Here is a 144,179-nt window from a genome sequence, read left to right as displayed (position 1 = left end):
TTTTATTATTATCCCTTAAAATTCTGTTTGTTTTCTAATGAGAGACAGAAGGGGGTAGATAAAGATGGGAAAGAAGTGTAGAGGAACTGGGAGAGGAGGGAGGGGAAACCATAATCAGGATATTTTATATGAAAAAAATATATTTTCAGCCGGGCGTTGGTGGCGCACGCCTTTAATCCCAGCACTCGGGAGGCAGAGCCAGGCAGATCTCTGTGAGTTCGAGGCCAGCCTGGGCTACCAAGTGAGCTCCAGGAAAGGTGCAAAGCTACACAGAGAAACCCTGTCTCGAAACACACACACACACACACACACACACACATATATATATATATATATATATATATATATATATATATATATATATATTCAATGAAATAAAAAATTTAAAAAATACAAGTAGTATTTACTAATTTTTTTTTGCTTTTTTCTCTTCTTCCCTCCCTCCCTCCCTTCCTTCCTTTCTTTTCTTTTCTTTTCTTTTTTTTTATGGGAGACAGGGTCTGACAGACCAGGCTGGCCTAGAAATTACCCAGGAAGAATAGACGCCAGGAAATTATCAAAGTGAGAGGTGAAATTAATAAATTAGAAACTAAGAGAATAACACAAAAAATTAATGAAACAAAGAGTTGGTTCTTTGAGAAAATCAACAAGATAGACAAACCCTTATCCAAACTAACCAAAATATATAGAGAGAGCATCCAAATTAACAAAATCAGAAATGAAAAGGGAGACATAACAAACAACAAGGAAATCCAGGGAATCATCAGGTCATATTTCAAAAACCTGTACTCCACAAAATTGAAAAATCTAAAGGAAATGGGCAATTTTCTGGATAGGTACCACATACCAAAGTTAAAGCAAGGCCAGATAAACAATTTTAATAAACCAATAATCCCTAAGGAAATAGAAGCAGTCATTAAAAGTCTCCCAACCAAAAAGAGCCCAGGACCAGATGGCTTCAGTGCAGAATTCTACCAGATTTTCAAAGAAGAGCTAATATCAATACTCTTCAATTTGTTCCACAAAATAGAAATAGAAGGAACATTACCAAACTCTTTTTATGAGGCTACAGTTACCCTGATACTCAAACCACACAAAGATGCAACAAAGAAAGAAAATTACAGACCAATCTCCCTCATAAACATTGATGCAAAAATATTCAATAAAATACTGGCAGGCCGAATCCAAGAACACATCAAAAAACTTATCCGCCATGACCAAGTAGGCTTCATCCCAGAGATGCAAGGATGGTTCAACATATGAAAATCTGTCAGTGTAATACACCATATAAACAATCTGAAAGAAAAAAAACACACATGATCATCTCATTAGATGCTGAAAAAGCCTTTGACAAAACTCAACACCCCTTCATGATAAAGGTCTTGGAGAGATCAGGAATACAAAGAACATACTTAAACATAATAAAGGCAATTTATGGCAAGCTGACAGTCAACATCAAATTAAATGGAGATAAATTCAAAGTGGTCCCACTAAAATCAGAAACAAGACAAGGCTTTCCACTCTCCCCATATCTATTCAATATGGTACTCAAGGTCCTAGCTAGAGCAAAAGACAACAAAAGGAGATACAAATCAAGGGGATCAAGGGGATATAAGTTGGAAAGGAAGAAGTCAAACTTTCACTATTTGCAGACAATATGATAGTATACATAAGTGACTTCAAAACTCTACCAGGGAACTCCTAAAGCTGATAAACAACTTCAGTAATGTGGCAGGATACAAAATTAACTAAAAAAAAAATCAGTATTCCTCCTATATACAAATGATAAATGGGCTGAGAAAGAAATCAGAGAAACATCACCCTTTACAATAGCCATAAATAATATAAAATACTTTGGGATAACCCTAACTAAGCAAGTGAAAGACCTGTACGACAAGAACTTTAAGTCTCTGAAGAAAGAAATTGAAGAAGACATCAAAAAATGGAAAAATCTCCCATGCCCATCGATAGGTAGGATTAACACAGTAAAAATGGCAATCTTACCAAAAGCAATCTACAGATTCAATACAATCCCCATCAAAATCTCAACACAATTCTTCACAGACCTGGACAATACTCAACTTCATATGGAAAAACAAAAACCCAGGATAGCTACAACAATTCTGTACATTAAAGCAACCTCTGGAGGCATCACTATCCCTGGCTTCAAGCTCTACTATATAGCTATAGTAATAAAAAACACCTTGGTACTGGCATAAAAACCAACATGTGGACCAATGGAATCAAATTGAAGATCCTGACATTAATCCACACACAAACAAACACCAAAACTGAACATTGGACAAAAGAAAGTATTTTCAACAAATGGTGCTGGCATAACTAGATGTCAACATGCAGAAGATTGCAAATAGATCCATATCTGTCACCGTGCACAAAACTCAAGTCCAAGTGGATCAAAGACCTCAACGTAAATCCAGTTACACTGAACTTGATAGAATAGAAAGTAGAAAGTAGTCTTGAACACATTGGCACTGGAGATCATTTCCTAAATATAACATCAGTAGCACAGACACTGAGAGCAACAATTAATAAATGGGACCTCCTGAAGCTGAGAAGGTTTTGTAGGGCAATAAGAAAAAAACGATAGCCTACAGAATGGGAAAAGATATTCACCAACCCCACATATGACAGAGGGCTGATCTCAAGAATATATAAAGAACTCAAGAAACTAGACATCAAAATACTGAACAATTCAATTAAAAAATGGGCTACAGAACTAAACAGAGCATTCTCAACAGAAGAATCTCAAATGGCTGAAAGACATTTAAGGACTTGCTCAACATCCTTAGTCATCAGGGAAATGCAAATCAAAGCGACTCTGAGATACCATCTTATACCTGTCAGAATGGCTATGATCAAAAACACTGATAACAGCTTTTGTTGAAGAGGACATGGAGCAAGGGGAACACTCCTCCACTGTTGGTGGGAATGCAAATTTGTACAGCCACTTTGGAAATTACTATGGCAGTTTCTCAGAAAACTGGAAACCAATCTACCTCAGGACCCAGCAATACCACTCTTGGGCGTATACCCAAGGAACACTCAATTGTATCACAAAGATACATGCTCCCCGACAACTTCCCTTCTGGACCAGAGGTGAGTGCCTGGGTCCAGCCCGGACCCCATCCCTGGCCACCAGCCACCCCGGGAGGACCTGCCCAGCTTGGCGCCGGGTTCTGGCCACCGGGCAGCTCCCCTTCTAGCCCCACCGGGAGGGATCCCCATTTCCAAGCCCCTGGCAGCCCCTGCAGTCTCTGCGCCCTGCCCCCACGCCCATCTGCCCAAGACCCCACCCACTTCCTGAGACTTAGAGACCGGCCCCCAGCTCCCAGCCTGCCCCTGACGACTTCCCTTCTGGACCAGAGGTGAGTGCCTGGGTCCAGCCAGGACCCCATCCCTGGCCACCAGCCACTCCTGAGAGGCCTGCCCAACTTGGCACCAGGTTCTGGCCACCGGGCAGCTCCCCTTCTAGCCCCACCGGGAGGGATCCCCATTTCCAAGCCCCCGGCAGCCCCTGCAGTCTCCGCGCCCTGCCCCCACGCCCATCTGCCCAAGACCCCACCCACTTCCTGAGACTTAGAGACCGGCCCCCAGCTCCCAGCCTGTCCCCGACTGCCATTCTGGACCAGAGCTTGCCCCTGACTTCCCTTCTGGACCAAAGAGTTGGACAAGAGAACTCCCTTTTGGACAAGAGAGAGAGTCTTCCTGAGTCTGTCAGCTCTTTGTGAAACAAGTCCACTGATAAGACCAAGAAGGAATCACAAGGAGATGGGCAGACGTCAAAGCAGAAGTACATACAGCAAAATGAAGAGCAATACAGCATCACCAGAACCTAGCTCGCCTCCAACATCTAGACCTGAACACCAAAAATTGGAAGAAGCAGAAGAAAGTAGCCTTATGAGTAACTTCATGAAGAAGGTAGAGGCTTGTGTAGAGGAAAAGACAAGAAAATTGGAAGAACGCTGTAAACAACTAGAGGAAAGGGCAAACAAATTAGAAGAAAACAATAAAGCCCTTCAAGAAAACAATAAAGTCCTGGAAGAAAACATTAAAATCCTGGAAGAAAACAATAAAGCACTGAAAGAAAATCATGAAAAAGCAATGAAACAAACAAAGGAAACAGTCCAAGATCTGAAAAGGGAAATTGAAAAAATGAAAAAGACACAAACAGAGGGAATGCTGGAAATAGAAAACCTGAGTAAAAGATCAGGAACTTCGGATGCAAGTATAACCAACAGAATGCAAGAGATGGAAGAGAGGATTTCTGGCATTGAAGATACAGTAGAAGAAATAGTTCCATCAGTCGAAGGAAACACTAAAGCCAACAAAGTCATGAACCAAAATGTCCAAGAAATCTGGGACACCATAAAAAGACCAAACTTACGAATTATAGGGATAGAAGAAGGTGAAGAATACCAACTCAAAGGCACAGAAAATATATTCAACAAAATTATAGAAGAAAACTTTCCCAACTTAAAGAAGGAAATGCCTATGAAGATACAAGAAGCCTATAGAACACCAAACAGACTAGACCCCCCAAAAAAGTCCCCTCGACACATAATAATTAAACAACTAAATGTACAGAATAAAGAAAGAATATTAAGAGCAGCCAAGGAAAAAGGCCAAGTGACCTATAAAGGTAAACCCATCAGAATAACACCCGATTTCTCAATGGAGACTTTGAAAGCCAGAAGGACCTGGACGGATGTAATGCAGACACTAAGAGACCATGGATGTCAGCCCAGACTAATATACCCAGCAAAACTTTCAATCATCATAGACGGAAGGAACAAGACATTCGAAGACAAAGCCAGATTTAAACAATACCTATCCACAAACCCAGCCCTACAGAAAGCACTAGAAGGAAAATTCCAACCGAGGGAAGTCAGATACACACTTGAAAACACAGGCAATAGATAAAGCCACAACAGTAAACCCCAAAGAAGAGAAGTACACACACACTACCACCAAAAATAACAGAGATGAAGAATCACTGGTCATTAATATCCCTTAATATCAACGGACTTAATTCACCTATAAAAAGACATAGACTTACAGAATGGATACGAAAGCAGGACCCATCCTTCTGCTGCATACAAGAAACACATCTCAAATTCAAAGATAGACACTACCTAAGAATAAAAGGCTGGGAAAAGACTTTTCAATCAAATGGTCTTAAGAAACAAGCAGGGGTAGCCATCCTGATATCCAACAAAATAGACTTCAAACTAAAATCAATCAAAAGAGATCAAGAAGGACATTACATCCTCGTCACAGGAAAGATCGACCAAGATGAAGTTTCAATTCTGAACATATATGCCCCAAACATAAGGGCACCCACATATGTAAAAGAAACATTACTAAAGCTTAAACCACATATAAAACCCCACACATTAATAGTGGGAGATCTCAACACCCCACTTTCACCACTGGACAGATCTCCCAAATCAAAACTTAACAGAGAAATAAAGGACTTAACCGATGTCATGACCCAATTGGACCTAATAGATATCTACAGAACATTCCATCCTAACAAGAAAGAATATACTTTCTTCTCAGCACCCCATGGAACTTTCTCTAAAATCGACCACATACTTGGCCACAAAGCAAATCTCAACAGATACAAAACAATCAGAATAACCTCCTGTGTTCTATCAGATCACCATGGTTTAAAGCTAGATTTCAACAACAACAAAAACTACTGAAAACCTACAACCTCATGGAAACTGAATAATGCTCAACTGAATAACCAATGGGTTAAGGAAGAAATAAAGAAAGAAATTAAAGACTTCCTAGAGATCAATGAAAATGAAGACACCACATACCCAAACTTATGGGACACTATGAAAGCAGTGCTAAGAGGGAAATTCATAGCACTAAATGCCCACATAAAGAAGTTGGAGAAATCGCACACTAGTGAATTAACAGCACATCTGAAAGCTCTAGAACAAGAAGAAGCAAAGTCTCCCAGGAAGAATAGACGCCAGGAAATTATCAAAGTGAGAGGTGAAATTAATAAATTAGAAACTAAGAGAATAATACAAAAAATTAATGAAACAAAGAGTTGGTTCTTTGAGAAAATCAACAAGATAGACAAGCCCTTATCCAAACTAACCAAAAGACAGAGAGAGAGAATCCAAATCAACAAAATCAGAAATGAAAAGGGGGACATAACAACAGACATTGAGGAAATCCAGAGAATTATAAGGTCATATTTCAAAAACCTCTACTCCACAAAACTGGAAAACCTAAAAGAAATGGACATTTTTCTGGATAGATACCACATACCTAAGTTTAATCAAGACCAGATAAACTATTTAAATAGTCCAATAACCCCTAAGGAAATAGAAACAGTCATTAAAGTTCTCCCAACCAAAAAAAGCCCAGGACCAGATGGTTTCAGCGCAGAATTCTACCAGATCTTCAAAGAAGAGTTAATACCAATACTCTCTAAATTGTTCCACATAATAGAAACAGAAGGAACATTACCAAACTCCTTCTATGAGGCTACAATTACCCTGATTCCTAAACCAAACAAGGATGCAACAAAGAAAGAGAACTACAGACCGATCTCCCTCATGAACATTGATGCAAAAATACTCAATAAAATACTGGCAAACAGACTCCAAGAACACATCAGAACAATTATCCACCATGATCAAGTAGGCTTCATCCCAGGGATGCAAGGGTGGTTCAACATACGAAAGTCCATTAATGTAATACACCATATAAACAAACTCAAAGAAAAAAACCACATGATCATCTCACTAGATGCAGAAAAGGCATTTGACAAAATCCAACACCCCTTCATGATAAAAGTCTTGGAGCGATCAGGAATACAGGGAACATACCTAAACATAATAAAGGCAATATATAGCAAACCAACAGCCAACATCAAATTAAATGGAGAGAAACTCAAAGCAATTCCACTAAAATCAGGAACGAGACAAGGCTGTCCACTCTCCCCATACTTATTCAATATAGTACTTGAAGTTCTAGCCAGAGCAATAAGACAACATAAGGAGATTAAGGGGATTCAAATTGGAAAGGAAGAAGTCAAGCTTTCCCTATTTGCAGACGACATGATAGTATACTTGAGTGACCCCAAAGATTCCACCCAGGAATTGATAAAGCTTATAAACACCTTCAGCAACATAGCAGGATACAAAATCAACTCAAAAAAATCAGTAGCCCTCCTATATACAATGGACAAAGAAGCTGAGAAGGCAATTAGAGATACATCACCCTTTACAATAGCCAAAAATGACATAAAATACCTTGGGGTAACACTAACCAAGCAAGTGAAGGACCTATATGACAAGAACTTTAAGTCCCTGAAAAAAGAAATTGAAGAAGATCTCAGAAAATGGAAAGATCTTCCATGCTCATGGATAGGCAGGGTTAACATAGTAAAAATGGCAATCTTACCAAAAGCAATTTACAGATTCAATGCAATCCCCATCAAAATACCAACACAATTCTTCACAGATCTGGAAAGAACAATACTCAACTTCATATGGAAAAACAAAAAACCCAGGATAGCTAAAAGAAACCTGTACAATAAAACAACTTCTGGAGGCATCACAATCCCCGACATCAAGCTCTACTATAGAGCTACAGTAATAAAAACAGCCTGGTATTGGCATAAAAACCGACATGTGGACCAATGGAATCGAATTGAAGACCCTGACATTAACCCACACACCTATGGACATATAATTTTTGACAAAGAAGCCAAAAGTGTACAATGGAAAAAAGAAAGCATCTTCAACAAATGGTGCTGGCATAACTGGATATCAGCGTGTAGAAGGCTGCAAATAGATCCATATCTGTCACCGTGCACAAAACTTAAGTCCAAGTGGATCAAAGACCTCAACATAAATCCAGCTACTCTGAACCTGCTAGAAGAAAAAGTAGGAAATACTCTTGAACGCCTTGGCATAGGAGATCACTTCCTAAATATAACACCAGTAGCGCAGACACTGAGACAAACAATCAATCAATGGGACCTCTTGAAACTGAGAAGCTTTTGTAGAGCAAAGGATACGGTCAACAAGGCAAAGCGACAGCTTACAGAATGGGAAAAGATCTTCACCAACCCCACATCTGACAGAGGACTGATATCCAGAATATATAAGGAACTCAAGAAATTAGACATCAAAAGGACCAACAGTCCAATTGAGAAATGGGCTTTAGAACTAAACAGAGAATTCTCAACAGAGGAATCCCAAATGGCTGAAAGACATTTAAGGAATTGCTCAACTTCCCTAATCTTCAGGGAAATGCAAATCAAGACAACTCTGAGATACCACCTTACGCCTGTCAGAGTGGCTAAGATCAAAAACACTGAAGACACTTTATGCTGGAGAGGATGTGGAACTAGGGGAACTCTCCTCCACTGCTGGTGGGAATGCAAGCTTGTACAACCACTTTGGAAATCAATATGGCGCTTTCTTAGAAAATTGGGAATCAATCTCCCCCAAGATCCAGCTATACCACTCCTGGGCATATACCCAAGAAATGCTCAATCATACCACAAGAGCACTTGCTCAGCTATGTTCATATCAGCATTGTTTGTAATAGCCAAAACCTGGAAACAACCTAGATGCCCTTCAACTGAAGAATGGATAAATAAATTGTGGCACATATACACAATGGAATACTACTCAGCAGAGAAAAACAACGACATCACACGGTTTGCAGGCAAATGGATGGATCTAGAAAAAATCATCCTGAGTGAGGTAACCCAGACTCAGAAAGACAAATATGGTATGTACTCACTCATAGGAAGATGCTAGATGTGGAACAAGGATGACTAGACTGCTACTCACATCACCAGTGAGGCTACCTGGAAAACGGGACCCCAAAAAAAGACACGGAGAAATGGACAAGATCTACATGAATAGCCTGGTCATGAGTGGGAACAATGAAGGGCGACAGTCGAGGGAAAGAGTGGGAGATCCTAGCTGGATCAAGAAAAGAGAGGGAGAACAAGGAATAGGAGACCATGGTAAATGAAGACCACATGAGAAGGTGAGAAGGGGAGGAAGCAGAGAGCTAGGGAGGCCCACGGAGATTCACAAAGATACCCCCTCAAAAGACTGCTGGCAATGGTCGCGAGACGGCAGGAACTGACCTACTCTGGTGATGGGATGGCCAGACACCCAAATAGTGGTGCCATAAACCCCATCCAAGGACTGAGGAATCTGAAGGCAGACATCCACGGCTGGGCCCCTGGTGGAGCACTGGGAGTCTAATTAGTGAGTAAGAAGAGGATTTATATGAGTGAGAATTGTTGAAGCCAAGGTTGGATAAAGCACCGGGACAAATAACCAAATGAATGGAAGCACAGGATCTATGAACCAAAGGCTGAGGGGCCCCCAACTGGATCAGGCCACCTGAACGGGTGAGACAGTCATTTGGCTTGATCTGTTTGAGAGGCAGCTGTGCATTGGTGCCAGGTCCTGGGCTCGTTGCATGAGTTGGCTGTTTGAATCCTGGGACTTATGCAGGGACACTTGGCTCGGTCTGGGAGGGGGGAATGGACCTGCCTGGACTGAGTCTACCAGGTCAACCCCGGTCCTCGGGGGAGACCTTGATCTGGAGGAGGTGGGAATGGGGGGTGGGCTGGGGGGAGGGGTGGGCGAGAGGGGGAGAACAGGGGATTCTGTGGCTATTATGTTGAACTGAATGGTGTTATAAAATAATAATAATAATAATAATAATAATAAAAAAAAAAGATACATGCTCAACTATGTTCATAACAGCATTGTTCATAATAGCCAGAACCTGGAAACAACCTAGATGCCCTTCAACCAAAGAATGGGTAAAGAAAATATGGCACATATATACAGTGGAATACTACTCAGCAGTAAAAAACAATGACATCATAAAATTTGCAGGCAAATAGATAGAACTAGAAAATATCATCCTGAGTGAGATAACCCAGACCCAAAAGGACAAACATGGTATGTACTCACTCATAAGTGGATAATAGATATAAAGCAAAGGATAACCACACTACAACCCACAGCTCCAGAGAAGCTAGCTAACAAGGAGGGCCCTAAGAGGGATGGATGGACCACCCTGGGAAGGGGAAATAGATGAGATCTCCCGAGTAAACTAGGAGCAGAGGGGCAATACAGGCTAGGGGATGGTGGAAGAGACTGTAAGGGAATGGGATGGTCGAGCTGAAACAGGGATGGAATGGAAGAGCAATAAAAGAGATACCAGTATAGTGGGAGACATCATGGGGATAGGGAGAAACCAGGTGCTAGGGAAGTTCCCAGGAATCCACAAGGAGGATCCTACCTTAGACTACTAGCCTGAACTAGCCTATCCTGGTAATCAGATTAGTAAATACCCTAACTGTCATTATAGAACCTCTATCCAGTAACTGATGGAAGCAGATGCAGAGATTCACCGCCAAGCACCAAGCCAAGCTCCAGGAGCCCAGTCGAAGAGAGAGAAGAGGGATTCTATGAGCAAGGGGCATCAAGACCATGATGGGGAAATGTGATGATATTGTGTTCTCCAATATATTGTGTACCTTAATAAACTTATCTGGGGTCAGAGAACAGAACAGCTGCTAGATAGACGTAGAGGTCAGAAAATGGTGGCACACATACTTTTAATTCTAGCATTCTGGAGGCAGAGATCTATCTGGATCTCTGAGTTCAAAGCCACACTGGAAACAGCCAGGCATGGTGACACATGGCTTTAATCCCAGGAAGTGATGGCAGGAAGCAGAAAGGTATATAAGGCATAAAAACCACAAACTAGGCTGATTAAGCTTTTAGGCTTTTAGTAGCAGTTCAGCTGAGATTCATTCTGTATGAGGACTCAGAGGCTTCCAGTCTGAGGAAACAGGATCAGCTGAGGAATTGGCAATATGAGGTAGCTGTGCATGGTTGTCTCTCTGATCTTTCAGTGTTCACCCCAATACCTGGCTCTGAGTTTGTTTTTATTAATAAGACACATCTGACAGAGGACTGATATCCAGAATATATAAGGAACTCAAGAAATTAGACATCAAAACGACCAACAGTCCAATTAAGAAATGGGCTATAGAACTAAACAGAGAATTCTCAACAGAGGAAACTCAAATGGCTGAAAGACATTTAAGGAATTGCTCAACATCCCTAATCTTCAGGGAAATGCAAATCAAAACAACTCTGAGATACCACCTTATGCCTGTCAGAATGGCTAAGATCAAAAATACCGAGGACACTTTATGCTGGAGAGGATGTGGAACTCGGGGAACTCTCCTCCACTGCTGGTGGGAATGCAAGCTTGTACAACCACTTTGGAAATCAATATGGCGCTTTCTTAGAAAATTGGGAATCAATCTCCCCCAAGATCGAGCTATACCACTCTTGGGCATATACCCAAGAAATGCTCAATCATACCACAAGAGCACTTGCTCAGCTATGTTTATATCAGCATTGTTTGTAATAGCCAAAACCTGGAAACAACCTAGATGCCCTTCAACTGAAGAATGGATAAATAAATTGTGGCACATATACACAATGGAATACTACTCAGCAGAGAAAAACAATGACATCATGAGGTTTGCAGGCAAATGGATGGATCTAGAAAAAATCATCCTGAGTGAGGTAACCCAGACTCAGAAAGACAAATATGGTATGTACTCACTCATAGGAGGATACTAGATGTGGAACAAGGATGACTGGACTTCTACTCACATCACCAGTGAGGCTACCTGGAAAACAGGACCCCAAGAAAGACATGGGGATCACCCAATGACGGAGAAATGGATGAGATCTACATGAACAGCCTGGACATGAGTGGGAGCAATGAACGGCGAGGGTCAAGGGAAAGAGAGCGGGAGATCCCAGCTGGATCAAGAACAGAGAGGGAGAACAAGGAATAGGAGACCATGGTAAAAGAAGACCACATGAGAAAAGGAGGAAACAAAGTGCTAAAGAGGCCCACAGAAATCCACAAAGATACCCCCACAAAAAACTGCTGGCAATGATCGAGAGACAGCCGGGACTGACCTACTCTGGTGATGGGATGGCCAAACACCCTAATAGTTGTGCCAGAAACCCCATCCAAGTACTGAGGAATCTGGATGCAGACATCCATGGCTAGGCCCCAGGTGGAGCGCTGGGAGTCTAATTAGCGAGAAAGAGGAGTGTTTATATGAGCGAGAATTGTTGAAACCAAGGTTGGATAAAGCACAGGGACAAATAGCCAAACGAATGGAAACACATGATCTCTGAACCAAAGGCTGAGGGGCCCCCAACTGGATCAGGCCCTCTGAATAGGTGAGACAGTTGATTGGCTTGATCCGTTTGGGAGGCATCTAGGCAGTGGTACCAGGTCCTGGGCTCACTGAATGAGATAGCTGTTTGAAACCTGGGACTTATACAGGGATGCTTGGCTCAATCTGGGAGGAGGGGGACTGGACCTGTCTGGACTGAGTCTATCAGGTCGATCTCAGTCCTCAGGGGGTGGTCTTGATCTGGAGGTGGTAGGAATGGGGGTGGGCTGGGGGGAAGGGGAGGAGGGCAGGAAGGGGGCGAACAAGGGAATCTGTGGCTGTTATGTAGAACTGAATAGTATTGTAAAATAAAATAAATTTAAAAAAATAAGACCTTTTAAGATTCATGCTACAGGGAAACATACAGAAACAACCAAATCAAACTAGTGGGTACACATGAACTGTGGACCAATGGCTGTGGATCCTCCATGGGACTGGACTAGGCCCTCTCCATAGGCGAGACAATTATGTAGCTTGATCTGCTTAAGGGACCCCCTGACAGTGGGATCAGGATCCATCCCTAGGACACTGGCCACTGCCTATGGTGGGAAACCTTATACAGCCTTGATGCAGAGGGAGGGGCTTGCCTCAACTGAGTGTATCAGACTCTGCTGACTCCCCTTGGGAGGCCTTGCCTTGGAGGAAGTGGGAATATGGGGTGGGATGTGGGGGGGGGGAAGGTTGGGGGTTGGGAGGAGGGAAAGGATGGGACCTGTGGTAAAAATTTTCTTAATTAAAAAAAAAAAAAGAAAAACAATTTTGGAGGCCTTTGATAATGGTAGTGGTTTTTGTTTTCTTGTTTATTGTTTGTTAGTGTTTTTGTTTGTCTTTGTGTGTCTGTGAGGATATTTCTGGAAGATAGAAGCAATTGTTGGATTTGATAGACTTAATAAAGATCAATGCAGGTAGCTGTCATCCAGTTATTGAGGAGCCAGAACTGAATATAAAAATAAAAGAAAAATCTCTGCATGACATGTGACACTTGCATTTGCCCTCTTGATTTTAACATCTTATTTGTGGACTTTGGACTCAGTTCTCTAATTTTCAGGTCTTTGGGCTCTGATGGAACTCTAAAACTAGCTTCCCTAGCTCAAAAGATTGCAGACAGTGGGTCTTCTAGGTCTTTACAGATTTTTTTTTTTGTACTTGCCCCCAAGGAAAAAGTAACGACACATGACAGAATCCACTAACAAGAGTTTTATCAAGACAAACAGAAAGAGATAGACATGATCAGGCCTGTGGAAGGACACATGTGAGAAAGAGGGTGGGGGAACATGTGGCCTGCCTTATAAAGGCCAGGATGCACCTGTGCACACAGGCCCATGTGGCTGTTCCACACATGTGCATAGATCACATGGTCACATTCGTGCAGCTACATGTCCAAATAACCATGGGGCATGGGTCTTGCAGGATGTATGACCCAGAAATGACTAGACAGAGATGACTAAGTGTCCCACTGGGTATGCATGACCATGGTCAGAATTCCTATTAACCCGAACTCTTTGTTTTTTATAAAAGATGGCAGATGAGTGGGTATGGGCCGTCATTTCTCCCAAAAACTGCTTCCAGCTGACTTGGTGGGCATCGGTTGGCTCTTGGGGGGAATGGGGAGGGGAGCTTCTGAAGTCCTGGGATGATGGGCTGTCTGTCGTCCATTTCCCTGGAATTGTCCATCTTTTGTGGCTCAGAACTTTTTGGCTGACAGGATACTGGTGACACAGAAAAAACTTAGAGAAAAAAGTATCATTATTATTTTATTTTATTTGGAGTGTTCCCAAACCAGGGGAGTTGGCACTTATCTGAAGTAGATCCAGCCTGTCCAGATGGATTTAAGCTGGTTTCTGGAGCTTGGGAAAAATTTTGAACATGTTAAGAAGCAGCCATGAGAAAATTAGTGACCATGATAGTGTTTAGTACTCTGCTTAATTTTTACCTGAGACAAGCTTTATTAGAGGTAGTTTGTTTATGGCACCTGTTTCCTGTATTAGTTTAGCGTTTAGGAGACACAGGCAATCAATTGCTGAGAGCATTCAACAGTGATAGACTGTTACATTAGAGTCTATTTTTGCAGAACCCAGACACTTGAGGGTCTGGGAATGTAAATAACTCTGACTATTACTGGTTTTTTGTTTGTTTGCTTGTTTTCCTTACCAGCTGGGTATTTTTGATGGTCCTTTTGCATCTGGCTCTGTGTGGCCCTAATTAGGAAAGGAAGAGCTTATGGGGTGATACCTCATTTACCTCGACTTGGTGACAAGGCAGTGGATCCTGATGTCCTCTGGAGCTTGAGGGCACAGGGCCCTGTCTGTGTTGCTGTATATGCAGAGAGATTTTTTTTCTGGGATGAAGGTGAGATAAAAGGTTTCAGATGAGACAGGTGGACCCAGTGAGGAAAGCCCTCCAGTTTAGCAGCTGTGGGGATCACAAGAATTACTTTGAAGGGTCCCTGCCACTTGGGAGAAAAGGGTGAAGGGTGCTGGCTTGGAGGGGAAAGAAGAACCTGATCCCCAATGTGGATTGGAGGTGGGCAAGGACTGTCACATGGCTGAGGTAAGGAATGGTCTGCGAAGTTCCACAGGATAGACCTTAGATGACATAAAAGGGGAGTTAACAGGCTATCTTGGAGGGTTGGATAAAAGACCTGGTGTTAGAACCGTCCTTCCATACATTAGTTCAAACAGAGAAATTGAAGGAGGCTTTTTAGGAAGAGCCCTGAGCCTGAGGAGATCTAGGGGCAATAATCTTACCCAGTTGAGGTGAAGTTCCTATGACATCTTGGTAAGAATAGATTTTAAAGACTGGTTGGTATGCTGCACCTTTCCTGAGGATTGAGGACAGTATGGGATATGAAAATGCCAAGGAATGTTAAGAGCCTTAGCTAGTGTCTGGGAAATCTGAGAGGTGAAGTCCAGATCATTGTCAGACTGAAGGGAAGCAGGATTCCCAAACTGAGGAATAATTTCTTGGAGAAGCAGATCTGCTACTGTCTGAACCAGCTTATTAGAAACAGGGTATGCCTTCACCCAATTTAAAAATTAGTCCACCATCATGAGGTGATATTTTTCTGAAGGTGGGCATATGGGTAAAATCGAGCTGCCAGAAGGTCCCTGGAAGGGAACCTCTAGCCTGGTGGGTGGGAAAAGGCTGAATTCTGTATTTTGTATTGGGATATGTTTTTTGGCAGATCTCACATGAGGCAGTAATAGTTCTTAAGAACTGTAAATCCTCAGAGGTGGGCTGCAGGTGGGCTTTTATGAGTTGAGACAGAGCAAGATTATTAGGGTGAAAGAGCTGGTATAGATAGGAAAGAATTTGCCTAGTGTCAGGGGTTCCCTGTGAGGGTGTGAGCTGCACTGTATGGATTCCCTGCAGTGGATGGGGTGAGACTTGGCCCTGGAGGGCTACTGTCCTAGCTGCCTGGTTAGCCCAGTTGTTTCCCCTAGAGATGATGGATCTGTCGGTCTGATGAGATCTATAGCCTTGGGGAGGTGGGAAGCCTTTATCATGGCCATTATTTGTCCTGAGTTAGATATAGATTCCCCCCTTTTGTTGTGAGGAGGCCACGCTCCCTCCAAATAGCAGCATGGGACAGTAGGATATGAAGAGCATATTTGGAGTCTGTGTAAACATTTAGAGATTGTCCCTGTGCCAACTGGAAGGCATGGGTGAGAGCTATCAGCTCAGCCTATTGGTTAGTGGTGTGTGTGGGTAATGCCTGTGCTTCTATTACCTCAATATCTGACACTATGGCATAGCCCGCTTTATGAGGAGCTGCCATCTGTGTACTAGGTGTAAGTAGCCTGAGGCAATGTGCCCTCCTGTATGTGTGAAGGGTGAGGTAACAGTTCCTCTAAGGTTTCAGTGAAGGAATGAGAAGGAGAATAGTCAGCATTAGGTTGAGGGAGGAGGCTTGAAATATTAAGAGGTGGACAGGTCTGGAAAGTAAGTGTGACATCTTCTAGTAATGCCACCTGGAGAGAAAGAACCTGGGAAGGAAGGTAAATTTTGTAAGCCTTTGTAAGTTAAGAGGTGGAACAGGTTATGGTGAGAGAAGACAGTGATAGGTGACCCAAAGGTTAGCTTCTTTGATTCCTGAATAAGGAGCTCAGCAGCTGTCAAGGCATGGATGCAAGGTGCCCATCCCTGACTGGTAAGGTCTAGCTTCTTTGACAGGTAGGCTACAGGTGTAAAAGAGGGTCCCAGCTGATGCCCTAGGGTCCCCAGGGCAAATCCCTCCTTCTCTGCTACATAGAGGGAGAAGGGACGGGTTAGGTTTGGGAGGTGAAGCACTGGGGCCTGGAGAAGAGGCTGTTGGAGATTCTGGAAATGTTCAGTAACAGGGTGAAGGAGGGGTTCATGTGGAGAGCCCTGAGCTGCCTCGTATAAGGGGCAAGCAAGGAGAGCTAAAGATGGAACCCAAGACTGTAGGAAGTAAATCTATTAGTTTAGAGCCAGGGAGAGACAGAGAAAGCTGGTCAGAGGCCAGAGCCTGATCAAATAGGTGTGGAGTGTCCCTGAATCCTTGTGGCAAAACAGTCCAGGTCAGCTGTGTGGACAGATGAGTGTCAGGGTCAGTCCAGGTGAAAGCAAATATATCTTGAGACTGAGGACTAAGGGGAATAGAAAAGAATGCGTTCTTGAGGTCTAGAACTGAGAAGTGAGAGGTCCCTGATGGGACAGTGGATAGGAGAGTATAAGGGTTAGGCACTACTGGATGGAGAGGGACCACTGCAGAATTAATGAGCCGGAGGTCTTGAACCAGGTGGCGGGTACCATTAGACTTTTTAACTGTAAGTATGGGCGTGTTAAAAGGCAAAGTGGTTGGGCAGAGCAGCTTTTTCCTGAGAAGGTCAGAAATGATAGGCTTAAGTCCTCTTAGGCTCTGGAGTGAGAGAGGGTACTGAGCTTGGGTGATATATCTGGTAGGGTCCTGTAGCTGGATAATAGGCTGATGGTGCCTAGTGATAGAAGAATTCTGGGTTTCCCAGATTTTTGGGTCTTCTTGAGAGGCTGGCAAGGGAAAGGAACTGTTAGAGTCAGTAGGGTGGTGGCTAGGAGAAGAGGAGGAGCTGCTGGCGAGTCTGGAGTGAGGCGAATGTGGGGAGCAAAAGAAATGGATGCTCCTACATTAGCTAGAAAATCCCTTCCCATTAGAGGCACAGGGCAGGTTGGCACCACTAAGAATGTGTATGTAAGAGGGATGCCTCTAAAAATACAATTAAGTGGTGGGGTCTGGTGAGGTAGTAAGGCTGTCCCCCTACCCCAACAATAGGGAGACAAGAAGGAGAAGTAGGCCCCCAAAACTCTCTCAGGACAGAATAGGTAGCTCCGGTGTCCAGAAGGAAGGAGATGGGGCGCCCAGTTATTATTATCACTACCCTAGGTTCCATGTATGAGATGGGAGTGGCCGGGGTGGGAATCAGTCGTCGCTGTAAGCCAAGCCTGGAAAGTCAGCTGGAGGGTGGTCTTCATCTGGTGTTCCTATGTTACTAGGTACAATAGGACTGTCAGCTGACCAGTGACCCTTTTGGCAACATTTTGGGTAAGCCCTTATTGGTACCCCCCATGGGGTGGTGGTGCAAGCCTGGGCACAATGGCCATTTTTCCCACACTTGAAACAGTGACCCTGTGGCTCTTGGGGGTCCAGTTGGACAGCATGTGCCAGCGTCTGGCAATTCCTTTTTTGAGCTTTTTCATCTCTTCCATGGTATACCTTGAATGCCACCACTAACACTTATACCTGTGCAGTAAGAGGGCCTTTTTCTTTTTTTTTTTTTTTTGGTTTTTAGAGACAGGGTTTCTCTGTGTAGCTTTGCGCCTTTCCTGGAACTCACTTGGTAGCCCAGGCTGGCCTCGAACTCACAGAGATCCACCTGGCTCTGCCTCCCGAGTGCTGGGTTTAAAGGCGTGCGCCACCACCGCCCGGCCAAGAGGGCCTTTTTCTAAGCGTTTAATTTTTGCCCTTTTGTCAGGGAAGCTCTGTGAGACAAAGTGGGTCATTAGGAGCTGCCTGCCCTCAGAGCTTACAGGATCTAAGCTAGTATACTGAAGGAGGGCCTTAGAGAGCTGCTCTAAAAAGTGAGACAGATTTTCATCCTTATCTTGAATTATCATTTTTAGTTTTTCGTAGTTTATTGGTTTTATGGCAGCCTTACAGAGGCCTGTCAGGAGACAGGTAATAAACCTATCTCTGGCTAGAGACCAGCCCTGGGTGTTTTAATCCCAATGTGGGTCTTGATCAGGAACCGCCTCAGCCCCTGGAGGGTGTGCAGGGTCAGTTTGGTGAACCTCGTCTGCATGTGTCCTAGCCTGCTCCCAAACCTGCCTGCACTCCTCAGGAAGTAGGTTATTAGCAAGTATTATGAAAGGTGAGACTATAAGTTTGAGTGATATATTCAATCGCTTAATAAAGGAAGCTGAATTAGAGGTATAAGAACCCAGTTTCTTTTCTGAGAGAGTTCTGTGAGAGAGAATGGGACATGGACCTTAATCAGTCCATCTACTCTGGCCCCCTCTGGCAAAGGGAGAATGGTTGGTGGGTTTGAATGTCTGGGGTCAGACCCTTTAGCAGTCTGAGAGCGGGTAGCAGGAGGCATAAAGGTTGGAGCCAGAGTTTTGCCTTTGGAAACGGCCACTGCTGAAGAAGAAGAGGAAGCCAGAGGAGAAGGCGAAGGTACTGGTTGGTGCGTGCACTGGGGGCAGGTTTGGGAGTGGAAAGCTGGATAGGCAGAGGTTCATTTGCAGGATCTAGGGCCAGAGATTCTGGAGTCAGGGAATTGTCTGGTTCAGGTATAGCTAAGAGTATATGAGCAGGAGAGAAGGAATCCAGAAGAAATGGTTTAGAACTTAAATAGAAGAAAGCTATGATATAGGGCAACTCTTTCCATTTGCCTGTTCGCTGCACAAGTTAGATAATTCCCATAAAGCATCGGGATTTAAGGAACCGCTTGGCGGCCATTTTTTGTTATTGTCTAAGGCATATTTGGGTCATCTCTTAGTACAGAGATGGACAATCTTAGGAAACTTTAAGCAAGGCATTAAGCTGAGAGGTTTTAAAACTTCAAGAAGGCATCCTAGGGGAGAGGTGGGACTGATGGGATTGGAAGCCTTATTTTCCATTTAGGCAGCAGAGAGGCAAAAAAAAAAAAAGTGGTCTCAAGCCAAGGCCTCATGTGTCCCTAAGGCTAAGGATGGATCTGCATCAGGCACAAGCCACTAGACGTCTAGTCAAATGTAAGGTTGGGGACCTAAGTCCTGTGAAGGCAAGGACTCCCCGGGAGTCCAACAGCACTCACTGCTTTGTCAAGCCAGAAAAATACGTCAGCCTTACACAGCCTGGAGATACACTCGAAGCGGGGGTCCGACTGCAAGAATTGTATCTCAAACTGCAGACTTGGGAGATGGCTAGAAATTTTAGCCTGCGATAGGGACCAACCATAGCCAGTGAAGACCGTGGTCAGGGGTACCCCCAGTTTCAAGGATACCAGAGGGATGCCGGACACTCAATGGTCATTCCCACAGATCTGGGAGACTGTTTATGCTGGCTGAAAACTGGGGGACTCACCAATCCAAGTAGCCGGTGTTGTGTGTAGGATCCTGTGGCCAGGTAAATGGACAGTGGGCTGTCATGGACGGAGCAGACTCCCCTGGTATAGGTTTCCAGGCACAAAGCACCCAGCAGGGCCTGTTGAGTCACGACACCATATGATGGTTTCTTTTGCGGTGCTCTTGCCCCCAAGGAAAAGTTACAACACAGGACAGAATCTACTAACAAGAGTTTTATCAAGACAAAGAGAAAGGGATAGTTGTGGTCAGGCCTGTGGAAGGACACCTGTGAGAAAGAGGCTGGGGGAACATGGGGCCCGCCTCTTTAAGACCAGGAAGCACCTGCACACACAGGACCATATGGCTATTCTACACATGCGCATAGATCACGTGGTCACGTCTGTGCAGCTATGCGACCATGTATCCATGGGTCATGGGTCATGTAGGACGGATGACCCAGAAGTGACTAGGCAGAGATGACTAAGTGTCCCGCTGGGTATGCATGACCATGGGGGTGTGGTTGGAATTCCTATCATTTACCACTTGAGTGAAACAATTCTTATAATAAATCTCCCTGTCTACCTGTCTATTTGTCTATTTCTCTCTCTCTCTCTCTCTCTCTCTCTCTCTCTCTCTCTCTCTCTCTCTCTCTTTCTATTCATCCATTTATCTGGTTTGTTTCTCTGGAGAACATTAACACAATATTCTCCATCAACATAAGGAAAATTCCTTCTATTTAAAGTTTGTTTATGAATCTTTATTCAAAATAAACAGAGACATTTTAGACAAATTATCACATCATTTTAAAAACTTTTGGAGTGAGTATTTCACTATTGTTCCATGCTAATCATCTTTCTATGACTCTTACTAAATTCTTAAGGAAAGCACTGTGTAAGGAATGGAGGTCTAATTTTGGCTTACTCTCAGAAATTTCAGTCCATGGTTGATTGCTTTTTTTGCTTTGGGTCTAGTCTTGAGGCCATCATGGTAGAGAGCATAAAAGTGCTCACTTCATTGAAACCAAGAAGTGAAGTGAGAAGAGGAAGAGGTCAGGGTCCCTGTAACCTTTCCAAGGTCATAGTCCTGGTCACCTAACTTCATTCTACTATGCCCCAATGCTGAATGATTAGAGAATATACAGTACTTCCTGGCTAGCAATGAAGTTTAACTTCTGAGAGTTTGAGGCACACTCTATACCTAATTATGAATATTCCCACTAACAGATGAAGAAACAGGCCTGCACATTCTGAAAAACTTCCTCACATTTACACAGGCCTTCAGCATCAGTGCCAGCAACACGATTCGAATGCTTGTACTTCATAAAGCTTCAATACTTGTACTTTATAAAATGTTGGAAGACAGAGGCAGAAGAAATGCCAGAAGTTTGAGGCCAGCCTGGTCTACATAGATCTGAAAGTTCTAGTACTAGTATTATACAATGAGACCTTATTTCAAAAAACCAAAAAGAAGCCAGATGTGGTAATGCATGCCTTTAATGCCAACACTCAGGAAAGAGAAGCAGGTCGGTTCCTGAGTTTGAAGCCAGCCTATTTTACATAGTGAGTTGATATAGATATGATAGGATGAAAGGGTAGATTATTGAACCTACTTTTAAAGAGCAGCAACTTGTTTAAAATGTTTTACATTGCTATAGATTTTAGTTTATTACAAATTTAAAGTTAATTTTGTTATATTGTATGTATATTTCTACTCTTGTTTAAGGTATTATGTTTGTGCAGCTCATTTGAAATTATGATGTATAATTAAGAAATACAGATTAATAATTAGCCATCTATGATAATCTCACTTATAGTCATGTTAGTTAAGTTTTTTAGGTATACATAGATATACTTCAATTAGGTAGGTAATCTTCAAACACTTCAAAGATCTATAGACTATGGCATTTAAAATGTTTTAAAAACTTAGACTTTCTGGACAGTGAGACACTTCTGCTCCTGGCAGCACTGATTTACTTCAAAAAGAAAGATGGGCATCAAAGACACTCCATATGGAGTTTATCTTCTTCTTGGCAAAAATAGCCATTTTTGCAACAAACTGTTCTTGCCTGGACTGCTTGACAAAATATTATATTAGCTGGACATGTAGGACCCATAGGAAGGTGACCATTGAACTTTGCAAGACAAGATGGCCCTTCAGGTTCCTGATTCATATAAGAGCTACCTAGCAAGAAGCTTGAGCCATAGGCCATCTAGTTTGTAAATAATATAAGCCTCTGTGTGTTTGCTTGGGTCTGAGAAGCTGCAGGACCGGGCAGGACACAGGAAAGCTCTTCCAACTATAGTGAGTTCCAGGCCAGCCAGGGCTACATAGTGAGACTCTGTCTCAGAACAAATAAAAACAAAATAAAAACCATCAAGGAGGCTTAGTTACAAATGAAAAATAGTTCAGAGTGGTTTTATATACTCTTCACCCAAATTCTACTAATGTGTCCATCTTACATAATCATGGTACTTTGGCCAAACTACAAAATCAGTATTAGTGTTATACTAGTAAGTAAACTACAGAATTTATTTGGGTTTTTACCAGTTTTTCAGTAATGTCCTTTTAAGTTGCAAGATCCCACATTACATTTAGTTGTCTATTCAGTAAAAGGATTCATTCATTCATTCATTTATGTATGTATGTATATATCTATATACATATTTATTTATTTATGCAGTACTAGGGATTGACCCTTCCACCAATAAGCTATATCTCTAGCTCTTTTCAGTTTTTCCGTGTGTGCTTGTGTGGGTATACATGCATATGTGCACGCATATCTATGAAGGCCAGAAGTCAACCACGGGAACTATCTGTGAAGTCCATGTTCCAATGCTAGGAAAAGAGGAGGGTCATGGGAGACTGGGATGCCGAAGAGGTTGCAGATAAGATATAATTTATTCTTTCTAGATAAAGGCTGTTAGGAAGGTAACTGTAAGCAGGCTCTCAGGCACTCAATGGCATACATGGCCACACACAGGTGGGTGGAACACAGGCCTAAAGACAGACACACAGAAGCAGACTGGTAAAGGTGGAGACAAAAGCTCAGGACTCTGGTCTCAAGGCTGTATTTATATAGAACCACACAAAGGCAACATTCTGCCAAAACCAGTTATATAACAGATTACTATTTAATTTATGTTTCTAGGACACCCTGTGACAGCCATATATTTACTGACTCACATTGGTTATCGTTATTGATACCATGTTCTCTAAACATAAGCAGACCCTTAAGGCATTCTGTTCCCTATATTCCACCCCTTTTACACAATTGGTGTCATTCTCCTGGTTTCTACACTTGACCACATGGGAGCAGTGTAGGGCTATGTGTTGCCCACATTATACTGCTGTATTCAGCAGACACCAGGTTCTGGTGGACCCTACTACTCCTCTTGGTGTTGGCAGCCCTTGGGGAGGAGGAACATGGCTCCTCACCATTGGTTTCACATTCTTCACTTACAGTTAGAACTCCTGGGTGGTGGTTTGGAGGCTTGCTGCCCCTAGGATATATTAAGCCTCAAGAGAGAAATATATTGTATATAGCTAGGGGTCAAATGAGAGATACCCAAAATAAGTCACTGGGTTTAGATTGACCATATGACCACCATACCTGCCTACATATGTGGCTGGCCAGGGAAAGCAGGTTAGATTTCCATGAAGTAAAGTACAGTCAGCTTCAGTGTCAACAATGGCTAACACTCTGTATGTTAGTGGAAGATTAATGAATAATGAGTGAACATAATGCCTCTGCTCTTCCAGGATCCTCCCTAGCCAGGCATCTTAGCTCCACACCTAGGATAGACTTAGCCCTAGAGAGACACACTCGACCCTCATTCTTCCTGAGTCTGTGGGCTCATGACCTACAGGCACTGCCTTAAAGAGAACTGGGTGGTGATAGAAAACAATTTTTCCATCTCCTCCCCTCTCAGTAGGACACTGTTTGCCCCCTGGTCTCACAGATATGGGGGCTCGATCACCCAGGCTATAAATATATATATATAATTTATTATTTATTTATTTATTTATTTATTTATTTATTTATTTATTTATGTTAATGAGCTCATGCGCCAAATCATAAATGGAGCTGAGCTTTCAGTTTCTCTCCTGGCTACCAACTCACACGCCTCAGTTTCTCAGCACAAAGTTTCCTCATAGCCTTCTTTCAACAGTCAAAAGAGCCATAGACTTTTACTTCCTCCATCTTCACTGACGCCTCTTTTGGCAGTGTCTGTCAGGGGAAGATTTTCCTGGAGTTGCAGGACTTCAGTCCATCTCTTCTCTGGTTCTTTTCTTTTCTCTTTTTTTGCCCTACAGTTGCATCCTGATGTGAGGTGTGAGGTTCATGCCCCAATGCAGGAAAAGAGGGGAGGGGGTTCATGGGACATTGAGAGGTTGAAGAGGTTGCTAGGACTCAGAAGTAGATAAGACATACTTTACTCCTTCTAGACAAAGGCTGCTAGGCAGGCTCCCAGGTACACACTGGCATACATGGCCACACACAGGCAGATGGCACACAGACTGCATGGTGACAGACACATAGAAGCAGGCTGCTGAAGGTGGAGACCAAAGCTCAGGCCTCTGGCCTCAAGGCTGTATTTATACAGAATCATACTAAAGTGGCATTCTGCCCAAATCATTTCTATAACAGATTTCTTTACTGTTTACTTTGTTGTCCCAGGACATCCGGGGACAGCCATCTATTAGCTCACTCATTAGAGATCCTTATTGGTGCTATGTTGTCTCAACATAAACTAGTCCTTAAGGCCTTTGGTTCCCTATGCTATCCTCATTATTGTTTTTGTTATTGAAACATAGTTTCAGTGTGTAGCCCTGGCTGGCCTGGAACTCACAGAGAGTTGCCCACCTCTGCCTCCCCAGTACTGGGATTAAATGCATGTACCACCACACTCTATTGCATCCTAATAGTATTTTGAGAGGGTGTCTCTCACTAGTCTGGAGCTCATGGAGTAGTCTAGAGCTGGCTAGCCAATGACTTAGGATTCTGCCTATTGTCTCAACCTCACCAGCATGTGATTATAAACCATCATGTGTGTTCTGGAGATCCATTTCAGGCCCTCATGTTTACATGGCAAGCTCTTTACTGACAAAGCTATTTCTCCAGCCAACCTCACTCACCTCCTTTATTGTTATTGTTATTGTTATTATTTGCAGTGCAAAGAATCAGACCTATGGCTTTACATATGCTAGCGAAGCATTCTATCCCTGGCCTCTCTTTTCAGCTCCTTTGTATATTTTCTCCTTTTGATGCAGGTTATGAGTTTTCTGGGCTTCCTCAAATCCCTCTGTAGCTAAGGAAAATCTTGATTTGTCTATCCTTCTGTATCAGCTTCCTGAATAGCAGGACTTACATGCTTGTACCACAAGGTCTGGTAAGTATAGTGCTCTAAAGAGGAGTGAACCATGATCTGATTTGAGTTAATTTATTTAGAAGAAACATAATTATATCTGGAGAAGCTGGAAAGGAAAAAGCCAGGGCTGGAAGCCCTAGAGATAGTCTAGTCTGGCACTATCAGCACACCATGAAAGATATAGTATGTCCTCTGGAGGTGGGGCTTCCTTGACTGTGGCACACTTGTTCCTTTTTTGACACTCTATGGTGCTGATTTATGATTATAGCCTAAACACAGTATGATTCCATGAATCACAGCATTTCTTTGCCCCATTACTTGAAATTAGTGTGTACACAAGGAACTGTTGGATACATACAGCCTTTAGTGGTTAGAAATTTAGAAAATTAACTGTTTGAGATCTGGTCATTGCACTAATATATTTATGTATTTTCAAAAATATGACCAAAACACCCTTGTTTATAATCACCACATATCACAAATATAGTGTTTTAATTTCTATCTTTTAGGAATATAGGTGTTTTGTATGCAAGTATGTGTAAGTACCCATGGTGTGTACAGTGCCTATGGAGGCTAGAAGAGGCATTAAATCTCCTGGAACTTGAGTTAGATGAGGTTGTGTGTTGCTGGTGCTGGGAACTGAACCCATGTCCTCTGGAAGAGTAGCCAGTGCCCTTAACCGCTGAACCATTTTTCAAGCTCCATGTTTTAATTTCTTTAGGTATTGTCTTAGTTACTTTTCTACTGACATGACAAAATACCATAACCAAGGTAATATATAAAAGAAAGCATTTAATTGGAGCTCACGGTTCCAAGATGGTTAGAGTGTGGCAATAAGCATGGCCGCAGGCAAGCATGAGGCATGGCAATTTGAGCTGAGAGCTCCCATCCTGAGACAACAACCACACATCAAAGAGAAATCAGAGAGGGGTGGTGGTGGAGAGAGCTAACTGGGAATGGTGTGGGCTTTTGAAAGCTCAATGCCAAGCCAGCCCAGTGACACCTCTTCTCCAACAAGGCCACACCTTCGAATCCTTCCAAACAGTTCCACCAACTGGTGCTAAGTAATCAAATACCTGAACCTGTGGGGAACCACTCTCATTCCAACCACCACAAGTATCATCACAATCTCCTCCCTTGAGATTCACTGGTTTCAAGCAACTTTTAGTTTATTATTTTTGAAATATTCTCAATTGATATGGATTGAAACTTAACAGATACATCAGGTTATTTTTGTACTGCTACACATTTCACATTTCCTTTTTCTACCATTAAATTTGATAACTACATTAAGTACCAGGCATTCTCTCTAGTCTCCTCTTTTTTATTTATCAGTATCAGTATTAGTATTATTTTTTTCTTTGATTGTTTTTGATATAGTATCATGTAGCCCAGACTGGCTTCAAACTTATGTCTAGCCCAGGCTAGTCCTGAATTTCAGATCCTCCTGCCTCCTGCTGGGATGACTGGCATGTGCCATGACTGGCTAGCCTCACCTTTTCATGTAATAACTGGGTAGCCTAGCACAAATCAAGTTTTCTTCTCCTGGCATCATTTACCTCACATAAAATGGAGATATCAATTACTGCCTCACATTCGAAGAACAGACACTGGAAAACTTACATGAGACAATGGATGATTCGTTATTGTAGTTTGTACATGAAGTACCCCCTTCCCAAGTGCCTATATTTCCAGAACTCAGGAGTTGGAGACAGGAGGATCAAGAATTCCAGGAAGGAAGAAGTATGTAGGTCACCAGGGCACATCTTTGAAGTGTTTCTCTTGTTCTTGGCTCCTTCCCAGCTCATTCTACTCCCTGGTTCATGTGAAGATAACTTCTTCCAGCCACATCTTTCTGCTGTGGTGCTCTACCTCACTATGTGGCAAGGAATAAAAACCAAGGGAGCCGGTCTTGAACCTCTGAAAGCAGAAGCCCAAAGAATTCTTCCCTCCTTTAAATTGTTCATTTCAGGTATTTTTCCCATGGCAAAAGAAATAGGATTATCAATGAACCAGAAAGGGAAGCAAACTTCTTAACCCATTAAAGAGCTCTATGAAAAAATACATAGTTAATATCAACACTTAGTGATGGAAGGATGAATACCATCACCCCCTCTAACAATGTGGGGGAAAAGGCCAAGAAATCCATTCTCTGCATTTCTGTTCAATATTCTATTGGAAATCCTAGCCAGTTCAACAGTGCAAGAAAAAGAAATGCAAAGACACACAGATTCCAAAGAAAATAAGCTCTGTACAGAGGTACATGTCTTTAATACTAGCACTTTAATCCCAGATGGATCTCTGTTCCAGGCCAGCATGGTCTACACAGTGACAAATGCAAAAAAAAAAAAAAGAAAGAAAAAGAAAGAAAGAAAGAAAGAAAGAAAGAAAGAAAGAAAGAAAGAAAGAAATTAGTTCCTGTTTTACAGTATAAGCCACGCCAGGTTGCACAGATCTGTAATCCAAGTTAGGAGGCTGAGGCAAGGGGACTGTAATTTTACTTGTCTCAAAAACCAAGAAAAAATATTTAGGGCTTGTGGTGATGTTTTGTTTGTATTTTAACAAATAAAGCTTGCCTGAAGATCAGAGGGCAGAGCTAGCCACTAGTTAACAATTAGAGGCCAGACAGCGGTGGCACACACCTTTAATGCCAGCACTAGGGAGGTGAAGACAGGAAGTGATATGGCTGGGAGGAGAGAGGAATATAAGGCAGGAGGAGACAGGAGCTCAGCTGCCCTTTCAGGCTGAGGATTCGGTAGAGGTAAGAACCCTAGTGGCTGGCTGCTCTGCTTCCTCTGATCTTTCAGCTTTCACCTTGTTATCTGACTCATGGTTTTTATTGTTAAGACCAATTAGGATTCGTGCTACAGGGCTTCTGTTTGACCAGAGACAGGTGGATTTCTCTGAATTTGACAGTAGCCTGGTCTACATAGTGAGTTCCAGGCTAACCAGGGCTACATAATGAGACTGTCTTAAAAAAAAAAAAAAAAAAGGAAGGAAGGAAGCAAGAAAGGAAAGGAAGAAAGAAAAAAAACTTTCGAGGCAGGGTACAGTGGCATATGCCTTTAATACTCCCTCTCAGGAGGCAGAGGAAGGCAGCTCTCTGTGAGTTCACTGGGAGGCAGGAAAGGCTGATCTCTGAGTTCAAGGCTATCATGGTCTATGTAACAAGCTGCAGGCCAACCAGGGCTACAGAGCGAGACCCCATCTCAAACAAAAAAATACCTCCCCCAATTTTGGTAGCCGTGTTTAAAAATAATAAAACATTCCCCCCATTCTGGTAGCCATATTTAAAAATAGGTAAAATCATTTTAAACGAAACAAAATAAAAAAATCTTACATTGTTTTATTTATTATTATTTATTGCCTCATAACAAAGAAAGCTATATAAAATCAAAGTACTTGGTTGACAGTCTACCCACCCCCAACCCCCCTTTTTGAGACACGGTTTTATTGTGTAGTCCTGGCTAGCCTGGAATTAGCTATCTAATTCAAGGTGGCTTCAAACTCACAGAGATACACCTGCTTTGGTCATTAGAGTGCTGGGATTAAAGGTGTGCATCTATGCTTGGACCATATGGCCCCGAAATCCTCATACATAGCTCCACCTCCCCTCCCAGCACATCTCTCCAAGCTCTGCTGCCAGAAAAGATGGGGGTGCGAAGGTAATACTATTAAGAATATTTTCGTGCTGGGCATTGGTGGCGCACGCCTTTAATCCCAGCACTCGGGAGGCAGAGCCAGGCGGATCTCTGTGAGTTCGAGGCCCGCCTGGGCTACCAAGTGAGCTCCAGGAAAGGCGCAAAGCTACACAGAGAAACCCTGTCACGAAAAACCAAAAAAAAAACAAAAAAAAAAAAACAAAAAAAAAAACAAGAATATTTTCTTAGCCTGGCAGTGGTGGTGGTGGTGCACGCCTTTAATCCCAGCACTCAGGAGGCAGAGCCAGGAGGATCTCTGTGAGTTCAAGGCCAGCCTGGTCTACAAAGTGAATTCCAGGAAAGGTGCAAAGCTACACAGAGAAACCCTGTCTCAAAAAAAGAAAGAAAGAAAGAAAGAAAACCTAAAAAAAAGTGTATTTTCTGTTTACATTTTAATTACATTCATTTATTTGTTTGTGTGGGGGACATGTGCCATAATAAGGCCAACTTATGGGGGTCTGAGGAGAACTTGTAGGGCAAGTTAGTTCTCTTCTTCCATCAAATTCCGGTCCTAGGCTGGACAGCAATACCTTTACTCACTCACCGAGCCATTTCCCTGGGCATAGTTTGAGTCTTAGAAAATTACCCCCGAAGTGAGACTTCTTGAGGTTGAAATCACGAAGACAGCCAGCTTACACCTCCCCAACCTCGCGCCATCTTGTTGCCACGCCCCCTCTGCCCAGCTGACTGAGGCAGAGCTTGGCACGTGGCTAAAATGGAGGGAAAGTTGGGCCTGTCTCTGGGCAAAGTGCGAGGAATGTGTGATACACACGCATGCGCACTGTGCCTGCTCACCAACAGCCACTGCCACGTGTCGTAGCCGCAGGCTAGCGAGACCCTGTAACAGTTCTTCTGGAAAGCTCTCACCCCGCCCACTCGTCGCTCCGGTTCCTGGTGACTAGTTGGCGCTACAATCGGCTAGTAGTTCTCCTCTCTGTCTGGCTGCCTGTCCCTGAGGCAGCAGTTAAGATGGGGACCAAACTCTGCCTTGCCGTCCCAGGGCTAAGGTGGCTGCTGCGGCTCTGGCTCCTGTTTGCCACCTGTGAGGCTTTCTACTTTCCGGGACTGGTTCCCATCACCTACTGTGAGGAGAGCCATCCCAACTCCCGCTGTCAGGTGAGGAGCCGGGGAAGGAAAAGCCCTAAGGGCACGGACACGGGCCGATCCCATCCCAGGCCCACACTCTGGGCATGGCGCCATACTCCCTCCTGGCTTCTGGCCTCGCAGCGTCTCCACCTGCTCCTAGCCCCTCCTTAGCCCTCCCTTGGCGGTGCCCAGCCCTGTCAGTGCGTTCCCGAGTGCTGGAGGCTCCTTGGTTCACTCCGGCTCCATTCTCTGCCTCCTGCCCAGCCACTCTCCCATTCTGAGGTGTCCTCTTTCCCCCACCACCTCCCTCCTTCCACCTCCCGCCCCAAGCCCGCCCTCTTCTCTCAGCTTCTCCTCCTTCGTCCCCTCCCACTCACCCCTCCCCTCCAGGTCCGGCCAGGCTCCTGCAATCTTTCTGGCACCCTCACTTCTGGGCTCTCACACTTTTCCTGTTCTGATCCTTGCTTGTTCCCTCTGGCCTCCCAGGTCCTTCAAGATGTATAACACTCATTCGTTGTCTACTTCTACAGGCCGGTGATACTGAATTTGCCACGCGGGACATTTAGTCAACTTTCAGGAAATGGAACTGTGGTCTCTATGCCCAAGTCGTTCTTTTCCTCCCCTCTCCTCCTTCCTGCCTCCAGTGCTTTTTCAGTCAGGGTCTGAGCTTGTAGTCCATCCAGGCTTGCCTTGAACTTGGCATCTTTCCAAGTTTGGACTTCACAGATGTGTGCCTCTGTGTTCAACTTTTTATTTATTTATTTTTTTAATTTTGGAGACTTGGTCTCCTGTAGTTTAGGCTGCCATTTCCGTGGTGATCTGAATGTTATCTTAATTTATGGTGGGTTTTTTGTTTGTTTGTTTCTTTTTGGTAAGGTCTCACAGCAGCAGACTGGCCTTGAGGCCTTGAATTGGGCATTTCAGCAAGCACTTGCTGGGAAGACAGGCAGAAAGACATGCTCTGCGATGAGATCTGGTTTTGCTGAGTAACCCAGGCTGATTCCTAACAACAGCATACCGTGCTAGGGTTTCAAACCTGGAGAATGTCACTCATTCTCATTTTCTCCTTTGTCCTTTTTTGTCGGTCTTCTGTTCTGTTCCGTGTGTCCTTTCCTTTTTTTTTTTTTTTTTTGGTTTTTCGAGACAGGGTTTCTTTGTGTAGCTTTGCGCCTTTCCTGGGACTCACTTGGTAGCCCAGGCTGGCCTCGAACTCACAGAGATCCGCCTGGCTCTGCCTCCCGAGTGCTGGGATTAAAGGCGTGCGCCACCACCGCCCGGCCCTTTCCTTCTTTTTTACCTTCTCTTCTACTGTTTCTGTTCCTCATTCAATCCTTTGCTTTTTCCTTTCCCCTTCTCATTCTGTGTTTTTTTTTCTGTTCATTCCCCCGTCACCTCCTTTTCTTCTTTCTCTGTCTTACGCTCTTGCTTCTCTGTTTCAGCCTTTCCTTTTCATTTCTTCATTATTAATTTTTAACCTTAGCCAATGTCTTTCGTTTTTCTGTCTTTGTGTTTGTTTGTCTTTCTTACCCTTCTTTTTTTTTTCTTCCTTGAAACTCTCATTATGTTGTATTCGTCTGAGACAGGGTCTCATGCGTTCCAGGCTAATTTCCAGCTTGCAGTGGAGCCAAGGATGACCTTGGACTCTCTCCTCCAGTGTCTACCTGCCAAGTGATGAGAGTACAGGCATACTCCTGGCCTCTTCTGCTTTCCTCTCACTTTCCTTTTTTCTCTTTCCTGTCTGTATTCCTCCTGCTTTTCCTGTTTTGTTTGGTCTTTCCTTTTTTTCTCTCTCACTCTCTCATTGTATCTATTTCGCTGTCTTTTGGTTTCTGTATTTTCCTTCTTTCTGTTTCCTTTCCTTTCACATTCACCCATTCTTTCTTTTTTCTCCCATTACTTTGTCTTCTCTAATTCTCTTTCCCTCCTACATTTCAACATTTCCTTCTTTTCCCCTTTCACTCTCCTCTCCCTACCCTCTACTGCCTTTTCCCCTCCCTCTTCCCTTCCTCTTTCCAGTTTTCTTTCACCTTCCCTCTTCTCATCCTTCCATCATCTGTCCTCTCTCATGACCTTTCTTTCTTTAACCCCCCCCACCTTTTATTATAGACAGGGTTTCTCTGTGTAGCCCCCGCTATCCTTGAACTCGTTCTGTAGACCAGGCTGGCCTCGAACTCAGAGATCCACCTGCGTCTGACTCCTGAGTGCTGGGATTAAAGGAGTGTGCCACCACCACCCCTCTCTTCTGTCTTGCCCCCACTTTTCTTTTTTTCCCTTTCCTTTTCCTGTCTTGTTACATAGCTGAGTCTGGCCTGATACTTACTATGGAGACCAGGCTGGCCTAGAACTAACTCAGGGGTGATTTTCCTATTTGTTTCTTTCATCTCCTTTTCTTTTTTGTCTTTGCATTTCTCTATTGCTTCTCTTCCTCTGTCATTTATTTTCTTCTTTTCCACTTCTGTTATTTCTATTGCATTTTCTTTCTTCCTTTACCACGGCCTTTCATTTTTCCCCCTTTTCACCTGTTTCTCTACCACTTTTTTTAAAATTTCAATTTCATTTTCTCTCTGGTTTTATTTGCAATGATAACTCCAGTTTTGGGGAATCCAACTCCCTCTTATGTCCTCCTTGGGGCAGGTGCTGCACAGACATACCAGTAGGCAAAACACCCATATATGTAAAATAATAAAATTTAAAGTATTTAAAAAAGCTGGTCAGAGAATTCTAGTATGTGTTTTTCTGAGAAAATATTCAATTGCTTTTTATCTTATTCTGAAAGGGCTTTATAAATTTTCTTTAAAAAGATAAGCGTGGTAGAAGCTGGGTTTGGTGGTTCACAACTGTAATCCCAGCACTTGGCAGGCAGAAGCAGGCAGATCTCTGTGAGTTCAAGGCCAGCCTGGTCAACAAAGTGAGTTCTAGGATAGCCAGGACTACACAGAGAAACCCTGTCTCAAACCCCTTCCCCACAAAAGAATGGTAGAGATACTAATTTTATTCATGCAGAGAACTTAGTTGTCTTAGTTGGGGCTCCTATTGCTGTGATAAAATACTATGGTTATGAACAACGTCAGGAGGAATTTATAACCGTGCAGTTGTAAACTGATGTTAGCATCAATAGGTCAGATTATCTCTTAGTTGTTTTATTATGTGTTTTGGAAAAACTACCTCATTATATTATTAATAATTCCTTTTCTTTCTTTAAGTCATCAATACAAGTGTATGCTGATAAATTTTACTCAGTGGAAACTATATTATCCTATGACTATGACAGGTAAGTGTAGCATATATGTTAAAAACACCTTCAGAGTTATAGCTTGATTTTAAAACAGGAGAAAGCTTCATGTGGAAGTTTTTAGTGAATAGTGATGCTTTGTTTAGTAATGTTCTGTTTTTACATGATCAGTTTCAGTATGACTTAATATTTGGAAAAAAGAAATTATATTATAAAAAAGAGTAAGATGTCATTTGGTGTTACTTTATTTCTACTAAAATCAAGTCTAATATTCATTATAAAGAAAGGAATAAATCTAGGATTACATGATTATTTAAAGTGTATAAAATACCCTGGCTTGTCTTTTGAATGTACAAATCTTTTGCCTTTTAAAATACATAAAAAATTTCTATGTATTTTATTTTTTACTTAAATCATCTTATATTCATAATAATTGAAAAAAATTCTAATTCTTTTCATCTGCTTTTTTATATAGAAATATATGAGGAGGAGTTTGTTCTTTAAACTTGCTTTTTCATTCCAAGACAGGGTTTCTCTGTGTAGTTTTGGTGCCTGTCCTGGATCTTGCTCAGTAGACCAGGCTGGCCTCAAACTCACAGAGATCTGCCTGGCTCTGCCTCCCCAGTGCTGGGATTAAAGGGTGGTGCCACCACCACCTGGCTAAATTTGCTTTTGATCAAAACTAATATTTATGGTTTCTAAATATATTGAGTTAGAATTAATATGGACTTGAAATTGTTGTTATTCTTATTTTTGTGTAATTTGAAATTTAACCCACAAAATATTGTGTTTTTTTAAATTATCATTTCCCATGTTACGAAAAGTCTAGAGCTGTAGAAAGAGCCTTTAAATAATTCATTTAGCAATTACATACTCTAATGAGAAATGTATAGTGAGGCACATAGTTCATAAATCCTAGGTCACAGTTTTATTTGCAGTTGAATGAAAACAAAGAAATAAAAAGGAAAGGAAACATGAATATGACTGCTCCTAGGCTTGGTGGAGGTAGATATGTGGGAGAACATAGGTAGAGGCAGAGACAAGGACATCTGGGAGAGTCCAGAGTGGACGGATCAGACTGAGCTGTTCCACATGGGGAGAGGGGAAAGGGAGAGGGGGGCGAGGGGAACCAGGCACAGCAGTCAGGAGGCCCAAAGGTACAAAGACAGTGGGCAACCAACATAGTTGAATTCTATAGGGGAAGAGTGGTCCAGCCCCTGGGCTGGAGAGTTCTGTAGGGGATAGGCATGCCAGCCAGGAGGGCCCTGTAACAGGTAGGGACTGAAGGATGCTGGGAGAACCTGGCAGCCAGAGTCTGCTTTGATATGTTATATAAGCACCTCAGCCATTTGTCCCAGGTTGGAAACCTAACAGCAGTTTTGTTAATAATAGAGGCTACATGAGTTATGAAGATTGATTTCTTGCTGAGTTTTAAAAATCTTACTGGAACTTCCTCTTTCTTAGCTTTGACTTCTGCCAAGATTCTTTGAAGAAAACACCCTCTGAGACTCTTGGAAAAATCCTATCTGGAGAAGAAATAGTATCATGCCCTTACAAGGTTATTCTGCTGATCTTATTAGTATATCTTATTTTTTGAAAGAACTTTCTCAAAACTATTTAAAATTGAATCTTTGTTTTTAAAGGGAGAGAAAGAAAAAGAGAACCTCATGTTGATAGAGAAATCTGTTAAAATATCTGCAGTCGCTGGGTGCATCCATATAAAGGAGAGACAGAGACAGACAGAGATGTAGAGATGGAGACAGAGATAGGGAGAAAGTGTGTGAGAGAATGTTATTGGGAGTGAAGCCTGGGCATCACATACACTGATCAGGTGCTTTACCATGGAACTTTGGTCCCAGCCTTTTTTTTTTTTTTTTTTTTTTTTTTTTTTTTTTTTTTTTTGAGACAAGTTCTATTGTGTGGCTCAAGTTAGCCTTGGAACATTATATGTAGCCCAGGTTGTCTTATAACTTGGGAGATTCCTCTTGAGAGCTGAGGTTATAGATGTGGCCACCAGATCCAACCTTTTTCTTGTTTTTCTTTTTCTTCTAAAGAGAGTGTCAACAACCTATAGCCCAGATTGTCCTGAAATCCATGGCAATCCTACCTAGCATCATGAGTTCTGCTATTGCAAGTGTGAGCCATACTTCCTAGTTCACATAAGGTTTAATTTCGAGGTGTTTGTTTTTTGTTTTGTTTTTACTTTATAAAGAAAAGCTGTGACTGTATTATACTGTTCATATTTGGGGTAGGGTGATATAAGGAGATGAAACTGGATACCCAATATGCATTTATTTTACCTTCAATATCTTAATGAACAAGAGACTAAGACTATCTCAAAACATCAACAACAATTAAAAGTAAAACAAAACAACAACAACAAAAAAACCCACTAAAAACTAGGGAGAAGAGATAGCTTAGTTCTTAAAATGCTTGCCTCCAAGCTTAACAACTTGAGTTCAGTTCCTGGGATGCACATGATGGAAGGAAAGAACTACAAGTTGTCCTCTGATCTGCCACACATGAACTGTGGCATGTGTGTGCACACACATAACAAACAACTGTAATGAAAAAGAAAAGAGGCCTGCTTAACATTATACTAGTTCTGAAAAGGGCCCTTTGGCTTGCATCACAAAATGGTAGGCATGGGTGTATATTTTCCCTTTTTTAAGGTTACTGGGATTCAATTATGAAGACCTTACTCTAATAACTTAATCTAGTTACTTTCCAAATGGCTCAAATGAAAACACTATAGTCAGAGTAAGTGTTTGACTTTTTAAAATCACTAATATATGACTTCAGGAGTTAAAGTTAATGATAACAAGAATAATAAAAAGAATGATGCTATATTAGTTTGTGGAAATAAATTGTATTTAAACCTTACAATATAATATGGGAAGACAAGTTCTTCCCTTTAGTTCTAAAATGATATTGTGTATGACTAGAGCAATAACAGTTCAAAACTAAAACTGAGAGGAGAATGATGACATATATATATATAAATATATATATTATATTATATATATATGTTATTATATATTATATATATGTCTTTGAAGGAAAATATATATAATATATAATATTATATATATGTCTTTGAAGGAAAAAATGTACCTGTAAGTTCAATTACTTAGTTGGTGACATTTGACTTACAAATTTACCAAATTTCTTAATATTTTCACTTTTTATAGTTTTCTTTTAACAAAGAAGAAACATGTAGAAAAGTTTGTGTGAAATCTTATGCTCCAGAAAATGAAGATCAAATGAACAAGCTGGCTTTTTTGAAGGGAGGAATAAGACAGAATTACTATCATCACTGGTAAGTTTGTTATCTTCTTTTTTACTCTTTCTGAAAGTAATTTTAATAAACATATAAATTATATTCTATTTTTGTGATTTGAGTTTGATTAAAATTGAACTTAAATATGTGTAAGATAACATTTTTGTTGCTTGATATGAAATGCTTGTTAAACCTCTTATTTAAAAACTATTCTTGTCTAGGGTTATTGGTAACACACACGTAATATGGTGTTATGACATGGAAGATGGAGAACACTATTGTGAATCAGGATTTCCCATAGGATGTTTTAATGCCCCAAGTGGCCAATTGAAAGGCCCTTGCCTGATTAATGTAAGTATTGCCAACTTACAGTGAGAGTACAAGAATGCTGCTTCATTTATGTTTTAATTTATATTTTACTCATTTAGAAAACATTAATGGGACACCATCTAGGCTGTGTGCTATGTGTTTGGGGATACAAGAACAAATGTACTTTGTTTTTCTTCTATAGTCTGTCTCTGTCTTTTGCAATTTATAGTCTTTTTTTAATTTTTTTTTATTTTACAATACTATTCAGTTCAGGGAGAGAACAAGGGAATCAATTTATAGTCATAAGTAGAGGAAATATGCTTGTAAAGAAATCAATGCAACAATATATTATATATAGGGAATTGGGACCAGTGGAGGCAGGAAAATATAAGGGTAAACATTTGTAGTCAAGAAATTAATGTGATCAAAAATTTGCAAGTGTGAAATAGCATACTGTAATTGGGAGACTTTGAATAGCTAAGCATGAGTCTGTTGTATAAGCTTAAGATTTACAGCTACAGGAATAAATAAAAAGGAGTTAAACAGAAGCCAACCATATGCTAAGGAAACTATGATTGCATACCAGTGACTGTGCCATCAATGTTGTTGGTTATATCATACTCAGTGATTAATTCTCACAACAGTTATGCTGCTAGAGCACAGAACTGCAGTTTTATAGATGAGAAAGCTGAATCTCAGGAAGACATGTGACTTGACTAGGATCATAACAGTTGGAAAATAGCAGAAGTCATGCCTTAACAAAGACCTTTTATCTTTTTTATTTATTTTTTTAACATGACAAAATAAAATAAAAGATAAAACAAAACCATCACATTGAGGCTGGACGAAGCAACCCAACTTAAGGAAAAGAGCCCCAAGAGCAGGCACAAGAATCAGAGACACACTCATTCACATACTCAGGAGTTCCATAAAAATACTAAGCTGAAAGCTATAATATATATGCAGAGGACCTGGTACAGGCCCATTGTAGGCCGCCCTTACATTCTTTCCACCTCCTCTTCCATGGGGTTCCCTGAGCTCTGGGAGAAGCAGGGAGGGATTTGATGGAGTCATCCTATTTAAAGCTGTGTGTTCCAAGGACTCTCTCTCTCTGTGTAATGTCTGCCTGTGGGCCTCTGTATTTGTTCTCATGTGCCACAGAAGGAAGCTTCTTTAATGATGACTAAGCAAGGCACTAATCTATGAGTATAACAAAATATCATTAGGAATCATTTTATTGATACTTTTTTTTAGACCAGTAGCATTTGGTTTTACTCTAGGTCTCTGGGCTATCTAGTTTCTGGTTCTTGGTCACCCAAGTAGTATTGGGAATGGGCTCCATCTCATGGAGTAGGCCCTTAAGTCAAATCAAGTATTTGTTGACTACTTCCGTAAGTTCTGTGTCACCATTGCCCTCACATATCTTGCAGGCAGGACAGATTGTAGGCCAATGGTTTCGTGGCTGGCTTGGTGTTTATATTTCTCTTTTGGTAGCCTGCAGTGTACTGAGATCCCATGCTTTTGAACTGTGTCTTGTAGTTCTCAAACTATTTTTCTCTTCTTTCTTTTCTTTTAAATGAGAGAGAATCTCATGTAGCCCTAGTTGGTCGTCTTGCTTCTACCTCTTAAGTACTGGAATTACAGGTGCGCACCACCATATGTGGCAGCTTTTAATATATTTCAACAATGGTTAATATATATTTAATATATTTCAACAATGGTTAGGGATAAAGGGGAAGGGTGAGGAAGAGTATAGACTAACACCTCAGTTTCTGGCTTGGTTGTCTAGCTGCTAGTACTCTTGTTTCTTTTTGGTATGAAAAAAGGGTAGTTTTTAGAAAATCTCGTCATTCATGTACTACTATGGGGACTTTTGCCATATCTGATAACACTTGTATTATTTGCCTAGTTTTTACTTTTTTGTTTTGTTTTGTGAGACAGGTTGAACTGGAGTTCACTATGTAGCCCAGGCTAGCTTTGAACTCATGGGGAGTCTCCTGTCTCAGCTTCTTGAGTGCTAGGGTTGCAGGTATGTGCTCCATGTCTGACTTTTGTCTGCTTTTTGAAAATTCACTTTTAAATTCAGATTTATTTAGAACATAAATTACAATATCTTGTGATTTCCAGGTTTAATATACCCCCCAACACACACACACACACACACACACACACACACACACACACACACACACACACACAGAGTGTGTGGTTGACTTTTTTTCTTTTTTTTTTTCTTGAGACAGGGACTCATGTTACTCTCTGGACTATCACAAACTCACTGTGACTCTCTGTAGCTGGAGAGCTTCTCTCCAGGTCCCACTAAGCCCCCCCGCAGTCCCACAACCCACGTATAAAATAATCACTCAGATGCTTATATTACTTTATAAACTGCATGGCCGTGGCAGGCTTTTTGTTATCTACTTCTTCTATCTTAAATTAACCCATTTCTATGAATCTATACCTTGCCATGTGGCTCCTGGCTTACCGGCATCTTCACATGCTGCTTATCATGGTGGCGGCTGGCATTGTCTCTCTGACTCAGCCTTCCTGTTCCCAGAATTCTCCTCTCTCTTTGTCCTGCCTATACTTCCTGCCTGGCCACTCTCCAATCAGTATTTTATTTATACAGAATGATATCCACAGCACCTCCTCTTTTCTTTTTTTTTTCCCAAAAAGGAAGTTTTTAACTTTTACATAGTAAAATTACAGATAACAAAACAATTATCAAGCATGAATTACAGTTACAATATTTAGTCTATTTATAATAACTAGTCTATTTGTATTTGGCAAAATTAAAGAAGATATCCTATCTATCTTATATTTGTGAGTCTAAGGTTTTATATCTAACTTATCTCTTATATAACTAAGGAAAATTGTAACTATCTAGCTTCAACTACATCAGAGACCTCAGAAGGATATAATATTACCTGAGAAACGGGAGAAGGATGCAAGCAACTTTCGGGAGTCTTGCAGGGTAGACAGAGACAGCTGACAGCCTGGACAGTCATCAAAAGTTCTCTTGTAAAGTTGGGGCATCTGTCTTCAGCCCACAGGCGTAGAATCTCTCAGTCATTTTTCTCTGTGTCCTGTAGAATGTCTGGCAGTTTCCTTTGCAAAGAAGGAACCTGAAGGACCATTTCACCAAGCAAAGTTCAGTGGTCACCTTCCTATGGTTCCTGCATGTCCAGTCGATACAGTTTTTAAGCAGTCCAGGCAAGAACAGTTTCTTGCCAAAATGGCTATTTTTGCCAAGGTGAAGATAAACTCAATATGGAGTATTTTTGATGCCCATCCTCCTGTCTGAAGTAAATCAGTGCTGCCAGGAGCAGACATGTCTCTCTGTCCAGAAAGTCTAAATTTTTTAAAATATTTTAAATGCCTTATTCTGTAGGTCTTTGAAGTGTTTGAAGATTACCTGTCTATCTGAAATATATCTATGTATACCTAGAAAACTTAACTAACATGTTACAAGTTTGACTATCATAGAAGACTAATTATCCGTATTTCTTAATTAGCCATTACAATTTAAATGAGTTACATAAACATAATACCTTAAACAAACATAGAAATATACACAAAGTATAACAAAATTAACTTTAAGTTTGTATTAATAAACTAAAATCTATACCAATGTAAAACATTTTAAACAAGTTGTTGCTCTTTGAAATAGGTTTAGCAATTTACCCTTTTATCCTATCATATCTATATCATGTCCCCTTTTCTTCTTTAGAGAGAGATTGTATTTATAATCAACCCATTTTAAATAAAAATATTTATTTTTCTCTGTCCCATACCAGAGGGCTCTTCTGATTTGGAACACAAGAATTTTTTAACCTTTCTTTTAAGCAATATGCCTGAGTTTAGAGAAGGAATGAGCCAATTCCATCTTCAAAGCCAGCTTGGTATATTTGGGAATTTGGGCGTAGCTTTTCTTACTACTTCCTGCTGGAGGGGGGCGCTGTATCTTATGGGGACACAAAGAAAATTTTAGGATCATTGAGTAGTCTGTGAGGGTGTATCATCTGAGCCAGTTGCTTTGAATCTGATCTGAATGTTGGATCATTTGGGCCATGGTGTCACCGGAGACATTTCAGGGGGTCTTGGCTGGTCAAACCTGATGTATCTTAATCTGGAACAAATCCATAGCCTCTGGCTTTCTGTAGAAACAAAAGCAGAACCTCCTTTCCAAAGCAACATATCCTTACATCCAAATTTTGAAGTCAAGGTACCTTTAAAATATACATTTTGGCATAACTCAACATCTTTTGCAATCAAATTTTTTTTTAGTTACGAATATCAAAGAGAACATAATCCAGATTCTCTGTGTGATAGCCATCTTTATGTGGTTTATTTTTTATATTAACTTTATTGCCTCTTTAAAGACTTTATTTTTAAAAACTATCTATTTGTTTATATAACTGTACATATTCCCTTTTCTCTCTCTTTCAAGCCTACGTACGTTTTTACATACATTGTAAACTATTTCATCTGAATCAGTCTTATTGTGAACCTATTGCTTTAAACTGCAGTATTCTAAGACTGAAAGGCGCTGTGCTGTGGCTGCTGGCTCCTCCCAGTTCAGTTTTCCAACATGGCGGTAGTACGTTTTTCCGCCAGCTCTGGGAGCAATCCACTCTCAGAAATAGTGGGTCTATGCTTCTATCAACGCAGCATGTAGCCCAGAAACCTCCTTTTTTGTTTTGTACTAGCAAAGGCTAAATCCACCAGGCAGTATAATGTGCCACTTGCAGAGGCCTCATTCCCGCCATACTGTAGGTTGAGCCCGCACACCAGGAACCCGCCATAGTAGATAGTAGCTTAAACACGCAGGCTGTTTTTTAGCTCCGTTTAGAATCTTTTTTCTCAGGTTTTAGGTGGAAACTCTTGCCAACACATTGGGCACCATTTGTAGCTGGAGAGCTTCTCTCCAGGTTCCACCCCCCCCCACACACACAGTCCCACAACCCATGTATAAAAAAATCATTCAGATGCCTATATTACTTTATAAACTGTATGGCTGTGTCAGGCTTCTTGTTACTACTTCTTCTATCTTAAATTAACCCATTTCTATAAATCTATATCTTGCCACGTGGCTCATGGCTTACTGGCATCTTCACATGCTGCTTGTCATGGTGGTGGCTAACAGTGTTTATCTGACTCAGCCTTCCTGTTCCCAGAATTCTCCTTTCTCCTTGTCCCGCCTATACTTCCTGCCTGGCCACTGGCCAATCAGTCTTTTATTTATACAGGACAATATCCACAGCAACTCTCTATATTGACAGTGAACTCTTGATGATCCTGTTTCTACCTACTAAGTGCTAGGATTATAGGTTTGCCCTACCACCCCCAGATTTTAAGTTATTTTATGTGCATGTGTTTCCCTTTCTATTTTAAGTTTTAATGCTGTATATGTATATAAATATGACTTATATAATCAGAAACACTTTAGGATACTTAATTTTTTTAATGATCTTTCTTTTTAAAATTTTATTTTTTAATTAAAACACTTTTTACATATTTATTTTATTGGTGTTTTGCTTGCATATATGTCTGTGTGACAGTGTCTGATCCCTTGGAACTGGAGTTACAGACAGTTGTAAACTGCCATGTGGGTACTAGGAATTGCACCTGGGTCCTCTGGAAAATCAGCCAGTGCTCTTAATTACTGAGCCATATCTCCAGCTCCTAATTAAAATATTTTAAAATACAATGTATTTTGATTATTTTTCCCTCTCAAAACTCATTCCAGAACCTTCCCATTTCCCTTGCCCATCCTACTTTATGTTCTCCCCTACCAAATGTTTTTTTTTAAAGGATGCTTAAATTTAAGGGTAAGGATTATGAGACAAAAAAATTTGAGAACTATTGAGACACTTAAAACCAAAGTGGCAAAACAGTTGTTTGAGAGGTGATTTTCTTGCTTTTAAATTTATTAAACACATTATATTCCCATGAAATCATTCTAACATGATTTGATTTTAATCACAACCTATGATACTTGATCAAAGCCAAACACAATTTAAGGAAGTACTCAAGTCTAACAATTTAAAAATAAGATTCTTTTTCATTTTTAAGAGGTATTTAAAAAATAACAGAGCAGAGTAGCAAGCTAGAAAGAGACCTAGGTACTTGTGGAAATGTAGATTTATCATAAAGGCAATATATCAGATCAACAAAGAAAATTTTATAAATGGTATTTGTACAAAAAAAGTCTTTGAAAAATTCTGTAGGGGGTCTCCATCAAAATCCTCATACTCACTGGGCCTGTTGGCAAACACCTTTAATCCCAGCACTCAGGAGGCAGAGGCAGGCAGATCTCTGTGAGTTCAAGGCCAGCCTGGTCTACAAAGAGAGTTCTAGGATAGCCAGAGCTGTAACACAGGGAAACCCTGTCTCAAAAAACCAAAACCAAACAACCAAACAACCAAACAAACAAAAACAAAAAAATCCTTGTACTCAAATGCAGTTCAAGTGAATGGAATCTGAATTTGTTTGTTTAAGATAGGGTGTCATATATCCCAGACTGTCCTTCAACTCACTGTGTAGTCAGCCATGACTTTGAACTTATCTTCCTACCTCTCCCCAAGAGGTAGGATTAAAGATGTGTGTCACCATATTAGGTTTATATAATGCTTGGGGTCAAAAGGGCACTTCGTGCATGCTAGGCAAATATTCTACAACTGAGCTGCATCTATAGCCCAAATATAATAATTTTTAAACCACCAGTCATGACCTGTTATTTTCACAGAAACTACTATGGAATGTGCACACTCTCCACCCTGTCTACCATACATAAAATAGATAAAAATCGAATACAATTTTAAAAATCATAATGGTTTAATTATAGAAAACAAAGAATTTTACTAGTTCCTACTATCATTCTTCAGCATGTAAGTACCAAAGTAGTATATCTTTGGATTATACTGTGTTAGAATGTTTGATTATAAAATTTACTGTTTGAGGGTATGGAGATGTGACTCAGCAGAGTACTTGCCTAGCATGAACAAAGCACAGGGTTTGTATTTCCACACTGTACAAAGTAGGTATTGTGGCATATACCTGTAATTCTAGCACTTGAGAGGTAGAAGCAGAAGGACCAGGAGTTCCTTTACTATATAGCAAGTGGGAACCCAGCCTCGGTTACATGAGATACTCTATTGAAAAAATATGTGGTTTGACTTGCTGACTTGAGTTTCAGAAAATAATCCTTTGCATGTCTATTTTATATACCTAATATACTCAAGGTCATGTAAGCATTTCTTGGATGAAAAAAATGGGTCAAATGGGTTGAGAAAGTAGGGCAAGGGAGATGGCTCAGCAGGTGTAAGCCTGATGATCTAAATTGCTACTCTGGAACCCACAGTGGCATGTTAGTAATCCTTGCATTTGTATATTAAGATGGGAGGCAGAGACAGGGAATGTCCCAGAGGCTTGTGAACATCTAGCTCACAAGCTATACACATTGTTATACACAGTATAGCAATAAGAGACTCCTCTTCAAATCAAAGTAGAAAATGAAGGAAAATTAATAGGAGAAAGAGAGGAAGGAAGGAAGGAAACAAAGAAAAAAGAGAAAAGTTTAAAACAAAAACAACTCAGGGTCAAAGGCTAGAGCCAACTTCCACACAGTGTGGCATTTGCATGTTCTCTTGCTTACTCACTCTCACACATATCATACACATCTGCAAAGATAAATGCATTTTTTAAAAGAGTGAACAAAGTTTAATAAGCCCTGTCCTTATCATGTCTAGTGCCTGTAGTTCCAATACACTGGAAAATGAAGCAGGAGAATTGCTACGAGTTTGAGGCTAGCCTTGGCTACTGGCTTAGTTAAGATTTCTATTGCTGTGATGAAATACACCATGTCCAAAAGCAAGTTGAGGAAGAAAAGGGGAGGAAAGGGAGGAAAGGGCTTATTGGGCTTACACTTCTTATCATTGTTCCTCACTAAAGGAAGTCAGGGCAGGAACTCACACAGGGCAGGAAGCTGGCTGGAGTCAGGAGCTCATGCAGAGGCCATGGAGGAATGCTGCTAACTGGTTTGCTTACCCACTTTTTTTTTTTTTTTTTTTGGTTTTTCAATACAGTTTCTTTGTGTAGCCCTGGCTGTCCTGGAACTCACTCTGTAGACCAGGCTGTCCTCAAACTCACAGAGATTGGTCTGCCAATGTCTCTCAAGTGCTGGTATTAAAATTATGCACCACTATTGCCTGGCTTCAGCCTTCTTTCTCTCTTTCTTTCTCTTTCTTTCTTTCTTTCTTTCTTTCTTTCTTTCTTTCTTTCTTTCTTTCTTTCTTTCTTTCTTTCTTTCTTTCTTTCTTTCTTTCTCCTTTTCTTTTTTTGGTTTTATGAGACAGGGTTTCTTTGTGTAGCTTTGCGCCTTTCTTGGATCTTGCTCTGTAGGCCAGGCTGGCCTTGAACTCACAAAGATCTGCCTGCCTCTGCCTCCTGAGTGTTGGGAGTAAAGGCATGCGCCACCCCCATCCCCCCACCCCGGCTTCAACCCTCTTTCTAACAGTGTCAATCTGACTGATAGGTAGGGCAGAGGACAATCCAGGACCAATCTAGCCGGTCTCTCCCTGGGGCTGAGCGGGATGATGAGTGTCAATGGCCCAGGCCCACCCCACCCCCCAGTCTACCAGAGAGAAACACACTGGGCTGGGAGTCTTGTCAAAGCAGGAACTCGCTTTATTGCATCAGGAGAGAACTTATATAGGTTGGGATAATGGTGAGGATAGTGGGCCAATGAGATGATGCCATCTTAGCAGTTACTAGGCAGAGGCGATTCTAGGTCAGGTAGTGCTGAGTCACTTGTATGTGGAAGTCATGTCCCAGGACAGGTCACCAAACTTGAGCTAGGCTCAGGAAGTTACACTGGGCCTCACGTCCGTGCCTTATGGTGCCCAACATTATAGAACCTAAGACTACCATTCACAATGTGCTGGGCCTTACCTCAACAGTCACTAATTAAGAAAATGCCCTATAGGTGGATCTTATAGAGGCATTTTCTCAATTGAGGTTCCCTCCTTTCAGATGACTCTGACTTGTGTCAAGTTGACATAAAACTAGCCAGGACAACCAAATAGGGAGTTTCAGGCTGGCCTGAGTGAAAGAATGAAAAGCGCTGGTTGGTCAGCAGAAAAGTCATGGACCATGGCTACCAGAGTTAGAAAGAGCTTTATCAGAAAAAAAGAGGGGATAGGAGGGAGAAGCCAGGCATGGTGGAGGGAACATAGAGAGGAAACACAGGAAGAGGAGAAGTGCAGAGAGAGAACATGGGGGTACATATGAGGCTTTTTAAGGCAGAGATTGTGTGACCACGTGGCAGTACACAGTTGCCCCTTGATGACATAAGGTGCCAGACAAGACCCCGAGCTGCACATGTACAGAATCCTGACACTGAGCTACAGAGTGAGATCAGCGAGATATTGTTTTAAAAAACAATAAGCAGCCCTGTCCTAACCTACTAATATTATATCACAGCCTACCACTGTGGCCTAATTTTAACTTGAACATATCTGTAGAGACCTGTGAAGACCCACAAAGGTTTCCGAGTGAGATCTGAGCTTGCTTTACCCAGTAGAGCTGCATTAGAGGATTGCTTGATCACGTGCATAATTACTAAGTGATTGGAAAGGGTCTGCACTTGACTGTGCTGGGGGGGAGGCCTTTTGCTCCACCCCTTGACATTCCTATAAATAGCCCTTTAGAAGAGACAGGAAGGGCCAGTGGATAAGATTCCAGACCCTCCCAAGGCTATCCTGTGTTTCTATCTGTTTCTCTCCCCTTTATATTTCTATCTAAATCTCTTATCCCTCACTCCTCAAGAGTACCCTGGGGTAAAATGTGGGAGCCAGTCTCCCAGCTGGTCTCCCACAGAGATCCTGTGTCCAAATAAAGATCACACTCATGGATATTGGGAGTTTGAACTTGACTCTTTTTAGGGGGCATATATTTTTAGGGGACATCTCCAATCCTGAATAAGTTATTGCAAAACTTCCTGCTAAACTCCATGAAAAAATGTTTATTCACCATTTATTCCAATCTCTCTCTCTCTCTCTCTCTCTCTCTCTCTCTCTCTCTCTCTCTCTCTCTCTCTCTCTCTTTCTGTGTGTGTGTGTGTGTGTGTGTGTGTGTGTGTGTGTGTGTGTGTGTGGCGCGCACATGTACATGAATGTATTGTATAGGGGTCAGAGGCTGATATAAGATGGAGATGTCTATCTCATTTGCTCTCCACCTAATGTTTGAGACAGGTTCTAGCACTGAACCCAGAGCTTGCCAATTAGCTAGAATAACTGGCCAGTAAATCCCAGACATCTTTTTTCTCTGCTTCCCCAGGATTGGAAAGATATGTGCTGCTGAATTTAGCTTTATATGTGGGTGCTGGGAGTGGAACTCAGGTTCTCAGGCTTGTTTAGCACACACTTTACTGATTAAGCATCTCCCTGTCCCCTTTTGCAACAAGTTTTCATGTAGCTTTGTCTAACCCCGACATGCTATGTAGCTGAAGTGGCTTTTAACTCACGATATTCCTGCCTTCTCATCTTTTTCTTTTTTTCCCTCTCACTTTTGTTGAAAATAGACTCTTTTCTTATACAATATATCCTGATTACAGTTTCTCTTCTCTCTACTCTTCCCAGTTCCTCCGCACATCCCCTCTCATCCAGATCCACTCCCTTTCTGTCTCTCGTTAGAAAAGAACAGGCTTCTAAGAGATAACCACAAAACATAACACAATGAAATATAATAATAAGATAAAACAAAAACCGTCACATAGAAGTTGGACAAGGCAAGCAAACAAAAGGCAATGAACCCAAGAGAAGGCACAAGAATTAGAGACCCACTAATTCACACACTCAAGAATCCCATGAAAATACTGAACCGGTAGCCATAATATATATGTGGAGGACCTGGTGCAGACCTGTGCAGGCCCTGTGCATGCTTCTTCAGTCTCTGTGAGTTCATATGAACTTTGCTAGGTTGATTTAGAGGACCTTGTTCTCCTGGTGTCCTCCATCCCCTCTGGTTCTTATACTCTCTTTTGCCTCCTCTTCTATGAGATTCCCTGAACTCTAAAGGGAGGGATTTGATGGAGACATCACATTTAGAGTTGAGTTTTCCAAGGTGTCTCTCTGTCTCTGACCCTCCCTCCCTCTCCTCTTCCTCTCTCTGTCTGTCTGTCCCTCTGTCCCTCCCTCCCTCTCCTCTTCCTCTGTCTGTCTGTCTCTGTCTCTGTCTCTGTTTCTCTCTGTTTCTCTCTCTCTCTCTCTCTCTCTCTCTCTCTCTCTCTCTCTCTCTCTCTCTCTCTCTCTCTCTCTCTCTCTCTAATGTCTGGCTGTGGGTCTCTATTTGTTTCCATCTGCTGCAGGAGGAAGCTTCTCTGATGATGAAGTCCAGACTCATGATGTACTTAAACTATGTTGATGACTTATATTTTTTTTTAGAAAGCTCTCCTTCTAGCCCAGACCAGTCTGGAACTGGAGTCAGTTCTCTTGCCTTAGTCTCTCATGTGTTGGGTTTTACAGTCATGAATTACTATCCTGGATATATTGATATTTCACTAGTTAATTTTCATTATTCCATATTCTTGTGTTATTAAAACCTAAAAATGACATACTTTTATGACTATTACAGTTTTACAATATTTCTTTAACAACTATTTAATACTTACAGAGATGACTAATACTTTATTAGGCCAAATACGCATGGTTGCAGTTTTAAACTTATAGAAATGTATTTACTCTTCATATACTCAAATTTATAGCACAGTTTTTCTTTAGAAGAAATTTAGATTTTTTTAAATTTTTGCCTGTGTTTATGTATGTGCACCATGTGTATGTCCGGTGCCTGCAAAGATCAGAAAAGGACATCCGGTCCCTTGGAACTGGAGCAGGTTGTAAAGCACTATGGATATGCTGGGGAGTAAGTCCAGGTCCTCTGCAAGACCAACTGCTGAGTTCTCTCTCCATTTTTTTTTAAGTATTAGTGTAGACAATTTTTTATTCCATTATCAGGTTTTGTATTTTCTAGGAAAAGTTCAAAATTTAAAATTTCTTTTGTCTTTTACAGCCTGAATTCAACAAAAATAATAGTTTGTACCTCTTTAACCATTTTGACATTACTATTACATATCACATGGAAGATGACACAACCAGGAATGTTGCAAAATTGATTAGTTCCAGAGTTGATCCCAAAAGGTAAGTGTGGAGCTTCTTTTTAATTGGTTCTAATGATTTAAAAATGGACTTAAACTGCAGACATTCTCAACTTGACGTTTTTTTTACTTTTAGGACAGCTATGTATACATTACATGATGTATTTTGAAAGCTTAATCATTCTTTTCCTCTGTGTCCACGTGCTAAGAATCTGAGCATCACACAATGTTAGGAAGAATTAAAAAGAAGCATAGATTTATTGGGAGTGTTCTAGCTGCTGTTTTATTATAAAGGGGTTAATATAAATATATTTTTATTTGTTTTTCTTGAGAGGACAGCTTTATTACCAGGAGAGTCTATTAGAAAAGTATCAGGTGAGTGGAAGAATCTGCTAATGATTAGAGCTCTCGCAACAGCTGAATAAGAAGCCTCAAAAATTATTGAGTACTCTATCCCTGGACACATGTAGGGAGAGCCTGGAGACCCAATTTTAAAGAGACAGAACAATTAGAGATCTACCATTGTACCTTGAGCCCTAATAAATGCCCAAAGAATTGTTCGTTTATCTCCATTTGCTGTACCCAGAACTTGGGTAGGTGAATCATACAGGAACCTCTATGCACTTTTCATAATGGCTATACTAATTCAACTGCCATTAGTAGTATATATTAGCAATAACCTTGAATTCCAAGCTTGATGCTTTATACATAGTAGAATCTCATATATCTGGGGATTTACAAATATGATTTCTTCTTCATTTACTTAATATTCTAGCCCTACAGTTAAAGTTACAAGATATTGTATTGAAGAGGGGTGAGGCAAAATAAGAAGAAAGCCATTCTCTGGTAGAATTTATTTTCTTTCTATTTAGGTGAAAGGAGTATTCTGAAGTAGTTTTAGGTAGTATTTAGAGTCCCATTTGTTGGGAACATTTAGAGCAAAAGTATTTTAAATTATGAAGAACTATAGGTGAGTATCATATTTATTCGTGTTATCCCAACATTCCAAGTCAAGAGGCAGAAGCAGGAGAATAGTGAGTTTAAAAAGAGTTCTAAATAAAGAACATAACGGAAAGTTCCCTCCTTTTCTCTTTTATTAGCTATAAACATTTGGATGAAAATCACCTAACTTGCAACGAACCGCCTTTAGAAATTCCTGAAGACAATACAGAGAATTTAAATGTGGTCTACACATATTCTGTAAAATTTGAGGCAAGTGCTCCGTGCTCTCACCTTATTTTTTTAATAGATCAGGCACATAAATAACATGTATTTATATTCAAGCTGACACTTTCATCATTTTAAAGTTGTCGGGATGAGATTAGAGCATGTATAAGACCATGGTTCCTTCAATCAGTCAAACTATCTCTCTCAGTCCCCTTTCCCTTGTCCTCCCCTTCTACTCTTCTTTGCCTTCTTCTCCTTTTCCCCTTCCCCTTCCAGTGTCTGCTGTATCCCATCTGCCCTTGAATTCCTGATCCTCTTGCCTTTACCTCTTAAGTGCTGCGATTACATCTCATGGCATTTAATTCTTCTTTTCAGAATATGTAAAGGAGAAGATAATTTTATAGGGTTGGTGTGTTTGTATAAGCTTCCTAGTGAATATTCTGATGCTCCTATTATCTCAATTTTTTGTAAACCACTTGTTTTTTATATTGTTTTATTTATTTTTTCTTGATATTTTTGGGGTACAGAAATATAGTTTTCAATCCCTGTATGAAGTTTTTTCAAACCTAGTGTGCATTTAATACTTCAGGCTCACTTCTCTTAGCATGAGCCATGCTTTAGGTGCCACATGTGACTAGTGGCTGTTCCCTTGGCTAAGGTATGGACCTCCACATGTGCAGTTCCTGTCTCTTTGGCATCAACTATGTTTTCCTGCTTCTCCTAGTGTAGGAAATTTGATCACACCCTGTGACATGGATTTATTCTAGACCCTGTAACTGGGTGAACTACAGTATATCATCCTGCTTTGGACCATGGAAGTCTTACATGTGCCTCTGGTGTACAGACATTCAGGAGATGGGATAGGGGCACAGGATAATCTTGACATGAGGATGGCACAGGGAAATAAATGGAAAAACAAATTTCGTACACATAATGACTCACTTGATGGAGGTCAGGGCCATGTAACAGCTACATGCTCCTAACCACCTGAGTTACAACCTCTCTTTCCCCTGCCACCTTAAGGCAGCCACAAACTGCTGTCTAGACTCAAGAGTTTATGGACTCTTGAGTGGGTGAGATTATGAGCTTGAGCCCATGATCAGGCACATACTGACCATAGAGAAGTTCAGATATGGTATGATAATCTTTAGTTTTTCAAGTTTTCTTTGCCTGTGTTTTGGAGATGGGTTCGAGGGATGTTGAGATAGAATTTCACTTTGTAGGATGGGCTGGCCTGGAACTCTGTAGCAGTCTGGCCTCAGACTTGTGATTCCTGCTTTACTATCCTAAGTGTTGGAGTTATCATGCCTAGATTTTATTTTGCCTTTTATTTAAGAATCTTTGTGAATGTACTTTCATGTCTTCAGAGAATGATACATGTTCTCAAATAATACAAAATTAGTTTATATTTATTCAAAAGGAAAGATAGAATCAATTATATTACCATTTGAGTGAACACTTCTTTATTTTTATGACAAATATTTGAATTCTGATTATGAAGTCATTGCCTTCATTTCTTACTATTATGAATTATGGATATTGGGTGTTATTGTAAATTATTGAATGCTGCTCTAAAATGCATATATTCATAATTCTTTTATTTTATATACTGTTTTATAGCATTGAAAATGCTGGGGCAGGACAATCATGAATTAGAGGCTAGCCTGAGCTACATATAGTGAGACCCTATTTAAAAACAAAAGAAAATACTATAATTCATGTATGCTCATTTTAACCACTGGGTCCATTTAGTGAGGGGAAGTAAATGAAGTTTGGAGGGAGAGGTGCTAGGGAATATGGCAAGAGTTAGATGGGAGGTAGTAGGGGATGAATTTGTTCAAAATATGTAGTATGCATGTATTACCTTCCCAAACAATTAAAGACCCAACCTAATAAAAATATCCCTTGCTGTTTTTTTTAAATTATTGAAAATAGATTCTTCTCTTATCCAATATATCCTAGCCAGACTTTCCCCTGCTTTCACTCCCTCCAGCCCTTCCTCCCAGATCCACTTCCCCTTCATTTCCTTTTCAGAAAGGAGCAGGTCTCCAAGTGACAACAGCCAAACAGGTCAAAGCAAGATACAATTAGACAAGGCAAAAGCCTCATACTGAGGCTGGACAAGGCATCCCAATAGGAGGAAAAGAGTCCCAAGAGCAGGCAGAAGAGTCAGAGATATACCCACTCTCACTGTTAGGAGTCCCAGAAAAACACCAAGCTAATAGCCATAACATATGCACAGAGGTGCTGGTGCAGACCCATGCAGGCCTCAAGCTTGTCATTTCTGTCTCTGTGAGCCAATTGAGCCCTACCGTTGTCATGCTATCAAACAAAGATATTTTTGTTTCATTATAATGATAAAAGGTTTTGATGTAAATTTTAGTTTAAGCTTTGCTTGTGAGCTAGTCTGAGAATCTTTCTACAGATTTATGCACTGCATGTTTTGTTTGTTTTTGCAGTGTGGAGTATGGAACTCAGGGCTTTACATGTGTAAGGCATATTTTGTAACACAGCTACACTTTTGGCCTTATGACTTTGACTTTGTTTTTTTATTTTTCATTTTTTTTTTTTGCTTTTTGTTGTTTCTCTGTAGCTTTGGAGCCTGTCCTGGAACTCTCTCCATAGACAGGCTGGCCTTGAACTCACAGAGATTCTCCTGACTCTGCCTCTTGAGCACTAGGATTAAAGGCATACACCATCACCACCTGGCCATGACTTTATTTTACTGGAAAGTGCAGTTCTGATTTTCAGACAGCATGAGCCAATCGCTGATTATGAATCAGAAGTTTTCGGGGTGGCTTGCACAATTAATATTGTGACTCTGAGTACATTCATTCTCTCCTTCCCCTGGGATACCAATTTCCTTCTAATAAAATGAGGGAGCTAAACTAGATCAGGGAATTTCAACTCTATCGGATCGATGTCCCTTTAATAATAAATGTTTTATAACTCTCCCTTTACTATTCTATCATATGACTAATAGTTAATAGGGAACAAAACCTGTCTATGCATGTAATTTTAACAAATACCAGTGTAACATCCTAATAATAACATTAAGGGGAAATAGTAGTAACTTTTAATAAAATAATATACCCTTTATGTATTTTATCAATTTTATATGCTTACATCTATGTGTATAGTCATTGTAAGTGTGATCATGGGCAGACAAAAATATTGCAAATGGTTGGCCCAAATATTGCTGTTTTTCAAATGATGCTATTACTTCTTGAAATGTCAGTCAATTTTGGTAACATACTAAGACAAGTATAGTACCATTTTCTCCTAAGTTAGTAAGACAGTTGCATTCTTGAGGGGGGATATTTAATATATATTAAAATCATATAAAATACTTTATAAAACAAAGTTGAAATCAAAGGGTGGGCAATCACAAGCAGTTTCTCTCTCGCCTACGTGAATTTTGGATGGGACGTTTGAAAGGTGTCGGGCATAGCACAAGTATCCTCAGTTCTCTTTTATGTAGATCTCCCTATGCACTGCAGGACACCTGGCTTTCTGAATGCCAGTAGCAGCCACATGTTTTCATCGTGCCCTGTAGGGGGTGCTGCTCTTCCTGTTGAGAACCATTGGACTAGCGATCAAATTCCCTACAAAATTGAGTCTCTGTGTAATTTCTATTGACTATGACACATCACAGGGTACTCTACTATGGATAAAGAAGTCTTTGTTTCCACCTTGTTGCTGTGTTACTGTTGCCACCATTAAAGACCAATTTGCCATATATTTATTTTATGAGAATTGCTAGCTTACAAAGATTTTGATACTTTGGGATGGAAAGACCAAGAATAATTCATTAATTTTAAGCAGATAAAAAATAGGTTCTCTGTTACTTAGTTATCTTTTTGTGTTTGTCATTTTGTTCTCATGTGCCTTAGATTTTTAAAATAGTTTATTTTCTTTGGGATGACTAATACATGTTATGACCTATTATTTCCAGCAGATGGCAGTGTTTGGTGCAAAAACAATGCTTAAACACTTGCTGTCTTTGCTGAAATTTTCCCAGGTGTTTTTTTTTTTGTTTATTTATTTATTTATTTATTTTTTTGTTTATTTATTTATTTTTTTTGAGATATGGTCTTGTGTAGTGCAGGTTGCCTTGAACTCAACTATGTAGCTGGGGATAACTATGAATTTGTAAGTAGCAAAGTTGTTGAGTTTTAGTAAAACAAGTTACCTTTTAAATAATATTTATAGTGGCTGTATGTTTGCAGGCGATGTGTATAGGGAAAGTGTAAGAAAATTCTCTACCTTTATTCACTTATCGCTGATTTCTCTTTCTGAAGACATATTTTTACTTTTTCTAATTTATCCTTCCAGAAAAATATTTGCATTTGCAATATAGTTATATCACTTTCTGGGGTGAGGGGAATAAGATTTTAAAACTTAAGAAATGATTATTGTGTGTGCATGGTGTGTGTGTGTGTGTGTGTGTGTGTGTGTGTGTGTGTGCGTGTGTGTGTGTTGGGGGTAGTTAGGCTAGAGTACCACTTTGTGAAGTCTATTCTCTCCTTTCCCTGTACCTGGGCTCTGGGAATCAAATTCACTTTGTCTGCTCGTGCAGCAAGCACCTACTGGCTTCAGAATGTCATTTTGCCATATGTACTTCTCACCTTTCTAAAGTTAGTTCTGTCTCTGAAAAATCACTTATCAATGCATTTCATTCTTTCTATTGCTAGTGCAGATCACTATCATATAGTCTTATCCCAAAGAGAATTTTTGGTTGTGAGTTTTTAATTTTCTAAATATTACAGTGAGTCATTATGTAAAGGCTTATGCACTTTTGCAATTATCCTAAGAAGTTACAGTGCAAATGGAAATATGTCAGGATAAAAGGGAAAAAGGGAGTGTCTGATGTAGTTTGGGACTACATAAAAAATAATAGCAGAAAGATGCTGTTTTGTTGGATAGCAACAGCTTTCTTTCTACTTCTGTCTTTTTCCTTTCCCTTTTTGTTTTTGAGACAGAGTCTCTTTATGTAGCCCTGGCTGCTCTGGAACTCACTAAACATACCATGGTGGCCTTGAACTCACAGAGATCCACCTGTTTTTGCCTCCGCTCTACTTCTTTCTTGTAATGAGGTCAACGTTACTGAGTAAAAGCAAGCTTAAAATGTAATGGTAGATTCCATGAAGCTGGAAGTAAAGGGGCAAAAGCCTGTGCAGAATAGGCTTCTATATGCTTCTGAGTAACAAATCACAAAAGGTCAGGTAAAGTTTAGTCATTTCATTTTATATTTTCATTTTAGAAAAGCAGTTCTACTGAGTGGTCTTCTGAATGGGATTATGATTTAAAGTCTACAGCCGAGATGAACCTTCATTGGATTAGGTAAGCACTTCATAAAATAAAGACAAAGTAGCTCCAGGAGAGCAAACATAAATGATGATTTTCCTCAAATTTGTAGGTGGGGGTGGGCACTGGGGATGAGCCTGGAATCTTGCACATGCAAGGCAAGTGCTCTATTTCTCAGTTAGCTCTTCCTCCTAGAAACAGCCTTTTGCTATTATTGTTTGGAGACAGTCTCATGTATCCCAGGTTTGCCTTGAAGTTGCAGTATAGCCAAGGATGGTTTTGAACTCTGGGTCCTCCTGCCTGTTTTCCCCCAGGGTTAGGAGACTTGTTTTTAAGTTGAGGTATTTTGTCACTACTGATGATACTGAGCAGCATTTCTTTTGGGTTAGTTTTCCCTCTCATTCATTTCTATCTACTAACATATTTGTTGAAGAGAAATATATTTTACATACATTAATGTTTATGCTGAAGGGAAAGGAAGCTGTGATGCCATAGATACTGTGTCTTCATGTAGATGACATGGGAGATGGTGGGCAGAATATGACTGTGAAAGCAGGCTTTATGCAATGGATGAAAACCAGAGTTGGGCACAGTGACACACATTAGTAACCTCAGCACTTGGAGGACAGAAGCAGAAGGACAGGCTAGATACCTTGTAAGAAATAGGCAGGAGGGAAAGAGACAGACGACAAACAAAATGGGAAAGTCTGTCTGTCTGTGGACTCAGATGGTCTGAGCAAACCAAGAATAAGAAAATGTAAGTAGTTATGTAGAGGAAGGTAGGAATGTCATGGAAAACTGGGAGAGAGAGAGAGAGAGAGAGAGAGAGAGAGAGAGAGAGAGAGAGAGAGACAGACAGAGAGACAGACAGAGAGACAGACAGAGACATACTGAAAGGATGAGTCAGTAAACAATGGATGTATCCTGCACATTTCCAACTTCCTCTTTCTCTCCCCCTCGGCCCCCTAACATGTCCCCATCATTCTTCACGTCCTCTCCTTTTTTTGTGCTAATAACCTACTGAGTACAGTTATTGCTGATTGTTAGAATGTTGACTGATCTTGTTACTTAATCTTGGGTAAGTAATCATAGCTTCGGTGAGTTTTTGGTACAATGGCTATGTTATGTCTCAAAAACAGTATTTTATAGCACTCATCCCTATCTTCTGGCTCTTGTATTCTTTCCATTTCTCTTCTGTGGTGCTCCCTTGGGAGCAAGGGCTGATATAGATATCCCATGTGAGGCTGAACTCTTAATAGATGCTTCTTCTCAGCATTTTGACTAGTGGTGAGTCTCTTTATTAACTTCTGACTGCTGCAGACAGAAGTTTCTATGGTCATATCTGAGGGCAGCATTAATCTATGGGTATAAAGAAATATTTAGAAGGCAGTTTAACAGCATGCTGTTTAAATTCCCCTCCTTCCATGGCCTATAATCTCTCTGGCCATAATGGACTTTTGACCAGCTTTATAGTACCAGGCCTAAATTCCTTCCTGTGGAGCAGGCCTCAAATCAGATCCAAAGCAATTGGTTGCTCCAATAACTTTCATGCCACTATCTTAGTCATAGGCATATCTTGCCTGGCATGTCAGTATTGGAGCGTGAAAGTTGGCTGTCAGGGGTGTGTTTGAGGCTTTTCTCCCCTAGAAGTCTGCTGAGCACCTTCTGGCCCAATGAAAGCTAGTCAGTAGGGAAGAAGTTTTCAGGTCAGTTCAAACTTGATGAACTAACAGCTTTCAGATTGGCCATCTCATCAAGGCAGCTTATACAAATAGGAGGATTGTATAGAAATAATGTCTGGCAGTGGAGTCTATTTATTCAATAGGATTTTCTTTTAGTTCCTGATATCCTGAGTACCACTACAGTCTCCAAGTGGTTAATGAAGTAGAAAGGCCTCTGCTTAAATGAAGCTTCCATTGTAGTATCTTCCATGTAAAAGATCTTGATTTTTCAGGAACTTTCAACAGGATCAGACAACATAATTGAAAATCTGACCAGGGAAGGAGCAATTTCAGTGTGAAATTGAGGGATGGACAAACTGAGGCCACAATGGGACAAGGAAAAGTTAACAACTTAGGAGATTATGTAGAGAAGAAATGAATGTGTATACTTAGTATTTGTTCCCTTATTCCTATTTCCTATAGTAAAGCAACCTAGGGCAGAAGAAAGATGTAGAAGGAAACTGAAAGTAAGGAAAGGGGTGGTACTGTGATACAGCATTTGCAAAGTGGGGATTCTTCTTATATCCCCATTGCCTTTAAAATGAGGCTAAAGTCTTCCCCAAGTGTGGTTGCACACACTGAGATCCTAGCACTGATGTAGTTGGGTCGTGATTTTGAGGTCAGCTTGAGCTACAAAGCAAGATACTCCCTGTCACAGAAGAAAGGAACTGAGGGAGAGAGAAAATGAGTATGGTTTTATCTTTACTCATATTCTTCACATTCCTCTACCCTACAGGAAATTTCTAGAGAAGTCTTTTGTTTAGAAAGCTCCTGCTGGGCGGTGGTGGCACATGCCTTTAATCCCAGCATTTGGGAGACAGAGGCAGGCGGATTTCTGTGAGTTCGAGGCCAGCCTGGGCTACCAAGTGAGTTCCAGGAAAGGTGCAAAGCTACACAGAGAAACCCTGTCTCGAAAAACCAAAAAAAAAAAAAAAAAAAAAAGAAAGAAAGAAAGAAAGAAAGCCCCTATGTTGATCAAGCCACACATACCCAGAAGTCTCCTTGGAAAAACATTTGTTTGTTATCTTTTATTTTTACACATACATTCATGCATGCACATGCACACACACACACACACACACACAGAGAGAGAGAGAGAGAGAGAGAGAGAGAGAGAGAGAGAGAGAGAGATACAGAGAGACAGATATACAGAGAGACAGAGAGAGAAAGACAGAGATAGAGAAATAGAGAGGGGCTGAGACAGAGACACACACACACAGAGAGAGAGAGAGAGAGAGAGATGCAGAGAGAGACACAGAGAAAGAGAAACATAGAGACAGAGACAGACACACAGAGAGATTTAATGTAACACAAATCTTAAACGGTCTTATTAAAAAACAAAACAAAACAAAACAAAAACCCGGAGCCAGATATTGTGGTGAAAGCTGAAAGATCAGAGAAGCAGAACAAGCCACAGCTACTTCAACTTGCCAACTTCTCAGCTGATCCTGTTTCCACGAATCCTCAGACTGAAAGCCTCTGAATCCTTACCCCTGAGGGTCTCAGTTGAACTGCTGCTTAATTCCTGTCTCCTCAGGCCTTATATATCATTCTCCACCCAGCCATGTCACTTCCTGGGATTGTGAGCTTTCCAAGCAAAGGCATGAGATCTCAAGTGCTGGGATTAAAGGCATGTGCCACCACGCCTGACTCTGTTCCCAGTGTGGCCTTGCACTCACAGAAATCCAGACAGATCTCTGCCTCCCAAGTGATAGGATTAAGGGTGTGTGCCACCACTGTCTGGCCTCTATGTCTAATCTAGTGGCTGGCTCTCTCCTTTGACCCCCAGATAAGTTTATTAGGGTACACAATATATTAGGGTACACAACATATCACCACAATTTTCTATTTTTCAAAAGATAGCATCTCTTAGACTAGGTGGTCCTTGAACTTGTAACCTTGCTTCTACCCCCAAATGCTGGGGTTACAAGTATGCATATCCATGCCTGTCTTATTCTCAGTCTGTAGTATAAGCTGGTCTTGAAAGTTCCCACTCTCCTGCATACTGGAATTATAGGCCTACATCACTTCTCCTGGCTTATATATTTTATTTTAAATCTACACATAGTAATTGTATTTATTTACAGGGACAGTGTGGCATTTTAGTGCATGTATATTGGGGTAATTGGAATACCTCTTACCTCAGATACATGTTATTTTATTTTTGGGGGAGCATTCAAAATCATCTCCTGATTTTGAAATATACAATAATTCTTGTGAACCATATGTATCTTACTGTTCTTCCTTTTGGTATCTCAGTAAAATTGTGCTAGCCTTTTTATTAACCAGTAATTTTTTAAAATAATTTTTATTTAATAAATTTTCTTTCATTTTATACACCAACCCATGTTCTCCCTCCCTCCTCTTCTCTCGCTACCTCCCCACCCACCCCTATCACCTTCTCTTAGAGGGTAAGGCCTCCCTTGGTAGTCAACACAGGCTGGCATATCAAGTTGGGGCTGGACCTAGCCCCATCCCACCCCCACTACATCAAGGCTGAGTAAGGCATCGCATCATAGGGAATGGGCTCTAAAAAGCCAGTTCCTGTACCCGGGATAAGTCTTGGTCCCATTGCCAGGGGACCCACAAACACATCAAGCCATGCAACTTTCACCCACATTCAGAGGGCCTAGCTGGGTCCCATGCAATTTTTTAATCATGTGTAGATTTGGCTGGGGGTTGGAGATGACAGAAGGCATTGGTTTTGATTTTAGGATTTTTAAAAAATTTTAATTTTAGAAACAGTAGTAGTTGATAGATAGGGAGTCCTTGGAGTTTTTGCTCTGACTCTTGCAAATATAAAAGTCTTAGTCTATTGGCTTAGAGGTCAGGAAGCCTGTGACTCCTAAACTTTAGCTCACAGGGCCGTGCTCCAAAATGAAGTTTGTGATACTGATTTTACTTCTTATTTCTCCTTGGGGATAGATTTTTAAATTATTTATTATTTTGCCACAATTTCTGCAAGAGATCAAGCCAGCCCAAATCCCAGCATGGATAAGAGAGAGACTTACAGAGTTCTCCCTCCTGTTGAGGAGCTATTGGTAATGGGTGGCTGCTGGGGTAAGCTCAGTCAGTTTTCTTTGGAGATGTGGTACCTGAGAGGCAGCGCCAAGTGGACTCAGTGGGAATAAAGAACACATGGTGGTGGGGACATACAGGAGGAAGTTGGAAGTCAAGGACTGGGGGAAGACTTGATCAAAACATGTCAATAAAATTCTTAAGCCAAAAATTAAAGATCATTTATTTATCATGCATGGATGCATGTGGAAATCAGTGGACAATTTATGAGAATCAGTTCTTTGTTTCAGTATGTAGGTTATAGGGAACTAATTTGGATCTTAAGGCTTCACAGGAAGTGTCTTTACCTCCTGAAGTATCTTGGTGGCCTGACGTTTTGAAAAATTCTGAAATAAAGCCAGGTGTGGTGACTCATGCCTATAAATGTAGCACTTCAGGAGTATGCCAAGGCTGGCCTCAAACTTCTGATTCTCTGTCTCAGCCTCCTAAGTGTTAGAACCACAGGAGTATACAAATATGTCTGTCTTCAATGCATTTAGTCTTTGGTCTAAATTTAACCTTAAAAAATGGATAGGCTGAGTGATAATTTTGGATGTCTTTCTTTTACAGCTCACGTATTTTCACTGTTCAATTAAATAATTGAAATCAATTGCGATTAGTGTCACAAGTCCCTCACAAGACTGGGCCTGTCAACATCCTGTCCCAGGCAGGGAAAGGCTCATGAGCAGGACCTCCTCCCCTAGATCCATAGGCAGATAATGATAGCTCACCAAGCCCTTCTCTTCCCTGAGTATCTGTAGGTAATTAATGGTTGCTGGGGGAGAAGAGACCTTTTCAGTGTGTAGCCACTGCTAAGGAGACTATACTCCCAAGTCTCCTGGTTCCTTACCCAGGATCCTATAAGCAACCTTAGTGAAACTCACAAATGAATGAATGAATGAATGAATGAATAAAATGGAAGAGAAACTAGGTAGGAAGAGGAGGGGGATCAGCGGGAGTAGAAGGGAAACAGTAGAATGTAATGAGGTGAACATTCTAAAATTACATTATTATGTGTGTGTAAATATTACATTATTTAAAATAAATTTAAAATTCAACTTCTCAAACACCACAAAACAAATAAATTAGAAATAAAAAGAGCCGGGTGGTGGTGGCGCACGCCTTTAATCCCAGCACTCGGGAGGCAGAGCCAGGTGGATCTCTGTGAGTTCGAGGCCAGCCTGGGCTACAGAGTGAGTTCCAAGAAAGGCACAAAGTTACACAGAGAAAACCTGTCTCGAAAAACAAAAAAACAAAAAAAAAAACCAAAAAAAAACAAAACAAAAAAAAGAAATAAAAAGAAATTCAACTTTTTTTTTTACAAATAAATTAGAAATAAAAAGAAATTTAACTTTTGTAAAACTTTTTTTAATTGCATTTGTCATAGTTATTTTTTTGTTGCTGTGAAGATACACCATGACCAAGGCAACTTATAAAGAAAGCATTTAATTGGGGGCTTGCTTACCGTTTCAGAGGTTAGTCCATGACCATCATGGTGGGCAGACAGGCATGGTGCTGGATCAGTAGCAGACAGCTTAGACTTTATCAGCAGGTTGGAGTAACTGGGTCTGGCATGGGCTTTTAAAACTTCAAAGCCCACTCCCAGTGACACACCTCCTCTAACAAGGTCACACTTTCTAATCCTTCCGCCAACTAAAAACTAATCATTCAAGTATATGTGCCTTCAGAGGCCATTCTCATTCAAACGACCACAGTCACTTATTTTTATTTATTTGTGTGGTATGTGTGTGGGGTGGGGGAGATACCCAGAGAGAGGGGGAAGGAGGGAGAGAGGGAGGGGAGACAGAGAGACAGAGAGACAGGGGAGAGAGAGGAGAGAGAGAGGAGAGAGATGTTGATTCAGAGGACAACTTGAAGGAGTCAGTTCCCTCCTTCAACCATATGGGTTCCAGGGATCAAATCCAGGCTCAGTCTTGGTGGCAGGCATATTTACCTGCTGAGCTACCTTGCCAACCCTTTTTTTTTTTTCTTTCCAAAAATTTCTAGACTCGTAAACTCCTTTTTTGTGGTACTTGCCTTGTGTGGACTGGTGATTATCATCATTTTAAAGGGTATCTGTAGAGATATTGCCAAATACAGTGGAACAAAACTTTCTGTAAGTAAAAATTGCACATTTTAATTCAACTTGATATATATTCTGCTTGGTTGTCAGTTATTGAATTTTTACTGAGAGTATAGTACCTTGACTATAACACATTGCTGCTGTCTAGCAATTTTGTATATTATAACAGTGATTCTCAGCCTTTCTAATGCTGTGACCCTTTAGTTCAGTTTCTCCTATTGTGCTGACCCCCAACCACAAAATTAGTTTCATTGCTACTTCATAACTGTAATTTTGCTACTGTTAGGAATCATAATGTAAATATCTGTGTTTTTCTTTTTTTTCTTTGGTTTTTCGAGACAGGGTTTCTCTGTGTAGTTTTGATGCCTGTCCTGGGTCTCACTCTGTAGACCAGGCCTGGCTCTGCCTCCTGAGTGCTGGGATTAAAGGCATGCGCCACTACTGCCCTAATATCTGTGTTTTTCAATGGTCCCTGTGAGAGGTCCCTTTGACTCGGAAGGGGTTGCAACCCATAGGTTGAGAATCACTGAATTATACAGTCAAAGTATAGAGTTGTATAGATTTATTTTCAAGTGTAAGTTTATTTAGAGACTTGTTTGCCAACAACTCTGGTTATATTTTGTATATGTTTCTGATGGCTAAACATATCATTTTAAGAAACTCTTAATTGGCTTGAAACATGAGATAGAAATATCAAATGTTGCAAGGTAGTATAGTATAATTTACGTTATATTATATTTACTGTTTTGGTTCTTGTAAATGTTTGCATATTGATGAATTTTGAATTTCTATGAATCTGTTGAGTGTCTTAGGTTAAATAATTTTGCTTTCTTTGTGGAAATACAGCAAACTGTGTGCTTTATATAATTAACACACCCCTCTAATGCAAAACATAATTTAAGAGAGTGATTTATTTATGTAGCAGGCTCATACAGCATCCAGAAAGCTGCTGAATCCATAGCCATTGCTTTCTAGTTAGTTTGTCTTGAGTGGAAAATTCCATTTCCTGTAACTTGTCATATTAACTTACATGTTTATTAAAGAATTTCTCACATGCAGGTATACAACCGGAGGCAGTTTGGATGGAGGATGATTCATGGGAGTGTATTCATGCCCCCAGAACATGGAATGTTGCTGTCAGTTCTTCTCGGTCAAGGAACACAAGTTTTCATAATGACATTTTTTTCTTTATGTGAGTACATTCAGGTATAGCTTAAGCATTTGTAGTGAACTGCTGACATGTGTTAGACTTTAATTCATAAATACAAAATGAGCTTGAAAAATGTACCCTCAATTGCAGTAAAATTCATGTTTTTTAGTACTTACATTTGTGTCTTTTCAAATTCTGGATGTGAGTTTGAGAATGTTCCTATATCAGTTCTAAATAATTTGTTTAAAAGCTTCAGCACAGCCAGACATAGTGGCACACGACTTTAATCCCAGCACTGAGGAGGCAGAGACCGGCAGATCTCTGTGAATCTTAGGCTAGCCTGGTCTACAAGAGTGAATTCTAGGATAGCCAGAATCCATAGTGAGACCCTGTTTTAAAACAAACAAAAAACAAAACCAAATTTAAAAAACAAAAACTCAGCACATATTTCTTACCTCATAAGGTAGATGCACTATTGAAAATTGGTATGAATAGAATATTTTCAGTGGACTGAGGAAACACCTGAAACAAAGGCTAACATTTTGAAATACCATGCAAGCTTAAGTTCAGGGTTTTGATTTTTCTGGTTGTGTTTTCAAGACAAGGTTTCTCACTGATCTGGAACTTGACAACTAAAGTAGGCTGGCCAGCCAATAAAGTGCAGAGAGTCATCTGTCTACCTCTGTAGAGCTGGGATTATAAAGTGCACTACAATGTCCTTTTTTTTTTTTTCCGAGGCAGGGTTTCTCTGTGTACCCTTGGCTGTCTTAGAACTTGTTTTGCAGATCAGGCTGGCCTTGAACTCAAACTCATAGAGATATGCCTGTCTCTGCCTCCCAAGTGCTGGGATTAAAGGTGTGTACCACTACCCCTAACTGGACTTTTTTTATAATTTATTTTTATTTTATGTTCATTAGTATTATGCTTCCATGTATGTCTGTGTGAGGGTGTCAGACCCCCTGGAACTGGAGTTATAGACAGGTGTAAACTGCCATGTTGGTGCTGGGAATTTATCCTGGGTCCTTTGGAAGAGCAGCCAGTGCTCTTAGCCACTGAGTCATCTCTCCAGCTCATATCTAATTTTTTTTAGCACATATTCTTGGTATTGAACTTGGGTCTTTGTACTTGCAAGGTAAGTACTTTGTAGACTGAACTATGGCCTCAGCCTATAAGTACAGATCTTTAAGTGTATAAATGAAATGGAATTCTTATTTTTCATTTTTTAATCTGGCGTTTACTTATGTCGAGTTTCACATAGCTGAGGATAAAATTGAACTTATAATCCTCTTTCCTCCTCCTCCCAAGTGATATTATAAATAGACATGTGTCACCACAACCAATTTATGAAACTCTGGGGATCAAACCCAAGGCTTTGTACCTTCTAGGCAAGAGTGCTACTAACTGAGCTATAATCCCCAGGCTTCTTTTTTATTTTTTGAGACAGGGTCCCATGCAGCGCTGACTAGTCTAGATCTCTCTGTGTAGCCAAGGCCTTGTTCTCCTGATCCCCTTGCCTTCACTTCCCAAATTCTGGGACTCCAGGTGCGTGCTACCTTGCCCAGCTTCATTACTGCATCGGTAGTAGTCAGTCTAACAATGACCTACAAACATGTGCTGTTTTAATTTATGAGCTCAAAATGGAGCTTATCACTGTTTGATAGCCAGAGCAACGATTTTATGAGCGAAGTTGTGCAAAAAATGACTTATTAGATGTTTCAGAGGTCAATGATAATTTTAAAAGTCCAATTTGAGGGCACTTTCCACGCCCCTCAAACTGTCTTACTTTGATATTTTTATTCCTCGCTTTGACAAAATACAAAGAAAAGAAATTATTTTTTGTTTGTTTTTGAAGACAGGGTTTCTGTGTAACAGCCCTGGCTGTTCTGTAGACCAGGCTGGCCTTGAACTCACACAGATCCGCCTGCTTCTGCCTCCCCAGTGATGAGATTAAAGATTTGTTCTACCACTGCCAAGCTGAGAAAAGGAAAATTTGAGGGGAAAGTAATTTGTTATTCTTGGGGTGACTATTTGGGCAGGGAAGGGGAAACAGTGCATGATTTTGATCTAGTGAAATTAAAGACTAATTCAACTATCAAACTTCCATATACTTTTACCTGAAAATCAAATCTTTTCACTTGAGAAACTGTCAGGGAAGTAGATAACTGAATATTGTTTGTTTGCAATATGATTTAAGTACTTCCCTTGGAACATTTCCTTGTGTTAATGGGGGTAATGCTTAAATTCCTAGAAAATCTGGAGGCTGTTCTCATGTAGTTCTCATTTTATTTTTCTGCCTTTAGTTCTGGCTGGCCTTGGCTTTCTTACCCTTGCTGATCAAAGTGCTTTAATGAACTATGCTATAGTGCTGTGGCTCTTACTGGAAATCCCTGCTGGATATGTGTCTGCCAAAATGTACAAGAGTAAGCATTACTACTGTTATTATTTCAGAAAGTTGGTGTGTTAAATGTAGAAATTAAAAGGCCTTAAAGAAAAAGATCAGAAAAAATTATAAGAAATTTCAGTCAACATACTCAGTTGTAATTTTGTACTGATTACAGTACAAGTGTAATGTACTGATTACATTACCGTATTTTTAAATTTAATTTTAATTTTTTGAGATAGGGTTTTTTTGAGTAGCCCTAGCTGTCCTGGAACTCACTTTGTAGACCAGGCTGGCCTCAAACTCACAGAGATTCACTTGCCTCTGCTTCCCAAGTGCCGGGATTAAAGGCGTGTGCCACCACTAACTGGATACACAACAGTATTTGTAAAATGGTCTAAATCAAAGCATTTCAGTAACTGTTCTGTTTTTTGCTTCCTCAGCATTTAATGGTAGAAACTGGAAGATGCATTTTATGCTGACATCATTGTTATTTCCTGGGTTAGTATCTTATATTCTCTTCTCCATATACAATTATATTCTTTCTTAGGTTTCATTTTGTACACTATAATGAAGAGTAGGAAGGAGTTGATTGACCACTATGTTTTCTGTAGCTACAATAGTCTACATTTAAACTCTAGTACAAAGAAATGGCAATTGTACTGTTACATGTTCCATTTTCATCTTTGTTTTTGAAGCAGATTCTGTCAATGCTTATCATAGTTAAACGTTTTGCATTACACATCATACTGTAGCGACAATTTACGAATGGCATTTTGTTATTCTCCTTGTTGCTGCCTTCAGTGATTATTTTTTCCTGTCTCTCCTTGTCACTGCAGCATCATTAGTGATAGTTGTAGGTACATTCACAGTCAATGTGGAGGTGGGACTGCTGCTATGCAGTGGCTGTGAGAGTAGTTCATTCAGTCTCTTAATGACTCTCTCTCTCTCTCTGTGTGTGTGTGTGTGTGTGTATGTGTGTGTGTGTGTGTGTAGCCGAGTGTCCCTTTATGTCTTAGCTGGTTCTCTTCTCACAATACTTCACTTAGGATTTTACCTCTATATTTCTTGAAGTTTTTGTCTTAGTTCGGGCTGCCACAACAAAACGCTATAAACTAGATAATTTGAAAAACAGAAATGTACCTTTACACAGTTCTGCAGGCAACTGAGTTTGAGGGTGCTAGCATAATTGTGCTCTACTGAGTGCTGTCTTTCTGGCTTTAAAAAGGCCAGCTTCTCTCCAAGTCAGAGAGATTAGGAAGGAAGATTGGGGAGGGGAGGGAAGGGACAGAGGGCTGTTCTCTGAGATCTCTTCTTTTAAGCTCATAGTACTAATCTCCTAGGGTTCTCCATTCACAACCACATCTAAACCTAATTATGTCTCAAAGGGCCCATCTACCAATAGAACATTTGTGGCTCATATTTTAACATATCAATTTGGGAGAACGCAATTCAGTGCACCTCACATTTTTAATGCCAAGGAAAAATATTCCTTGATATGTTTTGAAAGGTGATCCTTTATATGTAAGGAAAATATTATTGGATTGTATCTTAATTGTATCCTGGTGCTATAATTCCTATTTACTTAAAACCATGTCTTTAAAGCTACAGGTATATTACAACAGAAGAAGTGCTCTTATCCTGAAAATATTATAGAGCAGATATGAGTGAAGTATACAGTGTGTTCTGACTAGTGGTAGAAAGACAGCAAACATTAACAGTGGTGGGACTCAGTATAGTACCATAAATGATATACTTCAGTGATGTTGTCAGTAGATAGGTAATCAATTTCATCTATATGTAACTTGTTTACTCTAAACTCAAGAGAAAAGGTTAAGATCATTGCTACTTTAAACATTATAAAATTACACATCAGATCTATATTCCTCAGAATTTTTGACTGACTTAATTAGCATAATGAATTGCTTCTCCTCTTCTCCTTGAATAGAGCCATCTGGCTTTCTGTAACATACACTCAAATGAGAATAGGTGGTCTTTTCTGAGATGAATGGTTTAATGCACTTTCATAAGAAAGACATGTCCTAGACAGTTTTTCAGATATATTTTGCTTCAAGTTCAAGACTCAGATAAATCTGAAACTGAATATATTTGGTAACAAAGTGCCAGTACAAATATCATTATCTGTAGTTGTAATCCCAAGGTAACACATGCACACAGCAGCCAGCTTCAGGGGTCTAGCGAAGTGGCTCAGCAGGGAGGAAGGCTTGCCGCCAACCAAGCCTGAAAACTTGAGTTTGAGCCCAGGAACTCACATGATGGAAGAGAGAACTAACTCCTGCAAGTTGTCCTCTGACCTCCACATGTGTGCTGTGGCATGTACATGCACAGCATGTCTCCATCCATGCAAACACATATAAAAATAAATGCTTTAGCAAAAGGATCAGTCACTGCACTGGATAGTTTTTCATTGATCTTACTGCAGGATTTTTGTTGTTGTTGTTGTTTCTATATTTAGTAAGGACTTGGTATGAAATAAATAGAAAATGACCTTGAAATTCTGCTTTTGTATAATTAGGAACTAATGAATTATTGAGATAGGGGGAAGGAATGAAAAAGTGTGTAAAATAGTAACTAGTAACAATTCTACTTGGTAGAAAGACAAGGGGTTACAAGAGTATGTATTAAATATAGTGGAGGTTCAGTGGAGGAAAAGGCGACTTCAGTTCGGCCCACCTGGGAAGGCTTTACAAAGGCAATAACACTTAAACTCTGATTGGAAGGACACTTTACCACTATTGTGATCCTTTCTGTTCCCTTCTCATTTCTTTTACAGCCTGGCTCAATCTGTTGTTGTTCCTCCCTTGGACATCCATTTTACCTTTTCACTGAATCCATTCTTTTTATTGCTTATAAATTACTCAGCTCTTCCTTTCTATTCCTAAGACTACCACTTTTCTTCCTTCCCTCCCTTTCTTCTTCCTCTCTTCCCTCCCTTCCTCTCTCCTTCCCCTCTTCTTCTTCCTTTCCCCCCTCTCACTCCTAGTGCTACCCAGAGCATTGCACATGCTAGGCTAGTGTCAATTCAAATCTTTGTTTTTAAAACTTCATTACAAGTGTGTGTGTGTGTGTGTGTGTGTGTGTGTGTGTGTGTGTGTGTGTGTGTGTGTGTGTATTGAGTGTGTTCAAGGGCAAAAGTGTCCCATGATGTGTGTACAGAGGTCAGAAGACAACAGGCAGGAACTAGTTCTATTCTTCTCCCATGTGAATTCTGGAGATCAAACTCAGGCTACCAGATTTCAAAGCAAGTGCCTTTATCTACTGAATCATCTCACAGGCCCAAATCTTTACTCTTTTTTTGTTTGTTTTGTTTTTCAAGACAGGGTTTCTCTGTGTAGTTTTGGTGCCTGTCCTGGATCTTGCTCTGTAGATTGGGCTGGCCTCGAACTCACAGAGATCTGCGTGACTCTGCCTCCCGGGTGCTGGGATTGAAGGCGTGAGCCACTGACGGCCTGACAATCTTTACTCATTTTTAATTGTTTTTTTTTTCTCCATTCCCCTTGCCCACAATCTTCCATTCTTAGTCCCTGTGGTAGTTTGAATGGGAATGGCCCGCATAGACTCACGTGTTTAAATGCTTGGCCCATAGAGAGGGTGGCCTTGTTGGAGTAGGTATGACCTTGTTGGAGGAAGTGTGTCAGTGCGGGGTGGGCTTTAAGTTCAAGCTACACCCAATGTGGGACACAGTTGCTTATGCTGCCTGTGGATCCAGATATAGAACTCTCAGTTCCTTCTCCAGCAGCATGTCTGCCTGTACACTGCTATGTTCCCTGCCATGATGATAATGAATTAAACCTCTGAAACTGTAAACCAGCCCAATTAAATGTATTCCCTTATAAGAGCTGCCTTGTCCTGGTGTCTCTTCACAGCAATAGAAAACACAAGATAGCCCCCTAGTGCTGGGATTTCAGCCATGTGCCACCATGCCTATCTACTAGTTACTTTTGTTTTTTTCTTTTCTGTTATTTACTTTTTTTTTTTGAGGTAGAGTCTCTTGTCACCCAGGCTAGCCTTGAACTTGCCATGTGTCTAAGGATCACCCTGAATTTCTCACTCTTTTGCCTCTACTTCCCAAGTGCTAGGATTCCAGGTATTCACTATTGCACTCGGCTTTATGCAGTGTTGGGGACCAAAGGAGCTTTGTGTTTGCTAGGCAAGTGCTCTGATAATTGAGATCCATAACCACTCCTACCTTTTTTCTTTCTTGTCACATTTTGAAAGTTTTTTTTATGTATATAAGTGATTTCCGTGACATAGAATTTATAACAATTTCTTGTAGTGCTTGTCTTTTGTATAGCAAAAGACATGAACATGGATTGTGTCCTGTTTATCAATGCTTTCTTTTATAGATGTGCTTTTTTTTTGTTGTTGTTGTTGTGATATATATTTTTTATTTTACAATACCATTCAGTTCTACATATCAGCCATGGGTTCCCCTATTCTCCCCCCTCCCACGCCCTCCCCTTACCCCCAGCCCACCCTCCATTCCCATCTCCTCCAGGACAAGTCCTCCCCCGAGGACTGTGATCGACTTGGTAGACTCAGTCCAGGGAGGTCCAGTCCCTTCCTCCCAGACTGAGCCAAGTGTCCCTGCATAAGTTCCTGGTTTCAAACAGCCAACTCATGGAATGAGCACAGGACTTGGTCCCACTGCCTAAATGCCTCCCAAACTGATCAAGCCAATCAACTGTCTCACCTATTCAGAGGGCCTGATCCAGCTGGGAGCCCCTCAGTCTTTGGTTCATAGTTCATGTGTTTCCATTCATTTGGCTATTTTTTTTTCAATAATTGAGTAAAACTGAAATTTATTATATGCCACAGTCGTCCTACGGACCTCCATGCTATATATATATATAGCCTCTATGGTTCTATGGGTTGTGGTCTGATTGTTCATTTTATATCTAGAATCCACCAATGAGTGAGTACATACCATAACTGTCTTTCTGGGTTTGGGTTACCTCACTCAGGATGATATTTTCTAGTTCCATCCATTTGCCTGCAAATTTCATGCTTTCATTGTTTTTCTCTGCTGAGTAGTACTCCATTGTGTATATGTACCACATTTTTTTCATCCATTCTTCCGTTGATGGGCATCTAGGTTGTTTCCAGGTTCTGGCTATTACAAATAGTGCTGCTATGAACATAGCTGAGCATGTATCTTTATGGTATGTATCAGCATTCTTTGGGTATATGCCCAAGAGTGGGATGGCTGGGTCTTGAGGTAGTTCGATTCCTAATTTTCTGAGAAACCGCCATACTGATTTCCATAGTGGTTGTACAAGTTTATATTCCCACCAACAGTGGAGGAGTGTTCCCTTTGCTCCACATCCTCTCCAACATTGGTTGTCATTGGTGTTTTTGATCTTAGCCATTCTAACAGGTGTAAGGTGGTATCTCAGAGTCGTTTTGATTTGCATTTCTCTGATGATTAAGGATGTTGAGCATTTCTTTAAATGTCTTTCAGCCATTTGTAGTTCTTGTTTTGTGAATTCTCTGTTTAGCTCTTTAGCCCATTTTTTAATTGGACTGTTCAGTGCTTTGATGTCTAGTTTCTTGAGTTCTTTATATATTGTGGAGATCAATCCTCTGTCAGATGTGGGGTTGGTGAAGATCTTTTCCCAATCTGTTGGCTGTCTTTTTGTCTTATTGACTGTGTCTTTTGCCCTGCAAAAGCTTCTCAGTTTTGAGAGGTCCCATTTATTAATGGTTGTGCTCAGGGTCTGTGCTGTCGGTGTTTTATTTAGGAAATGGTCTCCAGTGCCAATGCGTTCAAGAGTGCTTCCTATCTTCTTTTCTATTAAGTTTAGTGTAACTGGATTTATGTTTAGGTCTTTGATCCACTTGGACTTGAGTTTTGTGCATGGTGACAGATATGGATCTATTTGTAATCTTTTACATATTGACATCCAGTTATGCCAGCACCATTTGTTGAAGATACTTTCTTTGTTCCATTGTATAGTTTTGGCTCCTTTGTCAAAAACCAGGTGTTCATATGTGCATGGATTAATGTCAGGGTCTTCAATTCGATTCCATTGGTCCGTATGTCGGTTTTTATACCAGTACCAAGCTGTTTTTATTACTATAGCTCTATAGTAGAGTTTGAGGTCCGGGATGGTGATGCCTCCAAGGGTTGCTTTATCGTATAGGATTCTTTTAGCTATCCTGGGTCTTTTGTTTTTCCATATAAAGTTGAGTATTTTTCTTTCCAAGTCTGTGAAGAATTGTGTTGGGATTTTGATGGGGATTGCATTGAATCTGTAGATTGCTTTTGGTAAGATTGCCATTTTTACTATGTTAATCCTACCTATCCATGAGCATGGGAGATCCTTCCATTTTCTGATATCTTCTTCAATTTCTTTCTTTAGAGATTTAAAGTTCTTATCAAAAAGGTCTTTCACTTGTTTAGTTAGTGTTATCCCAAGGTATTTTATATTATTTGTGGCTATTGTAAAGGGTGATGTTTCTCTGACTTCTTTCTCAGCCCTTTTATCATTTGTGTATAGGAGGGCTACTGATTTTTTTGAGTTGATCTTGTATCCTGCCACTTTACTGAAGGAGTTTATCAGCTGTAGAAGTTCCCTGGTAGAGTTTTTGGGGTCACTTATGTATACTATCATATCATCTGCAAATAGTGAAAGTTTGACTTCTTCCTTGCCAATTTGTATCCCTTTGATCTCCTTTTGTTGTCTTATTGCTCTAGCTAGAACTTCTAGTACTATATTGAATAAATATGGGGAGAGTGGACAGCCTTGTCTTGTTCCTGAATTTAGTGGTATCGCTTTGAGTTTCTCTCCATTTAATTTGATGTTTGCTGTTGGCTTGCTATAAATTGCTTTTATTATGTTTAGAAATGTTCCTTGTATTCCTATTCTTTCTAAGACCTTTATCATGAAGGGGTGTTGGATTTTGTCAAAGGCTTTTTCAGCATCTAGGGAGATGATCATGTGGTTTTTTTCTTTCAGTTTGTTTATATGGTGTATTACATTGACTGATTTCCGTATGTTGAACCATCCTTGCATCCCTGGGATGAATCCTACTTGGTCGTGATGGATGATTGTTTTGATGTATTCTTGGATTCGGTTTGCCAATATTTTGTTGAATATTTTTGCATCAATGTTCATGAGGGAGATTGGTCTGTAGTTCTCTTTCTTTGTTGCATCTTTGTGTGGTTTGGTATCAGGGTAATTGTAGCCTCATAAAAAGAGTTTGGTAGTGTTCCTTCTGTTTCTATTGTGTGGAACACTTTGAAGAGGATTGGTATTAGTTCTTCTTTGAAAGTCAGGTAGAATTCTGCACTGAAACCATCTGGTCCTGGGCTTTTTTTAGTTGGGAGACTTTTGATGACTGTTTCTATTTCTTTAGGGGTTATTGGTCTATTTAAATGGTTTATCTGGTCTTGATTTAATTTTGGTATTTGGTATTTATCCAGAAAATTGTCCATTTCTTCCTGGTTTTCCATTTTTGTGGAGTACAGGTTTTTGAAGTATGATCTGATGATTCTCTGGATTTCCTCATTGTCTGTTGTTATGTCTCCCTTTTCATTTCTGATTTTGTGAATTTGGGTGTTCTCTCTTTGCCTTTTGGTTAATTTGGCTAGTGGTTTGTCTATCTTGTTGATTTTTTCAAAGAACCAACTCTTTGTTTCATTGATTTTTTGTATTGTTCTCTTGTTTTCTATTTCGTTGATTTCAGCCCTCAATTTGATTATTTCCTGGCGTCTATTTCTCCTGGGTGAGTTTGTTTCTTTTTGTTCTAGAGCTTTCAGTTGTGCTGTTAATTCATTGGTATGGGATTGCTCCATCTTCTTTATGTGTACATTTAGAGCTATGAATTTTCCTCTTAGCACTGCTTTCATAGTGTCCCATAAGTTTGGGTATGTTGTACTTTCATTTTCATTGAATTCTAGGAACTCTTTAATTTCTGTCTTTATTTCTTCCTTGACCCATTGATGTTTCAGGTGGGTATTATTCAGTTTCCATGAGTTTGTGGGTTTTCTATAATTTTTGTTGTTATTGAGTTCTAACTTTAAGGCTTGGTGGTCTGATAAAATACAGGAGGTTATTCCAATTTTTTTGTATCTGTTGAGATTTGTTTTGTGTCCAAGCATGTGGTCAATTTTTGAGAAGGTTCCATGGGGTGCTGAGAAGAAGGTATATTCTTTTGTGTTAGGATGGAATATTCTGTATATATCTATTAGGTCCATTTGAGTCATAACATCTGTTAGGTCCTTTATTTCTTTGTTAAGTTTCAGTCTGGTAGATCTATCTTTTGGTGAGAGTGGTGTGTTAAAATCTCCCACTACTAATGTGTGGGGTTTGATGTGCGTTTTAAACTTTAGTAGTGTTTCTTTTATGAATGTGGGTGCTTTTGTATTTGGAGCATAAATGTTTAGAATCGAGACTTCATCTTGGTGGATTTTTCCTGTGATGAATATGTAATGTCCATCCTGGTCTCTTTTGATTGATTTTAGTTTGAAGTCTATTTTATTAGATATTAGGATAGCTACACCTGCTTGTTTCTTAGGTCCATTTGCTTGGAAAACCTTTTCCCAGCCCTTTACTCGGAGGTAGTGTCTGTCTTTGGAGTTAAGGTGTGTTTCTTGTATGCAGCATATGGATGGGTCCTGTTTTCTAATCCATTCTGTTAGTCTGTGTCTTTTTATAGGTGAGTTGAGACCATTGATATTGATGGATATTAATGACCAGTGATTGTTAATTCCTGTTATTTTTTTGGTTGTGTTGTGTTGTCCTTCTGTGGTGTATGTTGGTGTAGGATTATCTATTGCTTGATTTTTCATGGATGTGTTTAGCTTCTTTGGGTTGAATTTTCCCTTCTAGTGCTTTCTGTAGGGCTGGGTTTGTGGACAGGTATTGATTAAATCTGGTTTTATCCTGGAATATTTTGTTTACTTCGCCTATGGTGATTAAGAGTTTTGATGGGTATAATAGTCTGGGTTGGCATCCATGGTCTCTTAGTGTCTGCATGAGGTTTGTCCATGATCTTCTATCTTTCATAGTCTCTATTGAGTAGTCTGGTGTTATTCTGATGGGTTTGCCTTTATATGTTACTTGGTCCTTTTCCTTTGCAGCTCTTAATATTTTTTCTTTATTCTGTGTGTTTAGTGTTTTGATTATTATGTGGCGAGGGGACTTTTTTTTTGGATCCAGCCTATTCGGTGTTCTGTAAGCTTCTTGTATCTTCATAGGTATTTCTTTCTTTAGGTTAGGAAAGTTTTCTTCTATGATTTTGTTGAATATATTTTCTGTGCCTTTGAGTTGGTATTCTTCTCCTTCTTCTATCCCTATTATTCTTAGGTTTGGTCTTTTCATGGTGTCCCAAATTTCCTGGACGTTTTGTGTTAGGACTTTTTTGTCTTTATTGTTTTCTTTGACTGACGAATCTATTTTCTCTATCGTGTCTTCAGTGTCAGAGATTCTCTGTTCCATCTCTTGCAATCGGTTGGTTATGCTTGTTTCTGTAGTTCCTGTTCGTTTTGTCAGGATTTCTATTTCCAGCATTCCCTCAGCATGTGTTTTCTTTATTGTCTCAAATTCATTTTTCAGATCTTGGAATGTTTCTTTCATCTGTTTAATTGCTCTTTCTTGGCTTTCTTTGATTTCTTCCCATTTTTTGTTCGTTTTTTCTTCCATTTCTTTAAGGGAGTTTTTTATTTCCTCTTTAATGGAGTTTTTCATTTTCTCTTTAAGGGAAGTTTTTATTTCCTCTTTAAGGGAGTTTTTTATTTCCTCTTTAAGGAAAGTTTTTATTTCCTCTTTAAGGTAGTTTTTCAATTCCTCTTTAAGGAAAGTTTTTATTTCCTCATTGAGGGAATGTTTTATTTCTTCTTTAAGGGCCTCTATCATCTTCTTAATGTCATTTTTAGGGTTGATTTCTTCTGTTTCTTCTGTCATGGTATGTTTAGGTCTTGCAGGTGTAGAATCACTAGGTTCTGATGTTGCCATATAGGTCTTTATGTTGTTGCCTGTATTTTTGCACTGGCGCCTACTCATCTCTTCCTCTGTGAGGTGCAGGTGGTGTCTGTGTCTGAGAGTGCCTCTCTTGTTCTAATTTTTAGTCTTGGTTTAGTAGGGGTTCTTGGTTAAATTGGTGCTTTTGGGCTATTTCTTCAGGGGCAGCTGATTTCGATCGGTGAATTATATACTTATGATTCTGGTGATCTGGTTTGGTGTCTGGGTAGCGCCTTCTTCTGTGTTCTCAGGTCACTTTTTGTTCATTTGTCAACTCCTCAGCTGATCTTGTTTCTTCAGACTTTAAACTGTAGGCATCTGAATCCTCTCCCAGATGGGTTTCAGCTGAGCAGGGTAGTCTCACCAACACCTCCAAGTTGTTGGGTTTCACAGGATCAGCAGCTGGGCCCTGGGTTGTCCTCAGACGGAGTGTTCAGATTCGTTCTGGTTCTGACCCACGGAGATAGCTTCTTCCCCAGATGTTGGGGTTAGGGGCGTCCCTGTTCCAAGCTGTGTCTGCTTGTCTCCGTCCCTGGGCCTGTTTACCTCTGCGGTCCGCCGCCGGGCCTGTATGTCCCTGTCAGCTGCCGCTGGGTCTGTCTGCCTCTGGGGGCCGCCACCGGGCCTGAATGTCCCTGTCGGCCGCTGCACGTCTACCTCAGCGGGCTGCCGCTGGGCCTGTCTTCCTCCACAGGCCGCCGCCACAGGCCTACCTGCGTCTGCCTGTCTTCGCCGCCGGGCCTGTCCACCTCTGTGGACCGCCGCTGGGCCTGAATGTCTCTGCCGGCTGCCGCCGGGCCTGAATATCTCTGTCGGCTGCCGCCGCTGGGCCCGTCTACCTCAGCGGGCTGCTGCTGGGCCCGTCTACCTCCACGGGCCGCCGCCGCAGGCCTACCTGCGTCTGCTTGTCTCTGCCGCCGGGCCTGTCTACCTCTGTGGGCCGCCGCTGGGCCTGAATGTCTCTGCCGGCTGCTGCCGGGCCCGAATGTCCCTGTCGGCCGCTGCCGCCGGGCCCGTTTACCTCAGCGGGCCGCCGCTGGGCCCGTCTACTTCTGTGGGCCGCCGCTGGGCCTGAATGTCTCTGCCAGCTGCCGCTGGGTCTGAATATCCCTGTCAGCTGCCGCCGCTGGGCCCGTCTACCTCCACCGGCCCCCGCCGCAGGCCTACCTGCGTCTGCTTGTCTCTGCCCCCGGGCCTGTCTACCTCTGTGGGCCGCCGCTGGGACTGAATGTCTCTGCCGGCTGCCGCCGGGCCTGAATATCTCTGTCGGCTGCCGCCGCTGGGCCCGTCTACCTCAGCGGGCTGCTGCTGGACCCATCTACCTCCGCGGGCCGCCGCCGCAGGCCTACCTGCGTCTGCTTGTCTCTGCCGCCGGGCCTGTCTACCTATAGATGTGCTTTTTATTTTGTATGAATTATATTACTTTTATTTTATTTTATTTTATTTTATTTTATTTTATTTTATTTTATTTTATTTTTTATTTTATTTTATTTTATTTTATTTTATTTTATTTTGCAGAACTGGGAATTAAAACCAAAGCCTTGTACATGCAAGGCAGGTGCTTTTCTATTGAGATCTTTCCCCGGGCTGATTTGAATTTTGTTTTGTTTTATTGAGACATGGTCTCACTTCTATGTGGCCCTTGCTGGGCTGGAACTTGCTATGTATGTCCAGTTGGCCTCATGTTTGTAACAACCCCTGCCTCTTCTCCCAAGTACTGAGATTTGAAGCACCACACCCAGCTTTTGTTCCACTTTCTAGATTTCAAATTTTTTACTGCTTCTTTTGCATTATCACTATTGAGTTTTTAATTTATTCATTTTTTGTTTGTTTTTGAGACAAGGTCTTGCTATGTTACCCTGACCAGGCTCAACTTGAGTCAATCTTCTTTCTCAAGTACTCAAGTTTCTCAAGTACTGAAATTACATATGTGCATCACCACATTGAACATCTTTTTGTTTTCTGAATGTTCCTTTAAAATATAGCTTGTCAGGGACAGAAAAGCGTATTACTGACACAGCAATTACTTAGCACGTATCTTTTCTATTGCTGTCATAAAACATGAACAAGGTAACTTATAGGAAGGACAAGGTTTTGTTTGCTTTTGCCTTTGTTTTTGCTGATGATCCCATGGGGAGAGTCTACAATGATAAGGAGGGATGGCGACGGGTGCCTGGAGCAGGAAACTGAGAGATCACATCTTCAACCACAAGCACAAAAGCATAGGGAGAACAAATTTGAAGTAGGCTAAAGCTATACATTCTTAAAGCCCTCTCCAGTGATGTGTTAAACAGAGGCTTTTCTCTGTCCTGCCCCATCCCATAGCTATTTCCAAATAATCACTCAGAGGGTTATATTACTTATGTTTGGCCAAGTAGCTCAGGCTTATTACTAACTAGCTCTTATATTTAAATTAACCCATATTTCTCATCTATGCTTTGTCACATGGTTTGTGGCTTGTTACCTCAGTTTTTACATGTTTTGCTTCCTCGGTGGCTGGCTGGTGTCTGTCCCGACTCTGTCCTTCTTACTCTCCATCTTCAATTTGATTGTACCACCTAACCTTATTCTGCCTTGGGATTGGCCATACAGCTTTATTTGTCAACCAGTGAGGGCAACGCATATTCACAGCATACAGAAAGACCATCCCACAGCAAACATGCATCTTCTAGCAAGATCATACCTCCTAAAAGTGCTATAACATCTCCAAACATCACCACCAACTGGGGACCAAATGTTGAAGCACCTCAGCCTACAGGGTACATTTCTCTCTCATATGCACACCCAAATATCTTGTCTGTGTCTCATGGGTTAAGATACTAATGAGCTAACTGCATATACTTTTTGATGGATAGTGCCATTTCTTTTAAGTTTACTTTCCCCTTTTGAAAATTGTTTTTAGCCTCTATTTATCATGTCTTCTTCAAAGGCCTAACAACTGCTGATATTTATGTATATGTATGTATGCATATTTTTATATATGTATATGTGGGATATTCAGGCATAATGGCACATGTCACAATCCCAGTGTTTAGGAGACTGAGGCAGGAGGATCACCTCAAGTTTGAGGCCAGCATATTCTATATCAGGAGGTCTTGGCCAGGCTGGGCTACATAGGGAGACCCTGTTAAATGTGTGGGAATAAAATAATAAATACTACCAATATATAGTGACATGTAGAGACTCAGAACTTCTCTGTCAATTGAACCAGACACTCTAGTTTCTGTTTTGTCTTAATTTGCTCTCTCTCTCTCTCTCTCTCTCTCTCTCTCTCTCTCTCTCTCTCTCTCTCTCTCTTTCTCTCTCTCTCAATCTCTCTCTCTCTCTCTCTCTGATATGTGCATGTGTAGAGACCAGAGGAGGTCATTGAATATCTTGCTTCTATCATGTGCCCCCTATTCTTTTCTTTCTTTTTTTCTGGAAACCTCTTAGGACATTATCTTTAGGGTTTAAATATTTGTCTGGTCACTTTTCCAAGAGTTGTATTTTCTAGTCTCCTGTCTGAGGAGTTACTATCTGATTATTAGTCTTCTAAGAGGTATGTGGGAGGAAAAAAAGTGTCTAAACCTGCAAAGGTTAGTGTGCATTTGGCTACTTAAATATTTCTGAGTATAGTAGCCAATTCTTTTGCCGTCTGGTGTTTTCTAGGCCAGAGAAAAAGCCTCTAAATATCTGCTGGGAGGGAGGGAGGTGATAGAAGTATTTACTTCTCAAAAGAATTTCACAAAATTCTCTTCCTTTAGTCACTTCCCACCTCTTCCTGTTACTCATAGAATACCTGCTGTTATCAGTTTCTGACCCTTTTATGGGCTCTGTAGTGTGAATTGTTTTTTTCTCACATTTCTCACTGCCGGCATGGGTTCTTACATCTTTTTTATTTTCCATTTCCTGCTTTCCTGTTCTTTTTACTTGTGTAAAAATGCTTTTTTTTTTTGAAATTTTACTTTATATGCATGTCTGTGTGCCTGTGTGTTAGTATGCACATGTGAATGCTGGCATGTGCACTAGCCAGAAGAGAGTGTCAGATTTCCAGAATCTGGGGTTCTAGGCAGTTGTGAGCTGCCAGATGGATGTGGATTCTAGGAACCAAAGTTGGGTCCTCAAAGAACAGGAATCACTTCTCTTTTTTTTTCTGTTCCATTTTTACATTTTTTATTTAATTTTTATTATTTGTGTGTTTGTATGCATATGCACATGAGTACAGGCACACACCTGTGTAAATGATGTGTGTGTGAGAAAGTGTGAGTATGCATGTGCACATGAGTACATGCACACACCTGTGTAAATGATGTGTGTGTGTATGAAAGTGTGGGTATGCATGTGCACATGAGTACATGCACACACCTGTGTAAATGATATGTGTGTGTGAGAAAGTGTGGGTATGCATGTGCCACAGCATGAGTGTGGTCAGAGGAAAACTTTTGGGAGTCAGTTCTCTCTTTCCAGTGTGGGATCCAGGGACTGACTTGGGTCATCAGGTTTGGGCAGCAGCCACTTTTACTGGAAGAGTCATGCCATTGGTCCTTTAGTTTCTTTTTTGAGACAAGGTCTTACTTACCATGGGCAGCCCAGACTTGATTAGCGCTCACACTGTACAGACTGGCTTGTTTGGAGTTTCTTACTATTAGTGAGACACAGTCTCACTTGGTAGCCCTGGCTGGCTCAGAACTATCTATGCAAACCAGATTAACCTCAAGCTTGCGAGTATCTTCCTATCTCTGCCTCCCAAGTTGTGGCCTTACAGCTATGCTACACCATATCCAGTTCAGGAAGCACTATTAACTGCTAAACATCTCTGCATTCCCCAAACAAATGATTTAAAATTTTTGTCTTTGGTATCTATCAAGAATTTCATGCATAGATACAATATATTTTGATGATATCCATTCCTTTCCTTTTTCCAACTTCTCCCAGATTTCCCACATTCCTCCCACCCCCCAAGGTCATACTTTCTCTTTCTCTTTTTTGTTTTTCCCTGAGGAATCTGAATGCAGACATCTCTTTCTCTTTATAACCCACTGATTACAGTTAGTGTTGAATGTATGTATCTGAGTGTAGGGCCATCCATGGGAGCATGGGCAGAATTTAGGCCCAAGCAGTATTGTTTGAGTCACTGTACCACACAATGCTACTTATACATGTGTAATCACTAAATTCTCACGGGTTTTATATTAATTATGAATGAATTTGCCAAATGTCATTTTATGTTAGGTTTTTAGTATATTTCTTTAAATAGATCTTTAAAATAGATCTTTTGGAACTCCTATTTGTTCTTTTCCTTGCCCACCTTTTGTGTTCCTATCTCATCTTCCCTCCCCAAGCATTTTTGTTATTTTAATTTTGTGTATGTAGGTGTTTTCCAGCATGTAAGCCTCTGCGCTACAGGTGTACAGTGCGTACAGAAGCCAGAAAAGGGCGTCAGAGCCCTTGGAGCTGGAATTACAGCTGGTTGTTAGCTTCCATGTGGGTGCTGGGTATCAAACCTAGGTCCTTGGAAGAGCAGCCAGTGCTCTTAAATGCCAAGCTATCTCCCTGCATTTTTATTTTTTATGTTCCATCCCCTTTAGTATTTTCAGGTTTTGTCTTCTTTTAATAAAAAAAACCAGTTTTTGTTTGTTTGTTTTTTAATGCTGAGAACACTCAAGCTCTTATATATGTTAGGCAAATACTCTATTGCTGAGATACAGCACCATCTTGTAAAACATTCTCTTAACTCCCTTCTTTTTGCCCTCCTGGAGAATGAATATGAACCTGCCTCTTAGTTAAGTCCTTGTTTCTTGGTTCCTTTCCCTTCTCTTCTTCAAAATGTTCTGCTCCTATTGTTCCTCCTCTACTCTTGACACTTCTCTCTTTAAGTTATGGCGTTAGTTTACATTTAACATAATACTAATCAGGATTGACACTTGTCATTTTGTTATTTTCTATGTATCTTGTAATTCATCTCTGTTCATTCCCTTCCTTACATGAAAGAAAACATACTTGTCTTGTGGGACAGGCTTTTTCACTTAACATGTTGAACTTCAGTTCCACCCATTTTCCTGCCAATCTAATTTTACGTTTCTTTATGGCTGGATAAAATACCACAGTTTTCTTCATTCATATTCTTATGAGTACGTGGGAGTGATTGTATAGTTTGGTTCCTATGCACAGTGCTACACATAGCAAAACTGTAACCCTAAAAATGGTTTTAAAAAAAGAAAAAAGAGAAAAGTACATGAACATCTCCATTGTCATTGTTAGTAGGATTAGCTGGGCTTTTGCTTTAATTTTCTATGTTATATGTCAGTTGAATATTTGGCAAAGATTTTGTTCCATTCTGCAGACTTGCTTCATTGTGTCGATTGTTTCTTTTACTGTGCAGAAGCATTTTATTTTTATGTAATCCCATTTATCAAATCTTGTTACTGTTTTCTGAGCTTTTGGAGTCCTATTCTTCATAAATCTTGAATCAGTTCCCCCTATATTGTCCTGTAGAAGCCTCCGAGTTTTAGGTCTTTTATGAGTCAATTTTTTTATGAGTTGAGAGATAAACATAGTTTCTGTTTTCTACACAGTACTGGAAAAGAGAATGCAGTTTTAAATTCATAAACCAGACATGATATATGCAGTTGATAAGCATCATAAAGTACTAGAATTCTTATCTCTTAAAATATACTAATTTGAAAGAGAATTTCAGTTTCTCAATTTATAAATGGATTTAAAATTATTTGCAATAAGGCTATATGCTAGTAATAGCTTTTCCTCTATGTAACCCTAAAAGTGATAAATATTAGGCTAAAAGTATAAGTCAATGATAAAATAGCGATTGACTAGCGTATACAAGAGCCTGAGTTAAGGCCTAGCACTGCAGAAGAAAACATAAAGTGATAGACAAGGAAGAAGCAACATGATTTGATGGGTATATATTGAGACATTAAACTGGAAGAAAGCTTGAACTGTCACATTCAGTACTGGTTGAGTGACTTTGGTAAGTCCCATAGCTTCTCTGAATATCCATTTCCTTGCCTGTAGTAACCATGCTGCAATGTTGTTTGGAGAAATAAATGAACTGATGGATTGTGGAATTGTTTTTTGAGCTGTAAAATGTTTTGTCCTTTTCTAGTTTCTTAGCTCCCTCTGTTCATTATTCTGCCCTAGTATTTCTCATGTTGCATTATAATTTATTTGTCTTTGACTATCACTAGGTTATCTTTTTTTAGAAGCAAGTTTTTTTGTTTATCTATCTTTGAACATCAGTAGATACTTTATGAATATGTAAATAACTGTTTCACGTGAAAGGGGGACCCAGGTGACTCAAGTTTAACTCTAGATGTTCTGCTTATCATGCTTTTAAAAGTTTAGAAATAATAAGGTTGGCATAGGAAGAAATTTTCAGGAAGCAAAAGCATGATGATACAGAATAGTTATAGATTTATTTAACCTCATATTAACATTCTAGAGCATACTTCCTAAAGGAAAATTGTTGAGATGGTTTAATTGAGTTTATGTCTAAGAAAGGAGGTTATGATTTGTCAAGTGAGACGTAATTTTCTGGTTAAGGAATGATAACAGCTGAAATGAATCTCAAAAGAAGGAAATTCGGCAAAGGAATATTATGGCTAAACAAATTCATTAGAGCAGAAAGGTATTAAAAGTGTTTTGAGGAGTATGGTTAAATCATGGAAAACCAGTCTTCCTTATAAGGTACAAAACATTTTAAAGACGTGAAGTAGAGGTTTTGTTGTCGTTTGAGAGAAATTGAAGTTGTATTTACAGGAGAATATAACCATTTAAAGAGTAGATAGATATACCTACTGAAAGCACATTGCTAGAAAAGATCTTAAATGCAAGCAGGGGTGAGGGATAGTGAAGGACAAATAGTAAAATGAAAGAACAAATAGTAGAAATTAGTTTAAAAATAATGAAGTAACTTATAATTGAAAAAGAGAAAGTATCCAGTACAGTGTTCCTGAATAAGGCATTGAAAAGAGATAGCAAATATGAAGGCAACATTAGAATTCTAGTTTTTGGAATGGACCTTCAGAGAACTTAAAATGGAAGTTATTTCCTGAAAAGTAGAATCAATGTTTAACTGGTTGTGTATCACAGGGTGGCTGCTAATACGTTCCCTCTCTCTGGTGATGGATATGATTGCTGGGAGAGTTCGGGGATCGTTACCTTACTATAGAGATGTTTTCAGAGGATAGTCAAAGGTAGACATTTGTCTCAAACAAGGCCCATAGAAAGAGCCTGTTATGAGCCTGGAGTGGTGGCACACACCTTTAATTCCTGCCCTCTGGGTTATTCATCTAATTTTTTTTTTCAAGACAGGGTTTCTCTGTGTAGCTTTGCGCCTTTCCTGGAACTCTAATTTTTTTCTATGTGGTATTGTCCTCTTGTTATGTTTTTGCTGTTCTGTTGTGCTGTTTTTTTAAGACATTTTATCAGATCCATCTCTTAACCATTTTATTGAGGTTTTAATTTCTCTTGTCATATTTTTAACTCCCAAGAGCTCTTTTATTACCTCAAAAGTCCTTAAGATTTCCTCTTCTTGTTTTATGGTTGTAATATCTCTGCTAATTGCTCCAAGGATGCCTTATGATAGATTTTTGAAATCATTCTCCTGAGTTTGAAGGCTTCTTCACAAGAAGTCTTCTGCTGAGGTGGGGGAAGGGAGGTTATTATTGGGCTGTGACTAGTGGGAATGGAAATTTGTAGGTTTCTTAACTTCTTAGGCTGACTTTCATAAGTCTCTTCTATGCACACATAGAGAAGGACTTGGCCTCTGAGCATTCCTCAGCCTTTTTGAAGCTCTCAATATAAATACTATTGCCTCTCAGCTTTCCCTGTTGTGAGATTGGATGGCAGCTTTCTCCCATTATTGACTTAGTTACTATTTTTTCCAGCCACTGCCTAGAGCTAAAATTTGTTCCAAAGTTTTTCTTCCCTATATCTCTAAATTTTTGCAATTGTGGTCTCTTATAATTCCTTTACTATAATTTTTATCAGTGTTTTAAAAAGGAAGCAGATTCAAATACATGATGAGTTCAATATGCTATCTTTAGTCAGACTCTAGTTAGTTAGGTCTTTATATCTTTTATGGCAATCCCCTTTATGTTTTAACTACCACATTATACAGACTATTTTTGGCTCCTTGGTTTTGTCATCTTTTCCCATAGGTTGACTCCCCCAACACATGTACATATACATAATCTTTCTGAGAAATTGCATTTAATTGTAACAAATTGGAGTTTAAACCTCTTCAGCTCATTTTTTATTTTTATTTTTGAGCAGGGCAAACATAGATTAAGGAAAAGTGAGAAAGACCTCTTGAAAGTAGGATGGTCTTTAAATGGGATGAATACCTCTTTAGTTCATCCTGGACTTTGATGGAATAGTCTGTTTTCCTCAATGCTCAGAGACTTCCATAAGTTACTCACTGTCTGTACTTTTTCAACTTGTTTTTTGGGTATTCTAAAACAATTATAGTATTCCCCACACTGACCCTTACTCTTATCAGTACACAAATTTATCTGGAACAAACAGAGACACAATTAATATTGCCTGGTGATGTAACCAGTTCATTTGACAGTTGTTATGTTGATTTTGAGTGCATCATACAGGCTATTTCAGTCTAGGTTCCAAAGTCTGTTTTCCATATATGTTGTTTCTTCATTGGGTTCATTATATTGTATATTGATATATTAATCTATACCTTATTTAAATTCTGCTAGATTTTGAAGATATAAAGATGAGAGGACCTATAAATCATGTCCTATAACAAATTACTGTTGCATGAGAGCATGTTTAAGTCTCAGCTTAAGGACCAATTTGTGCATTGTGATGTAGTGTGTTTCTAGGGTTTAACATTTTAACTATTCTCACCAAAAGAATGTTCTGATATTTGCATTAAACATGTTTATGACATTTTCCTGGAAGTATATTGTGTAATAATATTCTCCAACCCCCCCTCCTCAGAATTATCTTCACTGATATCTTTATTATGAATTTAAGTCTTTGGATGGAAGGTTCATCAGCTGCTGTATCCTTTGTTACATTGACAAGTGTCTTTGCAGTGTGCTTTGGAATTTCAACACCACTAACATTTTTGGGAGTGTACTTCGGGAAAAAGGAAGAGGTAAACTTTCAGAACACTGCTTTTGACTTTTGAGTGATGCCTGAAATATTTCACTGTGTATATGCTATATATAAAATATAAAATTACCACTTAAAACAACATTATAATAATTTTTGAACTGAAGATTTAAAGATAAGTAAAAGACAGTAGCATTTTAGAAGATACTGTTTAATATACTTCCCATACCATAGGGCATTTGCATTTCTTTTTATCTCTCATGAACAAAATTAAAAGAGCATAGTATAGAAAAGCTAACATAAACTACTTTGGAAAGCAAATGTTTTTATAGTGGGAGAAGAGAGCAAAGATACAATTGAGAAATGGGATATTCAGGTACAGATTTGAAGTTAGCCTAATTCTATGTATAGGAGAAAAGGAACAGATGCTCCCAAAAGACTAAATGTGGCCATTCTACAAGAGGATTGTAGAAAACTAGTTTGAGGTTGCAGGGGAAAAGTAAAACAAACAAACAAACAACAACAACAACAAAACCCCGATGAAATAGGAAATGGAGTTCTATAGAAAGCAGGAAAAAGAAAAAAATTGAACACTGTTGACAGATTGATAAATTTATTTAAAAGGTAAATTTTGAGGTACATTTGGAGGGAGCTTTTAAACATATCTATTTCATATTAGAATAATCACAAGTAAATCTTGTCAAATATCTCCTTTGGAATGTATTTGGAAAGGTAAATACCCAGGGCTGGCGGTGTAGATCAGTTGATAGAAGGCTTGGCTTCCATGAAGGAAGTCCTGGCTTCAATCCCTAGCAAAAAATGGGGTTTGGTGATACATGTCTGTGTGTAAATCATCACACCTGACTTCAAATGATAATATTTGTTATATCAAATAAAATATACTTTAAAAATCATTTTACCTGTTACTTTTTATACTTTTATGTAACTACTAAATCCTTAAAAACTATATGTAAAAATGTATCGCATTCCTGTTTACAGTACACTTTTATTGCATGGTGGTGATCTAGTCCTAGCCCACATGACATTCATGTGTTGTTCAGGTTCAAGCTTGTGTATTGTATTATCATTATGACTGTGAATTTATTCCATTCACTCCTGTTGTTGCTTCATGTATTTTTAAACAGTTTGAGTTTCCAGTTCAGACACAAGAGACATCTCCTGAGAGTCCCCAAAGGAGTTTTTTTAAAAAACCAACCATTACCATTATACTCAGTAGTCTCTTACCCTTTGGCTGTATTTTTCTCCAACTTTCTTACATTCTAAGCCATATTTGGTGAGTATCACATCTCAATAAACTCAAGTTTAGTTTAATACATAATGATAGTACATATTTATACAGTAATAGTTCAGTAATAGTGTAATAGTTCAGGACTTGTATATAATGTTCAAAGATAAAATCAAGGAAGATGTATAATGGGTACCAAAATAAAATTATATCAATAAGTTCTAATGTGCTATAGCACAGTAGAATGGCTTTAGTTTATAGTAATATACATATTTTATAATGATGAAGTTTTGTGTTGGTAGGGTTGCATAGGGCTTTCTCCATGCCAAGTAAGAACCTTGACACTGAGTTACATTCCTAAATCTCAGTTTTAGTTTTGTTGATTAACTTTTTATATTTTAAAGAGGTTAAATTGTATAATATTTCATCTATCTTTACTTTATTCAGGAAATAACAGTTTGACTTAGGGTAATTTCCTTGGGAACAGATATAATTAACAACTTTTTAACATGACTTTTATGGAATTCTCTATAAAGACTTACTTTAAAAAATTAATAACCAGGGGTGGGGACTGGAATGATGGCTCAGCAGTTAAAAGTATTTGAGCTCCTCAAGAGGACCTAGTTCAGTTCCCAGCACCCATGTCTGGTGACTCACAACTTCTTGTAACTCCAGTTCCAGTAGATCCGACAGACTCTGCTAGCCTCTGTGGGCACACACACACACACACACACACACACACACACACACACACACGGAAATTTAAAAAATACCCTCTTGGTAAGCTGTTTTACATGACTTCGAGAAGCTGATCTCTAACTGAAACTTGTGGGAGGTCAGGGTTCTGGATACCGTAGGGTGGGAGGTCAGAGGTATGGAAACCCTATAGTGGGAGTTCAGGGGTATGGAACCCCTAGGGTGGTAGGTCAGGGGTCTGGAAACCCTAGGGTGGGAGGTCAGGGGTCTGGAAACCCTAGGGTGGGAGGTCAGGGGTTTGACAATCCTAGGGTGGGAGTTCAGGGGTCTGGAAACCCTAGGGTGGGAGGTTAGGGATCTGGAACCCCTAGGGTGGGAGGTTAGGGGTCTGAAAATCCTAGGGTGGGAGGTCAGGGGTCTGGATACCCTAGAATGGGAGGTCAGGGGTCTGGAAACCCTAGGGTGGTAGGCCAGGGGTCTGGAAACCCTAGGGTAGGACGTCAGGAGTATAGAAACCCTAGGGTGGGAGGTCAGCGTTTTGGATACCCTAGGGTGGGAAGCCAGGGGTCTGGAAACCCTAGGGTGGGAGGTCAGGGGTCTGGAAACCCTAGGGTGGGAGGTCAGGGGTCTGGAAACCCTAGGGTGGGAGGTACCTAAATATGGAAAGGGGAGATCTGATTTTTATGTTTTCATATTGGCCTTCCAAAGGAATATTTATGTAGAATTCCTCTGCTAAAATCGATGTGAAGATAATGTGGCTTAGGAGTTTTCATGTCTACTGAGCTATACATAGTCCTTTTATGTTCTCCTCCTGTCAGCTATTTGTTCTGGTATCAGAATACCTGTTTCTTATACCGTTTTATTTATTACCTTTTACAATCTGTTGTGCTTTAAGAATTATAATAATGTTATGGCTATATGTATTTGCAAAACAAGTAATTTGCTTTCTGTTGAAGAGCATGACAGCTGGAGTGGGGTTGGAGTAGGAGAGCACTTGCTTAGGGTGCACAAGGCCCTAGATTCTATGCCCAACACTGGAAAGAAGAAAAGCCAGCTCTATGCGATAGCAAATGCCTGGAACCCCTGCCATTCCAGCAGTTTGTGAGGCTGAAGGAGGAAGAGCTTGAGGACAAGTCTGGCCTACATATAGCAAGACCCTGCCTCCAAAAATATGTGCAAGAGCTTTATTGCTTTAGCATTATGACATCTCTTTCATTTGTTCCATATCTCCCTTTCTTTTCTTTTCTTTTCTTTTCTTTTCTTTTCTTTTCTTTTCTTTTCTTTTCTTTTCTTTTCTTTTCTTTTCTTTCCTCTTTTCTTTTCCTTCCTTCCTTCCTTCCTTCCTTCCTCCCTCCCTCCCTCCCTCCCTCCCTCCCTCCCTCCCTCCCTCCCTCTCTCTCTCTCTCTTTCTTTCTTTCTTTCTTTCTTTCTTTCTTTCTTTCTTTCTTTTCAAGGTAGGGTTTCTTTGTGTAGTTTTAGTTGTCCTTGGACTAGTTCTGTAGGAACTCACAGGTCCACCTGCCTCTGCCTCCTGAGTGCTGAGATTAAAGGCATGCGCCACCATGCTGGCTATACTCCTATCTTACTTTCTGGTTCTTAACTGGATTTAGAAACTGGCCAGCTACCATATTTCTATGGAGAGGTTTGGAGATGGACAAAGGCAATGAGAAGTAAAAAGCCAGTGCTGGAGTAACAGTGGTTGAGAGCACTTGCTGCTCTTCCAGAAGTCCTGAATTTTGTTTCCAGCACCCACATTAGACAGCCCATAGCTGTTTGTAAGTCCAGCTCCACTGGATCTAACTGCCTCTTTCAGTCTGTGCACACACATGTGCGCACACATACACAAGAAATATCTTTAAAAAATATTAGTTTTTTTAAAAAGAAGTAAAATGCAGTAACTGTGTTTTTTAATAGTTTTTTTTTTAAAAAAAAAAAAAAACCATAATAGTCTTTCAAACAAACCTGTTCTGGAACTTGCTCTGTAGACCAGGCTGGCATCCAACTCAGAGATACTCCTGTCTCTGCCTCCCAAGAGCTGTGCTTAAACAAATCTTTTAAGTCCTTGAAAATTTGATTTAATCATGTCCAGTCTAAGGACTTACTTTTGAACTAGTATTGTGACAAACTGGTTTGAAAGGTAAGCAGTAGAATCTGAGACTGTCAGTTGATTATACAGCTCAGTGGAAGAGTGCCGAGGCCCTAGGTTCAACTTCAGAAGCAAATCTGTCATTTGACACTAAAAAGTGTCAAAATGAGAATCAGAATTTTCTGCATTGAAAAGAGTGTGTACAACTTGTACATGTTTATTAATTATAGAACAGTTTTCCCTAACCCTGCTCCTTATCCTCACACCGAAATATCTATTTCATATTATACTTAAAATGAAGTATTTATTAATTTAATGGTTTTCTCAATATTCTCAGCTTTAAAAATTAATCATAGCTAATTAATTAGTAATTGTACTAGAGACTGAAACTAGGGCTTTATGTGTTCAAAGCAGGTGCTCCATCACTGAGTTTTATCCACAGCTCTCTTTTTTACTTTTACTTTTGAGACAGCTTCAGTAAATTACATAAACTGCTCTCGAATTTGCAATCCTCCTATCTCTGCTTCCTGAGTAACTGAGATTTTAGGCATATACCTGGATGTTTGGCTTCAGGATGCTTTTAAAAATGTAATCAGCTAAGCTTTATAATAATAAAGGTTGTCATTTATTTCTTTTGGTTTATCCTAAATACAACCAACATGCATATTTTTAAAAGATGCATGCTTGAACGGTTAGTTAATAGAATTTTATATGACATACTATGAAGACATATTTGAAGAGGCGTCTTTAGAGTTTCAAAGGCAAGGACATATTTGAGTCTGTCATTTTCTAGTATATGATGTATTTAGTGGCATTTATGGCATTTACAAATCTTTCATCTCTAAAATGACAATTTAAATGTGTGTAGGGATATTGATGAGCCTCAAGTAAGAACTTAGTTATGTAAACAGATAAACATGGGTATGTGGCTGTACTTGTATCAAGAGAAGATGGGGCTCAAATCTGAAACCATGTTAGTAAGAGATTACTTTTAGTACTATGTGGATGGATGGAGGCTTGGAATAAAGAGTTTAAAGGCTGGCCAGCTATGGTGGTGCACCCCTTTAATCCCAGCACTTGGGAGGCAGAAGCAGGCAGATCTCTATGAGCCTGCTCCACATAGTGAGTTCCAGGACAGCCAGAGTTATGTAGAGAGGGAGAGGAGACAGGGAGGGGCAAGGAAGTGGGGAGAGAGAGAGAGAAGAAAAAAAATCAAAGAATTGTTTTATAGTCTTTTGTATAGATTTGGACTAATCTTTTTCTATGTAATATTAAAATTTAAATCTTGTGCTTATTTTTAGGTCTCCTCATATGTACTACCTGTTTGCCTTCCTTTTCTTATCCTTTTTAATTATTCTGATTTCCTGTTCAGAAGTCACAGTTCTGCTATGCTATTTTCGGCTGTGTGCTGAGGTAAATATTACACAGATATTAATGTTACTTAAGTGTTCTAAACTTACATTATTGGAAGTAGAGTGTGTACTCAGAAGGGTATTGAAATAAATAGTAACTTCATGATTTTTACTACTTGGAATAAGTTTTATATTATGCTTTCCTAATGATATATTTTGACTTTGATGTAGCTACTGAGTGCTAGTTTTGATGCAAGATTTAAAAAGAAAGCAATTTCTCTTTGAGTGGTTTCTATAATTTCTGCTTGTTATTCAGTTAACATTGAAAAAATATTGCAGTTGGGGGGGCTGGTTTGAGTTTAAAAATATGGTGGTAGGTGACTAATTTTAGTTTAGACATGTAAAAGACCTAGTATAGTGATTAAAAAAAATAATTAAAGGTTTCTTTGGAGCATCAGCTGGGATTGAATTTTGTGGAATTGAGGTTCTTGTTGCAGGTCTTTTTCGCTTCTTCTAACATATTACTGTAAATAGTTCTTTTTATTTCATCCTCATTTTTTTTCTCTTTGATAATACTTGAATGACTGGTGGTGTAGTAAACTGTTATTTATTTTCTGTCTCTCTTTTTAAAATGACTTTATTTATTTATTTATACTTGTTTGGTATGTGTGTATACCCTTTTAATTGCTAAGACATCTCTCTAGCCTCACATTGTTTCAGGGTTAGCACTAGGGCTAGGTCAAATTTCATAAATCATCATCTTTTTGTAGTTAAATGTCAGTGTCTGAAGGTTACAAGGAATAGTTAAGAGAATGATTATAATACTTGTTGCTTTGCAGCATTTTGTTCTTGAGCTATAGATATAAAATATATAATTAAATATGTATTGTACTTAGCTACTGATAAATTCTCTGGTGCATTTTATCTCAAAGAGAATGTGTAACAATCGCTAATGAGCCTAAAGAAACAAGCATATTGTGGGTATATTTTTATTTCTTAGAAGATATTTGGAGCATCTTAAACCTCAATAATCAAATAGAAGAACTCATGATACCAAACATCAGCAAACATGGTAAAGTTTATTACAGAGAAAAGACACACGTCACAGTGAACAAGGGAAAAAGACATAGTTCATGGGGCATGGCAAGACCAGGCTGCATATTGATCTCAGTCATGTCCTCCACGGATCCTGAATTTAGTCAGTGAAAGAAAATCCCACCGGCTTTAAGGTCCATCTTAAATTTCTACAGTACTTCATCTTGCATCTGACCTAAGGCACCTCTAGACATAGTATAACATTTTTTAAATAATGAGCTTTTTTTCTATCTTTAATTTTTTACAATTTTAAACATTTCTCCTTTCCCCTTTCTCCCTGAATACCCTCCCATTTACCTCTCCTTGTTTTCTTTCAAATTTGTAGCCTCTTTTAAAAATTGTTTTAGCATGCATATATGTATGTATGTATGTACATATAAATCCTTTAACCTAACCTGCTCAGTCTGTATAATGTTATTTGTACGCATGTTTTCAGAGCTAACCATTTGGTATGAAATAACCAATTGGTGCACTCACTCTTCCTGGGGAAAGACTGTTTCCCCCATTCTTAGTGTTTCTTGGTTATCTTTGTGTAGGGTTGAGGCCTAATGGGCTCCCCTCCCCCATCCACTTTGGCATGTCTATGAAACTTCTCTTTGCAAAAGATGGAGAACACTACAGCAAATCACATCAATTAAAATGTAGTTGTGGAGCCCAGTCCTAATAGATACATCTACAAAACACTCTTGTGCCTAAGGCTCAGCAAACACTGGGGAAGAGGCTGACAGAAAGATTGTAAGAGCCAGAGGACCAGGGAGTTTGCTGTGAGATTGTGTCTCTTAATAATGTCAGAAGCTACACCCACAAAGCCTCACGACATGACTGCCCAATCATGAGCTTTTCCTTTATCTATATAATGTATTTGTTCATATTTATGCCGTAACTCTTTCTTGTGTGCCCGCGCCACTCCTGTTGATATCCTTCTTCCCAACTAGTTCCCCTTTTACTGTCATATCTTTTCTTTTTGGTAACCCATAGAGATTAGTTAAGGTTTCTTACAGGAGCATGGGTGAGGGATTATTTATAGGAACATGGCTGACTTACCAGTGGTTATACCACTGAAGAAAATACCTCTACATTTTCTAGCAATCTTTAACTTCATTTATATACTTGGTGAGGGTGGGAACTTATGATCCCTTCCCTTCTGTGATAAAATGTTAAGAGTTCCAGTGTTGTACATGTCTATAAGACGAATTGCTAAATGGTCTTATTAATAAAAAAACCCAGATCCAGATATTGGGGTGAAAGCTGGAAGATCAGAGAAACAGAACAGGCCACAGCCAACCTCACCTTACCAACTGCTCAGCCTCCGGAGCGAGACTTCCTGTTTACTCATGCCTTATATACCTTTCTGTGCCCTGCCATCTTCCTTCCTTCCTAGTGCTGGGATTAAAGGCGTATGTGCTTTCCAAATACTTGGTAGCAAAGGTATGAGATCTTAAGTGCTGGGATTAAACGTGTGTGCCACCACTGCCTGGCTCTGTTTCCAGTGTGGCCTTAAAATCACAGAGATCCAGACAGATTTCTGCCTCTCAGAGTGATAGGATTTAAGGTGTGTGCCACCATGCCTGTTTGGTGGCTGGCTCTGTTCTCTGATTCTCAGATAAGTTTTATTAGGGTGCACAAATAAAATATCACCACATTTCTCCTTTTTTGTATAAAATAAAAAAAATTATAGCTAATATAAGAAAAATTATATTCAATAAATACAATAACTATATACAATATATACAGGCAATAAATGCATCGACAATGTCTAGTCCATTTGCATTTGACAAATTCAGCAAAAATACTCCATTATCTATTGTATTTTGTTGAGTCCAAAATGTATCTAATTCACTTTCTATCCTAACTTGTATTACCAAACAAAAACTATCTTTTGATGTCTTTCAAACTTATACACTTTACACCTCTTAGTGAGTTATTTTTCTAAATTTGTTAACAAGGAAAGCTATAACTATAACCATCTAATCTTCAGCTTCTTCAGAGACCTAAGAAGGAAATAATATTACCTAGTTAAACAGGAAGTACAAAAATGTGACTTTCAAAAAATGTGAGTTATGACAGAAACAGCTGGCTTCCTGGACAGTCACCTGAGGTTTCTCTGCAATGTTTGGGCATCCATTCTTCGGCCTACAGGCCTAGCATATCTGACAGACTCATCTGTGAAGCAGGATTTCTAAAAAGCTTTCCGACCTTGTCTTGGCAAGAATCTGCAGTCCTTTCTTTTGTGTCCTGCTTGTCCATTTTAGACATCATACTGTCAGCAGTCGAGGCAAGGGCACTTTCTTGCCCAGTGGCTAACTTTTGCCACAGTGAAAGTAAACTCCATATGCAGTTTCTTCAATGCCCATCATCTTATTTGAAGTAGATTGGTGCTGCAAGGAGCAGGCATGTCTCATAGTCATAAAAAATTGTTATTAAAACATCTTAAATGCCATATTCTGTAGATCAGAGAATTCAGAAAGTGTTTAAAGATGATCTGTCTATCTAAAATATATCTCTGTTTGACCTTGAAAACATACCTAATATGACTACACATGTCTGGTGCTGATAATCACTGTTCTAAGAGTTCAAGAGTGCAGTGACCATGTCATGGACAATAGAAAGCACTCCACAATACTCTGCTCCTTCCTCCGACTGTTATTTTTTTATGCTCCCTATTCTCATGTCACCTGAGACTCAGAGGTAAGCTTATATAGGTGTCACATTAGGGCTAAACAATACGGATTCTTGCCACTACTATTGGTTGCCCACTAATATTAGTTATTTGGTCATAGGATATAGATAAATCGAGCTGAAACTGACCTCGAACCTCCCTACCTGTTGTCTGGTGCTTATAGCAGTGAAAGAGGATAGAGAGACTGCTGAAGGAGAATTTTCATTAGCAGTCTTACTTAGCTATAGACCCTTCATGTTATAATATCAAACAGGCAGGAAGGGCATATGCCCATTAGTGCAATAGTGGCAAGTAACCAATTAATTTTTATTGGATCTGAGATATTCTCAACAGGAGGAAATTCATGTTTGGTATAATAAGCTTAGTCAACATCCTATTTGGTCAGATCATTGACTGTAGTGGGGAAGCCATTGCTACTATTTTCCTTACTGGGAAAGATGTGCCTGACATAATTCCTCCTGAATATTTTTATTATCATTGATCAGTGCTGCTGTCAGCTTTGGTCAGAGAGACTTAGTTTTTGTAGTAGATGGTGGTTACTACAGAGACTCCAAACTGGGCACAGCATAACTCATGTCAGTAAAGGAAGCTGAGTTGAATGCCTTCCAAGGCTGAGACAGTCTTAAAATAGCATTCTTGAATTGTAACTCCATGCTTAAGAGGACACATGTGATATCCCTGGAAACAGAATTTACAGTAGCTAGAGCATCTCAAACATGACATAATTATGTGTTTTATTAATTTGCTTATGAAACTTCAATGTTTATTTATAGTTTTAGAAATTTTTATTTTATTATTTATGTGTATGGCTGTTTTACCTGCATGTGTGCCTGTGCACCGTGTTTGCAGTATCTGCAGAGGTGAGAAAAGGGCCTCAGATTCTCCGGAACTGGAGTTAGATGGGATGGTGAGCCACCACGTGGGTGCTGGGAATCAAACCTGGAGCCTCTGCAAGTGCAGCCAGTGCTCTTTACTACTGAGCCCTCTCTCCCGCCACTACATTTTACTACTTTTAATTAATAATGTTAGAGTCCATGTTCTGTTATAAAACTAATTGCTTATCCATTTATAGCTAACATTTCACCTGAGTATTTTTTTTATATTTTTACAGGATTGTGGTTGGTGGTGGAGAGCCTTTTTGACCAGCAGTTTTACATCTTTTTATATTTTTGTATATGCAATTCATTACTTCTTTAGCAAACTTCAAGTCACTGGCATCGGAAGTACCTTTATGTACTTTGGGTACACATTGATCCTAGTGTTAGTTTTCTTCCTTTTCACAGGTAAGTGACAACAGAATTATGTAGTATATTTTAGATTCTCTAAAGAGTCTTAGAGACATTTGTAATCTAGTAAATGTCAATTAACCATTAGAAGAAGGAATATGGAACAAAGTCACCATGTTCATTCATATGTTTTCATCATCAAAGGTTGTGAGGCCTGAGATGTACCTTACATATTTCATTGTAAGATTTTTCCTTGTGCATAATTATAATCAGCAGGGATGCGTTCTGAACCACAGAATGGGTTAAATGTAATCAACTTTGAATAGACTCCAAGTACACAAATTAACAGATTCAAATTCCTTTTGAATTATTAAAATTAGATTAATTATTTGGTCATATGAGCAATTTAATGTCAAGGACAAGTTGTATATTCTTGTAAGGATTAGTAAGTTGACAGTTATTATTTTGGTTCAAATGTGGTTCAAATGCTTAGTGCTTGAATCACGTGAAAAAGTGAAATGTCTTATAAAATGGCCTAGTTGAAGATATAAAGAAGTTGCAGGGGCATTAGACCTTCTCAACACAAAAGAATGTTTTAACTTGCCTCATTAAATTTGGGTTTTAGTAGCTTAGATTATATCATTTATATAAGACAGATTGGAAAACTTAAGTATTCTCCCAGAGTTAGCATTCATTCAGGTTCAGGAAATACATAAAATGAAAACTGGGAGCTGGGGAAGTGGGTCAGTGTCTAAAGCATAAGGACCTGAGTACAGATGTTAGTCCAGTATCATCATCACAGGGAGCTTGGTGGCATGTATGGTGCAGGAGAAGTAGCTGAGACCTCTACATTCTGATGCAAGGCAACAGGCAGAGAGAGAGAGAGAGAGAGAGAGAGAGAGAGAGAGAGAGAGAGAGAGAGAGACAGAGACAGAGAGAGACAGAGACACAGAGAGAGACAGAGAGACACACAGAGAGAGACAGACCGACAGAGACAGAGAGAGACAGACCGACAGACCGACAGACAGACAGAGACAGATAGACAGACAGACAGAGATAGAAAGACAGTGGGTCTGGCATGAGCTTTTGAAATCTCAAAGCCCATCCCCTGGTGACATACTTACTCCAACAAGACCATACTTCCTCCAGCAAGGACATACCTCTTAATCCTTCCAGTCCTTTCAAAGAGTTTCACTTCCTGCTGACTAAGCATTCAAATATTGAGTCTATAGGACCATTCTCATCCACTCTGTCACAACACACATGGTTGTATATACTGCACACATAGGTACACACACACAAATATGAACAATCCATCATAAAAGGCAAACCTTATTTGATAAACTAGGCATCTTTTAAAAGTATATCTAAAACTTGGATTACTTTTGTTATACTGCTGGAACCATCTCCTTAGTAAAGACGTTTTAGGGCACCTGTCACCACTTAGCTACCAGAAGTTCTATCCACAAAGGAAGGCCAGAGCACTTTCATCATTGTACTCTAACTCAATTCTGCATGTTATTTTCTTTTACCTTTTCCCCCTAAAGTATGCAAACAGGGTCAAGGAGTGTAGCTCAGTGGCAGAGCACTTGAGTAGCATGCTCAAGACCAACTTTGATTTTAGTCCCCAGCAGTACAAGAAAAAGCATTATGCATATGAATCATAAGTATAGGTTGATGTGTTATCATAAAATGAAACACCATTGTAATTAGCACCCACATGGATCAGCAATACCTGATCATCAGCTCTGGAGCTGCAGCTGGGCCTCTTTCAACTCACTTTCTATAAGTGCAACTACTAGCCTGACTTTCAATAGCAGAGATCAATATGTCCTCATTTTCAATATAGAAGTATGTACATGCATCCAGAATAAACTCTTTTATGTTTGGTTTCTTTAGCAGCTGCTTTCTTCCAGTATTGTTTGTGAGACTGATCATGTCTGTGGATGGAATTTGAGACCCTCATATATCTTGTTTTGGATCATCCCATCCCTCCCCATGAGTTACTGGGTTATATATTTATTAGATATATTAGATACAGAGTAGTTTCCCCATATTCAGGCGATACCAGTCTAAGACCCTAAGTGAATGCCTGAAACCATATATAGTACTGGATCATATATATATATTTGTGTGTGTGTGTGTGTGTACACAGCGTTTCTTTATACCTACAGCTCTGTAATAATTTACAAATTGGCACAGTAAGAGATTAGCAGTACTTGATGATAAAATAGAAAAATTTAACCCATTCGCAGTAATGTTATATGACTATGATGTCTCACTTTCTCCCCAAGTAACTTTTGTACTATACTCTTTCTTTTTGTGATGATGTGAGATGATACAATGCCTACCTGGTGAGGTAAAGTAAATTATGTAGACATTTTGATAAGACCTTATGTGCAAGTATTACTTGAACACAAACACTGTGTTTTGATAGCTGTCCTGAAACTGAGACAGCTACTAAGTAGTTAATAAGGTAGTGAATATACACACTACAGTAGACAAGGGGATAGATCAGCCTAGACAGAATTGAGACAAAGATGTAAAATTTTGTCATGCTATTCAGAATGGCACACAATTTCCGATTTATGAATTGTTTTTGAAATTTTCTACTCAATATTTTTGGATCATTGTTGATTCATGCCTGGTTTTTTATGTGTATGTTTTTGTTTTTGTTTGTTTGTTTTGAGACAGGGTTTCTCTGTGTAACAGCTCTTGTTGTCCTGGAACTTGCTTTGTAGACCAGGCCTGCCTCTGCCTCCCAAATGCTGGGATTAAAAGCATGTGCCACCAAGCCTGGCTTTTTATATGGATGCTGGGATCAAACTCAAATCCTCATGTTTAGGTAACTAAAAACAAACAAACAAAGCCTAGCGAGACCACAGATAAGGGGCATTTACCAGACAAAGCATAATCACTTCTGCCTTTTTTTATTTCATTAACAAGTACTTTGACTCACATTGCCTTTCCCTGGGAACCTTATTACAAGAGCTGCTGTTTTTCCTTCCAAAATAGATGTAGTACTGAATAGTCATATTGTCTAATAAATCTTCCTCCCCATTGGTGTCTCTACCATCTGCATTCTTGGCTCTCTGTTAATCATAGTATGCTGAACAGTGACTCTCAATGATAAACAGTGAACTCTTTTTGAAAAGATTTTATTTATTTTACGTGTGCAGGTGTTTTGCCTGCATGTATGTTTGAATACCACATGTGTGCAGTTCCCATGGAGGCTAGAGATGGTGTCAGGTCCTCTGGAACTAGAGTTACAGATACACTGTTAGCAACTTTGTGGCTGCTGGCATTTAAACCTGGGTTCTCTGAAAGAGCAACCAGTGTTATTACTACTAAACTGTCTCTCCAATTCTTGACAAAGTAAATAGATTTTCTCTTGTACATTCCTTGGCTTCACTAGCATTACTCAAACCTATTCTGTGAAATTCAACATCTCCATTTCCCCCTATGCCCTACTCTGTGCTTTCTGCTTGCCTTTCTTCTGTCATCTGACTCCAACTTTATTGCCATTTTAATCCTTTGATCCTTTCTTTCTGTACTTTTACCTTTTAGAGCTCATTCACTCTCATTGCTCTCCTCACTGCTCACTGCTCTCCATTCTGTTATCTTTATCACCAACTGTATTTTGAGCAATTGCATGTCATAGTGGTACTTCACATCCCACACATGTCTCCTAACTTCAGTTAGTGTCCCCTTTTCTCCAAGCTATGCATCTTAATCTTTTTCTCTCTCTTCACTGCTGAACCTTTGGCCCATTTGATCTCATATAGATCTTGTGCATGTAATCACAGCCATTATAAGTTCATGATTATGATAACCATGTCATATACAGAAGATGCAATTTCACAGCATTCTTCCCTATCTCATGTGTTCCCTAAACAACTGAAATCCCCTCGAGAACTGGACCTGTTATGCCTGTTCAAGACTATCATTCTTGAATTGCATAGAGCATGGAAGACAGGAAATACTATCATGTTACCATGTTTCTATATCCATTTTAATATTAAATCACAAGTGTGAGAACTGTCTTGTGAATTGTGGTTACCAACCAGATCATAGAAAAGTTATTAGATCATAAAGTGTGATTTTTGCATCTCTTTTCCAAGACTGTTCTTTTTGGAGCTCTGTCTGCCAGCATTATCTTAAATGGCATATATATATATATATGTGTGTGTGTGTGTGTGTGTGTGTGTGTGTGTGTGTGTGTGTGTGTGTGTCCGTCCTTGCACAGCCTTGGTGCAGTGGGAAGGGGCTTGGACCTGCCTAGGCTCAGTGAGCTGGGCTCTGCTGACTCCCCATGGGAGACCTCGATTTGGGGGATGTGGGGATGTGCGATGGCTTGGGAAAGAGGGCTGGGGGGTGGGAGGAGAAAGGAGGGGGGTCTGTGGATAGCATGAGTAGTGAGTAGAAAATTTATAATAAAGAAAAATAAAATAAAAAATAAATTTAACAAAAAAATATATATGTGTGTGTATGTGTGTGTGTGATATTTTTTCCTTCCCTTAACTTCTCAAATATCCTTCCCCACTCCCAGCCACCCAATTTTATGTTCTTTTTTCTTTAAAAGAAATGAACCAAACCAAAACATACACACAACAAAAAAACCTGGAGTCCAGTTTCTGTTTGCCTATTACTTCCTTAGCATGTGGCCTGTGCTGGAGTGTGGTTGATATACCCAGTGTCTTTCCATTGAAGAAAACTGATTTTCCCTCTCCCAGCAGCTATAAAGTGAAAATAGCTTATTGGTTAGGGGTAAGACCTTGTGTTCATGTCCCCTTCTTCATGTCAGGATTTTTTCTAGCTTAAACTTGTGCAGTTCTTGGATATGCTTTCCTGGTCCCTGTGAGTTCATCTGTGCATCAACACTGTTGTTTCTTGAAAATTCTGTTTCCTTAGAGTCATCCACTACCCCTGGCTTTTACAGTATTTCTGCCTCCTCTTCTGCATAAATTCATGAGTCTTAAGAGGAGAGGTGTAATAAAGACGTCCTATTTAGGGAAGAGTAATATAAAGTCTCTCACTCTCTGTATATTGTCCAGTTCAGGGCCTCCGTCATAATTGTCATTGACTGCAAGAAGAAACTTCTCTGATGAAGACTGAGTGATGCACTGATCTGTGGGTATAGAAATATGTATGCCATTAGGAATTGTTTTATTGCCATTTCATTTTCTCTAGGGCCTATGACCTATCTAGTCTTAGGTTCTTGGCCTTATTAATAGTGCCGGGTATTAATTAGTTCTCTTTCATGGAACATGCCTCCATAAAAAGGGGGATTGGTTACTCCCATAACATTCATGCTACTATTGCACCAGTGGGTATATCATGCAGTCATGTCACCATTGTAGTTCTTAGGGTTCATATCTAGGTGAGATTAATGATTATATTTTTACTATAGTACATAGTATTTTCCAGCACTATCTATGAATGGTTGTCAGTAGAGGTGAAGTTTCTTTGGTGCTTGAATTCATTCACAGCATAACAGGATATATAGGACTTCATCTTTCAATATTAAGCATTGTGGCTATAAGAAGATACTTTATATACTAAGAATTTCACACTCTCAGGAAGAGATAGGAACAGAGACAGAGACAGGGATGGGCAGACAGGCAGATACTGATTTAATCCAGTGAGGTTTCTTCCTTGTGCAACTTATTTTTTTCCTTCCTTTGGATTATTTCCTTAAGATAGTCTTTGAAATGGAATGACAGAGTCAAACACTTTTATGCTTCCTTATGCTTTCTGCAATCAGCAGAACACTGATTTCAGTCTTGGCTGATGCTGAGTATTACTGGTAAAACAAAGCAGTTTCCTAGTTTTTTCATTAACTATTTCATGCATATTATCATAGACTGGTATTCCATTGTTTTCTATTGTTTTTGAAACCAGGGGAAGTGATGTGCTCTGTGGCTTGTGTTCTTTCATCCATTTTTCATTTGTTAGTAGACTTAAGATATATAATAATAAGTCAAAAGACTCAAGGAACTGGGAGAAGGAGGATAAAACAATATTCTAAGAAATGGTAGTAGGAAAGAAACTTTGTATTTTACAAAGACAAATGAATATCAGTCAAAGTTGAAGGACTTATCCAAATTCTTTACTAGTCTTTGTCTTAAACATGTGCATTAAATATTTTATTTTGAGTTCCTTAGAATATTAGTGACAAGAATGAAGAAAATACATTTTTCTTTACACAATGCAGCTATAAGTATTGATTAGGTCTTCTGAAATTTTGGTTTCAGTGAAATAGTATAGGACTTGAGACTCTTCATGTATATTTGATGTGAAGTAGTGTATACAATCCTAACTATTCTTAACTGAACAATCTTAATGGCTGATATTATTTGTATCCCATTTTGTTTGGGTGAATTTAAGTTTTAGAAAATTAATGGAAATGATATATTCCTATTTTGATATAATAGATGTAAGGTCAAAATAACTAATTAAGAACCAATATTTGAGCTTCCTTGTCTTGCAGCCTAAGTTGTAATGTATAGCTCTCATTAGTATCACTGCATATGCAAGAAGACTGAGGCCCAGTTAGTGTGATAAACACAAGAGAAGCCCTTATAGGGAACACTCAGTTCGTGGCTGTGCTTCATAACACTTTACATAGAGGTCATAATCAGAGACACAGAAGTTAGGGCTCTCTTACTGGGAGTGATTTGTTCAAGGTCATTCATTAGTACATGGTGGGACTACAATTCATTCAAACTGTGATTGGTTTGATTCCACAGTTTATTCTCTCATATTACAACTCTCTATGTCTTCTTCAAGAAAGAGACATGCTCTTTAATATGGAGGCCAAATCAACAATCAAAGAATTCTTATGTTATTTACTTTATGGTCTTCCATTTGACCATGTGGCCTACTCTTGATTGTAAGAAGTAAGACCTGGTACATGTAAAGCAATATGGATATTACCCTAAAGGATATATGATAACAATGGAATATCTCAAGTTTTCCCCATGCCATTCAACTCAATATATCATATAAAAATGGAGGTTGGAGATATGGCTCCATGGTTAAGAGTATTAACTATTCTTTCAGAGAACTCAGACTTGGTTCCCAGTACTCACATGAAGAGTTACAACTTTCTCTAACTCCAGTTTCAAGGGATCTGATGCCTTCTTCTTGCCTCTATGGGTACTGCATGCATATAATATACAAGCATACATGTAGGCAAAACACCCATACACATAAAATTAAAAATGCAAGTACATTATTTCCATTTTCTACATTGTTCTAGGATAGGGGCCATCAAGGACTAGGATAAACCTTGAATAACTGCATAAAGTCTTCAATTCCAGGCTAGTTTGATTTCCACTTATATTTATGAACCAAAGAAAGTGTTAGGTTTTATAAGCCAAGACACAAATGTCTGTATTCTCATGAGTATGGAAAATATTTAGATCATGTTATTTCTATCAATACATATAGTTACATCCCTACTCCAGTTCTGAAACTTGTACTGGCCAGTATTCTGGTTTTGAATATGATACTGAAAAGACTGAATGTCAGGACACATTCTGCTTTTCCCAAAGTGAGTATATATGCTGGCATTCTTAGACTGTTATGTATTTCACACTCTGTGAAACTCACATCAGTGATGGGTTCTGCCCACTACTACCTATAGTTTTTTCCTGTCTCACTGCTGTTAGTTCTTTGCTGTCTTTCTGTACAAAGTGGTTTCTGGTCATTTTAGCCCATTTTGATACCTCCACCTCAGAGCAGTCAAGGAAAGAACTAGTCTTGCATTCCATCTCTGCTGCTTATTGGCTGTGTATTCTAAGGCAAGTTGCTTTATGTATCTGAGCATTTCTGGGTCTAGAGAAAGTGTTTTATAAGCACCGAATTGAATGTGGTAGTAGGGAATGAGGGCTCCCAAAATCCTCTTCTCTAAACAGGTTTTTTTCCTTTACCTCATTGTGAAATGGCTGCAGTTTCTATTTTTCTCCTCATGTCTTAATTCCATGTCTCAAGATCTGTAATTAGTAGGTCTTGGATATTAATTTCCTCAGTGACTGCAGAAAGACTCCTTGAAGGTTTGTTTGTATTGAATTTTGAATGAGAGACTTTCCAGCTGTGTTAGTTAGCTAGCTTCTCAGAAGTCCTTTGTAAAATATACATTTGTGATAACACCAGGAAATTTCTTTTTTTATTTTTTGGGGAAATTTCTATCATATTTCATAATTCTTATTTAAGTTTGAGTTTTGTTTTCAGAGACAGGGTCTCACTATGTATACAGCTTGGCATAGAACTTGCTATTTAGCCCAAGGTGACCTTGAATTCTCAGTCCTCCCTCTGCCTTGATAGAGCTAATATTATATGCATGTGCCACCATACCTTCCTCTTACCTACATTTGTTTACAAAGAAGGAAAGAAAAGGAATTGAGATAGGAAAGAAAGAAAGGATAAACAGAAAAGACAGGCTGGTTGAGAGGTTTGGAATCCTGGATTCATATATTAAAATCACCTGGAAACCTTTTAAAATATTTTTAAAATTTTTATTTACTGTATGTGTGTGTGAATGTATTTATCTGCACTATATGTGTACATAAATCTACAGAACTCAGAAGAGGTCATTACATCCCCTGGACCCAGAGTTATAGGCAGTTATGAACTATCATGTGGCTGCTAAGAACCAAACCTAGGTCGTCTGCAGGAGCAGCAAGCACTCTTAATTTCTGAGCCATCTCCCAAACCCCTCAAAATCTTGATATGCAGACTGTGTGTACCATGTCAATGGAGTCATAATTTCTGGGCTTGAAACACACAGGTAACATTTCACCAGGCATTTCCAATATGAGATCAGTGTTGAGTTTGTTTTTCCTGCTTCAGCATCCCAGACGCTGGGAATACTGGTGGGGGCCACGATGACAGCTGAACCTGATGACTTTTATTTGATTAAGTATAAATCTTGAGATTTAAAGATTCAGCAGCTTCCCTTGAAGCGGCCGTATTTGTGTTTTCAAGCAATCTTGTTTGATTTACTATGATACCTGGCTAACACAGACCTTTTGCATTTTGTTTCAGGGACAGTCGGATTTTTTTCTTGCTTCTGCTTTATTACTTCAATCTACGGAGTGATGAAAGAGGATTAATGAATTTTCCCAGATGTTTCAAAGCACATAGCCCTTGCTTTCAAACACCTCTGTATTTATGTAAATATCTGTTGAGGTACATATATATGTATGCTCTAAGTTACATTCAGTTAAAGTGTTCATAAATGCAAAATCTCACTGTCTGGCCTCAGTTTCTTTGACACAAAATAATGATTAGTGAAAGAAAATAGATTGGTAAAAAGATTGATTCTCAGTCATAGTTTCTTGAAAAGATAAACAGATTTCATTTAAAACAAACAGCCAAGGAGACACATTTTAAAAAATTAATATACATCTTTTTGTTGTTGTTGTTGTTGTTGTTTCCCCCGCATGAAGCTTGCTTTTTTCCCAATTCTGCTTTCTGATGTTAAGAGTACCTAGTTTCTCTGTCAGAACAATTGTTTCATTGGCACTATCTAACAACTTTTAGGTAAAATGCTTTTGTAACCTAAGTTGATGATACAAGATATATTATACTTTTATATCTACATGGTTGTTTTAAAAAATGTATGAATCTTAGTTTGGGTTACTATTGCTATGATGACCACCATAACCAAAAGCAAGTTGGGGAGGAACCGGTTTATTCAGCTTCTTCTTCTGCATCACAGTTCCTTATTAAAATAAGTCAGGACCAGAACTCAAGTGGGACAGGAACCTGGAGGCAGGAGCTGATGCAGAGGCCATGGAGGGATGCTGCTTACTGGCTTGCTCTTCATGGCTTGCTCAGCTGTAGCTGGAGAGCTTCTCTCCGGGTCCCGCCAAGCCCCCACAGTCCCACATCCCACTTACAAAATAAACTCACAGACGCTTGCTTATATTATTTAAACTGTTTGGCCTAATGGCTCAGGCTTCTAGCTAGCTGTTTTTATATCTTAAATTAACCCATTTCTATTAGTCTATAAGTTGCCATGTGGCTCGTGGCTTACCGGTAGCTTAACATCTTCTCATGGAGGTGGCTGGCATCATCTCTCTGCCTCAACCTTCCACTTTCCAGCCCTCTCCTCTCTTTGTCCTGCCTATACTTCCTGTCTGGCTACTGGCCAATCAGCATTTTATTTATCAACCAATAATCCACAGCACTACAGCACTCAGCCTGCTTTCTTTCTTTCTTTCTTTTTTTTTTTTTTTTTTTTTTTTTTTTTTGAGACAGGGTTTCTCTGTGTAGCTTTGCGCCTTTCCTGGAACTCACTTGGTAGCCCAGGCTGGCCTTGAACTCACAGAGATCCACCTGGCTCTGCCTCCCGAGTGCTAGGATTAAAGGCATGTGCCACCACCGCCCGGCCCTGCTTTCTTATAGAACCCAGAAACACAAGCCCAGGGATGGAACCACACACAATGGACTGGGCCCTCCCCCATCAATCACAAATTAAGAAAATGTCCTACAGGCTTGCCTATAGCCCAATCTTATAGAGGCATTCTCTCATTTGAGGCTCCCTCCTCTCTGATGACTCTAGCTTGTATCAAGTTGACATAAAACAAGCCAGTACAGTAGTTAGTTTAAATTACAGTTTACAAAAAAATATTAGATATTGCTGTTTTATTGCTCAGTCAATCCTACACATTTCCAGTTATTTGTAGTCTATCTCCTTTAACTTAAAAACATATTTGTTAGTCTATTTCTGTAATGTTCTTTGGAGGCCAGAAATGTTCAATTTTGACTTAGTTTTATGTAGATAACAAATCTTGTGAGTTAAGGTTTTTAAAATCACCTTTATTTATAAATTTCTGTGCATGTGGGAGATGGGTGTATGGGTGTCATGGAACATGTGTGGAGGTCAGAGGACAACTGAAGGAGTCAGTGATCTTCTTCTACAATGTGGGTTCCAGGGACTGAACTGAGATCATAAGTGTTTTTGTCAAGTGCCCTTATTCACTAAGCCATCTCATAAGCCTCTGTTGTCCAGCTTTATTATTATTATTATTAATACTAATATTATTATATCTTATTTTTTGTACGTGTGTGTGTGTGTGTGTGTGTGTGTGTGTGTGTGTGTGTGTTGGTATGTGCGTGACATGGCATACAAGTGGAAAATAGAGAACAACTTGTGGGAACAACTGAGAACAACTCAGTTCTCCTTCCACCATGTAGGTTCTAGGGATCAAACCCAGGTCATTGGGGTTAGTGGCAAGGCCTTTATTCACTGAGCCACATTGGTGGTCCTCAGGTATTGATTGGTTGTGACTAAATAATAGGTTATTAACTCTGGATATTGGACATTTGTATTACAAATATTCCTCAATCTTGTTTGTAGTTTTGGGGGAGCAGTCATGAAAATCATGTTTCATGTAAATTTTATTGATAAATGTCTCAATTAGGAAAACATTTGAGAAATATTCACACATACCCTTCAATTTATGAACATTCCCAAGCTACCCTAAAGCTGAAGAGTTGTTCTTGTGTGCCTGGTTCAAGGGCTCAAAGAGGTCATATTACCTTTCAGGGGAAGGGAGGCTAGACTGGAATCAGGAAGGAAGATGTGGGAGAGTTTCATGCTGAGAGAATGAGAGGGCAATTAGAAGTTGATTGGTTGACCCTTGGAAGAAAATAAGTCACTAGCTGGGTGGCATAACCTGCTTTTAAATTAGAAGGGTCTGTATTGTGGCTGATGGCAAATGAGCCTGGGTCTGTTGCAGAATTACTGGAGGAGTGGACCCAGGAGGCCACAGAAGATCTCCCAACAAATGGGAGTTTTCAGATTCCTCTTAATCTAGGGCTACGCCCTTCAGCCTGCCTAAGAAGAACTGTTTTTGTGTGAAGATCATTGGAACTTATGCCATTCTCCAAATATTCTAAACTAAATGGTGCTATTGAGCTTCAGGGAGCAAGCACTTTTCCCACCATGTTAGCTGCCTGGTAGTTTTATATAGGTTTCCATTCCCCACCCCCCACCCCCCACCCCCCACCCCCGCATTGAAGATAGTCTTCTAGAAAGGAAAATTTATTCCTTAAGCAAAAAAGTGTTGTTGCCTGAGTGATGTTCATAGATTAAGAAAAAGGCAGGTCTCATGACAACCACCTTTGAACATCTTGAAAGTGTGTAAGTCAGTATTAGCTTGGTTTTATAGTTAAATGGAGAAGAGCTCTTTAATTTTATTGAAATGGGGCTGAATAGTATTCTGAGCCTCCTTGTATGGGTTTATGAATATAACTTCAGCAGTATGAGCTCTGCAGTTCCTTATTCCACTACTAATGAGAGTATCAGGAGATAAGCTAATAGTAGGCCAAATACTTAGTCTCAAGAGGAACTAGGGGTTATTAAATATTAAACATATTAACCCACCTTATCTGCGTACTGTTTTCATATGTGATGACTGCATCAGAGTTATTACTGCTTTATGAGGCTGGGGATTGGAGAAGCATGCTTTTGCTCTTCTGTCCTATAGACCCTGGTTAATTGGGGCTGAACTGAGTGATATGAGTGTGGGTAATTAGGCTAGGTTAAACTGAAAGGTGCTGAAGGAAGTGCTCTGAGCTGAAATAAAGTATGGGCTTGAGCCTAGTGGAGGTGACTGAGGTACTGGGTAATTCTGTTTATTTATTTTTAATATTCATTCATTCATTCATTCAATGTGTCTTTTTACATCATGTATCTTGATCCCATTCATTTCCCCGTCCCTTTGCATATGTCCTCCACCCTTGCACCCCCCCCCAAATAAAACAAAATTTAAGAGAAAAAAAGGGGGGCATAAAAAAAGGAAAAAAACTTAAAAATCTTGTCATGGAAGCTATAGTGTGATACAGTGAGTCACACAGTATAACCCTTTTTATCAATTTATCTTTACTTGCAAGTGTTCATTGCAGAGTCATTGGTCTGGTTCGAGGCTTCTGGTTTCTGCTACACTATGGATGCTGGGCCCTCACTAGGACCCTTCCTGGATATCTTGTTGTTGCCCTGTATTGTACAGATCCTGCAGCTTTGGTTTTGTAGGACCAGCTCCTTTATGTACTCCAACAAATCATACATGGGGTGGATGGTGCAGTAGGCCAAGTCATATCTTTGGGTCTGGACCTGGGCATCTGTAGGGCTGGTCCACCAGATGTGAAATGGGGACAATTTTTCCATGCTTACAACTTCCCAGGCTCACCCACACCTGCACTAAAACAGGGTTGGCTCTATTGTGCTGCCCTGGTGAGGTGCAGGGCCTGCTCTCCTGAGTGTTTCAGCTGGTGGGGGTCAGGGATAGCTCTCCTGCTATTATGGCCACAGGGCCAGCTCTCCCACCTGCCCCAGGCATTGATGGGTGTAGGGGAGGAGGGCAACTCTCCTCCACCTATGCTGTTACAAGACAGATGGGTAATGGGGACAGTTCTCCCATGCTCACAATTTCAGGGCTGGCTCACCCACAACTGTGCTAACAGGGTTGGCTCTATTGTGCTGCCCTGGTGAGGTGCAGAGCCTGCTCTCCTGAGTGTCACAGCTGGTGGGGGTCAGGGACAGCTCTTCTACTCTGATGACCACAGGGTCAGCTCTACCATCTGCCCTGGATGTTGATGGTCAGGGAGGGGAGAAGGGCAGCTCTCCCCTGCCTGTGCTGCCAAAAGAGAGATAGGTAATGGGGACAGCTCTTCTATGCTCATAATGTCAGATCAGGCTCATCCACACCTGTGCTAACAGTGTTGGCTCTATTGTGCTGCCCTAGTGAGGTGCAGTTGTTTATTTTATTTTTTTTAAAAGAAATCCCACTTGGAGAGATGGCTCTGTGGTTATAAGAACTTATTGCTCTTGCAGAGGACCTGAGTGCGATGTCCTTTACCCACATGTCAGCTTATACCTGTCCAGAAGTCCAGTTACAATGGATCTGAGGTACTCTTCTGACCTCTGAGGGCACCAGGCACACACACAGTGCACAAACATGCAGGCAGAACACTAAAACTCATAGTTTTAAAAAAGTTGTTTTTTTACACATGAACTATGAACCAAAGGCTGAGGGGCCCAGGCTGGATCAGGCCCTCTGAATAGGTGAGACAGTTGATTGGCTCGATCAGTTTGGGAGGCAACTAGGCAGTGGGACCAAGTCCTGTGGTCATTGCATGAATTGGCTGTTTGAAACCTGGGGCTTATGCAGGGACGCTTGGCTCAGTCTGGGAGGAGAGGACTGGACCTGCCTGGACTGAGTCTACCAGGTTGATCGCAGTCCTCGGGGGAGGATTTGCCCTGGAGGAGGTGGGAATGGGGGGTAGGCTGGGGGTAAGGGGAGGGGGTGGGAGGGGGGAGAATAGGGGAACCCATGGCTGATACGTAGAACTGAATGGTATTGTAAAATAAAATAAAAAAATAAAAAAATAAATTAATCTTTTTTTTAAAAAAAAAAAAGAAAAAAAAGTTTTTTTTAATAGATAAAAATCCCCCATCTGTTCAAACCTCATTGCCTTTGGAGTGAACTTGACACTTGAGAACCTTAGGCATCTGGCTCCATCCGTGTTTCCTCTCTGCTCACCCTATTTTACTTTGAAATTTTCTTTATTCATAGAAGATCACATCAATGGGCCTCTCCCAAACATCCTTTCTGATGACTGCTATTACATACTAATGCATACTCCTTTAATTTTATTTTTATCTGAAAAATGGTGTATGTGTGTGCACATGAGTGCAGTCGCCCATGGAGGAAATTTGATACAGTAAGTTGCTTATTCTGTCTCCACGAAAGAGGAGTGATGGAAATGTCATGTGTCTCCCTGTGTTCTCAAAGAGCACAATATAGGGGCCAGATACACACATAAAATTGCACTTTATTTAATGTATTTCAGAAGAATATACCAAGGACAGATTAACAGCACCTATTAAGAAACACAAACATTTAATAATAGTTAAATTACAAATGTTAATCTCTCTGCATTCCCCAAGCAGGAGTCTGTTTTTCCTGTCCAACAATAAATGCATCATAACCAGTTTAGAAAGCATTCAATTAAAGTCATCCAATATATGAAACCTTGACATTAGGCAGAGTCTCTGGGACTACTGACCCATGTAACAGTATCAATTCGTAAATTTGATTGGAGTGTGAGGGGATTTCTCTTCTTGCTGAAAGGTGGACAATAAATTCCACCCCATTTGTGCACCTGAAGGTAAGTTGTGCCAATGGGAACTTGTCCCCAGGACTGTAGTTTTGAAAATCCTTTGAAAAGGCACTTTTAATTTACAAACCTTTTTTAAAGGAAACTTTTAAATTTAAATTGGAAAGTATTAAAGAAAAATGTTTTATTGACTGAGTGCAGTGTTCCTATTGTTCTCAGTCTCAAAATAGCACATGAAATTTGGTATTAAAGGCAGTTTTAGAAATAATTTAGTGAGTATATATATATGTATATGTATATATATATTCTCTTGTAATACTTTTGTTCTCAAAATATAATAAAATAATCTGAGTTCTTTTGCAAATATATTTGATCTACAACTGTAACTCTTCAAACACCTGAGCTGTAACCCCCACCCTCCCCCCAACCCGAGAATTCTCACTGTCTCTTTATCAATACTGCATCTTGTCTGAGACAGCCAAAGGGGGAAAAAAACCAGAGCAGCCTTTTTCTGGGTTTTGGCACTTCTCTATGAGGGCAGGGATGGTCACAATATGGATCAGCTAAATGCAAGTCCAATAACTTCCCAATCAGGTACTGGTTCCTGTGTAGGTCTTGAAACTGTAGTGTTCTTTTCATTCTGCTACCAGAACTCCAATGGCCTGTCCTGGGGTTCTTGCTCTTTTATGGGGAAAGGACCATCTTCTTAGATTTTGCATTCTATACATTGAAGAAAACAGGTATACCAGTGCCAGGTGTATTGTGGAGAACTGCCAGCAAGGACTTCAGCCAAGTTGATAATTCAGTTCACATCGATTACCAGTTGTACCAGAATTAAATTCTTGCTTGTCATGTACCAGGGATTTAAGGAATGAAAGTCAACTCTTCCTGCCACACTGGTGATCTTGGAGCCATCTTACATATCCTGTAGTATACACTTTTAAAGGTAAATATATGTACTATGTTCTACTTCAAGAATTGTGGGTCACATATAGAATACTGCATGCATTTTGCTAACTAACTTTACACGTACACATCACTCACTTTTTACTGATGACACTAGCTATGAACACACACAATCTAATATCTAGCACCTTATCTCCAAGAACACATTTTATATACAGTTAGAGCTTACAATGAGAAGAAATACCACAAAAGAGCACAGCACTGACACAAGACAAAAGTACCAATTTTCAACAAAGTTGTAACAGATGAAGAGGGGAAAAGTCCACTCAAACTTGAAGCACCGAACTAAAACCAATCTTGTTTTTGTCTCTTTTAGAGCAAAAGTAATACAGCATCTTCACACAGCAAATCTCCTTATATGTACAAGTTGCTGTGATTTCCCCTTAGTGTGTATACTCTTAAGATATGGAGGCTTTGGGAGGCAATGATGGAAACCTAACTCCTATTGGAAACCTTCATGTTCCTTGAGGATTCTTACCCTACTTACCAAAAAGCAGTGAACTTGCCAGTGACCTGGCAGTGGCCAAGTTCAGTGTATTTGAGTTTCCCTATTTCTTCCTCTAACCAGTTTTGTTGCTTATAGCCTAAGTGTGCTAATATGCATGTTAAATATTTGCCATAGAGGAAGCTATCATATGTAACTGGAAAGATGTCTATTCTTCCAGGGTTTTAGGCTCTAGTCTGTTGTCTCCAGTTCATGCTTCTGCCTCCTCATGCCTAAGCTTGGGAGTGGTTTGGGGCCTTCAGGGGCCCAGAACAATCAAAATGGAGACACAGTTAAGTAGGGAGAGTGTCTAAAGCCCTGACTGACCAGACGTCTTAGCCTGGCTCTTAGCTTGCAGTCACTTGTTAAACCCTCTCTCCATGCTAACCAGAAGTCCTATTGTTCATTAAAAGAAAATGTCATCAAGACAGAATACCTTTAATTCAAGGGTTGTCCTTTCCACCCTATTTTCAAAAGGTCTTCACCTTTGAAGAATCCAATTTCCAAAGAATGAACAGTGAATAAAAGAGGGAAAGTTGGACTGTTTTAGGAGCAGGTGAGTCTCAGCACCCTGGAAGATGTTGTGTGTGTTGTCAAATGGACTTACCACACTTGTACAGGTTCTGGTTCCATTTGGATTTTGGGTTTTGGCAAACAGTTCTCTTTGTTACACATTGAAAGGGTTGAGCTTTAAAAATAAAATAAGAAGTTCAGTTTCAACAAAATGTTGGAAACATATTTGAAATCCTGTTTTCTATGTAAGTATATAAGCAATTCTACTGATAGTATAGGCATTGCCACCTTTGAACTCCTCTGTTTCAAACCTGTAAGGAAATACCCCTTGCCCCACAAGAAAACTGATCAAATAAGCCACTTCATTCAGGTATCTTTTAAGGATGGGCCAATATAATTTTAGCAATAAATCAATGTAACAAATTTTTGAATATTAATTTGCTATATTAATATTGATGGAAAAATATTGTGATGTGAGGGTTAATTTTAGATACCATGCCTTGTCTGAGATTATCACAAGTTCCAAATTAGTGGAGTTGAAGTTGATAAAGTTCTCATGGACATAATGATCTGACAGGTCAGTTCAATAGTATTTGTTTTAATCAACTCTCCTGCATTGTGAATATGGTAATCCCACATCCCCACACACACTTTTTCACAGCCGTTTACCTCTCCCCTTTTGAGAAGCTCATGCTGGAATCTGTGAGGAGGAAGAGATAACATATAAATGAATGAGGAATGTTAACCTCTGGCTACCATCATGTACAACCTCCTGTTTAATCATTTTTAATCAAATATCCCTCCCCTTTCCCTCCTCCCATCTTAACAGTAGGTATCTGCTTCAACAACACTTACTTACTAGTTTTTGGTTGCATGTTATTTTGTCTTTAAATATGTCCTGTGCTCTCTGAAATATGTTAGCTCTGTCCTTGCCCAAAGTGATTTCCAGGTTTAATATTTTTAAAGTTTACTTGGGTATTTGCCCTGGTGGTAATTTTTGTATTACAAGAGGTGTGTTTCAATAGTAATCGATAAGCTATGCTTGATTCAGATGCTTTGATCTTCAGATTCTTTGGAATAGTTCATATATTTGCTAGGTATTATGAAACAATCCTCTCTGTCATTTCTGCATTTGTGCAGAGAACTTACAAGTTTTAGAGACAACCACAGGTTGAAAAGTTGTGTGTGCCTGGAGGAAGGAACATGTTTATTCTCATATGGAGAAACTAGCTCATGTTTATTAGGTTATAGAGATGAAAGAGACTTCTTATGGACATAAAATTCATTGGCAGTGTGAGTTTTCTAGAACTTGGACCATTCATATTTGAATTTCTTTTTTTAAACCTGAAAAATTGTTTAACCCATACATCAATTTGAAATAAAAGAAAGTAAAACACAAGTGGTTGGTAGAGGTCTAGAGAATTCTCATGAGCATTCCAACTCAGTCACAGAAGGGAAATAGTAAAATACTGGCTTGATTTCTTTCCTGCTGTTACTCCAATAGGAGACAAAAAATATTTGTGTCACTTGACAGTTTTCCATTTGCACAGAGGTCAGTCCCAGCCCATGAAGAATCCCAGGGTAGGAGAGAATGGAGAAAGAGAGGAGAGAGAGAAAGAGAAAGAAACACACAATTGTTTAGCTCCATGGATACGACTTATTTTTCCATTTCTTCCCTTGAACTAGCTCTCCATTTCGTGTATGCCCTTTTCTGGATCCCTTCGAGGACCTAGACGCTTTCTTCATATTCTAGCTGCACAATCCCCTATGTCAAAATTTGTATTATTGTCTCTGCACCGTATTGTGGGGCTCTTCAGTACAGAAATCTGCTCCTATGATGATCAGTCCGCCTAGCTGTGCTTTTAAGACTCCAAAAGTGATTTGATCAGTTGCTTTTCTTTCAGTTGAACACAATACGTAGCCCCAGCCCATGAGTTCCTGACCTGAAGGCCAAATAGTTCTTATGTCCACAGGCATCACTTTCCCTTTTACTCAGAGCTAAAGCTGCTATGTTGTAGCTCTGGGGAGGCAGGCAAAATACCAAGAACAGTTCCAAACCAGGTAGCCCTTGTTTTAGGACATTTAGAGCCTAATATGTATATATTTGATAGGAATCCTCAAGTCCATTCTTTGACGGGCTTATACCTTTCAGGAAAGATCAAAGTCTCTACTTCTCCCTTCTATTTACCTGCCTTGTGGTGGAAAAGGATGTATTTACAACACCTTTGCCTGAAATGGTAAGGGTTGGCACTAATGAGATTGTGGGTGATGCACTGAAAAGAAAGCTGCTCTTGTTTTCTGTGTTGTGGACAGTGAAAAGTTTGCCTTAGAACTAACTTTAAGGTGAAGTAGCAGAATCACGGGAGGGGACAACCTTGCCTTCAGTGCCTCTCTCTGTGCCAGCTTCGGATTCATGCAGGTCAGGGTGGCTGTCTTCTGTAGAGGGCTTTTTCTTCCAGACAAACTTCTTCAGTACATCCTGGATTTCCTTCTTGATGGTCTTGTGCATGTAACCATAGACATAAGGGTGGATGCAGCACTGCAGGAAAAAAAGCCAGATTATTATGGTAATCACCCACTGGGGGACCTCGGTTTGGACATCCACCCACAGAGCCAGCACAGCTAGAGAGCAGTAGGGCCCCAGAGATAGCACATAGGAGAAAATGATGAGGAAGATCACTCTTGCAGCTTTGCACTCATAGCATGGGGGCAAAGGTGGGTTGCTGTTGCTGTTGCGACGACTGGGTGGAAAGCTCTCTCGGATGTTCATGGCCTCGACATCATCCTCACTGAAATGAACTTCATCCATGCCGAACTCTATGTCATCTTCACCCAAATCAATGTTGCACTGATTGATCTCCATTCGGCCAGTGTCTGCCTTCATGCTGCTCTCCTGAACTTCACTGCCGAATTCCAGATCCTCCATGCTGCCATCACTGACCTCTTCAATGCCCTTGGACTCAGCAATACCTGCACTTAAATCAGGGCTTCTTTCTCTGGCCTTCATGATGATGTCCCCGGCTTCCATGGGACTCTCTTCCACCTCAATGCCGCTTTCCTTAGTCTTGGCCTGACCTTCACCTTGGCACAGCAATTCATTCTCATCCTGGCACTCATCCCTCTTCTTCATTCCCCGTTCATTCTCAGTCTTCACAGAGTCCTTGACTCTCATCCCCAAGCTGCGTCTCTTGACGTTGTACAGGAGAGCATGCTGCCGACGTGCCGCACCAAACACCACAGTGTAGCAGGCAATCATAACAACCAGTGGAACAACAATGAAGGATATCACAGTGACAATGGCATAGCTTGGGCTGGATCCCCAGATCATGGAACAGAGAGCATTACGTTCATCAAAGGTAGCCTGGCCCCAGCCATAGAGAGGAGGTGTGCTCTGCAGGACAGCCAAAATCCAGGTGCCATAGACGAGCATATAACCACGTCGCTGGGTCATCTTGGATGGGTAGGAGAGAGGGTGGATGATGGACAGGTAGCGATCTATTGACACCACCACAATGGTATTGACACCAGCAAAGGCAAATAAGTGGGTGAGGCTAACCAGGGCCGTACAGAAGTGAATATTGAGAGGCCAGAAGGCAGGAATGGAGGTGGCCATCACCCAGGGGGCCACGAGAACAATCTGCAGCAGGTCAGTGACAAGGAGGTTAAAGATGAGCCTGTTGGTCACCTGCAGCAACTGTGGCTTACGCTGCAGTACATAAGCCAGCACTACATTGCCCACAAAGGATACACCAAAGAAGACAAGCAGCACAGTGGCTCGGATGATGCCGTGAGCTAGACTAATAGGCATCTTGGAGAGGGGCATGCACGCTTGGCTGCTGTTGTTCTCTCGAGTGTTGTTGGTGCAGGTGGGTGTCATGGTGATGGCAGGCAGGCGGGAGACAAGGTGCAGCTCAGTCTCTGCACCAGTGGGCAATGAGATGCGCAGACTGCACACTGTCTATACTGAGGACGAGAGAAACATGTGGGCAGGGTTAATGCCTTGCAGAGACAAGCCTCTGAGACCAGCAGCATCACTATAGGACCCCTCCCTTAGAGCCCTGCACAGTTTCAACCCCAATCAAAGCAGTTTCTCTGGCTCCTTTTCTAACTCTTGGGGTCTCACTGCCAGTCTTCCTTGCATTCTCTTCCTTTTGCTTGTCCTCCCTGTTAGCACAGTGGGCACTCCCTCAGCCTGTCTCCTCCATGCCTCTTGGAGATTTGTTCTTTCTCACTGACGCATGTGCTTGCACTCTGTACCTGCCTGCTTATGAGACTAGATTTCTGTCTCCAATGTTTTACTGGGGGCACCTTTCCTCTACCACAGAGTGTATGCCCCTGTTTCCACGAACATCGTCCCATCCTTCACTCTATAGTCTCCCCCCGCCCCAGTTTCCCACTAGCATCTACATAGTCTGTCTATGTCTGGCTGTTGCTGTCCTCTGTCTGATAATCTCCCTCCCCCTCTCAGTTCTGTGTCTCTCAGTCTCTGCGTGCTTTTTTCACTAGTGAGCTCACTCTGTAGCTGTGTATGCCCCTCCTCTCCTTGGGTCTTTCTTCCTCTTCAGTAGAGTTCCCTGACTGCCCCTTTGGGCTCCTAACACACCTGTTTGGTGTCTCTGGCTCTCTTGTCTGTGTCTCTCTCAGATTTATGTGTCTCAGGTCTCACACCAGCACCTGCGTGCCTGCTCTTTCTCACATTTCTCTGTACCTCTTCCTGTCTTCCTTCACTGTTTTTCTAAGTGCCTAGGTTCTATGTCTTGCCGGACCTGTCCCTCCTTCCTCTTGGTCCCTAACACTCTGATATCTCTGTTTCTCAAGTGATGTCTCTAGATGTGTACTCTAGTTCATCTCTGTCCTTCATTTTCACTGCCCTAGTACCATTTCCAAACTCTTTCTCTGCCTCTTTGAATTTGCATACATCCCTATCGCTCAGCATCCTTCTCTGAGAGCACCCCCCACCCCACCTTAGTTTTCCTCTAGCTGGATCTTTGTCTCCTTGTACCTGTCTCTGCTGACTTTATCTTGCCATGGAAACCACTTGCCCCCTTGGCCGCCAGGGCTTTATCAAATAAAATGCGTAGTTTGTCAATAGCGCAGTCGTGGCTGGAACATGTAACCCATTACACTGCCTCATGTCCCAAATTCGCCATCCTCCCTATATTTTCCAGCCGGCTAGGAGTCTGTGGGGGTGGGGGTGAGGAGAGCGAGCTGGGAAGAGTGAGGAATAGGGAAAGAGACAGGGGTGCGCAAGGACGGGGGTGGGGGTCTGAGAGGGACAGAGCAAGATATTTGGAAAGGCAGAGAGAAAGAGGCAGAAGGGAAAAGAGAGACACAGAAAAAGTGAGAAAGCGCTTTGGAAGGAGAACCAAGAAAGAACAAATAGGATCCTAAGAGTGAGAGAGGGGGGAAAGATTAAGAGTGAGAAAGAGAAAAGGGGACAGTAAGAGACAGGGGCATGGAGAAACGGAGCACGATAAAAGCTAACCAGAATAGAAAAGAGGTTGAGAAGCAGAGAACGCAGGAAGGAAACAAGGAAATGAGGGAGAGGGAGAGGACACAGGAGAGAAAGTGCTCGGGATACGCAAGGGCGCCTGGAGAGCCCTTTCGGACCTGGTGCGCAACCTTAGTAACCTTCTAGCCTTGGCAAAAGGGTGTCTGAGCGCTTGGGCTAGGGGACCGGTTGGGCTTGGGGACCCGCGCGACCTGAGCCGAGCTCCGCAGCTTACCTGTTGCTGCTGGAGGCGTTGAGTCGCAGGAGCTGAGAACCGATCCCTCGGGGCTCGCCGCGCTGTCTGGCCACCTTTCGGGGCACAGGCGGCTGCGAGCTCGCACCGAGTGGAAGGAGCAGCGGGCGCGGCGGGAGCGGGGCACCGAGCTTGTGCCCGCAAGTCCGACCAGCGCGCAGCGCCGCAAGCTCTGAGCTGTGGCGGGGGCGCACGGCTTCTTAAAGCAGCGCGGTGCCCTCACCTTGCGGCGCACCCCCTCTGTCCCCGCCCGCGCCGGTGACGCACGAGGCCACCGAACCCAGAGGAGCTAGGCTGGTGGCAGCGGCAGTGGGGCGGGAAGGAAGGAGGGGGGAATGACTCGCAATGGACCCACACAGATTTTGTCACCCTGCATCCCATCGCAAGCACTCTGAGGCTCACAGACTGGAGCTGTCACCAGGGCGAATTTTCATGCAAACCCTAGCTCTCAGCCCTTAGCCCCTGGATTTTGGGCAGGATCACTGCCGCTGACTTTCAGAGTGTTTATAAAGAGAGAGTGGGAGACTCTGGCCTTGACTTCTGAAGACCTCCCTCCAAATGTGAACTGTCCTCAGTCCCCACAGAGGAATCGCAGTTTCGATGTCAGTAATTTTTCACTTGCTCGCATAAACAGCAGCGTCTTACCTGTAGGTTTCAGGACCATTCCATCTTAGACAAATTAGGTAATTATTTATCCACATTATTTGCTTGAAGTCGGTTTGCCAGTCAGTCTCAGTCTCTCTCCTTCCTCCTTCTCTCTCTTCCTCCCTCGCTCCTTGCCTCCTTCTCTTCTCCGTTTCTCCCTCTCCCCTTCCTCTGCCCTCTCCCTCCCTCTCTCCTCCTCACTTCTCTCCTTTTTCCTCTCCCGTCTCCCCTATACCATCTTCCTTTATTTTCATAGAGGACAAAACAGAACTGGAGGTTACCCCAGTCTTGTGAGATAAGTACTGCTATTACTTTCATTTCCTGGAGACAGAAGCAGAAGCCAAGATAGATTACTTGATTTGCCCAAGTTCAAGTAAATATCGCACCTATTTGATTAACTAAAACAATCTGCTCTCTTGAAAATGTGTTCAGCATATATGCATATCAGGCCAGAGGAGGCACCCTCCACCGTCCCTACCTCCTCCGGATGGGGGGGGGGGCGGCGAGTTTGGGAAGGTGTCTTTGATGGATCAGGGATCATTTTCATTTGGCTGCTTCCAAGAGAGGAAGAAACACTTTGTAGGCAGGAGAGGGGGGCAGCTGCTCTGTTATATGTAAGTGCATGGTCTAAGATAGGGCTGCATGTCAAGGTTGGGAAATACAGAAGACTGTGTATTATGGTATCTTACAGACAGCCTGAGAGACCTTGAAGTCAAACCTGAAGACTTTAGGCTTTAACTTGACATCTCTGAAAAATTGTTTTATTATGAGTAATTTAGAGTATACACAAATATAGTGAAAATAATTAAATAAGCCATTGTTTTCGTATTACTCAACCTAAATACTGACACATGTTAAACCATTCTTGTTTATTGATTTTTTTAAAGTAGGGCAATGTGATAAGGTTTCTGCTTTTCCATGTTCTCTCAGAAGCCCTGCTTTGGTGGGGGCAGATGGGACATAGGGTGGAGAAAGGACAGAAGGGATGTTGCCATAGGAAACAAGGAGGGGTCATCAGGCCACACAGAGGGACCTAACATAGTCTTCAGGAAAGAAGAAATAAGTGGCAAGAAGAACAAGGGCCAGGAGGTATTAGGGATACTGCAGGTTGACCACAGGATTCTGAGATGGACAAAGACATCCTCTCTTCTCCGTATTACCTGCCTCTGGGACAGGGAGATGAGGCTGGTGCATAGTCATGTCCCGGGATGCTCTTTGGATTTCAAGTCCTGCTTTTGCTCTTGGATCATTTGTCTTTTTCTGCTAGGCCCGATTTTATCTTCCCAAGGTTGAATGGTAAAAAAACTTGGTCGTTTTTCCTAGAGACAGTTTCTATGATAATCATTCACTATTATTAATTCCCAGCCTCACACTGGCCATGGTGCAGAATCCTGGGTGGCATGCACTGTCAAGCATCACTTGGTTCAGATTCGATTATTTTACAGTTGCTTGAGAAACAGTCAAGCTGCTTGCTCCAAATGGCCAGAGACAAAGTCCATTCTTTACTGACCTTTCTTCCTTTTTACTGGGATTCTCCAGAGTGTCCTAGATTGCTAGGAACCAGAAGGAGACAGAGAGCTAACCTCTGCTTACATGTCAAAGGTTGGTGTTCCAGGACCAGCTCATGGAGTCTACAGTTATATTCATGGACAGCGAGAGCTGTTTCGGATGGAGTGTGTGTGTGTGTGTGTGTGTGTGTGTGTGTGTGTGTGTGTGTGTTGTGGGAGAAGTCTGGGAGGAGTAAGGCTTTACAATGCAAGCAGCCTGCCTTGTCTGCATCACATACTAACAAAACCAAGAAAAAGCTGGAGAGAAATGCAGGCGACTTTTCTGTATGGGGAGATGCAGGCTGGTGCTTCATCCTCAGGTGACTCTTTCCACTTCAAACCTGACCAGACTTGGTATCCTTGAATTTCAAAGACATATAAATATCAGTTCCATAACATGGGGCACTGGATGTGTGCTGAGGAAAATAGATTTGACTTTCAGCCCTGGCAGCTCTGATTTTGATGACTTAAAGAACACTACAACTAGAATGCTTCCTCAGAACATGGGGAGGACATTTGAAATGAAGTAGAGAGAGTTTGGGAGATGACTCAAGAAGTCACAGAACCCATTTTCCTGCCTTTGTAATTCAATGGTAGCAAAGGTGATATTGAGATAATGGTACTTATAGGCTTAAAGTAGAGGGCAAAATCCTACTAACAGGAAAGCCCTAAGGTTGAACTACAGTGACAAGTTGACACTGGTGAGCAGCATGACAGCCTCTAACTTGTCAGACAAGCAGCTCCAACTGTGTACTGACAACCAGAAGAGGGGAGTTGGAAGGCCTGTGACCTGGCCAGGTATTACTTCTTATTATTGGTGATGATGATGACGACAACAACAATAATAATTGCCAAGAGGTCTCTGAATGTTTACCATGTACTATGCTTACTTTATTATATTTAATCATTGAAAAAATTCTACTGTTAGGAATTAGTACTGTAGTTTTAGATGCCACACCATTAAAGGGGAAAAGAGGCTGGAGAGATTGCTCAGCAACTAAGATCATTGACTGCTCTACCAGAGTACGTGGATTTGATTCCCAGCACCCACGTGACAGCACATAACCATCTGCAGCTCCAATTGCAAGGGAATCTGATGCTTTCTTTTAGCCTCTGTGGGTACTGCATGCACATGGTGCATAGACACACATGCAGGCAAAACATTATACACACAAAAAAATAATAAAAATAAAATAAATCTCAAAAAGAAAACACTGCAAAGTTGTCCATTGTTTGAAAGGTGCTAAAATATGAGATGAATAATTAATTATAATAATGATATACTACAATGCTAGCACTTCCATTACAAAGAGGTTAAGTCACTTTAAAGATTTATTTATTTATTTATTTTTATGTGCATTGGTGTTTTGCATGTACGTCTGTGTGAGGGTGCCAGACCCTCTAGAACTGGAGTTACAGACAGCTGTGAACTGCCATGTGGGTGCAGGGAATTGAACCCAGGTCCTCTGGAAGCAGCTAGTGCTCTTAATCGCTGAGTGATCTCCCTAGCTCCCGGAGGTTAAGTCACTTATCCAAAGTGATACAGTAAGTGTTGAAGCCAATGGTTAAAATCTGTTCTAGTTGACTTTGAAAGCAGCATTTCCTAGACTGCTTTAAGACAGCAGGGTTTCTTGAAACTTAGACAAGCCATTTTTTTCAGTTCAGGTGAAAGGGGACTAGTAATCACTGGACTTGTGGGAGTTGATTTTGTGTGGGGAACCAATCTAAGTTCTAAGTCACATGCCTTCCTAATTAGGAAGTCCACAGTAAATCAATGGGGGAAATATATAGTTTTTTTTCCTGGAGTGACTGCCATGAAAGCGGTTTAATTTTGCAATGTTTTAGCTATTCTGGTAATATTTTCTTTCATCCAATCCTAGGAGTTGTCTGTAAAACTCAAAGAAAATGAAATAGCATCTAGGTGGGAGCTAATAATTGCCCATTCTGTAGCCTGGGGAAGCATGGATTTTGGATTTCAATGCTATAATCTATCCAAATAAACTGGGTTATAAGAGAAAACAAGTAGAAAATTACTGTATGAATTAAAATTAAGAGCAGAAGGCTTGATTTCTGTCTTATTTTTGTGGCCAGCTTGCAATGTGACTTTGGGAAGAGTCTTCCTTTCTTGATCTCTGTTCTATAATCCATCAAATGAATCCTGAGGGGAGATGAGGGAGGAGGAGGAGGAGGATCCAAGGTCATCTTTAAGAATCCTACCAGTTTATGACTCAGAATTCTTACTTTCTATTTGGTATTACTAGGAATCTAAAACCTAGTCTAACCCAAATATTAGAAAAAATGGAGAAATACGCTCTGCTTCTAGCCATGGAAGAGTAATAGGAGCTGGATTTAGCCCTTTACCTCAAGCAACTTTTAAATTGTGCAAAACACATGAAATAATGTTTACCAGACATTTGAAAAACATGCTGTACAGGATAGTTCTACAGTTGTTCTTGTGTGTGACTTAGAGAGAGTTTCCATGAAGCCCAGGATGAACCTGCACATCCCTTAGTTGAAGAGACAGATTTTAAGAACCCCAAAAGAAAGCTTTTGGAGATGTCTCTGTAATCTGTTCCCCACAAGTCTTTGGCTATATATTGATCACAATTACATGAAGTACAGGGTTGGGAGAAGAACTATTCAGAAGAAGTAGGGAAGCGACTTCTGGAGCTCTTACAAGGTTCCAGGTTGCTTTGCTTCTCAATACTCAGGCAGAACAAACCCTACTAATATCCATGGCATCAGGCTGAGTGCTCAGAAGGAGACTGCCTTGGCGATAGAACCCAATGAGCCTTAGTGTAGTTTGTCTGGTCCAACCTAAGAAAGCTTAAATCAAGCATTGAAAGACTCCAACTATTTCCAAAAGACTGCTACAAGTTAGAGCAAAGCTCATCGGTATTTAAAGGGTATCCAGCACTCAACATTATAGTTCCTCAAATCTGAAATCTAGGAAAATATCATGAGGTATGCAAAATAGAAAAATGTGTCCCATAGTGCAAAGAAGAATTCTTAAGTGGTAAGTAACATAGGTGAGAGAATTGGTAAGCAATTACATTACAATCATTTCTTACAAAGCACGCTTCCAGTGCTAAGGAGACACAGACTCAATTCTTATGTCCACAGATAGAAAATACAATGCCAGATATAAAGACACACTGGACAATATTATTATTATACTGTACATTGTAGATGAAAACACTAGTGACCTCAAAGGCTTAGTAATAGAAAATGTCCAAAATCAAACACAGAGAGAAATAAATGAGCAGAGCAACAGCAAGATGTGAGGCAACTTCTATGGCTTTAGTGCATGTGTAATTGGAGCCCTAGAAATAGGGAGACAAAAACATTATTTTAAGAAGTAATGGCTGAAGCTTTTCCAAATTTAATAAAAGTTCAAAACTCGAACCTCCAAGAACTCCAACAAAACTCAAGCATAAAGAATGTGGAGAAAACGGAGCTAAGGTAAATCATAATGCTTAATTTCTCCCTAAGTACTCACCATACAGTTAGTGAGGTTTCAGAGAAATTCTGCATCACACTGCTTTTGGAATGAAAATAGTACAACAATATTGGAAAGTAATATGCTTAATTTAGACAATGTTAAAAAGAAATAAAAATACTTGTTCTCCTCAAGGATATAGATAAAAGCTTATAATACCTTAATTTGTATAGACTAAACCCTGGGAGGATTCTTAATATGTGTCAACAGGTAGATGTAGTGGGTAGCCATTCCAACTTTGACCTGGAAGTTCCAACCCCCCATTGAGGCTTCGGTAGTGGTCACACCTACAAGGTGGGGCTGAGAGAGGATGCTGAAGAACCGAGTTCCAGATGCAGGGGCTCTCTTGGTTTCTGGACCCTGGACGCTGTAGGTAGACCCAGCAGAGTTCTCCAGAGAACACCACCTGACTGCGACACACCTTTCCCAGACCCTGCAACCTACCTATCCCTTCACTTGTAAGTTACGCCACTAAATAAACCTCCCTTTTAACTACGTGGAGTGATCTTAATAATTTCACCAACAGGTAGATGATATATACATACATGCAAATACCACTTAGTCAATAAAGAGTATGAATTTTTAGTATATGGAACAGTGGATGACTATCAAAATAATGATGCTGAACAAAAGAAACCAGACCCAAAAGATTATATATTGTATGATTCCATTTATGTAAAATTCCAGAAAGTCTAGCTAAAGGGACAAAAAGTAGATCAGTGATTGCCATGGGATGAGAGATGAGAGGAAAGGAAAGAGGCTCAATTAAAAAGGCTCACGGAGAATCTTTTGGTAGTGACACAAATGTTCATCATCTTGATTGTGATGATAGTTTTATAAGAATATACTCCTATCAACATTCATCAAATTGGACTTGTTAGGTATGTACAGTCTAATTTACATATATTACACTGAAATAAAATTTTAAAAAGATTATGAAAAAGAAAACCCAAAGCCAATGGTTTGCCTGCCCATGTTCTTACCTACAGTGTAAGAACATTGACTGGCTTTCCCGAATGGAAGCAATCAAGCCTTCTAGCACCTCCATCTTGGGTCTCATCTGTCTACCCCTATGTTCTAGGAATTGGCGTTTTTTCCCTCAGTCTTCCCTATGTGAGCTCTGTCCAAATGCTTGCAAAATAGTATCCACTCTCTTGGAACTGCCTAACAGGCCCCAGTTATTGAGGCTTTGCACTTTTGACCTTTTTCAGCTTAATTTCAGACTGCTGTGAGATAGGTGCTATGATTACAGATAGGAAACTGAAGACTAAGAAAGAAGCCAGGACTGACTTAGAGTTAGTTACTCAGGAATATATAGGGCTAGGAGTTAAATTTAGGACCAATTGAATTTAAAGCCCAGATATGTTATTGTTTTAAATATAATACATTTAAGTATAATTTTGCCATTTGATTTTTAATTATTATTTGTAAAAGTCATGAGAATTTAACACTAAGTGCTCATAAACAAGTTCAGACTGACTCTAAGCACTATACTGTGATTCAAAAGCACTCCTTTTGAAGGATTTTGTGTAAATATGCTATGCAATTTTGCTTCTATATCCTAAGGGTTTTTGGAAGTCTCACTGGTGTGTAAGAAACTTTATCCATTTTGTCTCATCTATTTTATAACAATTGTGAAATTTGTTAATGTTCTTTGTTGTACAGATATGAAAATAGAGCACAGAAAAACTATATAACTTTCTTTCAGCTATTCCAACAACAGGAAAATAACAGTAGTGACTATTGTCTGTTTATTGTCTATGGCTGCTTGGCTTACCATCATACTTAGGCCAGGCAAGGTTTAGCTCCACTAATTTGGCACCAGACCTAATCTTTTTGAATCTATTTGCCCACAGGCAGCAATGTTCATAACCTATGTATAGTAAGCATCAGGTGCCATGATGAGCATACCCCATTCCAAAGCCTGTATTCCTCCAGAGGAAGTCTTTTATGGTCAGAAACAGCACAGTGTTAACACCAAATACTCAAAGTAGCACTACATCAAACTTGTTATGACTCTGCATTAAATATCAGGACTTGCGGAGTTTTCAAAGGCTAGTTGATTATTTTGTTTGTCATTGCATTAAATCCTTTTGAAGTTTGACTTCATGAAACAGTACAAGCACCGAGATTGATGACAGTCAGAAATCAAAAGAGCCCATGGCCTGATTGCAGAAAGGCCATTCATTTATCACGTGTGCTCAGGGGTTTTGTTGAACTGTTGGTGTGGCTTGTTGGGTTGAGAAATAGTACCCAAATGCCTCAAAACTGTCTACAGAAAATAGGATTATGTTGCTACAACCAGGAAAATATTTCTGCTAAGCTCAGATATAAGCACTAGAGGAAGAAATAGGAAACTTCTTAGGCCATATAAGCATTTTAATTCTGCTCAAATGAATGTAAATGGTGGCAATTTCCTAGATGTTTACACAAAATTCTTCAAAAGGAGTGTTTTTGAATCACAGTATAGTACTCAGAATCAGTCTGAACTTGTTTATGGGCACTTAGTGTTAAATTTTCATGACATATACAAATAATAATTAAAAATCAAATGGCAAAATTATAGTTAAATGTATTATACTTAAAACAATTGAAATAAATGGTCAGAGCTTGTAATTACTCTACCATCTTATATTATACTCCTTGATATATTTGCTACTTTGGCTTATTGTGTATAAATGGTTTAAATACTCTGTGATAGCAAGCAGCTCTATGTTTCTTTCCATACCTACATTCACCAATAGAGAACTGGGTGCTTAAAAATAACCAGAGGAATATTTTCCCTCATGGAAACACTGAACCTTATAAGACAAGACATTTTCCCCTCTGAGAACCAGAAGTGAAACATTTACTAACATACACTTCACTTTTATTTTTTTTTAATTTATTGAGATGCAGTGTACATACCATATACCCTATTTAAATTTATTTACAGACATGTACAATCATTACCACAGTCAACTTTAGAAAGACTATAACTCTTAGCTAATAATTCCTTGTCTGCCCATACCTCCCAGTCCTCAGAAACCACTACTTTCTACTTTCTATGAATAGCATGTTCTAGAAGTTACATATAAGTTGTGGTGGTTTGAAAGAAAATGGCCCCCAAAGGGAGAGGCACTATTATGAGTTTTGGCCTTGTTGCAGGAAGTATGTCATGGTTAGGGGCAGGTTTTGAGGTCTCTTTTCTCAAGTTTCCCTCAGTGTAACAGTCAGTCAACTTCCTGTTGTCTCCGAATCAAGATGTAGGACTCTCCGCTCCAGCACCACATGTGCCTGCATGCTGCCATGTTCCTCATCCTGATGATAATGGGGTGAACCTCTGATAATGTAAGCTAGCCACTCGAATAAAATGTTTTTATTTATAAGAGTTGCCGTGGTCATTGTGTCTCTTCACAGCAATAAAAAAAAAAAAAAAAAAAAACTAACTAAGACAGAAATTGGTACCAGTGTAGTGGGGTATTGCTGTGACAGACCTGACCATGTTTTGGGGAGGACTGTGGAAGGACTTTGGAACTTTGGGCTAGAAAAGCCATTGAGTGTTGAGACCTCAGTGAGACTTTCTGTGAGAACTTGGAATATATGAATATTTAGAGAAGTGCAGAGGATGGAGGCCCGGCTTGCAAAGTTTCAGAGGGAAATTTAGAGACTCTATCAGGGCCATTTGTTGTTTTGAATTAAGATTCTGTGGTTCTGGTTAGCTGGGGCTGAAAAATCAGCTGCTTTGCTAGGATACGTGATGCTGGTCAAATGGAGCTAAGAAATTAGCATTGATTAAAAAGAGACCAGGGGCTGGAGAGATGGCTCAGAGGTTAAGGGCCCTAGCTGCTCTTCCAGAGGACCTGAGTTCAATTCCCAGCAACCACATAGGGGCTCACAACCATCCATAATGAGATCTGGCTCCCTCTTCACCTGCAAGGATACATGCAAACAGAACACTGTATACATAATAAATAAATAAATCTAAAAAAAAAAAAAAAAAAAGAGACCAGCATCACTGAGGTGAAACCTTCTGGAAAGTGTTTCCTGAGACCACAGAGAAGCTGTGTGCTAGAGGCTGCCAAGATTGTACCTTGTGCTGGCAGCCAGACTTGGTAATATGTAAGCGTCACCCAGGTGGTACTGGTTTTGAAAGCCTGAAGTGGTCCTTGGGAAAACTGAGGCTTGGCACTATGAGAGGGTAGGATAGACCAATGGTGAAGGTGCAGTCTCAGTGGCAGTTGAGGGCCCAGGACTGAAGGGGTCATGCAAAGAAGTTGAGTCTTGGCACCATGAAGAGAGCATATGAGAGGCTATTGGTGAAAGTGCAGCCCAACTGCAGCGAGGGACCCAGCATTTTGGATGCCAGTACCATGGGATGATCATCAAGAACAGCAGCAGCAGTAGAGTGGAGCCTGCTGGAGAACAGAAGACAAGTTGTGTGTGCTGCAGAGGGCAGAGCCTGAAAAGTGACCCAAGCCCTTTGGAAGAAGGATCCAGAAGATCGTGAGTGGATCCCAGCCTTTGGACAGTTGGAATTTTGTTTTGCTTTGATTGCGACTGTGTCCTGATTTTTTCCTCTTGCAGTAAGAATGTATTTTATTGGAGCCCATGGTTGAGAGACTTTGAATTTTGAAAGATCTTAGATTTTAAAAGATTGGTTACTAAAATTTTAATGTGTTTGAATTTGTAAAGACTGTGGGACTTTTAAAGTTCTTTAAGATTTTAGGGATAAATAAGAAAGGAAGGGTTGTGGCTTAATAGGAATGTGTTTGTGTGTCAAATTGATAAGGGGTCAGTTGTATTGGCTGATTTTGTCTGTCAACTTGACACAAACTAGAGTCATCAGAGAGGAAGGGGCCTCAGGTGAGGAAATGCCTCCATGAGATACAGCTGTAAGGTATTTTCTCAATTAGTGATCAATGGGGAGGGCCCAGCCCACTGTGGGTGGTACTGTCCCTGGGTAGGTGGTCCTGGGTCTATAAAGAAAAGTGGACTGAGCAAGTCAAGATGAGCAAGCAGCTCCCCTCCATGCCCTCTGCATCAGCTCCTGCCTCCAGGTTCCTGCCCTGTTTGCGTTCATGTCTTGACTTCCTTCAGTGATGAACAGCAATGCTGAAGTGTAAACCAAATAAACCATTTCCTCCCCAACTTGCCTTTTGGTCATGGTGTTTCATTGCAGCAATAGAAACCCTAAGACATAAAGGAAATCATACCATATGTAATTTGTTTCTGATGGTTACTTTCACACAGTGTAGTATTTTCAAGATTCATTCAATGTTGACACATCTTAGTCCTTCATTTCTTTCTAAGGCTATAGAATATTTTATTTTAAACCTATATCCCTTTGGTTTATTATTAGTTGATGTCCACTTGAGGTCTTTTAACCTTTTGGGTATTGTAAGTAGCACTGCTGGGAACATTCCTATAAAAGTGTTTTCCAATATCCACTTCTACTTCTCTTGGGTATAGATATAAGAATGTAATTGCTGGGTCATGTTTTATTTATCAAAGATATGCCAAATTGTTTACCATATCAAGTGTGCCAATTTATGTGCTCATTTGCAATGTGTTGAGGGTGCTACATCCTCTTCAAAACTTGTTAGTTTCTTTTTTTAAAAAAATTATAGCCATCCTAGGGAATGTGAAGTGATAGCTTATTGTGGTTTTGATTGGCATTCCCCTACTAACTAATGATGTCAAACATCTTTTCACATGCTTATTACCATTTGTATATCTTTCTTGGAGAAATTAAGATCCATGTTGAATCCTATTAAAATGTTTCTAACTCTCATAATATCTTTGCAAAATGTGAGTGGTGGTTGCCATCTTACAGATGAGACAACTTATACGCAAGAGATGAGAGCACTTGTTTAACTTGTACAAAACTAAAAATTGAGCTAGAGTGGAATGTATCTAGCTTGGGAAGTCATGCTCTATACATTATACCACACTGCTTCCAAGACCCTTGATCTTCCAGTTGATACTCAAAGACTAATATACTCTTAGCTAGCAGCTGAGGTTCTAGATAAAGTGCTCTGGCCTGGGTTCTATTTCTCCACCTGTCCCTGGGTCTCTATAGCCTCATCTCTCAAAGGAAGACTTAGTTAGATGACCTTTGCATTACTCCACTGGTCTAATAGCAGACCTGGCCCTTTCATTTGGGGTGCAGGAATCCCAAGGAGTTGTACAAAGGAGGCTTGATTGCTTGATGTGTTATTTTGAATGGTTAATGGGATTCTTCTTCTCAGTGCATTATTTTATACTTGCCTACACTGATGCTCACCTGCTACTTTTCAGCCCACTCACCCAGCCTCTCAGCATCTTCCTGCAGTTTAATCTAAAAAGCTTAACATGTTACTATCCAGAAGGGTTGGGTGTTGCCTAGAAACCTGAAAATTTTACTAGATAACTCTGTTTCCACATGGATTTTGAGTATGTCCAATAACACAGATCCTTCTACTACTATATGGGAGGTCACAGCATCTCTATAAAGAAAGTCATGCTTATGCCTGTTTCCTGTCCATATTTCTGTTGTTTGTTTCATTTCTATGAAACACCCAGAATAAGTAAATTTGGAGACAGAAGTTAGATAAGGAACTTAATTTAATTTGGAGGTATAGGCAGCTAGAAAACTTAGCTGAATAAAGTTTAGAGGGTTTCTTTATCTTTTTAAAATGATGAAAATTTTGTAAGGTTGGCTGTTGTAAAGATTGTACATATCTATGACCATACCACTATATCCCCAATCTCAGAGTGATCGAGTTCTTTGTCAAAAGCTTCTGTTCTTTCATTCCCTTGCTCTCTTTTTTAAAATCTATGTGTGACTATCCTGCTTAAAACTTGTTGGTCATGCCTGATTTCCTCCTGTGAAAATGTTTGTTCCAGTGGTCATTCACTTCATCTTTATTATAAATATGCTTTCTCAACTGGTGTGTGTGGTGTTTTGGGTCCTTGCCTTATGATGGAGTCCTCTAGTTAGGACAGGGCTCATCTTCTGGCCTAAGTTTAGGGGGGTATTTTTACCTCCTGAGTCTTAGTGAAAAGTACCTATTTAGGTTATCCTGTAGTTTAAGCCTTCAACAGTGACAACATTTGTCAATATCTAGGGCAATGGCTTGAATACTCCCAATGGTGGCTGAAACAGAATAAACATCTCTGTGATATTCAGTTTGGTGTATGTTCACTTTCTGGCCTCCCAAGTATGGCCATTTTCTCACCTGAGGGCTATCCCCACTGTTTTGTCCCACTGGCATTTCCAATAGGCAATTCCATAATGGCCTTTCTCCTTTGACTTTCAAGTACCTTGTATGGTTTTTCTCCATTCCCTTTGTCTCCTGGGATTTTAGTTAGGTTCTGTCCTTCAGCATATGGGGAGCGTCTGCTTCCTTGGCTTGATGCATCATTCCACATGGAGAATCACTCTTACACCACTCATCTTTTTATCTCAGATACTTGGTTGTTTAAAAATGATTCTTTCCCAGTTTCTGGCATTTTGAAGTTGTTGGCACACTATGGATTTTCAATATGATATTTTAAAAAAGCAACTATCAGAAACCTTTTGTAGTTATTGACTTTACTCGTTTCATATTTGTTCAGGGTTCTTTCTGATATACTGAAGAAGGTATGTAGTGGTTTTCTTTGACTTTCCATTTCCCACTGGACTACTTTGGTTTTGCTAGCCTTTACCCACAATTGCTTGTTGTGTATCTGTTACCGATGATAGGTCTTCCATGGGTGTCCAGAGTTGAGGAAGAAGATGGAAAAGGCCATGGGTTATTATGTGGTTATTTGAAGTGTTAGAGAAACTGAGTTCTAGCCTGTCTCAGTTACAATGTTAGCTCAGGGTACCATAACTAAGTATTATATACTGATGGGCTATAAACAATAACAGGTATTTATTCCTCATAATATAGAAGCTGAAAATCTGAGACCAGGGTGTCAGTATGGTTTAGTTTTGATGGACTGTAGGCCACTGTCTTCTTACTGTGTCTTTACATGCTCTCTGAAGTTCCTTTTATAAGGTCACTAATCCATGTCATGAGAGTGGAGCTCTCAGGACTATTACAGCTCCCAAAGTTGCTGCTTCCTAATACAGTCACATTTGGGGAGGGATGGAAAATGTCAATGCCTAACTTTTAAAGGAACATCAGTGTTCAGTCTCTTAGATGGTAGTTAGACCATTTTTTTCTATGTATAATTTTCTGTTTGAATGAGGCAACCTGCCCACAGCAACATCAGAGATGTGTACATATTTGTCCCAATGTTTCCATTCACATTATTTTCCAGTGTGCACTAATGTCTATAAGTAAGGAATTAAAAGAATGATACAGTCCTAGATAAAATATGTGGATCCCTTTAGTGTCTCTATGCTAAGCTCTGGATTCAGATATGGGTGGTCACTGAGACCGAGTTGTCTGGTTCTAGAGAAAAGGTCTTAAAATAACATTCTCAATTCTATCAAGCCAGCCTTGTACTCTGCCTATTGCAATTTTCCTGAGGTGAGCTGTGGCAACATGTGTCTTTGCATCCCAGATAGGGAACTCAAGACAGACCAAAGCACAGATACCATCAAAGTTCAACTTGTTGAACCAATGAGTTTTATTGGGGTTACTTACAGGAATATGGGTGAGGGGTCATTTACAGTAGCAGAAATGACTCAAAGACAGCCGCATCACCAAAGTCTAACCACAGCTCACAAAGCTGGAAACCTGGAACACACTACACAGCCTGCAGGCAGCTCAACTGGCTGAAGTTTGTCCTTTCCAAGTGGCTCAATTGGTCTGAGCTGGTTCCAGCCAGTTTGGCTGGTCTTTGTTTCTTCTACAGTTCAGCTGGTCTCTGCTTTTTTTCAGACTAATTGGTTAATCTCTGTTTCTTCCAGGTGACTCGCTTTTCTGAAAGTAACTTCCAGCAGTCTTTTCTGTTTATGTGCTTTTGAGGAAGGAGGAGCCTAAGTGAACCTGGTCATTTTCAGGGACTTCCTGAAGCTATTTTGAATTATTTACTTTCTTTCTTAATGAGCTTCCCTGCAGGTTAGAATGTTTTGATTTCAGAGGAAACTGCTTCAATACACTCTACTGACAAAATTTATTTTATTTTGATAAAATGAATCTTGTGGGGGGACACACTCCCACTTTTTCCCCAGGGTACCCTTGAGGAGTGAGTGATAAGAGATTTAGATAGAAATATAGAGGGGAGAGAAACAGATAGAAACACAGGATAGCCTCAGGAGGGCCTGAATCCTTATCCACCAGCCCCTTCTGTCTCTTCTAAAGGACTTTTTAAAGGAATGCCAAGTGGTGGAGCAAAATACCTCCCCCTAGTAAAGCCAAATGCAGACCCTTCCAAACACCTGGTAACTACACACATGGTCAATCCATCACTTTATGCAGCTCTGCTGGGTAAAGCAAACTCAGATCTCACTAGGACACCTCTGTGGGCACCCACAGAATCTTACTTTATTGCTTCCTTTTATAGAAGAGCATTTCATATTTATCAAAGGAAAAATCCACCAAGATGATGTTTCAATTCTGAACACCTATGCCCCAAATGTAAGGGCACCCACATTTGTAAAAGAAACATTGCTAAAGCTTAAATCACACATTGGATTGTTCCCACACAATGATAGTGGGAGACTTTAACACCCCATTCTCACCAATGGACAGGTCATCCAGACAGAAACTAAATAAAGAAATAATGAAACTGACATTATGACTCAAATGGACCTAACAGACATCTACAGAACATTTTACCTAAACACAAAAGAATATACCTCTTCTCAGCACCTCATGGAACCTTCTCCAAAACTGACCATATATTCAGCCACAAAGCAAGTCTCAAGAGATTAAAAAAAAGAAAGAACCCCCTGTATCTTATCAGACCACCATGGATTAAAGCTGGAGTTAAACAACAACAGAAACCAGAAAGTCTGCAAACTCATGGAAACTGAACAACTCTCTAGTGAGTCACCACTGGGTCCAGGAAGAAATGAAGAAAGAAATTAAAGACTTCCTAGAATTCAGTGAAAATGAATGTATAACATGCCCAAACTTATGGGACAGAATGAAAGTGGTGCTAAGAGGAAAGTCCATAGCACTAAGTACCTTCATGAAGAATTTGGAGAGCTCTCATATTAGCAACTTAATAGCACACCTGAAAGCTCCATCTTTCTTTTGGATTAAAGACTCCTTTAAGAAATTGAGAAAAGCTAAGAGCTCCGGTCTATGCAAGAGTGTTCACACTTTCGTACATGAACACACATGTACTGTCATACACACAGGGTCATTGAAACACATTTTCAAGGGTATTCATAGGAGTCTGAAGTCACTCTATTGATGTCTGAGGCAGGGACCGATGGTTAGTAACTCTTGCTGGGAAAGATAGCTCCTGGCATGCTCTGAGCTCAGTGTGCTCCCGTGCAGCTTGGTGATGCTCTTATAGACGAGGACAAATGTGGATGATCAACAAACCGCCAGAACTGATGCGGAACTTTTCCTGTTTCTAGAAATTCCATAGCCAAGAAACTGTATTAAGTCCTTCTGACAGTGAAAGGAGACTGAGTGCTGCGTGGGCAGATTCTCATAAAACTTCAGGGTCACAAAGCTTTCCTTGGTGGAGAGGTTGCTTATGTGTGTGGAATGGCCAGGAAATGTTTTTCTGAAAAAAACAAAAAAACAAAAACAAACTACTTTCTACTACAAATCACTGTTGTGGAATAATCTTTTGTACACTGTGAAGATGTGTCCCTCATTTGGCTTAATAAAGAGCTGAACAGCCAATAGCTAGGTAGGATTTCTAGGCACAGAGGATGCTGGGAAGAAGGGCAGTGTCATTTGGAGATGCCAGGGACACAGAGAAAGCTGCGTGGGTTTTACAAAGTAAAGGTAATCGAGCCACTTAAAAGAACATAGATTAAAAGATATGGGTTAGCCGGGCGGTGGTGGCGCACGCCTTTAATCCCAGCACTCGGGAGGCAGAGCCAGGCGGATCTCTGTGAGTTCGAGGCCAGCCTGGGCTACCAAGTGAGCTCCAGGAAAGGCGCAAAGCTACGCAGAGAAACCCTGTCTCGAAAAACCAAAAAAAAAAAAAAAAAAAAAAAAAAAAAAAAAAAAGATATGGGTTAATTTAAGTTACAAGAAATAGGAACAAGTCTAAGCTATTGGACAAGCTTTCATAATAAATAAGAAGTCTCCATGTAGTTATTTGGAAGCTGGCAGGCAGGACAGAAAAATCAGCCTACAAATCACAAATCTCCTTAAGAAAAACCAGCCCACTAAAGAGTAAGGTAAATGAGTGTGCAGAATGAATAGACCTTGAAAGCAAGAAACCTTGAAAGGAAAGCCTATGAAAAAGTATGCAGTAGAAATGATGGAATGTTCTCAAGAGTATTTCTCACTCTGATTTCTTGTTTCTCAATGGACATGTCATGATGCCTACTGAGAGAGCTTGTTTGCTAATTTGTGGCATGGAGCTGTGAGAAATTTAAGGGGGAATGTTAGGATCCAGAGAGCAGAGGACAGCTCATAATCAAAAGGTGTGTCTATCCAGCTCACATTTGAAGAAGCAGAGCAAAGGCCACTGAAGGAGGAACTGTATAGGGTAGGCATGTCTGTCTTTGCTATAATTGGATTTTGCCCAGATATGGAGCAGAAAATCTTTTCCAAACACTATGCTGAGTTCACTATTGGTGCCGTAGACAGGATATAGCTAATTTTGTACAAGCAGAGGCAAACTCTTTTGGAGTCAATGAGTAGAGGAAAAAGATAGCTGCTAATTGGAGTTGGTTGTGTCAGCTTGGGGCATCTGCATGGAATCGTGAACTTACTTTAGTGTAGAATCCTCCCCAAAGCTGGAGTGGTGGCTAGAGAGTAACTATAACTGGAGAAGAGTCCTACTTTCCCTTTGGTGTATCCAAGTGGATCAAGCCAATGGGGCTTGGAGGTTGAATAGCTTTCTTTGCTCAAATGTAGCACTTTCCCTGCCTAAGGCAACATGCCATATCTGTAGGTGGTTGTGAATGTACTCATGGGGTAATAACCCAGGAAGCACTTACATTCAAGCATTTCAGAGGCAGCAGGCATGAACTGCTACTAATGAGCCACTTATCATCACTTACTTGCCCCACCTCAAGTAGGCAGAGACAGGCCTGGTCCTCCAGTCTGTTTTCTTCCCTTCCTTCCCCCCTCCTTCTTTTCCCCTTCTCAGTATTATTATGGCCAGGATCTGTTGACCATGGTGAAAGTGCTAAGACCTCTTGGCAAGCCTGGTGAAATAGTGAATTCTTCTGCTTTGTGGTTGTTCCTTGGGTCTCTTTAGTTCACACTTAGGTGCACCAGCCTTCTGAAGAGTTTGACTTGCCTAGCTCTCCAGGGCTAGACTGGGCCACCATATTACCTCATTCTCATTTGATGCACCATGCTCCCACTTTTCAGACCCAACTACTGGAGCCATGTCCAGCAGAAACCATGCCAGAAGTGGAATCAGTTTCTTTCAAGCTCTGTAGATGGTAAAAATGGGGCCTGTGTGGAACATTCTAGTAGATACTATGTGTTCATTTCAAGCTCAAATGGTTTGTTCTACAATCCTTTACCTGGAGAAGTAGGGTCATATCATTCTCTGTGTTAGATTTGGTTTTGATACTGATATGTACTGTTTGGACAAGAAGTGGGTAACTGGCCCAAGACTGATGATCACTACCCAGGCTGGTACCAAGGGTTTTTGATAAAAGCAGCCCCAACTAGGTTATGTATACTATACTCCATAAGGATTTGTGCTAGAGAGTGCCAAGAGGCTGAGTCAACTGGTCATGAGAGGAGAGCAGGCAAGAGATGCAGAGATCCTGTGAATGATAGCGCAGACCTGAAGCAACAGATTATGAGAGGAGCAGGTCCTTGGAAAAGCCTCTGTCCGTGACGACTAAATTTAATCTCTACTTCCTTCACTTTTAAAGTTTTCTGTTGTGGAAAATTTCAAGCATAAAGCTAAAGATAGTATCCTAATAAGTCCCATGTATCCTTCGCCCAGCCTAAGAAATTACCAATTCATGGCCAATCTTGTTTCATTTAACTCCTACACATTCATTCATCCCATCTCCTATACATTAAAAGCAGAACAGCTTTACTGAGGCAACATTTACATTCTATAAAATTCACTCATTGTGAGAATAAAATCTAACGGCTTTATGTAAATTTACAAAGCTGCAAAAATATCACCACAATCAGGCCAGAAAGATGGCTCAGAAGGTATAGTTGTTTTTTGCCAAGCCTGAAGACCTGAGTTCAGTCCCTGAGACATACATGCCAGAACAAGAGAACTGACTTCTGCAAGTTGTCCTCTGATCCACATGTGTCCCGTGGCACATATGGCACATGCCTCCTTGCCCACAAAATAAAAATGATGTAATAATTTTTTAAGACCCTCCACAATCAATTTTTAAAAGGTGATTGCTCCAAGAAAATTATTTAGACCTATATCTTCTTTAACTTTTCTTTCCACTCTTACCTGACAACTGTTAATCTTTGTTTTGTTCCTACAGATTTAAGAACAGCACTACTTACAACAGTCAAAAGCAGAAGCGACACAATGTCCATCTATTGGTGAATAAGGAAAATACGCTATCATCTAAACCTAGATGCAAAAGTGCAGTCTTTCACATTTGGTTTCTATACAGGGTGCTATGTTTTTAAAGCTGACATATCAATAACTGTTCCCTCAATCAGTAGTACATACATTTTATAGCTAAATAATATTCCACTATATCGATATAACACATTTTCTTTTTCTCTGTAGGCCAGACTGGCTTCCTGCCTCTGCCTCCCAAGTGCTGGGATTAAAGGCATATGCTACCACCACCCGGCATATCTTCTTTTTCTATCTACTAGTAGATGAACATTTGGGTTGTTTCTACTTTGGAATATTATGAGTAGTGTTGTTGAAAATATTCATTTTTAGAATATTCTGAAGCAAACTCCAGACATATCATCTCACCTACATGCATTTCAGTGTGTGTGTGTGTGTGTGTGTGTGTGTGTGTGTGTGTGTGTGTGTGTATTAAAGGAGTATTTTATTTTCTAGGGGAGGAAGGGTTTATTGTAGCTCACAGTTCCAGGTAACATGAAAGCCACAGAGCAGGAGCTTCAGGGAATTGATTATATCGGACCCATAATCAGAAGGCAATGAGTTCATGTATGTTAGTGCTCAGCTCGATTTCTTCACTTTTTCTTCCTATTTATTCTTTTAAACTTCATACATATATCAATGTATTTAACTTCCTCTCCTCCTTCATGCCCTTTCCCATTTTTGTAACACACTGAGTCCATTTAGTACTGCCAGTTCTTGATCTTGTGCAGGTCTTGTGCAGTTAATCATCGCTGTGAGTTCATAAAGTGCACTGGCCAGGTCATATCCAGAAGCCTGCATTTCATAGAACCCTTCCCTAGTCTCTGGCTCTTATGTTTTTTCTACCCCCTCCTCTGGGATGTTCTTGAAATGTGGATGGAGGGCACTAAGATATATGTGCCTTTTAGGGATAAATACTCAAGAAGTCACTTATTTGCATCACTTTGACAAGTTATGTGTTGCTGTATCGACTGCTTCACATTGCAGAAAGAAGCTTCTCTGGACAAGGTGAGGGCCACTCCAGGTCCATGGCTATAAACACAAACAGCAGTTTGACATGCCCATTTAGAAAGAAACATACAAGAATGGTAGGTTTCTCTCTAGGGCCTATGACCTCCTGAACCCTGGGCTTTTGACCAGGTTTTTAGTACTGGATGTGAATTCCTGTTAGTGGGTCTCAAAACCAATCAGAAAGAAGTTGGTTGCCCCTACCACCTTCATGTTACTATTACCCCAATGGGTACATGTTGTCAGGCAGGTCACAGGAACCTTTTAAAAAGAAGCACAACATCATCATCACATCTAAAACAATAGAAAATATCACAAACTCTCAAATGTTGAATTGCCTCTTAAATGCCATTGGAGTTTTTCATTTTGTAACTTTTTGAGTTGGGATTTAAATAAGCTCCTACACATTATGGTTGGCTGATATGTGCTTTAAACCATTTGTATTAGATTCTCTCCCAATGTATTTGTTGGAATATTGAGATAATTTGTTCTGGTAGAGTTTCTTAAAGTCTAGATATTGTTGATTGTATTACTACAATGTCTTTTTGAAATGTTCCTCTGTACTTTGTATTTCCCTGCAATTGGTGGTTTGATTGGAGCTTGATCAGATTCACACTTGCCTTCTGGCAAGACTTCTTCATAGATGGGATTATGATGCTTCCATCAGGAGGCTGATGATGTCTGATTGTCTCTCTTTCTGTGATGTCAGCACCCACTGAGGCTCATTGACTAGATTCATTCATTTTCGAGGTGGACTCTTTTCTGAATACAGCCTGAATGAGACTCTCGCTGTGCCATTCAACCCAAAGCAGCCAACTAGCCTGAGGACCTCACATTTAAGCTGTGGTAGCAGCTCAGCATGAAGTGGTCAATCTGGAAACTCTGCAGCCTCTGCAAATGTGTGCACGTTGGATGGGATCACTTGGCTAGTTTTCATGGTCTAGCTAGATGCCCCACACCTTTAGTTTCTGGAAGCCCAGTTATTAGCTTCCATGACATTCAAACTGCCCCCCTCCACTTTTCAAGTCTATTCCCCAGTCCATTCTGCCTTTTTCAGCATGTATCTCTATCAGTCCTCAATTATTCTCCTTCACTGAACAGCTTCCATTTCTCCCTTGAAGCAGCAAGTCTGGGCACTGTCTTATAGAGGAATGGGAGGTGCCCAGTTCAATGGGTCTGATCGCAGTCTACATAACTAGCAATGGTGGGCAGAGATCTGCTGTATGGAAGTATTTCTGCTTAACATCAACCTATATCTGTAATGGCAATGAACACCTCTAATAAAAATCAAAGTTGCAAAGGAGAGATGAAATAGGGAACCAAATGAAATGAGAAGAGAGCTATACACTGTGCTGTATAAAGGAAACTGTCCGATTTTTACAATTTCTGGGTTTGTTGTTTTATTTTTAATAAATTATACCTGTCACTGGACCTCACTGTTTCAAAGAAGTAAACCAAAAGCCAGAAGAAGCAAACAAGTCTGTCTTGTTTAACTGATGGAAGATGGTAGCTGCTGTACCCAGGAATGTGGTCATAATTCAGTTTCACAACTCTGAGAGCAGTGACGACATGGCTTCTGCCCCTGCGGTTCTCATCTCCTGCGCTGGTGAGCTAGAGACACAAGAGACAACTGGAGGAGAAGAGATGGAAACAAGCAAGTTGCTGCTCGAGGGTTCATAAACTGAGTGCTGGGAAGAAGTCAGAGGCAAAAGAAGCTAGTGTGAGCTACAGAGTTCTTCGAAGATGCGAGACTTAGCAGTTAATAGTAGGGTGGTTGGGGACGCTTCTGAGGCAAAGGGGCCACTTTTCCATCCCCTTGCGTGCTGAACGGCTCCTCACACGTGCTGCCACCTCTTCACTTGGGTCAGGAGGCTCTCTTAAAGCAGCTTGAGATACAGCAGTCAGAGAGCATCCGAGGGTAGTGTGTGGACATTTCCAAAATGGAAACAGATTAGAATTCTAGATGATACTTTATGAGCCATAGGAATCCTGTTAGCTCCAGTGTTTCCTGACAGTTTGAAGAAGGGTGCAAGCGGCCATTTGGACAGCTGCATTTCTCATCCAGGAAGCAGTGCTCAGAAGTGAAAAGAACAGGGGGTTTCTGGGAACTTGGGCAGATTTTATAAGCCATTTGAGCCTCAGTTTCTCTATCTGCAACTGGTAATTAAGAATCTCCCCCGAGATTGTTTGGGGAATTAAATGAGAGACAGTGTGCAAGTGCTCAGAGCTCTGGATGGTGCTGTCCTGATTACGAAACAGTTCCATTCAAAACCCTCCTGGGTGTGGTAGGACCTTCACATGGGTGAGATGGAGTGTACTCTAGGACACAGCCATCCCTGGGAGACTGGAATGTGCCAAAGGAGAGGGTCTGGTGATGACAAATGCCCATCCTAGGCAATTTCAAAATGACATTCTCGATTCAGCTTCTGTACAAGCTGCAGATGCTTCCCCTCCTTCATTGCGTTTGCTGCGTTGTCAATCTAATAGCTCGTCGGATGTTCCCAGTGCGCCTCTCAGGGAGGCCTGGGGGCGGTGTGGGCAACGAGCTGAGGTTCCGGTGGGTTAGTCCAGACTCCTGTCTGTCCCCACCCTCTGCAGGCCCCTAACTCCCGCCCTCCCCCTCCTCACAAAAGCAAGTCGAGCTCAAGGCGCCCTCTGGTGCTGCATAGCTGTCACTGCGTGGGTTCCGGTGGTCCCAGGCAGGACCCTCTAAGGGGGATTTATTGAAATCACTGGCATGGTTGTGATATACACCTTCCCAGACTTATAGGATGTAGATTTAGGGTCACCTGCCTTCTTTATTTCTTCAGCAAACCTGTACTCAAACCCAGGCTCTTTATTTTGCTGTGCCTGTGCCCCCAGGGGCTCCTTCTCACAGTAGTGGCTGCTCATGGTTCAGCCGAGGTTACCCGCAGCGTCCTGAACTAGCCAGGGCTGCGGGGAGGGCTATGGAGCGTCCCTCCAGCTCCTTGTCTCTTAGGGCCTTTGCGGCTGTCATTCGCTGCCCCTGCCACCATTTTCGTTTGAGGGAAACACTCCAAAGGGGAAGGGGCAAGCTCCCTATAAGCAAACGACCCTGTAACCCCTAGCACAGTCCCATCTCTTCCGAAGATGTTTTGCTGCCACTAGAGTTCCGGTGCTGCTTGCTGCTTTAGAAAAAGCTGGTATCTGATCAGACGCAGACATCGATTTCCACCCCCGCTCAGCTTCTGTCTACTGCTCGGCAAACTATTAAAGTAAACTGGATTTAACAAAGGGAAAATAAATTTGCGAGGACCCGCTGTGCCAAAATGTGGCTTGCTATCAGCACCGGCGCTTAACGAGGACTGAATTATCATTAAAACGTGGACAAAATTTATAGTGCGTCATTAATACTTCTGAAAGACAACATTCCAGGCGTTGTCTACCTCTCCCTTCTGCAAATGTGGATGGGATTCAAAATGGGTGTCTGGATTGTCTATGTGGTTTGAATGGCAATCTAATTGTCATTCATTTCTGAGTTTGGCCCAGGGGCTTGTAGCATCAGCCCTCATTTTCCCTCGCTCCCTGTTCTTAATGGCCCTGTCCGCTTCTAATGAATTGTGGTATTGAATAGCAGAGGCTGTGAGGAGGTGTATTCATACCTTGAAATGTTAGAATGTTTTTAACTTCAACAGTGAGAATTATTACCATCTCAATTACAGCATTATCTTCTTTTATACGAGTTCCCACTCCCCTCTCTTTTTTATATAAACCCAACAAGTTGAACATCAGAAGTCAGCACTTGTCACTAAATGTGGTGGGGGGTTTGTTTGTTTATTGAAAGTCAGATCTGTAAGAGATTGGAAGGAAAGAATGCTAAGAGAAATACAATTGCAAACAACAGCTGAATGCCACCTTCAGAAACTCCCAAAGCTTTTAGAATCACTTATATGGTAGGGAACTTTTCATTTTTTAAAGTTTTGTTTATTTTTAATTATGTGTGTGTATGTTTGTGTTTCTCTATGTGTGTACATGTAGATGCCTGTAGAGTCCAGAAGAGGGAGTTAAATCCCCCAGAGGCTCGAGTTACAGGTGGTTGTGAGCTGCCCAGTGTGGGTGCTGAGAATCAAACCTGTCCTCTGGATGGGGAGTCTGAGTTCTTGACTACTGAGCCATCTCTTCAGTCCTTGTCTTTTTCAAATGTGTTTTCCTTTTCTCTGTCATTACTTTGCTCACATTTCCTCCACATTTCTAATTTTATTGTTGCGTATGTGTGAAGTTCAAGGTTCAGTCCTGATTTTTTTCTACCAGTGTCTAAATGTTCCCTGGGCGACTGTGTAAACTTCTGGCAAGAAAGAGAACTGCAGAGATTACTAGGCAGAATACTAACAAGGTTGTGTACTTTTGGGGACTTAGATAGGATGCCTGAGAGAAAAAAGGCTAGAGAGCCATAACTGCCTTACCAGTTTATTTTATGTTTATTAAAAGCCTTCTCTGAGATTGGCTTAATAGGTGGATTTCAGAGCAGACTCACCGAAAGGGCTATTTGGGTGTTTTCATGGTGTCAATAGCAGTTTTGAAGGTGACAGCCATCACTTAGATCAAGGTCTTTGAACTCCAGGCAAAATAGTGAGGATCTGGGCAAGCTTGGGGCTGCTGAGGTCCTGGGAGTGTCTAGGAGTTCAAACTTGGGATCTTGGTTCTTTCAGTGTTTCCATTCTGACTCTGAGCCTTAGTTTCCTTGCATGGGCATGGAGAACAACAACCTGGAGGTTGAGTGAGGATCAGAGAG

At 40.4% G+C, this 144,179-nt stretch overlaps 2 protein-coding genes across 2 annotated transcripts; one reads left to right on the top strand and one right to left on the bottom strand.

Moving 5' to 3' along the window:
* The first annotated feature begins 29,607 nt into the window (after nt 1–29,607).
* Nucleotides 29,608–105,538, top strand: LOC102925212 (transmembrane 9 superfamily member 2-like). Its single transcript, XM_006991989.4, has 17 exons — nt 29,608–30,038; nt 33,212–33,279; nt 34,705–34,798; nt 36,432–36,559; nt 36,742–36,871; nt 48,899–49,026; nt 50,084–50,195; nt 55,414–55,493; nt 62,243–62,351; nt 63,378–63,510; nt 65,769–65,888; nt 66,292–66,349; nt 85,792–85,951; nt 87,054–87,202; nt 91,238–91,349; nt 96,175–96,346; nt 105,338–105,538. The coding sequence occupies exons 1-17, from the start codon at nt 29,892–29,894 to the stop codon at nt 105,403–105,405; spliced, it is 1,968 nt and encodes a 655-aa protein (XP_006992051.1). The 5' UTR covers nt 29,608–29,891; the 3' UTR covers nt 105,406–105,538.
* A 5,582-nt stretch (nt 105,539–111,120) lies between these two features.
* Gpr101 (G protein-coupled receptor 101) lies at nt 111,121–119,359 on the bottom strand. Its single transcript, XM_042269150.2, has 2 exons — nt 119,111–119,359; nt 111,121–117,347 (listed from the first exon to the last, which is right to left on the bottom strand). Exon 2 carries the CDS (start codon nt 117,259–117,261, stop codon nt 115,723–115,725), a length of 1,539 nt encoding a protein of 512 aa, XP_042125084.1. The 5' UTR covers nt 117,262–117,347; nt 119,111–119,359; the 3' UTR covers nt 111,121–115,722.
* Nucleotides 119,360–144,179: the final 24,820 nt, after the last annotated feature.

This window comes from Peromyscus maniculatus, chromosome X, assembly GCF_049852395.1.
Source record: "Peromyscus maniculatus bairdii isolate BWxNUB_F1_BW_parent chromosome X, HU_Pman_BW_mat_3.1, whole genome shotgun sequence".
Lineage (NCBI taxonomy): Eukaryota > Metazoa > Chordata > Mammalia > Rodentia > Cricetidae > Peromyscus > Peromyscus maniculatus.
This window is presented reverse-complemented; position numbering and strand designations above follow the sequence as displayed.

What these genes read in the sequence shown, in the direction of transcription:
- LOC102925212 (XM_006991989.4), top strand. Translation starts at nt 29,892, where the DNA reads ATGGGGACCAAACTCTGCCTTGCCGTCCCAGGGCTAAGGTGGCTGCTG. An exon ending in CAGAATTACTATCATCACTG is followed by an intron (nt 36,560 to 36,741) that starts GTAAGTTTGTTA and finishes ATTCTTGTCTAG; the next exon opens with GGTTATTGGTAACACACACG. An exon ending in AATGACATTTTTTTCTTTAT is followed by an intron (nt 63,511 to 65,768) that starts GTGAGTACATTC and finishes TTCTGCCTTTAG; the next exon opens with TTCTGGCTGGCCTTGGCTTT.
- Gpr101 (XM_042269150.2), bottom strand. Translation starts at nt 117,261, where the DNA reads ATGACACCCACCTGCACCAACAACACTCGAGAGAACAACAGCAGCCAA.